At 38.6% G+C, this 144,179-nt stretch overlaps 2 protein-coding genes across 7 annotated transcripts; one reads left to right on the top strand and one right to left on the bottom strand.

Annotated features, from left to right (window-relative positions):
• Positions 1-53,281: 53,281 nt before the first annotated feature.
• On the bottom strand, positions 53,282-86,135 carry LOC5576481 (retinol dehydrogenase 13). The gene is made up of 5 exons (XM_001662624.2): positions 85,427-86,135; positions 70,797-71,176; positions 67,854-68,078; positions 53,566-53,779; positions 53,282-53,496 (listed from the first exon to the last, which is right to left on the bottom strand). The coding sequence occupies exons 1-5, from the start codon at positions 85,522-85,524 to the stop codon at positions 53,400-53,402; spliced, it is 1,014 nt and encodes a 337-aa protein (XP_001662674.2). The 5' UTR covers positions 85,525-86,135; the 3' UTR covers positions 53,282-53,399.
• A 6,023-nt stretch (positions 86,136-92,158) lies between these two features.
• Positions 92,159-142,880, top strand: LOC5576480 (serine/threonine-protein kinase D1). 6 transcript variants are annotated; one of them, XM_021844931.1, is made up of 9 exons: positions 92,160-93,308; positions 114,799-115,139; positions 124,022-124,166; positions 124,236-124,597; positions 133,845-134,724; positions 134,935-135,425; positions 135,497-135,680; positions 139,514-139,696; positions 139,762-140,623. In XM_021844931.1, the coding sequence occupies exons 2-9, from the start codon at positions 115,014-115,016 to the stop codon at positions 139,965-139,967; spliced, it is 2,577 nt and encodes an 858-aa protein (XP_021700623.1). In that variant the 5' UTR covers positions 92,160-93,308; positions 114,799-115,013; the 3' UTR covers positions 139,968-140,623. The 6 variants fall into 6 exon arrangements, with proteins under 6 accessions (XP_021700589.1, XP_021700623.1, XP_001662673.2 ...); XM_001662623.2 differs by having other exon boundaries at positions 92,217-93,308; positions 124,251-124,597; positions 139,762-142,880; XM_021844897.1 differs by having other exon boundaries at positions 92,159-93,308; positions 124,022-124,597.
• Positions 142,881-144,179: the final 1,299 nt, after the last annotated feature.

Below are 144,179 nucleotides of genomic sequence, written 5' to 3'. Positions count from 1 at the left end.
CCTCTAGCTTGGAGAAAGAGACCAAAAAGAGTCTAGACAGCAACCAAAAAAAAACGAAAATGGACCGAAAAGAAAAAAACAAAGCAGATAAGAGTTCGATTTTTCACCATAGAATCAGGTCAGACATTTTTCTTTTTTTGTAATTCCTCGTGGCATTACGGCAGTGTTCTATTACAGTTTGTATTTTCCATGATTTTCTCAATGAATTTAAAGATTCAGAGATTATTTCGAAGATTTCTCTATAAGTTCATTAAGTGATAATTTCCCGTGGAATTCCTCCGAGAATTTTCCAAAGAAATTCCCACACGAATTTTGTTTCGGATATCTTAAGAATATAACCTGGATTTTTGCAAGGATAACCATAGAAATTACCTTAGGGATATCATCGGAAATATCTTCAAAGCAGGTTTTAGGTATTTTTCAAGGAAGTCCCAAGTCCACAAGATTTTTTTGGATCCTTCATCGATTCCCTCAGTTTGTCCAAGATTAATGTTTTAAAATCTTCAAAAAATCTTTGTAAGATCTCCTAGAGTAACAACTGAAGAATTTGGTTGAAGGATTAGTGAAAAAATATCTGGAGGAACTTCTAGTATAGTCTTTAAAAAAACGTGGTCATCTCTAAGGAAATTATCATCCCTGCAAAAAAAAACTATCAATTGAATTTTGTTGTTTACTAATAAGCAATAAAAAACATTTAATTTAACCTGTAAAAATATTAAATCAACAGATATATAAAATATTAAAGAAAACATTAGTTACATTAATTTAAATTTAAAATTGGTTTACCTGCACACGATATACTGATGCAAAAATGGTCAATTGGTAAAGGAAGCTCTACGTTAAAAATTCTGGAAGTGTTCACAAGAATACTAAGCTGAAAAGCGGGATCTGTCCCAGTTGAGACTGCAAAATTGGAACCATGATCGAAAAAAACCATGAAAAATGATTTGAATTTGAATATGAATTTGAGCTGTGTTTCAAAGCTGCAGAAATTATAAAGATATTACGAACTAATCAATCTGTTCGAAGATGGAGACCTACTGTCCGATTCAAACTGTAGTTTGTTCACATTTCGTTCAAATATGGCGCAAAATACATTAATATCATAAAATTGTGTTTATATTTGGTCGGCGTTAAGTCAGAGGGGACCAAGTTCAAAACTTGGGAAAATTGGATTATTCCCTCAGTAGATGCGAAATTACCTTACCTCCGTTTCACTTTGATCAGATTTTTAGAATGCTGTAAATTGCGAGAGATATGTAACAAATTTACTTTGGATGATCAATAAAAATCGATAAAAGTGTACAGTCAGAGTGGACCAGTGCTTATTACCATATCAGCGAAAATGATCAGCGCGCTGAGGAATGCGATGAAATGAAAAACATTTCAAGAGATTTGTCAGATTTCTCGACATCGAATGATTCTTCTACTTGTCCATAAACAGAAATTTATAAACATTACTCAATTCGATGCATTTGATTTTGATTTTTGACCATTTACCATATTTTGATGGGTGGTCAGAAATTGCAACAATTTATGTGCAGACAGAGTGGACCAAGTTTTGAGAAGCAATAAAGTGATTGATTATTGCATTTTTTTAGTCAATTTCAGAGTCCGATAGAAGTTTATGGTAGTTCTATGGTGTATGTGCTAGAACCCGCTTATTGGACCAGTACATTTTGGTCGGTACTCAAGATTTTCACTTGGTCCACTCTGACTGAATACATATTTGAATATTTCTGGCCTTCAATACTCTGACCCTGCAAAACCTTAATTTTTAAGCTATCGTAATGCCACTGATTTCGGTATTGGCGATATGGATTATTGAACTGATACTGTGCAACGATACTGGTGTCGAAGGGTCTTGATAATCTGTTCTTCTTTGGGATATGCACCCAGTTTGCCCATGCAAGCATTGAATGATTGTTATTTTTCTAGAAATTGTTCAGTCAGAGTGGACCAAGTACACATAGCCCATCAGAAAATCGTTTTATCAGAGGTTTGGATTATGATTTTTCATGATTACCACTTCACATTATATTGTTTGAAACTAATACAAACAGTGTAGAAATATTGACCCAAATTTTAAACGAGTTCAAAAATTACAGAGCGTTAGACTTTAAACCCATTTTTCTCAAAATATGAAAAATGTCACTTGGTCCACTCTGACTTAACGCCGACCATTTGTATTAAATCATTATTATTTATGTTCAAAGTTAAAGGGATGCGTCAATTTTGATCGGTTTTCAAACAACTCAAGTTTTACGATGAGGTGTACATATTACAAATATGTGTTTATTATACACTAATATTGATCCTTATAATAGATAAGGTACCGTGGGGTAAGTGGATACAGAAAAATCAAAAGTCAACTTCATTGTTATGTACAGCTAACGTGAATAATGCAATTCAAACTTTTTTCTGTGGATAACAAATGAGGGACTAATATTCTTCAAATCGTCATTTATTTCGATTTTTCTGATTGTTATGTATTCAGTACGAGGGACTTGAAAATTTGCGCCGATCCACTTGCCCCACCATGGTGGGGTAAGTGGATCACCAATAACAAACTTTTGTTCTCAAAACAAATGTGGTGTAATTATGTATAGTACGAATGGTATTACTATTGATCTTGTAATTAGTGCTAGTAGTGTTACATTTTAATACTTTGAAATTAGAAAGTACCTTTATTTAGTCAAGTTATATGTATATACATATATTATACATAGATTCCCACTAATTCGAACCAAAAATATATTGTAGCTAAAATAATTTGAAGAAAACTCATCTTCACATAAGTTATATAGAAGTATTGTAGGATTATTCCTAACGATGTTTTATGAAATCACTTGTAGTTTAAAAATATTAGTTACATTTACTTTTGAATAACAAACTGACATCTTTTTATTCTATTTATGAATAAATTTGTATCATCTGTCTAGAACAATTTATATGGTCAAATAAGGTACGATTATATGCTTTCAATTGTAAAATTTGTATATTTTGCTCTTCTACAACTCAGCTTAGATAAACCACAGAAAGCTTCGTGTACATTTTAAAATTATTATTTTTATATACCAGAAAGGTTAAAACAACTTTTAGGTGGATTAATTCAAATTTTTTGGACAATTTGACAAATTTAAGCTGGGAATAAATAAAGTTAAGAGAAAACAACATTTGCGGATACTAAAACTTTTTAAAATTATCGTAAGCAGTCTGCCAATAAATAATAATAATACTTGATCCACTTACCCCACCCCATTGAAAATTAGGGGTAAGTGAACCATGTAGAATATATCTGTATTTATTTATAAAAATCACATATTTTTCAATGTGATTCATTCAATTAGAACTGAAATGCTCACCACCTGTCGAAAAAACTAAAAGTATTCGACTAAAAACTGTCTCTCTTGTGCTCTCAGCGCTGAAAATTTTTTACTTCGGATGACATTTTGAAATGATACAACGGTAAAGAAAGGATTCTGTCACTAAAATACAACACTCTGGGGAAACCACTATGTTTTCACACTTTCAAACGAAACCATTTCTGCTGCGAACTGCGAAAGCTGCAGCATACGAAACCCAGTGCACAAATTTCACTGGAACTTACCAATGCGATGGGCCACCCGTCCCGTACCGAACAGAACAACCGAAATAACAGATGAAAATTCCATTCTCGGCTTCCATATTTAATGGAGACTCACGATAATTGGTTCTTTCGTTGTTCGTATGCTGGGGAAGTTAGACGCAAAAAAGAACAACTGCCCAAAACGCACCCACCATACAATACTGGCTCTGGTGGTCGCTGCAGAGAAGGTGGCACTGCTGTGAAGAAACAAATTACTCGCGGTAAAAAGAAAAACTCCTCCCGTGTGCTCAATGTTTACGACAAATTTCGAATTTTTATGCTCCATAAAATCCGGTTGCTCGTGCTGCCGCTCTGTTATTCTTGGCTTGGCTTTGGCGTAGGCCACGATAATGGTGACGACTTACGGCTTCAAGCGAGGCTTATGGTTTGAAAACATCATTTACGAATCATTGGAAGCATAATAAATATATGATCGTTGAACCGTTTTCGGGGTAAAAGGTTTCCACCTGGAACCTTGAGCATAGGCCGCTGCTGTGGGGTGCTGTTAAACATTCCGAATGGGGATGTGGGCTCGCGGTTCATGTAGGTATAAGGGCAAAAAGCTTATAGGTGGACGTGGTACGTGAGATTATGTATGAGCCTCGTAATGTAGTAGCAAAGAAATTTCTATCAGAATTATTTTCTGACTATTCACCCAATATACAATATGAGCTGTACAAATTCTCAGCCTCAAACAAGCACTTTTGAGTTCCTGGTAATTTTTAGAAATTTTTGTTTCTTCCCATACTGCCATAAAATGCACACTTGGTGTTCCATTTACTCAATGCCTACTTTTGTAGAATGTTACAAATATGCAGTTATAGGCAGTAAAGCCTGTCGAAAACTTATGAAAACCGAATGTTGCTGTTTAGTTTAGAAAGGATTGCTATCATTGCTTTGTGTGGGTAAACTGTGTGAATTTAACAGTTCAAACGAGTCAAACAGATGAGCCAACTCATCCATAATTATTTGACTTCTGAATATTGCGATATTGACAACTCACGATTGAAATATTTTATTCGTGCGTTATGAGAATTTGAGTTGAATTTGGAAAAAATGTTAGTGTATAACTTTTGCTTTTTGAAGACCGTGTTTACCTCTTTATTCCCACAAAGATTACTGGGAGGGCGTTTGTTAATGAGGAGGATCGTTAGGTCACAGGATTCACTTTGATAAGCGATTAGACCATGTTGCGTTACACAATTGCTAAATTCTCGCGGAACATTACTAAAGGACCTATGTACAAATGAGTGGAATACTAATGATTTTGGGAAGTTTTTCACTATAGATCGAAAGTCAATTCCCTTGACTAGCGTTTCATACAAAAAACGCAACAGAAGAGGTTAATGTGACTCAGTTATTAATGAAAGAGAAAGTAAACAAAGAGAGCCTCTCAATGTTAGATAGGTCCTTTAGTAATGTTCGGAGAGAATCGATCTGGGAGCAGGAGTATGAAACACTATCTCGCGAATGGGCGTCTGCTAATCTAGTTCTACTCCAAATCTGATGGCTAAAATTAGAATTTTTGTGGATAACCATTTAAGGATAATAATGGGCAGCAAATCAGTGAAACAATAAATTTTGCTGAACAAAATATTTACCCACTTTTATTTTATATTTTATTTATTTATGCCAACAGGTAAAATATTTACCCCAGTGACTAGTGTAGCACGACATTTAAAATAAAATAATAAAATGACTAACATGAAAAATAAAATTTAACACAAAATTCTACGGAAGTTACACTTATTATACACATTGATTGAAAATACGGCACATGCTACGCATAGGTTCATGCAATCCTTAGTTCGTCCTGGCTGGAGAAATGGTCAAAAACGAGTGCGAGCTTAGGTTGCGGCTGGGTATGTTGATATTCACCAGACTAAGCAGCATTGGACAATCAATGTTGCCTTGCAGGAGGTCTCCAATAAAGCAGCACTTTGTAACGTTGCGTCTATCTTCCAGTAAATCCAAATTTATCAGCTTGCAACAGCTCCTGTAGTTCCTGTAGGGTAGGTTGAGCGGATTATTCCATCTGAGATGACGCAACGCAAAGCGGATGAATTTGTGCTGGAAAGTCTCGATCCGTTGAATTTCGTTCTGATAGTAAGGCGACCAGACAACGGAGGAATAATCCAGAATGGCTGCTGCTGTTTTGTGTTTAGGTTGACTGGCAGAATCGATGAGCTGTGGTGAATAGTGGTCACAGTTCCCAAGCCTGCGCCGGAACTAACAGAAAATGGTAGCGATACATGGTCTCCAATTTTGACGGACATGCTTCGATCGACCAGATAAGAATGGAGCCAACTAAGGATTTGGGTATCCATTCCAAGCTCGTTAAATTTTTCCAGTGCGATTTGATGGTTCGTTTTGTCAAACGCAGCGGAAAGGTCAGTATATATAGCGTCAACCTGTTGGCCATCTTATATTTGCCGAATTACGAACGAGGTGAATGACGCCAAATAAGTTGTAGTCGATCGTTTGGCCATGAATCCATGCTGTTGTGGCGAAATATAATGCGCGTAACTGTGAACCAGCTCGCGCAATACGATTAACTCAAAAAGTTTCGAGTGGGCGCTAAGTGCAGCTATGCCACGATAATTTGAAAGTTCGGAAAATACCAGTAGATAGCGATAAGTTAAATATCGATGCTAAAGGCAAGAAGGCAAGAATCCACGCAGCGTTTTAGAACAAGCGATGGGATCCCATCCGGCCCACTTCGGGTTACGAAGAACCGCTGAACGGAAGTCGGAAGTTGAGATACAATCCTGGTTGTTTCGTCTACTACACGTGGGTCAACTAGTTCGTCTGTAAAAACGCTACTAAATTGAGTACGGAACAATTCGGCAATACCCACGGTAGAATTTGCTTAAAAAAATCCGTTGGACATCGTTGATGGCAAACCGGATTCCTTCCGTTTTTCATTGACATAATTCCAGAAACTTTTGGGATTATGCTTGAGTCGTCTTAGCGGATTGTCCTGATGGGCATTGTACAGATGATCGTTGAGCCGTTAATATTCGGCGTTAGCTTGAACGTACGTTTCTCTTGTAGAGTCCGTATGATATTTGCTGTGACGCCGAGAAGCTGCCTGTTTTGTTAGTTGCTTAAGTTCAGAATTAGACCATATCGGTTTTGCAGGCTTGAAACTAGGCTTGATGGGAACAAATTGGCCGATGGCATACAACAAGATACCGGACAACGTCGAAGCAGCGAGATTGGCATCGCTATTATGGAGAATGTCATCCCAGTTCAAGCTTGTGAGAAAGTTGTTCATGCCATTGAAGTCAGCTTTGCCGAAATCGTATCGAACGTCGTCCAGAGTGTTGCGGAAACATAACTGCGGATTGACTGCAATTTCCATTAGTAACGCTGGATGGTGTTAGCAGGTTTTGACGAGCGGTGATGGAGCTTGCATGACTTTGCAGTCGTTTTGAAGTTCCTCGCTAACAAAGCACAGGTCAAGCATGCGGTTAGTTTCGTTTACGACTCCGACTTTCTGCTTAAGTCCAGTAGTGCTGTATGAATCAAGCTGGGCCCAAGATGCAGAGCCAATGGACGACCGAGAGGTTGTCGGGAAAACAGACCCATTGGAGTTCTGCTGCCACGAAATTGCGCTTAAGTTGAAATCGCCCAAACGATGATATTGTCTCTGCGGTTACAACACGAACCTGATTTCGTTGTTCGCTCCACTAGATCGATGCGAAGCACTCCGTCAAAAGCATTAGATGCTATTCTTCATCTGCTACTGTTGTATGAATTTGTACAACTAGAAGCAGAGAAGAGTTGTCTAAGGCTTAACAGATAAAATATGTTTGAATCAGGGGCCCCTGAATATTTTTCAATCTATCCATTATGGGCCACTGATGACTATGCATGAAGACTGGATGAAAACTGTGGACAACTATGATATCCCTTATAATGTATGCGACCCAACGCGTACCGATCGAGATGTCGGAGGTCCCAATATTCGATAAGGCTCCATAACACAGATGGTTCAAAAATTACGACGCAAACTGGAGCAACACACATTTCAGGGGCGATGGAAAATTATCCAACGGTATTCCAAGCGGAGATTTTTGCTATACTGAAGTGTGCTCATATGTATGTTAAAATAAAATGGAGAAATGCAATTATCTAAAGTTTTTTCTGATAGTCAAGCTGCATTGAAGACGTTTCGCGCTTCTACACACTTAGATTAAATTACTGGATTCGGTAAAATTTTACTGGGTTTTGGAACTACCGAAAAAGTCAGTAAAATGAAAACTGTCACCACGCGTAATTGAAAAGCAAATTTCACCATGTTTTATTTTTTATCGATATATGATATAAAAAGAAAGCTCTCTGCAAAATTTCAGTAAAAAATCTCTGTTTTTCGATTTCTGACATTTTTTTTTTAGTTTACTGACTTTTTGGGTAGTACCAAAACCCAGTTATTTTTACCGAACAGATTGAGTGTGTAAATGCTCATCAAGGTTTGTCTAGCAATGCATTCTCTCATTGCGAAAGGTGTTCGAAGAAAACTCAGTATGTTTGTATTGGGTTCCAAATCATAATGGCATTGAAGGAAATGAAAATGCAGACGAGCTTGCTAAACAAGGTTCAAATACACTGTTTATTGACTCGGAACTGTAGAAAGAGAGGAATAAATATAAATAATATTTGACACTAATTACACACCTTCATTAAAAAAAACGCGACGCTGAAAATATTTCAGAATGAAAGAAATTGCCGATACAGTAAGCGAAAATCTCTTCTTAAGGCGAAGTAGGCCGTCATTGAAATTTGTACGCGTCGTTAATGATTGTTGATAATTCATCATACGATTTCGAATCAAAGAAAATCAGTTGGTTTTGCACTGACACAGCTGAAAAAGTATCAGCATACTTTAAGCATGTTAGCGCGTGCAGTGATACTTTTTCAAGTCAATATAAGCTATCAAGACTGAGTATTATCACTTTTAAATGCAAGCTGAAAAGTGATCATTGTTGCAAAATCGAATGACGGGCTACTTAGCCTTAAGTTGATTGCATCATCTTTCTCCGACAACATTGTGAAAATTCCCACATGTTTGCTTGTGTGTCATTCGTTAAATTCTTTGTCCAATAGCATGCTTGTTATTCGAAATGTCTGCCATTTGTCGAACTCAGCATCCAATAGGAAGCGAAAACGGATTCCACGCGAATATAAATAAGAGCGAACTTTGAGGCTCTTTCTTGAAACGGATTTCTCGAGTGACGCATCCAGGGATGGGAAATGTACTGTAGTAAACATTTACCACCTCGACATTCATATTTTTCTACACGACCATCAACATCCAAAAAGCAAACCATGACCATTCAAAACAAAAAAATGTCACGGCTCCTCAAAACTGTAATCTTCTTCTTCCCAACGTTTTTTCAAACCCGAATGCGAAATGACTCGAGCACAGTGGTGACACGATTTTTCCGGTGTTCGGGGTTTTGCATTTTTGCACGATAAAAGCAGCATGAAATTGAACTTGTTTATATGTATCAGAACGAAATGATTGTGCTCTTGCTATTAGTGCTAATAGATTTCTATTAGTTGAAAACACAAGCGAAATATTAGCGCTTGAATGGATCATTAAAATAACCAAAACGGCCGCTATGGAAAGCATAGATAGCGCCACCGTAGCATTGTGTGTTTGACAGAACAGCTATGCTGTCACAATGTTAAATCCCATATACCGTGGCGCCTTTGTTTTGATGCGGTGAGCACTAACAAAAACTACATTCAATGATCCATTATTTAACATTTTTTTCCAATCATTCACCTCGAGATGGCTGCCCTAAAACGATCATAGTGGAAAGACAAAAACAGTCAAGCATTGTGTGAACTGTTGTCAGCGCAACGACTGATGGTATTGATGCTGCTGCTGCTTTGTGTTTTGGTTGACTGGCAGAATCGATGAACCACAGACAAACAGACGTCACACTCTCATCGATGTCCATCGACCAACTTTTTAACGGTCAATTCAAATATATGGTAGGTGGTCAATCCACCACCCGCAGCGCTCGCATCGTTTTTGTTCGTGTTTGACGTTCACACACTATCGCCACCTGCTGGCCGATTGGCCAAACATAGTGATTTTAGCATTGGGCGAACATGTTCTCGCGACTATGATTTTGATCGCGATTTGTTCTAAGTGTTACGTCTGTTTGTCTGTGGATGAACTGTGGTGAATAGTGGTCACAGTTCCCAAGCCTGGACACATCGCCTTCCGCTAGCAGCAGCCGCAGGACCGACTACCCGCAGCAGACACTACCCGAGCAGCAGCCGAAGAGAGAAATGGAGAACGTGGAGAGGGAAGACGACGACAGGAACCATACTGTTGCATATTATACTGTGCACTAAATATGGATCTAAAAAACTGGTAACTACAAAAGGTGATGACCTAATGGATGGGCCCCACAAGTTATAATCAATCTAAAAGATTTTTAGTTCCAAATGTAACTATCACGAAAAAACTTAAAGAACTTAACATGAAAGTTCTGGCTATGTACTGGACACTGTCCGAGTAGATATCATTAAAAGAATATTGGTCAGGTTCAGAATGATATCTGTCGTTTCTGTAACATGGAACGCGAAGCCTCGGAGCATCTGCTCTGCAGTTGTAGTACATTATACATGCGCAGATCCAAATTTCTAAACAGGGGTTATTTACAACCTAATGAAATTTGAATAGAAATAGGTTGAAGGTTGTGGGATTTATTAACTCTATTTTGCCTGACTTGGAAAATACGCGTTAGAGTGCTTAAGCTTATTCCAATAAGGTAGAAATTTTGATCCATCTTACTCTAACAATGATGTTTGGAATAAATTTATGAATGCGAAACCATAAAGCTAAAAACTACATATTTTAAAGACAAATCAGAGATGGTTCTACCCCATTTGGCATAATTTGAAGAATACATTTCCACAATTTTTTTTCTCAACTTTTGACACGATAAATCCAATGTTCATTTCGACTCTGGATAATAAAATTGAATCCCTTCCGAGTTTCGACCGGCGTCTTCCAAGTCTCACTTGTAGCTGTGAGTACTTATTAGTATCGCTTCATGAAGGAGTAATATGAGGAATATAAAATTTGACACCATTGAGCGAGATCTCTTTAATCAACGGAAAGTTTATCGAATACAAAAGTTTTTTCACTTAATAAAATAAGAACTATTTTGATATATTTTTATTAGAGATCACATTGTTTGGTTATGAAACGTGGATATTGGATGGTAGAAAACATTTAAATTTCATGAAAAAAATAAAAATGTGTTTTGTCTTCAAACATCCCCAAGTAACAATTTGATGTTGCTATCAAATTGAGCAACTAAACTATAACAACTAAATAATTTAAATCAGCCTTTGTTTGAACAAAGGATGTTCATAGTCTCCACACACTTTTATTCAGCTTTTAAACATCTAATTCTGGAGATTTTATTCAGCCTTAGGAATTTCGTGTACGACCCATACTTTCGTGTGTATATTGTAGACCTACGGCGGTACAATAATGTTGATGTTGATTCGATTATATTTTTAAATAACCTTAATTCCATTTCATTCAGGTTGGCTGAACAAAAGTGGAAAAACTGTAGATGAAAAAAACTTTATATTCAGCTTTGAGTGTACTGCTGAATAAGAGCGCTTAATAAGCTCTTCTTTATATTAGTGATCAGCTGTCAAACTGTTCAGCCTTGTACATTACTAATCAGCCAATATTCAGCAAATACTCTTGCTGTTACTTGGGAAAGCTTTCATTGTTACTTGGGAAAGCGAGGGGTGGGGCACCGAAAAAGTTGAAATTTAGCATGACATAATTTGTGTACTATCCCTAACGTTACGCTGTTAGGGATAGTACACAAATTATATACACGTCAAGATCGAGTTGATATACATCGGATTTTCTTGATAGTATGTTAATTCGAATTGTCCAGACGCTTCGAGTCCCGGACATTGGCCTTAATTCACCCAAAAATCATTTTTTTGACTACTTTTAGGCATGGATAATGTAGAATACGTCGCAATTATGGGCTTCAGCATAGCATAGCATAGCATAGACTGACTGCACATGTCAATGGTTGCTACTCCGTGATTGATCGGAACTGGTAAGAATTGCACTACGATCCAAATGAATAAGGGATGGGAATACGTCGCAATTATGGGCTTCAGATGAAATAAAGTCGAAAAAAACGACTTAAATATCTGATTCAGAATTTTATTTTCATACAAAACAATGTTCTACATTATGATTCGTATGGACATGAAACATATAAAAACATGAAAACTTTTTAAGTCGTTTTTTGAAATTACGCGATTCTTTTTACACGGTACGTCGGCCGACGTAAAAAAAAACTTAGTGTAAGGGAATCTGGGGTAATATGCACCCTTGAGGCAAAACGACCCACTGTGCTCTTTTGGGCTATTTGCGAAGTTACTAGGGACAATTTTTCATCAGGAATTGTTATGCCAAATGACCGTTGTGCCAAATGGCATTATGGCAAACGGCATTATGCCAAATGGCTTTATGCCAAACGGCTTTATGTCAAATGGGGTAGAGCCGTATCCTCAGCACTATTCAGGTGTTCATTGAAATGCTACTCCCACCTTCAGATCATCTCAGTGCGTAAATTAATAGAAACTTACGACAGGGCTGTAAAAATCGAGTAGGTAGGGGAATTAGGGGCATAATGGACACGTTAAGCAAATGTTCGTTTAAAGACCCTAAAATGGCAATGTTTTTAATTTACCCCCGGCTAGTTTTCAAGTTTGATGTTAGTACGACGTGTTACATTCATTCATGATAATAAAAATAATATCATATGTCAGAAAAGCGAGATAGAAAATTGAGTCGAAAATAAGACTGGTAAAAAGTTGTCGGGGCGAAATGAACACTTGCATGAAATTCAGTGATTCCAATTTATGTAATGACTGTCAATCGTTTCGATATGTAAAAGGGCTCTCCCTCAATCATAATAGCTAAAAAAACCTTCCTGAGTGCGTTACTTTGCTCAAAAATTAGATTTTTTCACGGCCTTGCTTATGCGCCAATTTGAAACTGAGAAAAACTTTAAGTTGAATTTTGAAGGACAATTGAAGCAAAAAATAAACTTTTTTAATGTCAAACATTTCAAATGCAATGCAGACTTCATGCAGTGTATGAACTTTTGATGAAGTATGCATATTCTCAGATATCGAGGTGGTGTCCATTTCACCCCGTATGTTCATTATGCCCCTAATCCCCCTACTGCACCTTGTTGCGTATAGCGCTTTCCAGTTGCGTTCTGAATTCATATAGTACCGGACATACAAGATGCACCAATAACGTATTCTCATTCAAAATGTTTAACTTCAGACAGCCATAGCTTCATCGTTTTACAACCGATTTTTCGTTTCATTTTTCTGTGACATACTACAAACTATGTTTGAAAAGTATTGAAAAACTTATCGGAAAACTATTGATACAAAAGTTACAGATATGATAAATTTAAAAAAAATGCACCTAGATAAAAATTAATGTAGCACAAAACAATCTTTGCAGCTCAAAGCTTCTTCCGACTACTACAAAAAAAAAATGTCAGTAACTGATAGTGACGATTCAGATTCATACCTATTAGTTGGAAAATCTGACTGACATTTAAAAAAGGCACATCATCATATATGTTCCATCACTAGCCACAAAACCATTCCGTCAGTCATAAGTCAGCATCCAGTTAGTGTAGCAATCAAATAGCTGAATGGTGCCAAAATCAGCACAAAATGATTCCAGGATGTATTACATCTCAACCGAGAACCTATTAATCGTTCCGGCTCAGCAGGGCATGGTTCAGATGTCGCCATCGTAGACGGGAGAACCTTAATGGTAGAAATCTCACATACTTTCACCACATATCCCGCTGGCAGCCAAATCCCGGCCGAATAATCCTCAAGTGATGAATAATGTCGCATAAATCTCAGCTCTACAGCAATCTGTTCCTTCCGATCTGGGGCCATGGCAGGCTGGCACAGGCACCTAGTAGCAATAATCAAAATCCATCATCCCAGTCGGTCGCCCGAAGCCCCGAAATCTATTATTTCTCACTTTCGAAATGGCAGATATTTTTTGTCTGGTGCTTACATGTTTTTAGATTCGCATTTTATTCGTTGGGGTTTTTATCATAAGAGACCGATGATGTTTTGGGACATGGCTAGGGGAACCGCTTGGTTTATACTTTATACTAGATACTTTACTTCATCTGACCAATTTATTGGAACCTTTTTAATCGTGACAACATGTCAACTTGAAGACTTCAAATAAAGAGCTTTTGGTTTATGTGGGTATCTTATTAGTTGAGTTTTGGAAGCATTAGGAGAAATTTTCCATTTTTGCAATTATGAAGTAAATATATCTATTTTTTTTTGCAATCCACTACAAATGACACGCAGGTTTTTGCTTTGGCGCAGAGGCCTGTGTCATCCGCAAACAAAGATTTTTGACATCCCTGAGGTAACTCAGGGAAAATATTGTATAATATCGGACCCATAATGCTACTTTGAGGAATACAAGCTCTTACAGGAAGTGTTTCAAACTTGGAGTTCCTATAATTATCATCCTGAAGTGTACGATTTGACAGATTATTCTAACAATGTATGTTGGAAAATTAAAGAGCCAAACACTGTCGAATGCTTTTTCTATGTCTAGAAAAGCAAGACCAGTACCCAAGAAACCAAATAGCACTTTAATTCGCCCTGCGTGCCAATATAGTGCTATAATACAACTGACAGGCCCTATATTAGCCGTTTAATAGCCCTATAAGGCCAAAAAGGCAAATTAGCGGGCTAGTGGTTACTTGGGTAGAATAGCCTTCAGAGCTGAGATGTTTACGTGGGTTATGGCAACTAATATCTCCAGTGCGAACGTAATGCCAAGATAATTAATATGAATACCCGTATTATATAACACTCGACTGCGACTACAGTAGCTATAGTCATTTGAGTACGGTTAAACAATCGTTAAACGAGTAAAAAATCTACGAAGAAAAGGAGGAAAATTTTAAAAATACCAAAATCGTCCCTGAAATTGAAACTCATTCACCTTAATTGGACTTTAAATTACCCATCATTGATAACAAGAGCCTTTCAATTATTAACTTTCCGGAGCTCGATGATACTCATTTTAATAGCCCATAATCAACTAAAAGATGATACATTCCCCAACTCCTCGCAAAATATGATACCAATTTCGAGAAGCTGTCCTACCAAACACGGCCATAATTTATTCATCTATCTTTATGTAGGTAGGTATCTGTCGGGTTAGCCAGGGGATGCAAATATTTCAACGTATTTTCCTACCTTCTCCCCCTTCGCTGCCGTAACAAGAAAACTTTTGTTCATTTTTCTTACTTCCTTCGTATCAAGCACACTCAGAAAACCATCATACCGGAGCAGCATCGAGAAACAAATCATCCCAAAATAATTCAAAGTCAAATGAAATTTAGATGAAGTCTTAATTCTTCCCTGAATGCTTTATGCCACTCCCACTCGGAACTCCGGGTAGCCTCAGCGCCAACGGAAGTGTGGGATCGCGAAGGTACACCGGTAAGCACGCTGCCAATTTGTTATTTTCGGTCGAGTTTTCAGGAAGGTCATTTCCTGCCATGCACCAAGGGAACGGCCGCCGCCAGTCTGGATTGGTAACTAGGGAACGGAGAGTGGTATACCCACCCAGATGCTCGGCTAGGGCGGTTCAAATTACAAAAACAAATGGAACATCCAATCCCCCGTAGCTTGCTAGGATAAAAGTAGAATGTTAGGAAATTTTCAGTATTCTTGGTACTGCTTTATGGCTGGTACGCTTATCATAAGTACAGTGCAAAAGGACAGGACAAGAATCGTTCAATGTACGATTCCGCTACCGAAGTAGGCTGACCATAAATCCCGTATTTAACGGGACAGTACCGTTTTCACGACCTTGACGGACTGTCCCGTCGTTTTATTGAAAATGTTCAATTTGTCCAGTAATTTTGAAAAGAAAGAATAGACGTTGCATGGTTCCGAAATACTTTTGAAAGTCTTATGACTTACCCATCTATTTTGTCATTAGCTTCAAGTTCGATATTCAAAATCAATATATTTTGAACGACATTTTGATAATGCATAATCGAATATTAAGCATCGAAATTTAAACCTTTTTTTAGTTTGAGTTTATTTTAGTAAAATCCTGTTATACCCAAGTAACCGTACTGTTCAAGCCGCAATTTATGCATAAATACGGTGTATATAAAGCTAGCATTACTGTATAACCGCAATTAAATCTGATTAAAAGTGTTAAAGTATGGAAAGGCCATTTTGAAGTTGTAACTTATAACATTAACTTGACATTTGTGGGACCCTTTTCTACTTGAAATTAACATTAGTTGTAGTTGTACGTAATGCTGGTTTTATATACACCGTATTTATGCATAAATTGCAGCTTGAGCAGCTTTTTAATATTATCGCTTAGCAGATTCGAGATCCTACTTCAATATCACTCAAATAAGCATATTAAATATGGAGTTCCTAAGATGAACTTTTCTATCATGAATTCAAACAATAAAACATCAAAGTCATAGACTGATTTTCGATAATCATCATCGTTATGAATACTTTGATGTTTGACTTTCATTCTTAATTCCATTATATTCAAACAGTAACAGCATTAGCCTTAGAATGCTAATGTCGCTACTGTTCGTGTGACCAACACCTAGTTTGCCACGGTCTGACAGCTTGAGTACCGGGTCTATAAATGTCAATTTTTTTCAACCAAAATAAAACATACTCTACAACATGGCCTCAAACATGCAATCAAAAGCTTCAATATTATGAAATAATAAAATAATTCTGTTTTGTGATAACAGCGCCACTAGCGTTCTACTACTTATATTTCTATTATTCAAACTCGTAACATTTTTTACAATTGGAGTTTTTAAAACGCTGTTTTAATGCAATATTTAAAAAAATCTAGTATCAGTGTACTTTTTGAAAGACTGAGTGGAATTATCTAGAAGAAAAATGATTCCAATGAAACTTAAGAGAGTACTAATCTTAGGAAGATTATAAAAGAAAAATTAGAACTTTTGATGCCCATGATTGGAGACAAAGGAAAGAATAGGATTTTTCAATTTCGCTGTCGGCTATTTTGGGCTATCGTTTAGATTATTATTTTGGTTCACTAAATCCGAACGACCGGGCCTGGTTCCCGTAGTGATGAATATGTCAGTATTTAGACTACATGTGCCTATGGCATGCTGGGCGAGGTATTGTTTCGGTAATTTTGATACACCCGATTCTGTTTTTGCACGGGGGATGCGTACCGTGCAAAAAAAGTTTTCGGTTCAAAATTTCAAAAACCGTGTAAAAAAAGTAACACCATTTCTCGACGTTTCATGTAAAAATAAGGTTTTGGCAAAAAATTTTGTATGGAAACTTTTTTTGCACGGCCGTGTAAAAAAAATCCGTGCAAAAACAGAATCGGGTGTAGTTTTGAAAGTTCCGGCCACCTTTCATTTCTTATTCTGGTTTAAAACTCCTGTCCCGGGAGCTGTTTGAAATCTGCTTTCACATAAGTTTCATGCGAGAACATGAGATTATCTTGCTGCGTGAGTAAAATTTTGACACGCATCCCCTCGTCATTTTGTAAACTGGAGAGCAAAAGGTGAAAACTCATCATAGCAACCAGTTTACACACACTCAACTTTCAAATGCAGCATGTCAGTTGTTTTTTTTTTCATGCATTTTTAATAGAAACACATCAATTTGAAGTTGATCAATTTTTGCGTGTTCCTGTCTTTAAAGGTCGACTCTTAGCGGAAACTTCATATACTAAATTTGAGGAAAAGTAATTCAAACCCTGAATAAGTTGCAACATTGGAAATGATTCGAAAAACTACTGTTCTCAATTTAGATTTGAAGGTTGCAAAATTTACGCGGTGATATTCGTGGTATTATTTGCTTTTACGAATTTGCGAATTTAACCAAATCGTAACATTCGAATTGTCCCGTTTTGATCCTCATTTGTGCCGTTTTTATCATGTTACCGTCTGGTCAGCCTATACCGAAGGTACTTGAGCTGTACGCTGTTGAGCTGATTTCATAACGTCGGTAACGCCTACCGTGTAAATTAAATGGAACTGTTACTTTTCCGTACGGAAAAATATGCCGTTCAATTTTTCGGTAAATAAAAATGATATTTCGCTCATAGCTATATAGCTGTCAAAATTACTTTGGTAAAGTGGAGAAATTTTACCCAAAATTATCATTTAAAATGCTATTGTATTGGCATGACCTCACTACTACATCATTTTTAACAACACTGTATTTTATTTCTAATCATTAAATTGTTGGTGGGCTTAACTCCAAGGGTGGAGGGCGGCTGTCAACTGGGAGTAAAATTGAAAAGCCGCCAACCTAAGTCCAGAACCAGTTTTAAGGCTTAACGCGGAAAAGTAAAAACCGTTATTCGCAAAATTAGATGTAATCAATGCGTGTGAAAGAAATTGTTTGCGAGCAGTTATTTTCTACGTGCTACTATAGTACGCTGTTGGTAATTTAATCAGAATATTCTGCTAAATTCCCAAAAAAGATGTTTTAGAGAATATTGATTACGTCTTCACCATTGTTTGGTCGGTATTATGTATGGTTGTTTACATTTTAGAACCAGCGACACGTTGGGGTAGCAATAAAGAGCCGCTAGTACCTCCCTTGCTTAACTCAGCAATTTTGGGGTTTGTTTTCGATGTTTGCGACTACTTTTCGATACACTTCTTACTCTATGTGTTATGCTCTAGAATGTCGGAGCTTGATAAAACTTCACTTAAGTTGGTTTCTAATTTGTATTCAGTACCTCTGTCCATTTTTTATCTTTATTAACAAGATTTTTATCCTAGTTCATATCAGGACCAACGGCTTTACTTCACTTCCCGAAGGAAGCCGTCACTATAACTTTGACGCTATAAGTGACTATGACGGAGATGTGATTCTGGAATCGTAGCAATCTGAGGTGTTCCTAGACTGGGCACGTCAGTCGAGTCGGCGTCAACGTCGTAGTCTAGGAAACCATGGTAACCGAACCAACAACCGGGAGGCTTATAAATTGCAAATTTTCACCCTGCTCGGTTAGTTCTAAACTCTTTATCTTGATAAATAGTTATACCGTTGTAAACTGCGTGTTTCTCGTCTGGCATACAAGAAGTTATGGGCACCCCGAAGGAAGCTGCGCACGGAATTCCTAAATATTCCGGTGGACCGGGATTCGAGAATTGAAGTTTTCGCGTGAAGATGTTCCTGGATGCGGCCAGTGTATCGTGAACCTTGACGGAAGATGAGCCGAATCGAGCCGAAAATCGTTTCCATCCATCGTCGGATTCCTGGCGGATGAAGTCCCTTCGTGACGGCGCTGCATAACATCAAAATAAAGACGACCTCAATATGGATTTGGTCGAGCAACGACTGCTGACGGAAGAGCTTAAACGTGCTGATCGTCAGGGCGAAACCATTGAGGACCGACCGGCGGCGTTTGTGTGTCACCAGTGGAACAAGAGTGGTGGCAAATTCAAAGGCAAATGTTACAAAGGACTGCAAAAACAAGGAAGGTCAAGCTGCCACGTGCAGGAAGAGGTAAGTTTCATGGCCAACCGCGATGCGCCAACCACGCCGAAATGCAACGTCATCAATTTCAAATTGGACTCCGGGGAGAGCGACCATTTGATGAATGTGAAGACATTTTTCGACGTTGTGGAAAAGCTGCCGCCCCCGGTGGCGATAAACGTGGCCAACCACGGTGCAGGTCTGGTCGCAAAGGAAGAAGGCGTGATTGACGGCATAAGCAATCGTGGTGTCCCCCTGAACATGCGTAAGGTGCTCTACGTGTCGGACCTTCGAGACAATCTGCTGTCGGTAAAAAAGCTGGCTGGCGTCGAGGTGCTGTTCCTCAAGGAAGAAACGATGCTCAAGAATAATGGGGAAATCATCGCTACCGCACCGATGAGGGGCAACCTGTACGAGATTGAAAAAAGTTGAGTGGCTCAACTGCTAACGTTTATCAGGTAGAACGAAACAATCTGTGGCATCGTCGCCTGGGGCATCTCTGCCATTTCGTGCAGAAGCAGTTGGCAAGTAGCGTGGACTTCAAGCCGGGACAGAATCGATTCTGTGATGCCTGTGTCCAGGGTAAGTAGTGTCGATAACCTTTCGTTAGAACAGGAACGTTTCGAATCGAGCAACGAAAAGGTCCTGAATCGCTTCGGAATGAACAGGTGCAATCCGACTAGGACTCCGATGGAGTAGGGTCTCTAATTATCACGCAGTGGTCCTGCTGCCGGTGAACGGGAACTGCTCGGTAACCTGATGTACATCATGCTCTGTATCAGGCTGGATCTGTGTTATCCTGTCGGCTATCTCTAAATGCTCTAAAGCGAGTGGTGCGGTACTTAAGCGGGACCAAATCGCTTATCGAATTCCGATAAAACAGCTAAGCAGAAGCGCTAGTCAGCTATGCTGATGCCAACTGGGCGGCCGACCTTGAGGATCGAAATTTGGTAAGCGGTGTTACCTGCTAGCTAAGGGTTAATGGAAATCTCATGGTCGCTTATCGGCTTGTTCCCTCAACACCCACAAAGTTGGGAGGCGCTCACTATGAGCTGGAACGACTCGAAATGAACTCCTGCCCACTGGCTTCACACGTGTCGATTGAACGGAAATAAACTGTAATGTTCGACACCGAGAGAAACTCTCATGCAAATGAAATATGGAAATCCGAAAGTGGAAGAAATTTGGTTCCTTTCTGAACCCGACAAAGTAGAGATGCGAACAGAAGAGGAAATATTAATCACCAGGGCTATGCTCTTTGAACAAATAGCTACTGAGGCAAATTTTCATAATAATGCTTACAATTTATTCATGACGTCATGCATGGGGTACTTGCTTGTTTCGGCTACAAGGGATCGCGATCCTGACAGGGCTGGTGGCGGGTACGGTGGCATTCGGGTTTGGTGGTACTGCTTGGGTTGCTATTAATGTGGCGACCGACTCACGACAAGCATGCGGGGCTGGAATCGGAGCGGTAGAGGGTCCGGATTTTCTTCACTGAACCGGTAGCATGATGGGTTGGCGACGGAGATGGTGGTAGAGGGTGCTTGGTGACTAAGAAAATGGCGGTGGCTTCAAATATCGGTCGACAGGGCTGGTTCGACCTTTTTCCTGGTTTCAAATATCGGTCGACAGGGCTGGTTCGACCCTTTTCCTTCACAGCAATGTTGACGGTGCTGTTCGGACCTGGACGCGCTTGACTTTTGGCCACTTTCTTCCTCACTGTGTCCACTCTGACCAACCGGATTCTCGCCTGCCGATGAAACGCACAAAAGAAAAAGAAAAAGGCCCGCTTCGTGGACCTGCCCACAAAATTAGTACCCCATGACGTCATATTATTTAGCCTCTCACAAATCACACTTTGAATTACAGACATGTAGCAATTACCTTTTTCTTGGCTTTTTGTTCTCACAGCTATACTTTTTAATACACTCACAAACTTTTAACGTGTAATCTATAATACATTTTAATCACATTAGAATTAATAAAGCTACTAACTTTTATCTACTAACCGTACTAACTCTACTAATACCTTTTTAACCACTTTGACTATATAGGTGATTGTTCGTATTAACAACTAATTGTCCTTCTAACAATTGCCACCTAAACAAAAGAAACAATAACCTTAATTATTAACACTTCCACTTCTTTTTTAACTTCTTACAACCTTTAGAACTTGACTTTTTTCGCGCACTACTTCCACTTTGAGATTTCCAGGTAAAAAGAGATTTTTTGCATAGCCATGACGGCCTTTTTATCAAAATCGAGAATCCTCGATGGAGCCGAAGTTCTGTCGAAAATCATTCGTGTCCAAAGATCACGAACGATTTTTGACAGTTATGCTCATAACATGGCGGTTTACCCCATTATCGATTTGGGTTCCACCTATGAGCGAGTAGTACACCTCCGAGTGTAACTTATGTTTCACCACGGAGAGCCGTTCACAATGCCCAAAAGCGCTACTCAAGGTAAGTAGTGTTGTGAGTGGTGCAGAGCTCTGACACTCATCAAGCCACTGAGTGCAGCCCCTGTCCCATGCAATGATGTTAGTGGGAGACCTACTTTTGGAAAGGGCGTAGTGTTATTATAGGGGAAAAGGAATATCCACTTGCGGTGGAGCCAGCAAGTAAAAATTGTACCAACTGGTTACATTACCCCATCATCCTTCTTCGAATGAAAAGAATTTTCATTCGTATTTTTGATTCTTATCTGATTTACTATCAAATTTTCTTTGATTAAAACAAATTGACCAAAATAGGCCTATTTCTAAATTCTTTCACCTTTTCGCTCACACGAAAAAGAAAAAGTAACTCAAAGTAACTCAACCAACACCACTGGGTGTTGAGAACTGTCAAACCGTCAACCTGTTTATTTACATCCCGACGCGAATTGAACAACGGTGCATGCGAGTCGTGAACTATTCCGTGGTATTTTTACGAAGTTTTCGCAAGTTTTTGGCTATTTCACGGTCAAAATTTCGTCCAGCGAAAGAAAGATCTCGGGCGCGCAAATATCAGCGATGGAAGGAGCTTTTTCCGGTTTTGATGCCACTCTTGGATGTTAGTATCAGCTGATGGGGAGATGATTCTTTTGGCGGAGGGAATTATGTGTAGCTTGGTAAGTTTACTATTCTAATGTTTGCATAGGTCGACTGCGACTTCAATGTACTTCTATCTCGTTCTCAGGACTCGACGATCCTACTACGGGGGAATTTATGAATGGAAGTCCAGAAATATTTTTTCAATGGTGAGTAATGAATCAAATAAAACGAAAGTTCTGAAGATCGATGTGAATCGTTTCTTTCAGGCTGCTGGCTTCAAGTCACAAACGGAAAACACACCGATTGGTTTTCCCGACTCGTCGGCCAGTTCGTACGAGCTAGTTCCAACTCGTGCGAGAACGGTGCAGGGGATATACAAGGCATCTAACTTGGCGTTGTATGAGTCCGCTGCCGAAGACTGACGGAAGTTCCGTCGGAAGACTCGCTGTCCAACCGAGTAGACTGGAGCAGTAGATTTTGAACGAAGATTGTAGGTGCGAATGTTTTTGTCGTGCGATCTCTTCAGATTTCGTTCCACGATGGAATAAATTCTTTCGTTGATTGCCCCCTTCCTTTCCACCCTCTCCTCGTCGGACACTTCATCCGTCTCCCTATCCATCCTATGCTCTTCTCCCGACCCTACTATTTCATGTCCGAAAAGAACTTTATAGGGGGAGAAACCGGTGGCTGTGTGGGGGGTGCTATTGAGGACAAATTCAATTTCGGACACTCTGGTGTCCCAAAGTTTTTGATTTTCTCTTACGTACGATCTGATGCACGAATTTATCGTACGATTTAAACGTTCCGTTGGATTTGCTTGGCTGTGATGCCGCGCATTCCTCCAATGTTGGATTTTGTGCTTGGTCAGAAGAGTTTTGAACTCCGACGACAGGAATGTGGACGCGTTGTCCGTGATTATGAATTCTGGGACCGAGTATCTCCGGAACCAGGACTCTTCTAGGATTTTGACAACTAATGGTGCGGAAATTTTCTTCACAGGTGTGAGCAGGCACCACTTGGAGAACAGGTCCATGACCACGAGCAAATGAGCATTCCCATTTTTGCTGCGTGGGAGGGACTGTATGAAATCAAGCGCTATAATTTGAAATGGTTTGTTTGTTAACCTTTGTCGACCCGGCTCTGGTATTTGAGATTGGATGGCCGGTTTGTTCTGTCGACAAAGTGAACATTTTCTGATGTAATCTTTCACATCGTTTAGCATTTTAGGCCAGAAATATTTTTTCTTCACTAATGCTAACGTTTTGTCACAACCAAGGTGCAACTTGTCGTCGTGCTCTTCAACCAGAATTTTGTCGCGCATGGATTCAGGCACGCATATCTTCCAAGAAAAGCGATAATCTAGCAGATCATCCTGGGACGAAACTAGTTTCTTAAGGACTCCTTTTTCATACCGAAAATCTTTAAACTTTTCAGGGTCTGCCTGAACTTTCTTCACCATATCGGCGTACCAACCGTGATCTGCATTAGACACAATCAATTCTTCAACCGACCTGGACAGAGCGTCCGCTACGACGTTGTCTACGCCTCGACGGTGTAGGACAGTCATGTCGTACTTTTGAAGCTCAATGCTCCAACGGCATAGGCGAGATGAAGTACGCCAGCTACTTCTCATTATGTAGGTCAATGCCAATCCCATCATGCGTTTGCGTAAGCACACCAGCAATTGCGGCGTCACTGGCATCGCAATGAATGGTGAATGGACGTGTAAAATCTGGGTTCGTGAGGATTGGGGCACTAATCAACAGTTCCTTAATTTTATTGAATGAAGCTTCAGCTTTATCATTCCAATTGACTGATTTAGGCTTATTCTTGAGCAAATCGGTGAGGGGTTGTGTGTACGCACTATAGTTGGCCAGAAACCTCCTATAGTAGTTACACATCCCCAAGAATCTTCTCAAGGATCTCAACGAGGTGGGCCGCTCATAGTTCACTATGGCAGCTACCCTATCTGGATTTGGGCTCAAACCAGTCCGGCCTAAGATGTACCCCAGGTAGGTAACTTCCGGTACACAGAAGTGGGATTTATCTAAATTTATGGAAAGATTGGCAGCTCTTAATCTAGATGCAACGTCGTGAAGTATGGTCAGGTGTTCCTCAAACGTTTCGCTGATGACTATTATGTCGTCCAGGTAAACGAACACGTTTGGTTCCAGTTCACCACTGCCCAGGACCCGGTCCATCAAGCGAGATAGTGTAGCTGGACTATTCACCAGACCGAAAGGCATACGGGTGAACTGGAACAATCCCCTTCCCAACACGGAAAAGGCTGTATATTTGCGCGATCTAGGATGCAAGGGTACTTGGAGAAAAGCCTTGGAGAGGTCCAAGGTGGTGATAAAGTTAGCTTTTCCTAGTCGGCTTAAGATTCGGTCGGAGTGTGGGAGAGGATAGGAATCCCTGATCGTACGTTCGTTCAGTTTGCGTGCATCCAGGCAAAGGCGCACTGTTCCATCGGACTTATCCACAGGGACTAAGCGCAGAGCCCAATCGCTGTAGGATTTTTCGATTATTCCACATTGAAGCATTTTATCAAGTTCGGCGTTAATTTGCTCTTGCTTTTTTGGTGATGTGGGAAATGGGTTGATTCGAGCTGGGGCAAGCTTCTTAGCTTCCTCCGTGAGTTCAATACGATGACTTATCCAGTTCGTCGTATCTAAAATACCATCTGTGGCAATTTTGAATAATGATTTAACTTTATCAAGGCTAGCTAATTGTTCTTCGGATAAATACGTGTCCGAGTCTGTTAGGACGGCATGGTCATCTAGATCGTTGTCAGCATCGACCACCACTTCTTCGACCTGCGTCGGGCCAACAGTGGGGCGAATTTCGAAAGCTTTCCAGAAGTTCATTCCCAGCAGAATTCTTCTTTTGAGCGAGGGTACAACTAGGGTATCGATCATTTTAGTTGCCCCATTGAACGTTATAGGTAAGTACACTAGACCAGTGACTTCCAACGCTTCACCGTTGGCGGTCCGCAGTGTTGTATCGGATGGAAAAACTTTTAGGCTGCATTTTCGAATCAATTTCAGAGCTCCTATTCCGAGGATACTCAGGTGAGCTCCGCTATCCAATAGACCAACCAAGGGCGTTTTAAACACGGAAACCTTGACAAACGGTCTATTGTCATTTTCTAGACTGATTATTGCCTCATTTATCTGGAAGTTATGAGAATGGACGTATTCAATGTTGGACACTTGTGCTTATTCTGCGCGGCGTGTGAGTCGAGACGAGTCGCCTTCACCGCGAGTGACGTGAGACGACTAATGTTAATCAAATGGGAGCGAGTCGACAATTGTCACCTCATTCGACACGTGTCACCTCACACGCCGCGCAGAATAGGCACGACTTTGTCAAATCCAGAATTTTGCAAAGCATTTTTAATGTCGAAATTATTGTTAAGGGACTTTACTGTCGATCGAACTGTCTGCCCTCGGGGACAGTTTTCGACGCGTTTTTTGCGCACCACGGACACGAAGAGGTGTCCACATTCATGAAACCGCATTTCTGGCAATATTTGTGTTTCGGTCGATCGCAGTCGCGAGCATGGTGACCTTGAAGACGACAATTGAAGCAGTGACCATCTTTAAGTGGCTTATACTTTTCAACAAGAATCTGCAAACCTTCTTTTTGCTCATTGAATCGGAGAGGACTTTTTGACTTTCTAGGACGCGATTCACCTTCTTCGTCGGAACCGCGACGATCTAGAGCGGAATTATGAAACGTACGCGATTTCTGCTTGTCGTCGGACTTGGCCTTCGATTTCGGCTTAGTCCCCGTGTTAATTTCGTTTACTTGCGCCGGCTTACCGCGTGTATTCGAATCATTATTGGACGTATGGTACTTGTACCAGTACGTCGCATCTAACCGTCTGCCAAATTTCTTCAAATCGGCCAGATTGTCGATTTCGGACGACACCACGTGGCCTTTGTAATCCGCTCGCATGTTACGAAACACAATTTCGAATTTTCTTCGCTCGGTCATCGGTTTAGTCAATGAGTTGAAAATCTTTTGCAACTCGATGAAATAATCTTGAAAGGTTTCCCGTGGACCTTGTTTCCTCGCGATCGCGCGTATTTCGGACGTATGGTCGTGGTTGGGACTTAAGAATTCGCGTTTAAGCTCCTCCTTGAGCTCCTCCCATGACATAAAATCTTCATTTTCAAAACCGGTCATAAACCATGTTTTGGCGGCTCCATTGAATAAGTGGATGGCCGATCTGAACAAGTCTTTCGGCGACATGTCCTCTGATTTCGCGTAAAACTCTACCTCTTTCAGAAACTTCATCAAGTTCTGACCGTTATCTGCACCGTCGTACTTCAGTCGCCAGTCCGATACTGGACGCTTACCCGATTTAAAACCGCGCTTCTTTTGACGAACCGGTTTCGGGGGGTCATCCGATGGCCAACCCGATTCTGAATCAGACGAATCTTTGGATTCAGAACTTGTACTCGTAATTTTCGGTCTCACGCGACGAGACGATTGACGCGACTTGCTTTTAGACCTATCCACGTGTTCTGGATCGTTATGAGTATTCTTATGCTTTGAAAATTGTTCTACAGATTTTGCTCCCCACATTTGCTGAGCAGCCCACATTTGCATCTGTGGGTTCCCAAACATCCAGGGTGGCATCATAAACGGTACGAAATTTGCTGCTAAATTCGGATTCGCGACGGGGTTGTCGACTGACTGTAGGTTTCTCTTATTCGATCGATTAGAAGAAACAAGGGTTTCTACCTCTTCATCTTGCTTTTCTTCAGCCGACTTGTTCGCTAACAACTGTGAAAACGATTGATTGAGTTGTTCGATAACATCTCGCTGTCCCGCAAATAATGAAAAATGGGTATTAAATGCTCCTCGAATACATGCAATCAACGTATCTATGTCCGCGAGATCTTCGTCTCTTTCGGTGTTCTCCGGTAATCGTTTCGCCCGTGCGAAATAATGAGTAAGCCTCGTTTTGAGACTTTCGCGAATTCCCTCGAATTTTGAACGGTTCGTAAGAAAATCTTTAATTTGTTTCACTTTAGCATCGATAATTTTAATTTCATTGTCTACGGTAGTATCCAACCGGTCGAAGTCCAGGTCCTGATTGACCCTTCCTTTATCCTGTTTCAGTTGATCTTTCAACCGTCGCATCAGAGCCGCGCGCGTTTCGGTTTCGGTAAACGGTAGTCCGCGAATTTTCAATTCATATTCAATCTCCTCGCGATCGAGGTGATGAATCGCTAAACCTGCATACAACGTTTCGAATTCAACATCCATCTTGAAAGTGAATTTAGATTTACAGTTCTCAAACCCAATTTTCCTTCGTTTGGAGGACGAAGATAAACTCTAAAACAGCGAGCTGTTTTTATTACCCCTTCCGGGGGACGACAAGGATTTCAAATTTAAATTTTCGTTGGGCGCCAATTGTTACCTGCTAGCTAAGGGTTAATGGAAATCTCATGGTCGCTTATCGGCTTGTTCCCTCAACACCCACAAAGTTGGGAGGCGCTCACTATGAGCTGGAACGACTCGAAATGAACTCCTGCCCACTGGCTTCACACGTGTCGATTGAACGGAAATAAACTGTAATGTTCGACACCGAGAAAAACTCTCATGCAAATGAAATATGGAAATCCGAAAGTGGAAGAAATTTGGTTCCTTTCTGAACCCGACAAAGTAGAGATGCGAACAGAAGAGGAAATATTAATCACCAGGGCTATGCTCTTTGAACAAATAGCTACTGAGGCAAATTTTCATAATAATGCTTACAATTTATTCATGACGTCATGCATGGGGTACTTGCTTGTTTCGGCTACAAGGGATCGCGATCCTGACAGGGCTGGTGGCGGGTACGGTGGCATTCGGGTTTGGTGGTACTGCTTGGGTTGCTATTAATGTGGCGACCGACTCACGACAAGCATGCGGGGCTGGAATCGGAGCGGTAGAGGGTCCGGATTTTCTTCACTGAACCGGTAGCATGATGGGTTGGCGACGGAGATGGTGGTAGAGGGTGCTTGGTGACTAAGAAAATGGCGGTGGCTTCAAATATCGGTCGACAGGGCTGGTTCGACCTTTTTCCTGGTTTCAAATATCGGTCGACAGGGCTGGTTCGACCCTTTTCCTTCACAGCAATGTTGACGGTGCTGTTCGGACCTGGACGCGCTTGACTTTTGGCCACTTTCTTCCTCACTGTGTCCACTCTGACCAACCGGATTCTCGCCTGCCGATGAAACGCACAAAAGAAAAAGAAAAAGGCCCGCTTCGTGGACCTGCCCACAAAATTAGTACCCCATGACGTCATATTATTTAGCCTCTCACAAATCACACTTTGAATTACAGACATGTAGCAATTACCTTTTTCTTGGCTTTTTGTTCTCACAGCTATACTTTTTAATACACTCACAAACTTTTAACGTGTAATCTATAATACATTTTAATCACATTAGAATTAATAAAGCTACTAACTTTTATCTACTAACCGTACTAACTCTACTAATACCTTTTTAACCACTTTGACTATATAGGTGATTGTTCGTATTAACAACTAATTGTCCTTCTAACAATTGCCACCTAAACAAAAGAAACAATAACCTTAATTATTAACACTTCCACTTCTTTTTTAACTTCTTACAACCTTTAGAACTAATTAAAATGACTTTTTTCGCGCACTACTTCCACTTTGAGATTTCCAGGTAAAAAGAGATTTTTTGCATAGCCATGACGGCCTTTTTATCAAAATCGAGAATCCTCGATGGAGCCGAAGTTCTGTCGAAAATCATTCGTGTCCAAAGATCACGAACGATTTTTGACAGTTATGCTCATAACATGGCGGTTTACCCCATTATCGATTTGGGTTCCACCTATGAGCGAGTAGTACACCTCCGAGTGTAACTTATGTTTCACCACGGAGAGCCGTTCACAATGCCCAAAAGCGCTACTCAAGGTAAGTAGTGTTGTGAGTGGTGCAGAGCTCTGACACTCATCAAGCCACTGAGTGCAGCCCCTGTCCCATGCAATGATGTTAGTGGGAGACCTACTTTTGGAAAGGGCGTAGTGTTATTATAGGGGAAAAGGAATATCCACTTGCGGTGGAGCCAGCAAGTAAAAATTGTACCAACTGGTTACAGCGGATCCATCTTCAAGAAGAATGGGTGCACCGTTTCGTGGAGCAGTAAGAAGCCATAAACCGTGTCGTTGTCTTCAAGTGAAGCTAGATACGCCGCTCTCAGTGCGGCGGCAGCAGAGGCCGTTTGGATCAGCGGCATTCTGGAAGACCTGCAAGTTGTTGCCAATCCTTTGACAGTTTTCGAGGACAATCGCGGCTGTGTGTGCATGGCGAAGAAGATGGAAAGCAAAAGGACCAAACACATCGATGTGAAGCATCACTTCATCCGGGACCTCGTCGAGAAAGGTACGTTGAACATCGAAGCTATCGACACTCGTGATCAACTGGCTGACCTGTTCACGAAATCCCTGGATGTCACCAAATTCCAACGGCTGACAACCAAACTTGGTATGTCGGAAGAGGGGGTGCAATCGTTGTAATCTGAGGTTTTCCTAGACGGGTCACCTCAGTCGAGTCGGCGTCAACGTGGTAGTCTAGGAAACCATGGTAACTGAATCAACAACCGGGAGGCTTATAAATTACAAATTTTCACCCGGCTCGATTAGTTCCAAACCAACCATCAAGTTGTATCTTTATCTTAAGGCCTTTTGGTGCGTCATCACAAAATGGCTTCTTTCAAAAATATTAACATAATGTTATGATAGTATTGGTATTTGCATCATCAATAAAATATAACTGCTCACCGCCTGATTATATGGATCTTCTTCTTCTTTCTGGCGTTCCGTCCCAACTGGGACAAAGCCTGCTTCTCAGATTAGTGTTCTTATGAGCACTTCCACAGTTATTAACTGAGAGTTTTCTTTGCCGATTGACCATTTTTGCATGTGTATATTGTGTGGCAGGTACGAAGATACTCTATGCCCTGGGAATCGAGAAAATTTCCTTTACGAAAATATCCTCGACCAGTGGGATTTGAACCCACGGCTTCCAGCATGGTCATGCTGAATAGCTGCGCGTTTACCGCTACGGCTATCTGGGCCCTTGATTATATGGATATTTTATTCGAAGAAAAATGCTTCAGATGGTACTCCAATATTTAATCAACAATTTCAGATACAGCATTATCTAATTAGCGACAATATACATGACTGAGATTCATATTCCCAAAAAAAATCTCCAAGCATATGCCGCATTTCATTGCCTCATACTACTACACTTGTAAATAGAAGGTGCTTACCTTTTCCGTTGTAATTCTGCATGAAATAAATGTGTATTGGATTTTATATTGCGTTCACAACACTTTCACTAAACAAATCTTTCATTTACTTTCCTTGAAGGAACACATTTCAAACGGAAACTGAACATTTTTATAGTTTTATCAACCGCAACAATCAAATATATGATGGCGGCGTTTTTCACTTGTAGCAAATCGACGACGTCGACGACACCACCGTGCGTGCACAATCATCGCGATCGCTAAGCGCAGTGATGCCAAGGATGCCTTCCATAAATTCATTGCAATTAATGAGAATTGATCACAAAAATCGTGGAAATTTTATTAAATCAGTAATCTAATGATAAATTTGTTTATGAAGAATATAAGGTTTTAGAATATGCGGCAAATGTTCTGTACACGAACATATTACAATTCGTAAAAAAATGTGGCAACACCGTCATCTCCTGCAAACATAAACAGTGCCGATGCATAACAAGAATATGCGATGAATCCAACATCAAGCAGAGAAGTTCTGTTGCTCGTCATTAAATCATAATGTGTTCTTTTGATATGTACGATTAAACAGCAGATTTCGCTTTTCAATACTCGTCAAATTACTGAAATTGCTAAACAAATTACTACTATTACATCAATGATTTTTTTTTTAATTTCTTTAATAGTATCATTCCAAACATTACATTTATTATTTCTTATATCTAGGTGTTCTGTGTTATTAGACAACACTATCATCCTAATTTGGTAAAACAAATATAAGATTTTATTAACATTTTGTTAACAACATATTATATTTCATTTGCCGTAGCAGTTCAGATTTTTTACAGGTGAGTTGATTTCACCTGCTTATAAGAGAAAAAAAAAACGTTTTAATATACTTAACCTAACTTAACCTAAACATATAACGCATTAATCGTGGCAATAGAAGATTGTAACGATTTTTGTCTGAAATTATTAATTATTTTATTTGCAATTTGTTCCTATGTTTCAACATTGGATATTCTATGTAACTCATTGGTACTATACCAGGGAGGAAGCCTCAGAATCATTTTCAAAATTTTATTTTGAATTCTCTGCAGAGCTTTCTTCCTGGTATTACAACAGCTAGTCCATATTGGTACAGCATATAACATGGCTGGCCTGAAAATTTGTTTGAATATCAAAAGCTTGTTCTTAAGACAAAGTTTTGATTTTCTATTAATAATGGGATAGAGCCATTTTACATATTTGTTACATTTGGCTTGAATGCCCTCAATGTGATTTTTGAAAGTTATATTCTTATCTAGCATGAGCCCTAGATACTTAACTTCATCTGACCAATTTATTGGAACCCCTCTCATCGTGACAACATGTCTACTTGAAGGTTTCAAATAAAGAGCTTTTGGTTTATGTGGGAATATTATTACTTGAGTTTTGGAAGCATTAAGAGAAATCTTCCATTTTTGCAAGTATGAAGATAAAATATCCAAACTTTTTTGCAATCGACTACAGATGACACGCAGACTTCGTCCTTTGGCGAAGAGGCCTGTGTCATCAGCAAACAAGGATTTTTGACATCCCTTAGGTAACTCAGGTAAGTCAGATGTGAAAATATTGTATAATATTGGTCCCAAAATGCTGCCTTGAGGAACACCAGCTCTTACAGGAAGTCTTTCAGATCTGGAGTTCTGATAATTAACCTGAAGTGTACGATTTGACAGATAACTTTGAATTATTCTAACAATGTATGTTGGAAAATTAAAGTTTTTCAATTTTACGATCAAACCTTCATGCCAAACACTGTCGAATGCTTTTTCTATGTCTAGAAGAGCAAGACCAGTAGAGTAGCCTTCAGATTTGTTGGAACGGATCAAATTTGTTACACGTAAAAGTTGATGAGTGGTCAAATGTCCATGGCGGAATCCGAATTGTTCATTGGCAAAAATTGAATTTTCGTTGATGTGGGCCATCATTCTGTTCAAAATAACCTTTTCAAAAAGTTTACTGTTGGAGGAAAGCAAACTGATTGGACAATAGCTAGAAGCTTCTGCAGGATTTTTGTCTGGTTTTAAAATTGGAACAACCTTAGCATTTTTCCATTTGTCAGGAAAATATGCTAATTGAAAACATTTGTTAAATATATCAACTAAAAATGATAAGCTACTTTCTGGAAGTTTCTTGATGAGGATATAGAAAATTCCATCATCGCCAGGAGCTTTCATATTTTTGATTTTTTTTAATAATAGTTCTCACTTCTTCCAAATCAGTCTCCCATGCATTGTCGAAAACGTTCTCTTGATTGAGAATATTTTCGAAGTCCTGAGTAACTTGATTTTCAATTGGACTAGTAAGTCCTAAATTAAAATTGTGCGCACTTGCATAGCAAGCATAGCAAGTTTTTGGGCTTTTTCGCAATTAGTTAGTAATAATTTGTTTTCTTCTTTCAATGCAGGTATTGGCTTCTGAGGTTTTTTCAAGATTTTAGAAAATTTTCAAAAGGGCTTAGAGCCAGGGTTCAATTGACAAATTTTATTTTCAAAATTTTTGTTTCTTGATTGAGCAAAACGTTTCTTGATTTCTTTCTGCAAATCCTGCCATATAATTTTCATAGCAGGATCGCGAGTGCGTTGAAATTGCCTTCTCCTCACGTTTTTAAGACGGATCAAGAGTTTAAGATCATCGTCTATAATCATGGATTCAAATTTTACTTCATATTTTGGAATTGCAGTGCTCCTGGCTTCAACAATGGAATTTGTTAAAGTTTCAAGAGTATTGTCAATATCAAGTTAAGTTTCTAAAGAAATGTTAACATCAAGATTAGTGTCAACATACGTTTCATATATATTCCAGCTCGTAAATAATTGAAAGTGGAGCTGATAGGATTGAGAATCACTTCATGGGATATTTGAAATGTAACAGAATCAAAATCAGCATGAGTAACTAATTGGCTACAAAGATGACTAGAGTCGGTTAAGACCAAGTCAATCGTAGATGGATTTCTAGAAGAGGAAAAACATGTAGGGCTATCAGGGTATTGAATTGAGAAATATCCTGAAGAGCACTCATCAAATAAAATTCTGCCGTTGGAATTACTTTGAGAATTATTCCATGACCGATGTTTGGCATTAAAGTCACCGATGACAAAAAAATTTGACTTATTGAGAGTCAATTTTCGCAAGTCAGTTTGGAGCAAATTAACTTGCTGTCCAGAGCATTGAAAAGGCAAATAGGCAGCTATGAAAGTATATTTATCAAGCTGTGTTTCAACAGAAACACCTAAAGTTTCAAAAACTTTAGTTTCAAATGACGTAAACAGTTGATGTTTTGTACGCCTATGAATGATGATTGCAACTCCCCCACATGCCCCATCAAGTCGATCGTTACGATAAACAAAAAAGTTAGGATCTCTTTTGAGTTTAGATCCAGGTTTTAAATACGTTTCGGTAATAACTGCTATATGCACGTTATTAACTGTAAGAAAATTAAACAGCTCATCCTCTTTACCATTCAGAGAACGAGCATTCCAATTTAAAATATTTAAATTATTATTTGGATCCATTAGAAAAACGTAATCCAATAACAATTTGATTTGTAAATTTTACACGTACTTGGACTGCTTCAGTCATAGTGGTGGCTTTGAACATTGCATCAATCATTAGATTCAATTGTTCAGTTAGAAAATTAAAATCTGTGGCAGACATATCATTTGAAGTGGGTACATTTGATGATTTCCCATTAGAATTTTCGGTAGACGAAGAAGCTGAGTAGGAGTTACCTGTGGCGGGAGGGTTTTTTCCATTTGATTTGAAACAAGTAGAATGGGTACTCATGGAACGAATAGGGGAAGAGTTCAAATTACCTGTTACGATATCGGCAAAGGATTTACCGTGGGTAGATACATTCGAAATTGATAGATTCGAATGGCTACCCGACGGATTAAAATTAGTTTGTGAATGAGCATGATTATAATCTTCCTGATGGGTATGATTCCTAATCAAGCAATCGTTAACTGAAAAATGAGCATTGTTCGATACTCTACCAGGCAAATTCCGGAAACGACCGTTATCGTAACGGATATTATCTTTCATCTGCCTGGCACGAGCCTCAATGACTCTTTTGCGTGAAGGGCAATTCCAAAAATTTGACTTATGATTAGCCCCACAATAAGAGCATATGAACTTGGTGGTATCTTCCTTCACTGGACAAGCGTCCTTGGCGTGAGAAGAACCTCCACAAATCATGCATGTAGCATCCATGCGACAATTTTTTGTACCCCAACTTTTGGCACCGACAGCACTGAGTGGGGTTCTGGTAATTTCCTCCAGGTTTCTGGAAATGTTCCCATGTCACACGGACATCGAACATAAGTCTTGCTTTTTCTAAAGCTTTAATATTATTTAGTTCTTTTTTGTTAAAGTGAACTAAATAATATTCTTGAGAAAGCCCTTTCCGAACAATGCCAGATTGGGTTCTCTTTTTCATAATGATTACTTGGACTGGGGAAAATCCAAGAAAATCATGTATTCCATTTTTGATCTCTTCAGGTGACTTATAGTCACTTGAGAGACTTTTCAAGACAACTTTGAACAAACGTTCAGTTTTGTCGTCATAAGTAAAAAATTTGTGCTTCTTCTCTTCAAGATGTTTGAGAAGAAGTTCGCGATCTTTGCGATTTGGAAGGAAACCTTGATTCCCCTAATGGAGTTCAAGATCTCCTGCCTAAATCCCCCAAATTCGGAACAACTGACCACGATAGGCGGCACTCTTTGCTTCCTCACTTGAATCAAAGAGCCTGGGCTAGAGACGTTCCGATACTTCCGATATATCGGAATATCGATATTTTGCTTTCGATATTCGATATTTTGGTATCGATATTTCTTTCCGATATATCGTAAACCAATATTTGGATACCAATTGCAGGGTTTCCTAGTGAAACTTTTTTTTGAGGACACAACACGTTAACAATTGATTTTTTAGTATTTGAAAGCAGTTCACATACCAACTGTTATATGATGTATTATAAAAAAAAAGATATTCATGTCCATATCGATCAAAATTCCGATGAAATTGAGGGCTTAAAGAATTGTTTGCGAATCGTTGGAAATTCAACTTCAGGTAACTAGGTGATACAAGTATTTTGCGGCCTTCAAATATATCAAATGATATTGCGATATATCGATATTTTGATTCAATATATCGGTGGTATCGATACTTCGATTCGATAATCGTATCGAATCAAATATCGATACTTTGCAATATCGGAACGTCCCTAGCCTGGGCTAGAGGCTGCTTCGATTTGGTGTTCGGAAAATTTGTCAAGAGCATCGAACTGATTGCTCATTTCGATACAATTATTCATTTCACCCTTGGAAGAAAGTTCGCATTCCGGGGAAGCGTCCTTTCTTCCATTCTTGCCACGTTTAGTGACAGTTTTAAATCCCACTTTTTTAGAAGGAAGTTGTGAATTCAGAGATTCACCTTTCCTTTTGTTAGTTGTTGATACCATGTTTAGTCAAAAAACGAAAGAAGACGTGACCTTCGAGAGGTTTTTTCCCAAGACGGTGTCCAAGAAGGATTACCACCGCTAGCTTTCGCCAACGGGTCCAAAGATCGAAGGCATGGGTCCAAACAAGGATCGTAAAGGGATCAATAGTAGAAAAATAGTACTGAAAAGTACTGTTTTAGTAGCACTGAAAAGTACCGTTTTTAATTTTAGCACTGAAAAGTACTATTTTTGTAGCACTGAAAAGTACTGTTTTATTGCTTTAGGTAGTTTTTAAGAAAACTTCCAAGAGCAGAGAGAATTCGTGTACGCACAGCACAAAGGTACGATGCGCACTGATTACATCAATGATGATTCTTATGATTCTTTGACTTACACTTTAATATATAGTTACGTGATTTAAAACGAGTGTTTCTCTGTTACCTACAAGAGATTCGATCCCAGGTCCTCGGCGTGAGGACCCCTTCAACATCTGTTCGTTTTATCACCACTTCCCCTATTAGAAGTATTATGATAGTTTCTTCATATAAACTTTCAACATAGACACACATAACACGTAACACTTTGCACGGAAATAAAAAAAAATCCCCATCTACCAAAACGCCTGAAAATTTGAGAAAACTCTATTTTCATTATAAAAAAATATATGGGAGAAGGAATTTTCATCCCTTTTCCATTACGAACCCCCTAATGTTCGGCTCAGTAGGTTCACAGGTACAGGAATGCTTGTTAACGTGTTATGCACACCATCACCCATAAGTTACCTGGGCTCTCATGATAAAACATCATCAAAGGTATCCAACGATATGTTGAACCGTTTGTCTGGTTCGATAGAGATACCACATCCCAGCTATTATAATTCCATGGTTTCAAACTGATGGGCATGAAATATGTAACAAGGATGGAAGTGAGTAAGGAACCTGATACCCCCGATATTTGATTCCTGAGCGGATGAATAATAAATTGAGCTCATCTGGAATTTATCGCAGGCACCAAATGATTCGTCCCTCAGCGGTAGTTGAGTTATGAGTTGAAGTATGAAAATATGCTTCATGCATGTCATAACAGTATTGAGTTGCATTTTTATTTGAGAAATAAAAGCGTCATAAACAATGTGTCGAACAACGTTACAAACTTCATTTAAATAGATTACAGTCTTTGATACCGTTTTGACGAAATTCCTTTAGTATTATCATTTCAAACATTACAATCATTTCTTATATCTAGGTGTTATATGTTAGGCAACAATATCATCATATCCTGTACCAAAACTAAATTAAGTTTTTATCAACAACATATTAACAACATATTAAGATTTATTTGCCGTAGCAGCTCAGAATTTTTACAGATGAATTGATTTCACCCGCTTATTAGAGAAAAAAAAACGCTTTTAATTGCAACGATGTTTATCTAAAATTATTAATGATTTTATTCGACCTTCCATGACGGACTTGAACAAACGTTCAGTTTTGTCGTCATAAGCAAAATAATTGTGCCTCTTCTTAAGAAATATATTGCGATCTTCAAGAGTTTCCGGCAAAACACAGCAGTCTATTTTCTTTGTGATTTGGAAGGACACCTTGATTTTCCTAATGAAATTCAAGATCTTTTGCCACCAAATTCAGAAATACTTACCACGATTGTTGGCACCCTTCGTTTTGTTACTTAAATCGAAGAGCTTGGGCAGTTTGATTTTATTTTTACAAACACTTCGAAGACATTAGCTAAATTATGTTCTTCGGGATCTACTCCAGTTACACGCGATTTATCTGTATCCAATAATCATGTTCGTTTGAACAGTGTGCTCCAGTGCTACTGGAGCTATTACAATCCAATGAATTTATTATAAGTTAAGATTATTCTTCCTATGCTGGTTCATCACAAAATTACTGTTCTACATGCGGCAAAGTTTTGCACGATGATGGGAAAGGGGCACTAATATGACCGAGACATTCCCATGTGTTTGCTGCTTGCGCAAATAGGAGGTAATTGTGTGGCTAGAAGGTGTTTGTCGTTATACATTATGCAGCATTTTCTCTTGGTGGAGTTTGTTTCGGGATGTAGATTGCCAGTGGCATCGGCAGTAACCATAAAATGCTAATTTCCTATTTTGTGCGGGAATTTTCTTTTCATCGTCACATCGGGACTTCGCTAATTGGTATGCTGAATATGCTGAACGGAACATTTTGAGACTCTCATCTTGTAAGAAAATTAATAATTAAGCTCTGTTGTTTGAGCGGATTATCAAAGTTGGTAAACATTTTTGCAGTTGCAGTTGAAGCAATTCGTTTGTTTTGAAAGATAGGGCGTCTGTACCAGTGATAGTGGCAATAGTAACGGGTTGAGGAATAAAAAATCGCCAGAAAATAATGGAAGCTCGTTTTTAATATCTGAATACGTCATATGAAAGCTTTTCTATTCTATTTTACGTAAAAAATACTCTTAGAATGATAAAATCACTGAATCTTTGAAAAAAGCATTTCCTCCAGTACTGGAACATGTTCCAGTAATAGTGGTATTTGCTAACGTATGTTGCTATAATAGTGGTTTACATTGATTTCCCATTGAAACCCACTATTATAGGAATGTCCCACTATTATTGGTGTAAAGGAGCAAAAAAGTTAAGGTTTTTAATTGTTTTCTACTATTTCCTTACTAATTTCCAAACAAATTTTACACACATTCATATCAATTTAACATGGGCCATGTTAGAAAAATACACATACAAATAAATTGACTATAACACGCTTGAAACTACACTACCACTATTATTGGTACACACACTACCACTGGATCAACCACCCTATTATGGAATGAATTCATCAACCGATCACTTAGAAAGGCATCCACAGTGACCGAATAGTAGAATCCGTTGATGGGCATGCCCTGACCAGTTTACCCTTTCGGCTTTCGCTTTCGCCATAGAATTCAGCAAGCTCTTTGTTCATTATCCGTTGCCTAACACCGTTATCCTGTTCAGTAAAAAATGAGAATGATTTTAACACCTCACTGTAATTATCGTAAAAACCGTAATAAATCATTACAGAACAATTTCAAGAAATTGAAAAATAAAAGTGAATGCATCGCGATGCAATTTCTGATACCCTCAGGCGATCCAATACGAAATTGCTAAGAAAGTTGTATGCAATTCGTTGCAGTACTCGATTTTTACAGCACTCGTCGTAATTATCCAACTCGACAAGCCTCGTTGGCTAAATGTAAGACTTGTGCTGTAATCACATTCTGCAACTTGTTGCGTAATAATAGTTACGGAACAAGTTGCACAATGATGATTTTTACAGCACGAGTCGTAAATTTACGATTCGAGGGTATCAGAAATTATATCGAAATGCATTCACCATCATTTTACAATTTCTGTAAAATTGTTGTGTAATGATTCATTACACAACTCAAAACGGTTGCTTAATGAGAAAGCGTTGTGTAATGAATCATTACAGCACTGGTTTCAGTTGCGTAATGACTATTCCCGCACTGCATACTTCAGTGCAGGAAAGTAGGTCGTTTCGTGACAGATTGGCATGATGAAAAACAGCCTATTACGATGAGAAATTGCAAAAACTACTATTTCGCACGGGTGCTGTCAGTTCAAACGCAGATGGCGTCGAAACAGCAAGCACACCCCGAGCGTGTTGTACGGATATACGGAACGCATGGCCAAGGCCTTCGTGGAAAAAAGTTAACGGTAGACTACTTTCGAGACGAAAACATGCCTGTGAGTACAGTTCACCGGATCCTGGTATCCGTTAGCGCAGATCAGAACGCCGGTAGTGGCCTCCAGCAAAAATAATGACGAAGAAGAAGGAAGCGTTGAAAAAGCTGTACGAGAACAAGGACGGAACGAGTTTGCGTGATACCGGCCGAAAATATCACTGCTCTCATACCTTGATTCACCGCACCCTCAATGGAGGACATCATATGTCGGAAAAAGACTCGGTCCCCAGAGTACACGAACAGGCAAAAGCGGCAATATGACTAAAAAAAAATATTTTTTTCATGAGCAGTCGCCATATGGTCCTAAATACTAATCGTTTTTGCATGGGTGCTGAACTTACCAATATTCTGTTTGAACACATCTTCCTAATTATCAAGCTGGTCCTATCAATCAGCGCATGGAAATCTCTTTACGTTGTGGCAGTGATAGTAATTGCATTTCAGCTACGCGTCATTATCGATATCATCAGCGTTTCTGGAGTTGATAAAATCTCGCCAATTCACTCAATTCGTGACCCTTCCAACTAAATCTCACGCTAGAAATTCACATGAATATGCCACAAAATTAACCCAGACACGCTCAACAATTTTTTTTTATTTGTTTTTATTTATTTATTTATTTAATTATTTATTTACAGCCTTAGATTTAAAAAAAATCGCACAGACTAATTCTTAAAATCTAATTCTTGATTTGAAAGCTAGTTTACTTATTCTAAATTCATAATATTGATTCACATCGTTAACAAATTGACAGCAAACATAAAGTGGATTATTCTGACCGCACTCAACCCCCTGAATAAAATGCTAGTTCTTGAAGCCTGCCACCATCTGTGTGGCGCTAGTGATGAAGTAAACAAATTTAGGCTTTGCCCTCATCAAACCCCGTGCGGTAGCGACAAATGTCGTACGATAAAAAAACATTATACTATTGATAATCGTTTTTCGTTGTGCCAAATAAAATGTGACTAAATTATCTAGCAATTACAGAAAAACTGGATATGGTAATACGCACTCAACACCAGATTGATAGGTAAAATATGAATGTCGCATTCGAAAACGAGTGTGTCTCGTGCCTAAAACGGTATTTTTGGACGAGCTGTCAAATCAGCACCTTCTCCAGCACCAAATTTTTGGCCTCACTTCAGTTGTTCGTGCATCCATGGATGACAGCCGTTTCAGTCCTGTGACCGCACTGCTTTCTATGCGTGGAGCGTCGAAAGAATTCCGTTCTGCGAGTAGTTCTTGCTGAGACATTAAAACGAGGTCGCGTCAACAGTTCAGGACAATCGATGTTGTTTTCGAGAAGATCAAAGATGAAAAGTCGTTGTGAATAAGTTCTACGGGTTTTCAACGTGGGCAGGTGGATCAGTGAACACCGGTGTTCGTAGGGAGGCAGATGAGGCCGATTCCTCCATGGAAGCCGTCGAAGCGCATATCTGATAAACGCCTTCTGCACTCGTTCGATTCGCTCTATATACACTGCATGATATGGAGTCCACATAACTACCCCATACTCGAGAATACTTAGGTGACCGAGAGGACGCTCCGCATTGTTGACTGCTATTTCAATCACTTCTCGATGAAGCCGCCAACCATCAAAGCGATTCTGTAATAGGTTGCGAGTTTGATTCCCGAAATATGCTTTTTATTCCCTCTTTTAGTTTGAGAGCTATTCATAGCTCATTTTCAAACCAGCAACAATGTAATTTTAAGATCGCTCATAAATATCTATCATAAAGGGGAATTTACACAAATTAAGTTTTTGTCTGTTTAACACCGACTGACATGTTAAAACTTTTAAAACTTTAACTTAATAGCTTTTTTACATAGGGACGTTCCGATATATCGAATCGGTTTCATCAACTACAATTAAATCTCCCTTACTCGATATTGCGTATCTCGATATCGAGTTAGAGAACCATAGTAAAAGTTGGTTTTCATGGCTACCTCGATGGTCCCTTGGGTTGCATTTGCACTGGTTTTGTGTTCTGTAACTCGATACCTCCCTAACTCGATGGTCCCTTCAATATCGAGTTACGGAGAGTAAACTGTAGTTACTTTTTCCTGCTCGTGACTTTTTATATCGATATGTTTGGCAGAGCTAATACACAGTTAAAAATAATGAAGATTACACGTCATGTAAACTTCATTTATGCGATGTAAACCTGACGTCATGTAAATTTAAGCCTGAAATCATGTAAAAATGTGTTATATGTCATGTAACCACACAGAATCTTGCTGGATTACATGACATATAATTGAAGTTTACATGACATATCATGTAAATATCCATGATATTCCACGCTCCAATTATGTGCATTATATATCTCAGAAATTTACACGTTTCGTTCGAACTGTGTATTTCAATCCAATAAAGTAATGATGAATGATCATCATAAACATTGAAAAGCATTAAAATAATTAACACCTACGCAACAATATAAAACTTTGTTTTTTGGAATCATTTCGATATTTTTTACTTTCGATATATCGAAACAAAAAATATCGGAAGTAAGTCATACGAAAAACCAAAAGTAAAATAATGTTTTCCAACATTTTTTTATCACTATGATAATCATTATACATTGAACTATTAGTAGAAAATGTTGCATGACGCAAAAATATCAAAGTGAACGTTCACGAGCAGCAAAAAGGGATCGGTTGGTCGAAGTGATTCGATATATCGGACCGTCCCTATTTTTACAACGCTTTGAACATCCCTTGTCAAAGCGACTATTTTCGGCAGTCTCTTTTTCTTCGGTAGCTTTCATGTATGAACTGCAGGCGAGTCTCTTCGGCAGCTCCAAATCAGTCGCATTTTGATGCGTATTCATTTGAATTGATGACATCTCTGGAAAAATTGTTTGTCAAGTCTCGGGAAGCTGACAGAACAAAGAATCGTCTGAATGTTTTCATTGGTATGTTTTTATACAAAAATACTGTGTATTTTGCGTTTAAAGCTTGGTTGCCGATAATCATCAAATGGTGCCGAAGCCGTAAATTATCCTATGCCTTTTGTTACATTCAATTCGTCATAATTTTACAGGTTTCGTTCGTACTGTGTACGCATTCTTGTTCTGAACAGATTTTAAAGAAAATAGGCTGTTATGTAGTTGTTTTCCAGCAGTCCTACAACATACCCTACTAAATTTTACGTATTGAATTGTTCAGGAAAAACACAATTTTAAATTTCGCATTTGTGGATTTTATAAGGTTCAGAGATTGATCCAAGAACTCTTCCAGAGTGTTCTCGAACAAAGAGGAGTTGTTTGATCTAGTGAGGATAATTTAAGGTGAAACATCTCGGAATCCAAAGATGGCGTCACAATAGCTGACTTTTGACTAAGGTGACCAGACGTCCCGCGTTTCGCGGGACAACGCAATTTTCAATATGATTTTACTGCGTCAAATTTAATTGTTTGACTAAACTAAGCAATTAGATCATGATTTAGACCCAAAATGTTTGTAAAATACACATCCAATACGAATAATGTTTAATTGGGAACGAGATCTGACAGGGTGTCCCGCGTTTCGCGGGACATATATGGTCGCTTTACTTTTGACCCTACCCACGTTTTAGCGTTAGCGTAGTTACGGTATACTTCGTAGATTGGATACTAGCAATATTCATGTGTCATTTGATAATCTCATCCAGACTGCTTTCAGGAACAAGGCTGGGGAGTAAACCTTGGCCCAATCTTGAACAATATTACCAAATGCATGAGTACTGCTATTCCTGGCCACGCCCATCTTTACCGTAACTTGGGATAGGGGAAGGAAATGTTGATGCAGCTATTACTTAATGAGAGGCCACCGACTCAGCGACACCCTCATAAGTGCTACGGAATTGGGGGTTGGGAGGGGTATATGGTCACGTAAGGATTCGCCTGAAAAGCTGGCGATGGACCCAGAGCATTTGTGGTTGGGTGGTAATTCTTTAGTCTTTTGAATGCCGGCATTCAAAAGAAGGAAACAAATGTTTTATTTACAGTTTAGTTGATTCCATTTAGAACGATTGTGATTTTCTAATTAGATAATAATGAAAAGCAGAATCGATCCCTCCTGGCACGGACAAAAAAAAGAAATTCCGATATTGAATGCAAGACACTGCCACGTGAGTAACAATCGGAAAAGACCCGCACAATGAAACAAAAGGCGTGAATTGACAAAATAGCGTATTTTGAATAAACGAGAAATAAAAATCGAACTGCAACGCAAATCCAGCTTCGTACCGACGGTTATTCAAGCATACACGAAGTCCGATAAAACATACCGCGATCCGGAAACTTTCATTTGATTGAAATGAAAACTCTTCGTCTTAGAATCCGTTCTTAACCACGTATGCAATCACGTTCATAAAGGAACAAACTCACCGAATACATCTGCAAGCCTGGAAGATAACGCCGTATCGGTCAAAACGTCTTGACTTGAACGTCGGCCAAAAACTCTCCCGAAACGATGGAAGAAACATAAACTGCAACTGCACAATCCGCTTTATAATAACAGTCCCTCCAACTAAATTGAGTGAGTTTTGCACAGAAAATAAACATACACTTGCATTTTTCAACTTCTATTTTAATAACTTCACCGTGCAACGCGAACCGGACACAAATTGATCCGGATTCCGTCGCTCGCCCACAAAGGAGCAAGCAACAGATTCAACGGATCAAACACTACTCCCTCGGCTAACACTCGTTTTATTTATAAACGAATATTGTCACTTCACAAAATGTTTTCTTCAAATCATTAGTCGGGTGGCATCGCCATCAGCCGTTTCAATGTCTCTCCGGCCGAATCGAGGAAAAAAATGAATCACCGAACCGAGGTAAAAGAGTAGGAGCATTAACCTAAGAATGCTAATGTCGCTACTGTTCGTGTTACCAACATCTAGTTTGCCACGCGCTGACAGCGTGAGTACCGGACCTCAAAGTGTCAAATCAATTTTTAAAAACATAACAAATCATCCTGTACCACCTGACATTGAACAAACAATGCAAAACTATATTTTAAGGTAATTATAAATTAATTCAGTTTTGTGATAACAGCGCCACTAGCGTTCTACTACTAATATTTCTATTGGTAAAAGCGACAGAAAATTTGAAAAACAGCTACTCGCGCGTACGGAATGCTGCGATCGTACTTTTGTTTACCCTACCCACGTTTTAAGCTAAGTATGCTGTTACGCTCAAGAAAAGTAAAAATTTCTGCGGAAGAAATGGTAAAGACATTTTCTACACTGACCTCCATTTGAATTGACATTTCTTTTCAACTGCGTTATGCGATCAAAGAAAAATGCTTTTCTTGACCATTTCTTGCAAGAAATTTCCCACGCAATGATATAGGCGTTTACTTTTCTGTTGAAGTGCATACTTAGCTTTAGCCCACGAAATAGTTAACAAACGTTTCTGATCTTATTATTTTAAAATTTCTGCTTGTGCATAAAGCCAAAATAAAAAGTGCACTGTTGTGCGATGGCTTCTTCGCGAGATTAGTGCCTTTGAAATTTCTGTGCAACTGTTTCACCTTAACAGATTACTCCAACGATTATTTATCATATTTTTTAACGAATCTGCTGAAATTATTCTAGTAGTTTCTTTATGGTGAAACTGCGCTCAAAACTATCCGTCATCAACAATGTACGGTATCGACGCCCCGGTACAATCTCGAGCGGCTGAAACAACCGGATGTCGCCAAGGCGTACGCGCAGCATCTTGAGGCAGCGTTGCCGGATGAAGGCGAGCTCGACAGGACCCCTCTTGAGGACGGCTGAAGGACAATTAAAGCAGCCATTAACGGCGCTGCCGAAAGCATTGTCGGATATGTGGAACGAAGCTCAAGAAACGATTGGTTCGACAAGGAGTGCCAGGAGGTGGAACCAGAATGCCAAAAGATGGAGCTGCTGTACCGTTCTCAAGAAACGCGGAAGTTCTATCAGAAGCTCAACACTAGACCTATTCATATTTTCAAAAATATCGGTAAATCAACCAGTCAACCAATATTTAGATTTTTCATGTTAAAATGAACTTCTGGTCAGAATTTCAATCAATTTGGAGAAAAACTTCGACAAACTTTAACAGAATAGAATTAGCTTTCAAGTAGTGGTAATAGCAAGTGGGTTTGATTTTCCAAATGCTAGTTATGATTTTTCAAACCTTGATTTAAGCTCAAAAACACATTTTCAACTTGAAGCATATTGAAATCTTTATCAAATGAGCTGAAAATTTGGCCAGACATTGGTCTTAGCATGATGATTCGGAATACTGCTTGACCGGTATATTTCCAGACCTTTTTTCAAATATGAACAGGTCTACTCAACACATCCCGTAAAAGCTTCGTGCCGCGAGCTGAGATGTGCCGGCATAAGGATGGGAGCATCTTGACGGACGGACGCGAGGTGATCGAAAGGTGCCAGCAGCAATACGATGAACACCTGAATGGCGCAGAGAACACAGACACAGAAGGTCAGGAAAGCGAAAGCGGTGGCTACGTCAGCACAGCGGACAGTGGAAACCAATCAGCTCCCACGATGGGGGAAGTTAAGGATGCCATTCAACAGCTCAAGAACAACAAGGCCGCTGGCAAGGATGGTATCGGAGCCGAACTCATCAAGATGGGCTTGGACAGGTTGGCCGCTTGTCTGCATCGGCTGATACTTAGAATCTGGGAAACGGAACAGCTACTGGAGGGGTGGAAGCAAGGCGTTATATGCCCTATCTACAAATGGGCGACAAACTGGAGTGTGAGCTATGGAAGATCATGGACGAGAACAGCTTTCCCGGGAAGCTCACAAGATTGATTAGAGCAACGATGGACGGTGTACAAAACTGCGCGAGCGAACACTCCAGTTCGTTCGAGTCTCGGCGGGGACTACGACAGGGCGATGGACTTTCGTGACTGTTGTTCAATATTGCGCTTGAAGGTGTCATGCGAAGAGCTGGACTTAACAGTCGAGGCACGATTTTTACGAGATCCGGACAATTTGTTTGCTTCGCGGATGACATGGACATTATTGGGAGAAAAATTGAAACGGTGGCAGATTTATTCACCCGCCTTAAATGCGAAGCAACAAGAATCGGGCTAATGGTAAATGCGTCGAAAACAAAGTACATGGTAGGCAGAACTGAGCGCGACAGGACCCGCGCAGGAAGCAGTATCACGATAGACGGGGATACCTTCGAGGTGGTGGACGAGTTCGTCTACCTCGGATCCTTGTTGACGGCTGACAACAACGTTAGTCGGGAAATACGAAGACGCATCATCAGTGGAAGTCGTGCCTACTATGGGCTCCAGAAGAAACTGCGGTCAAGAAAGATTCACCCCCGCACCAAATGCACGATGTACAAAACGCTCATAAGATCGATAGTCCTCTACGGGCATGAGACGTGGACTATGCTCGGGGAGGACTTGCAAGCTCTTGGGGTTTTTGAACGCCGAGTGCTAAGGACGATCTTCGGCGGCGTGCAGGAGAACGGCGTATGGCGGCGAAGGATGAATCACGAGCTCGCTCAACTCTACGGCGAACCCAGTATCGTGAAGGTAGCTAAAGCTGGAAGGATACGCTAGGCAGGGCATGTTGAAAGAATGCCGGACAACAACCCTGTAAAGATGGTGTTCGCTACGAATCCGGTCGGAACAAGAAGGCGTGGGGCGCAGCGAGCTAAGTGGATTGACCAGGTGCACCAAGACCTGGAGAGCGTTGGTCGCGGTCGAGAATGGAGAGAAGCGGGTGAATTGGCGAAATGTTGTTGGCGAGGTTTTATCAAGCTAATTGATGTAAAACCAAATAAATAAATAAAATAATAATTATTCACAACCCAAACAATCAACCATTACCAACCCAAACAAAACGCGATGTGGAATATCCAAGTTTTTTCAGCTTAGAAAAAATGTTGATGCTTTTGTTGTATGGTATGTTATTGTCCTTCTAATCGGCTAACACGTCTTGAACAAATTTATGGAAATTTATAATATAAATTCCTCAAGAAATCACCAATTTGCGCAATTTTTGCATGCGACAAATCTGTGAAAAGTAATATATCACAAATATTTTTCAAATATGCAACTAATACAGACTCTTCTCAACTTAGCGGTTTCATGAGAAATTCCAAAATTATTAATTAATTAATTAAGAGCTATGTTGAGATTCATGATCGGCGGGATTCGAACCCACGAATAGCTGGATAGCTGCGGGTTTAGCGCTACAACATTTGGGCCTAGAAGTTGTGGTCTTCGAACTACTGAGAATGTTACATTGATTAATGAAGTTAGTAAGTAAGTACAAAATTATATCGGCTCCGTAATGCCTTATAGCACTTGAGCTTGCATATAATCAGTATTTTTTTTTTTTCTAAAATTAAATGGCAATTTGACGGCTATTTTTGTTTGACACTAACGGTAAATGAAGCACCGTGAATCGGTTTCCTGAATTTCCTTTCGCGCTGTAGTACACAGCTTGCGTTCATCGCATAGTTTGAAACAATTTAAAATTAATCAATGAAAAGCTGTAAAAAGCATTATTTGATTCCTACATCAAAATACTGTTCGCCGATAAAGAATCGTAAACCTTTTTGCGCCTTGAGAGACTTACCCAAACATCTAGACGGTGGGCGATGGAGTAGTAAAACCAACCGAGTATCCATGAGCGTGTATTTGCGCGTATAAAAATGTTATACCTACTAATAATTATATGATGGGCGCCTGTCTCATAAAACCTACAAAATTTTATTGCCTGCTCGATTATTCAAGGGCAAAACAGCAACGGCAATTTGCCGCTTTATTATGCTGAAGGTGGCGGGAACAATGAAGAGAGTGAGGTAGCTACAGGGCTGGTTTTGACTTCGTTTGATTGAAAGTGGAAGCTATAGACAGGATTTTTTTTTTGCATATTTGCGTTTAAAAAATGACTGGGAAATATCGAGCAATGATTATATTTAACGATTTATATTAACGATATAGCTTTTGTAGATGTTTGATAAGTGGAACATGTTAAACTTTCAATTTCGGACTCACAGGTGTTTGTTTTGCATATCGAATTTCCACTATTACGAGTATTTGGTAAATGTTTTTAAAAGTTGCTTCAAATCTATTAATCATATTCCATTCGGAAATGTGTAAAAATATCCCTGATTGACGTACCTCAGTTTATAATTTTACCATCTATCATCTACCACTGATGCTACTGAGGTAAACTTTTTAAATTGAAGTTTTTTTTTAATATGTGGCCCTTCCACAAGTTCTTGATATCACCCACCACGTTTTTCTGCTGCGTACTTCGAATTCTTCATAACAGATACATAACTCTCATCCAATTAATTTACCTGAAGCTGACTGGTATAAAACGATATAAATTCCATCCACCCAGCCGGAACACGAATCTGAATGGATCGAGACACACGAAAAGGACATGCATACAAACTTGTCGGAATTAATGCAAAAAGTTTCTGTATGAATTCACTCGCAATTTAAGGATGAAGCAGGGAGCGAGGAAGACTTTACGGATGGTGCTGAGCATGCTTTGAGGCCGGATGATGAAATGACACTTGGAGTGACAGTAACGAGTCTCATCACCATGTGTGAGCTCTCACTCTGAATTACATCCTGTTTACCACTTTTACCATTCGTAATGTTCATGAGTTTATTCATCTTTTTATATGCATGTAAGGTGCGATCCACAAATTAGGTAACGCTCTATGAAGAGGGACGGGACGCCTCATACATAAATTTATTTTTCTCATACAAAAAGCCTTACGGATGGGGTCGAAAATTTATAATTTCAGCGTTACTTAATAAATGGACGCTGTCTAACACAGTACGGAAAAAGGAGCGTAGAAACTGACAATTTCTTTGTCGTGAAAGTTGGAAACCTTGGAAACATTAGAACTTTTTAGTAAACTAAACTCAACTGGCCCAAATGTTACTGACATGCCTTAGCGTTTTAGCCCCTCTCTTGTAGAAATTTATGAAATGCAAGTCACATAGATCCATTGAGTCAAAAGCTTGGGAATACTCGAGCATAAAAGACAGGCTTAGGTTCTAATAAGAATAGGAAGTAGAAAAAAAATAAAATCAATATTCTATTTGCTTTCTTCAATGCTCTCTCCAGCTGAAATAAGAAAGTTTGCGTAATCAGCCTATCAGTGACGTGCAATAGTAACTGAACTAGTGTTAAACCTAGCGTAGCATCTAGAACTCTTATAAGAAATTGCGTTTTTTTTTCTACCTGTTGGAGTCGTTCTTTAGAATCGATGAGAAAAAAAAATTGGGCGATAACATGACGATAGGAAATACCAGATAAACGTTTATATCCTTGTAATGCCTTGTTAAACAAAAAAATCGACCAATTATTGTTACTGTTTTAACCTCTTAAAACACGGGGAGTAATGAAATAAAACCAAATCTATGTAAAAATGTTACATCCACTACACAATACTTCTCACATCCATTCGCTTCTTCATAAACCGATAATCTATAGTGAGAGGACAAAACGCTGTTTTGATGAGATGACCAATGAATATGATACGATGAAAGTGAAATAATTATTGAAGCGCAAGCTTCATCTAAGCTGAAGGCGAAAAAAAAGTTTTATTTTATTTACAAATGTATTGTTTGATGTAAATTGTCTGTAGAGCGACAAAAATTCAGTCATGTAAAATCAAATAAACCCAAAATCACTTTTTATCGAAAACCAGAAAAAACTAGTAAAGTTGAAGTCTTTCTAATATTTTATGATAGGAAAATCAAACTAGTTACACTAGCAACTAATAATTCTGTAACGCACTTCAGTGACACACTGATATAGGCAACAAATCAAGAGAATATCTAGTCGCTCAACCAAACAAAGGTTCATTCCGACGAACTGTGTTATGAAATATTTATTAAACAACTAAAATAACTAATAGCCTAAACTACATAAAAGCTGCATGAATTTTAGTTTACCTTGGAAGGCACGCAGTATTAGTTGACTATAGGGAAAATTTGATTGCGCAACATTTTCTTAACTGCCTCAAACTATGAAAATGAAACTTACAGTGAAAGCATCGTGTCGGAAAGACTTGGAATTCTACTGCTTGAAGAACATTGAAACGAGCATAAACTTCAATAAAATATTGCCTTATTTCCATAGGAGCTTCTAATTCTGAAGTTTGTTTGGCAATATCGAAGTTTATAGTCTTTCCGATAAGAGTTTTTCATTTACACAAGGAACACTACATTACCCACACGAACGCACTTTAGATAGTTTTCGGCTAAGTTGAGTGTAAGAAACTCTTATCAGTTGTACAAAAAAAAATCGAAAGAAAAGGACTAAAAAACACTAAATAGAAAGAAAAAAAACAAAGCAGAAACAAATTGTATTAAATTGTGATAGGAAGATATGGACTTTCGAATAAAGCATCGCATAATTTGATTAAGTTTCCTATAAGTACAACAAGTTAAGTTACTGTTACTGAAGTTACGGCGTTCCTTGTTCCTAGTTCATCGGCACACTACTACTGTACAACAACACACAAAATAACATATCAGAACCTCTGAAATCATTTTACAATTAATGAATTCCTTACGCATGAAAAAGGTTCGTCATTTCATCATTTAAAGAAAAGAAAAACAGCGGCAATTATGTTTTGCTTTATACCTAGCGCTTTTTACGCCGAAAGCATAACTTCCAAGGATACAGTAAATGTAAGGGAAATCTGATGTCTTTTTTAAGAAACGTAAGAATCAACAAAATTATTTAGTAAGTCACACAATAACGCAAAGCCAATTCTCGCTAGTTAGCAATTATGTAAATTATTCAGTGTAGCAAAGGATGCTTGTGGCTAATTTGAAGCTAGAGCACAAACACCTGTAAAGGCGATAACAAATCTGAAATATGGAACATAAGACACTCATAAATCACATTAGAGAACCGACATAATACAAAAAGTATAAAAAAGGACAAACAAACAAATGTTTGAATACATTGTACACTTGCGAACTTCATAGACGAAATATCGAAACACAGCGATAAATAAAACGATCATCTTTTGTTCGACGATCAAAAGTAAGTAATTGTGATAGTATGCAGTTTCATTAGAAAGAAAGCCTTTAACCATCGACCGTCTTTTTACCGGCTGATTAAAAAGTATTTCGTTTTTCAGCTTTGGGCTATTATGGAATGATCGCAGTAGGCAGCGCTCGCGAACGGATGTATTGAATTTTTTTCTGTCACGTTTTGACCGTCTCCGCAAATTATTTGATTCGGCTGGTGCAGTTTTTGAACAAAGTGTCTAAAGCGGAAATAAAAAGGTTTATTTTGCACACGTTCTGCTGAGCAGTGCTTCGTTAAGGTGATTATAGAACGAATCCACTCCTTAAATTTTCAAGAGCACAAGACGTGAGAACCAAACAGCGCTCCGCGTTGAAAATCTATTCCATTGGTCACCACCAGCAGGCAAGCAATTTGATTGGTTTTCAACGCGAACTGATGTCAGATTCTCTAGTCGTGTGCAATTAAAAATTCTAAGTTTGGTTTCGTTTTATAATCACCTTAAAGTCCAACCAAAAGCATAAGATGCATCGAAGCTGAACCTCAAATTTTCGGGAGCACTGCTGTGCGATGACGGTTGAAGCGAACATTGCTCCTATATTTTGTCTGCTTCATAAATAAGGTAGAAAGCAAACTTGCATTCAAGTTGAAGATTAGTGGTATACCTGTAGGTGAAAGTTAATACACATGTGTGGAAAACAAGGGAACAAGACGGAAGGTGATAAGAAAAATTTAGAGTAAATCACACATTACAAAAAAAAAAAGTTTTTGGGCACCATGGCGTTCACATATTAACTCGTATTGTATAATATCATTGCATGTACAGAAATTTAATGCATGTTCTGTATATGCAACGGTATTGCATAATAATTGTATTAGGTCTTGGTTTGGGTGTAAGTTTCAACAGGAACTACAACTTTCTTATACACAACATTAAAAGAAATACAAATACTTGTCTCTTTTGAGTATTTTTGAGGCACTTGTAGGGAACTAATACTAAATCATAATTCATTAGGTATCGTTATCACCTCTCTCAATTACGGTTACAGTACCAGCTTACGTTTCAACTTTTCAGAACCTAAATTTTACCGGATAACAGCTGATTTCATCAGATCAATTGAAAATCATCGTTAGATTTAAGTGTTTGAAGTATGAGTCGAAAAGGTACATTACTCACACATTCTTCCCACTCTTTATACAAACCTCTCTTTATACCTTTTTTTTTCTTCGAACAGTATCGAATACAGTCTCCTTTCAGCGATCACAATTCATGTTGCCCAATTCATCATAGACCGTCCGTCGGTTAGCCACAATGCATTCCGCCCTTGCCGTTGTTCTCCCAAGGTCTTTGTTGACTTTGGCTGGTATGATTTGAGCAGTACGACGAAAATGGAATCCGAAATATGTTTATCATGTCTCCGCATTTTCGCCGGTTTGACCTTCTTTCTAGCAATACCGAATAGGGCTTTATTGTTGATTGGAAATGGTGATTTATTTTGGCTGATATAAAATTCTATTAAAATAAGTTAGCTCTTAAAATAAGTCTCTTCTATCATGATAGAACAAAAGAACTTCCATCACTCCAACTTCAGCGCCTTTATGGTTTCTTTGTATAGTTTCTCCGCCAGCAAATCGTCCTTGGCCAGTTCTGAGACGTCGGTTTGTTCACAATCACTGTTGAATGGAGGGTATACGAGTTAAGTTTCATGATAAGCATTTTCAACTCAAATCTACGATACTCACTTGAAAAACTCTCCGCTCACCTGCCACAGTTCTGGATCCGTTGCTAGCCGTACCATCGTTTGAGCTCCCTGGTGAGGATTCTTCATGAATAGCCACATCCACGGGTAGGTAAGAGCGCGGGCAAATAATGCCCTCATGATTGGCGAGTGTCGAAGGTGTTCCGTACCTCGCACCAACCCCGGACTGCAAGCGTTGACTGTTACTTTTGACTTGGCTGGAATCGAAGTTGGAAGAGAACGAATTAATGAAAGGTAAGTACCAAATTGGACACATGGAGACGCACGGTATTTTGAGCACAGATTTTGGTTTTTCGCTAGTAGGGGAAAAGCACTAATTTTCGACCTACAAGAATTCTGTGCCAATTTTCTGATTTTCATACAAAGTAGGCCAAAATCGTATGAATGGGTCGAAAATTGGAGCTCTTCCCTAGGTAGGTACAGATGTTTTCTGAGAAATAGACGACGAAAAACGATTTGCCTACCATTAACCTGTAATTACATTTGTATGATTTAAATTACAGGAATTAAAATAATTTTGAATTCATGATTGGTTTGAGATTTTGCAGATTTTTCGTGTTTTAAGTAAGTTCAGGAGAACCCAAATGTGGGGTTCGGATTACTCGTAGAAGTACACTTTCACGTTTCTCACGAATTCTATACACAGTATTTATTTTGCTCAACAACCGCTACATCCAACTTCCCTTGCTGACACTGATCTTCCTCCCTTCTCTCCTCTCTACCATCCATCATCCTACACTGAACTAAAACAGCTTTATTTATATTTAGGATTCAACCGAGGGTACGACCCTACAACCCCCCCTTAACTTATTTTAGTGTGGCAGGTAGTCCAAAAACCTAGCAGGCTCTTTCCTATTTCGTTGCAAATGTAATCTTCGATCGATTAGTTCCCTAGCCTCAGTTGAAACTTGAATATCCTCATTTCCAGCAGCTAGACTGTGTTCTGCTTCTTCGTTTGAAGACACTGCATCATTGCTGCTCTCGCAAGTTGAAGTCACATCTGACAACTTTTTGAGATGTGAGATGTTACGGCGACATTCCTTACCAGTTTCCAACGATTTTATGGTCACATCCGCTCCCCGTCTTCGAACAACAGAATGCTCTTCTGGTGAGAAATTTGTGCTAAGCTTATTCTCTTTGCGAAATCTTTTAACCAATACCTTATCGCCCACCTCAATGTTGCTTTGACAAGCTCGTCGTTTTTGATCAGCGTAAACCTTCCCCTTTTCTTTTTGTTCTCGATCGCGATCACTGACTCCTTCATCGGCTGAAACCTCACGTGGTATTTGCGGTAGTTTGCTGCGAATTCGCCTTCCAAACATTAGGTCAAAAGGACACCGTCCTGTTGTAGGATGAGGAGTAGAATGGTAGGACAAGATGTATTGATCCAGAACTCTTCTCCAGTCTTGACCTAACTCCTGAGCAATCTTTAGTCGTTTCAAAATGGATCGATTCTGTCGCTCCACTTCGCCATTTTGCTGCGGCCAGTATGGAATGGTATTCACCAGACGAATCCCCATCTCTTCACAAAAGGTGCTGAACTCTTCACAAGAAGTACTCAACTGAGGACCGTTATCTGCGCGTAAAGTTATGGGCACCCCGTAACGGCAAAAAATCTTAGACAGCTGTAAAATAGTGTCGTTTGCTGTAATCTGTGTCATCTCACAAATTTCTATGAAGCGACTGTAAAAATCCACAACAACGAACAGTGTCTGTCCCTCTGGTAATGGACCTAAAAAATCTACCGCAACTTCTTCCCAGGGCCCATAAGGCATCTCCTTACGAATCATCGGTACAGGTGGATCCGGAGCAGCAACCAAAGCACATGAGCGGCATTTCTTCACGAAATCCTCTACCGCTGAATCCATTTTAGGCCACCAAACAGCACAACGCAAATGAGCCTTCATCATTCGCATACCGATATGTCCTTCGTGGGCAACACACAACACACGGTGACGCAGCACAGCAGGTACAACAATTCTGTCAGTTCTCAAAAGGACATCATCACAACGACATAGTTCGTTGGCAACTATACGATAAGCCAACGGAATCTCATCGACCTTATCTTGATCCAGACACTCTAGAATTTGGCAAATCTCCGGATCTTCTCGTGACTCTTTAACTATTTCCTTCCAGTCTAATGCAGCTGTTGTTGCTGCATACAGAGCAACTTGTCTGATCGCAATTTCTTCTGATGGATCAAATGGGATCGGTTTGAGTGTCGCCAGCCGAGATAAAACATCTGCTACGTTTTTCTCGCCAGGTATGTAGATAACTCTGTAGTCGAATGCTTGAAGCCTCAATACCCAACGTTCGATTCTAGCACAAGGTCTCGAGCGCACGGTGAACAAGAACTCCAAGGCCTTGCAATCAGTCAAAATATCGAATTCATTTCCGTACAAATAGGTGTAAAAACGCTCAACGCTCCATACGATAGCCAAGGCTTCCTTCTCGGTTTGGCAGTACTTTTTCTCCGTCTCTGTTAAAGATTTTGAGGCACAACTGACGACTCGACTACATCCTGACCTATCTGTTTGAAGGAGCAGGGCCCCTAGCCCCGTTGGACTAGCATCAGCCATGACTGCAGTGCGGTCTTCAGTGTTGAAGAATCCTAATGACCCGGCATTGGCCATTGCAGCTTTGATTTGTTCAAAAGATTGTTGATGTTGCTCAGTCCAAACAAACGCACAGCCCTTTCTTGTTAACTGTCGCAGAGGTTCATCGAGAGTAGCCAAATCAGGAATGAATTTGTTTAAATAATTTGCCAATCCCAAGAAACTGCGGACCTCCGATTCAGAATCAGGTTGACGGAAGGACAGTATTGTTTCAATCTTTGAACTCAATGGATATATACCTTCAGCTGAAATAGTATAACCCACAAAATCAATTTTCTTTGCACGAAATACGCATTTCTCCCAGTTGAGTTGGACTGACCGATCGTTAAAACGTTTCAATACTTCATTTAGCCTTTCGTCGTGTTCTTGTAGATCCTTTCCTTCAACTACTACATCATCTAGATACCAATATGTTCCAGTGCAACCCGCTAATATCTGATCCATGACCTTTTGGAACAGTTCCGGAGCACAGACCAATCCAAAAGGAAGTCTTTTAAACCGAAAAAGCCCCTTGTTCGTGATAAATGTGGTGACATCTCTTGACGCGGGAGCTAATTCAACCTGACAAACACATCATAGATAGTTGCAATTGCTTTATTTAGTCATCTCTAACGACCTACCTGAAGGAATGCGTCCTTGATGTCCAACTTGCTCCAAATCTTACCTTCACCTAATCTGGCCATGTACTCATCCACCACAGGCATCGGATGACGTTCACGAAGAACCGCTTTGTTCACTCGCCGCAGATCAAGGCAAATTCTCGGCTCTCCATTGCTTTTTCCCACTACGACCAGAGGGGAAACCCAAGTGGCAGGGCCGTGCTTGACTTCAATAATATCCGTTGCTAACAGTTGATTCAACTTCTTGTCCACTGCAGCCTCGAGTGGAATTGGGACGCGTCGAACCGGTTGAAAAACAGGCTTAACTTCCGGATCTGTATGGATGTGTACCTGCACGTCTTTAATCTTTGGAAAAGGTTCGACCTGATGTGCGATACTATTGACTTGCAGCCCTACTTGAAGGATCCCCAGTTGCTTGGCCGTTTGGTCTCCCAAAATGCTCCTTTGTCCACCTTTGATGACGAAAAACTCCGCCCGAACAGCCTTATGCCCAACTTTAACATCAGCCACGAAAGTTCCAAGTATCGGCAGAGGATTATCGTTTGCATAGCCTTTGAGAATTTTACTGCTGCCTTTCACGCACTGGTGTACTACAATACAAGCCTGCTTGAGGTTCTCCCACACATTGGCAGGAACAAGATTCACATCAGATCCAGAGTCAACTAGTAGATCCAACTGAATTCCGCCAACCACACATGGCACTACGTTGGATTCGTTGCCGGAATGGAATGTATAGTAGGTTTTCGATGATTCAGCCTCCTGGACAGCTAGCTCAGGGGCGGACTCCTCTACAGCTCTCACGTTTTTCGTCAGCGGTGGCTGCTTCCTCTTTCGGGATCGACAGCTCGACTCGAAGTGACCAACTCGTTTACAGGCATGACAAACTTTTCCTTTTGCTGGACAGGTTTCGGAAGTAGAAATATGATCACGGCGACCACAGTTATAGCAAGTATATCCGTCCTTTCCACTAAACTTTCCCTTGAATCCCGTAGACTGATAGCGAAACTTCTTCTGAAGTGAACCCGATTCGTTTCCAATTCTCAAAACCTGCTGTCCAAAACCTGCTTGTTCGTTCCTCCTGTTAAAACCTTTCACCTGATGATCTATCCCTTCCAACGTCACACCTAACGACTCAATCTCCGCCAAGCACCTATCTTGCTGTAGTATCCTACGCCGCAGTTCTTCAGACTGGCACCCTTCGATGATAGTATCGATAAGGAATATTTCACTCAACACCTCTTTAACTTCTTCCGGATATTTGTCAAAGCCGCAATCGGAAATCTGTTGTCTCAAACGTAGAATGAAATCGGCGAACCGTTCTCCTTCCTTCTGCTTTATCTGCCGCAACTTGTACCTCTCCAAACAGTCTTGGCGATACGGCTGGAAGAATGCATCTAATGCATTGATCGCCACATCATACCACTGCCTCTCAAGAGAAACCAATGGAAAGTTTTCTCTGTCCGGCAAATTGTGGAACACCCGTTGCAGTTGTGGACCGCCTAGATGTAGTAACTTCGCTCTTCTCTGCTTTTGGTCACAAATTCCATAAGCATCAAAGTAGCACTCAAGAGCTCCTTTCCAGGTCTTCCACTCCTTGAAAAGCTTTTGCTTTTCAATTTCCTCGCAACGAAATTGTGGGAGTGGCCGGGAGTCTTCCATCTGCAATTATAACACAATTTCGAAATTCTAAACCAACCGTTTCACGAGCTTGCATTTGAATATGTTTATTGTCATATTTGTTTATCTCAATTCGTCATATAAAATAATAAAGCAAAACACGAGAAAATCATATTTTATTTGATTCGTATACTTCAACTAATTAACTTTTAGAATACATTTGCAACCGAACCCGTGAAATTATATTTCACCTCCTGTCCATTGACCAGGTACACATACTCATTTGTAAATTATACCCGGGAGCATATCGCACACTCCCCCCCTGCTATGCCAACAGGTACATTCATATTTCACAACAGTACCCGTGAATAGACATTCACCTCCTGTACACTTACAGGTACAAACAACTTCACTGTGACCCGGGACCAAATTTCCTTTTTGATCCCCTCCTGTTACCCCAACAGGTACACTCTAGAAAATAACGCTTCTTCTTATCACTCCCCATTTGTAGCATATAAGTCAATGTTTTGTTAGCATCCATCTCAAAGACTATCATCAACTGCTCCCCTGTTTATTTTATTTCATCCGAACATTTTCAACAGGTCAACATTTTCTCATACACCCCTTCGACTTCAGAAAATCGGCATTACACACATACTATTGCCCGTCAGTAAAATGAAAGTATGAGCCAAGAAAATCTGACGCCATCTTCCACCTCTTTGCCAGCGGAACACAATGGTATAATGATAATCTCAAAACACTATTTTTCGGAAATCCATTTCTTACCTTCAATCCTCTATCTTCGTCGCCACTTTGTGGGGTTCGGATTACTCGTAGAAGTACACTTTCACGTTTCTCACGAATTCTATACACAGTATTTATTTTGCTCAACAACCGCTACATCCAACTTCCCTTGCTGACACTGATCTTCCTCCCTTCTCTCCTCTCTACCATCCATCATCCTACACTGAACTAAAACAGCTTTATTTATATTTAGGATTCAACCGAGGGTACGACCCTACACCAAACTTTTGTACGATACACCATACTGAGGGGTGAACCCAAACTTTTGCACGATGACTTGAATGACTGTTTCATTGATTTTGAATTGTTTTCAGATTTTTCCGCAAAAATTTCGTGAGTGCTTTTCAAAGAATATAAGATTACGATTTTAATGACACATTGATTTAAAATTTTGGTCGATCTGATGCTGAAGAAATTAGCTATGTTTTTTCAATGTGTTTTTCTAAAAATGTCACAACTTTAAGTAAAAATTTAACACACAAAATTCAAAAAATGATTTTGGAAAAATATATACGTACACCCCAACCTCTTTTTACGACCGTTATCGGGGGGTCGTAAAAAAAAATCGGTCGTAAAAAAAATCAGGGTTATAATTATGTTTTTGAAAAGTGCAACGTCTAGATGCGGAAATACTGATTCGAGATATTCGGCAAAGTTGAAGCATGGGTTGAGAACTTTCCAAAATGGCCGTTCAAGTTATCATATTTTGTAAAAGATGGCAACACTGCTCGATTGTTATCAAAAGAGCCAATTTTATAGGGGTGTGATATGCAAATACCAAAAAATTTTAAAAATAACGATACCGAATGTTCATTAAAGTTGAAGGAAGTGTTGCGTGCCATACAGTCGGCCGAATCACAAATGTGCATGCGTCTGGCAACACTGTTTAAGAAGAATCAAGAAGGGATCAAAACCATAAAACTTGGACGGAACAGAAAAATAGAATGCTAAGCAACATAGCAATACTCTTCAACTGTAATCCAGTTTTTCATGAAATGTTCAAAATTTCGTCGTAGCTGGCAACACTGCTTAAGTGAAATTGCACCACCAGGCAGTACAAGTGTGCATGCAACTTTTGCTTTGCGGATATCTCAGGATCCTGACCACTTAGAAGCAATGTTGCTGAACAGCGATCGGAGACGCGAGGCATGATGAATTTTCGTAGGCATCAAAACAGAATCTGCCAATAAACACAAACAACCGTTCGGGCGCTTCATTCGTTCGTGTTTCATTTTCGGATCGCTGTTTCTCCCGATGCTATCATTGGGTGATTTTCCATCACTCGGTAATGTGAACGGTACAATCCATGCTGCCTGCTCTTCGCGAAGAGCAGAAAAATATTCATTTCGATCATCTTCATGCGGGCTCGAAACAATCACGCTAAACTTGCTCCGCTCAAAAATGAATGCCGAGCGCACAAAACTGACCTTTTTCGTGCAAAAGCAGTACACAGTTTTGTGCAAACGTAAATAAAACTGAATGAGTGAAATGCGCACAAAGGAGAAACGCTTGGAATGCGTAATACGCTTCCATTTTTGTTTTGCTTCTGAAAACACAAAAAATCAGAGGGGGTTGTATACAAGACACGACCGCATGACGTTAACTACGCCAATTGATTTCCTGCATTTGAATTTTAGTCGATTGTCATAGTTGCAGCCTTCCTATAGTTCGAAATCTAACATCATATCATGACGGTCGCAACATTTTAGATTTTCAATTGACACCCAGTATATTGCCGTAAGACGTAGTTAACGTCAAAAAAACATTCCAATTTTAAAATTTATCAGAGATTTTTTCATTTGAATAGCCGAAGCGGAAGCAACTGGGGAAAAAAAATTCGCATTTGCGACCATCTTCCGGCTTTTAGCTAGAAAACATCTCAGAAAACTCCCCATCTTACCAACGGCCAACTGTTTGCTGCCTCGCGGGAGATCATTGACAGTTCCGTTTCCATCGATCCCCGCACAGCCCGTCGGCAACTCACAGAATGAGTGCGACTTACACAGAATTTTCACTCAGTCAGCCAGTTCTGCACTGGTTGCCCCATTCTGTGTAGTTTTAACACATGCGCTGCGTAGAGCTGGCTTAGCGTGGAGTGTTTGCTAGACTTCACGAGAAGAAGCAACCTTGCAATGAATCACGAGAATGAACAGCGCGTGGATAAATGTATCCTACGAGTGGGAAGGCTTCGCGAGCCACTTATCGGTGTGTTCATTTTGGTTCTTCGGCGTTGCATCCGTTCGCTTTTTTCGATGCTCTTCGTGACGCAAAAATGAAAAATGAATTTTGGCGAATATTGGATCGCGAAGATGCGTCGATCACCGTTCGCGAAGAAGATCTATCGCAACCCTGCTTAGAAGGATGGCGTCTTCGGCAAAGTTGTTCAGTAGCTCAAGGACTATCATTATTCTAGCCAAGAGATTCGAGATTTTGCCACCAGACTGCGCTAGTGAGCATAGAACTTTTGTTTTGCGGATAGCTTAGGATCCTGACTACTTAGAAAGATGGCGTCTTTGGCAAAGTTATTCAGTAGCTCAAGGACTATCATTATTCTAGCCAAAAGATTTGAGATTTTGCCACCAGGTGGCGCTAGTGAGCATAGAACTTTTGTTTTGCGTATAGCTCAGGATCCTGACCACTTAGAAAGATGGCGTCTTTGGCAAAGTTGTTCAGTAGCTCAAGGACTATCATTATTCTAGCCAAGAGATTCGAGATTTTGCCACCAGACGGCGTTAGTGGGCATCGACATTTTGTTTAGCGGTTGTCTCAGGATCCTGGCCACTTACAAGGGAAGGTCACGATTGTGTTACATGGGGGTTTCAACCGGTCTATTTTTAAAAACAAAATTTCATGGTTACTGTGATATGTTGTGATACTGTGTCCCTAGAAATAGCTTTGTTTTGCGGATACCTCAGAATCCTAATCACTTTGAAAAATGGCGCCTTCGACAAAGTTGTTTAGTAGCTTAAGCGCTATCATTATAAAAGCTATGTGATTCAAAATTTTTCCACCAGGCTAGTGAAAATCAAACTTTTGTTTTGCGGTTTTCTCAGGATTTTGACCACTAAGAAAGATGGTGTCTTCGGTAAACTTGTTGAGTAGCTCAACTTTGCCCAAGACGCCATGTCTATGTAATCAGGATCCTATGCAATCCGCAAAACAAAAGTTCGATACTCACTAGCGCCACCTGGTGGCAAAATCTCGAATCTCTTTACTAGAATTCTGATAGTCCTTGAGCTAATGAGCAACTTTGCCGGAGGCGTTATCTTTCTAAGTGGTCAGGATCCTGAGCTATCCGCAAAACAAAAGTTCTTTGCTCACTAGCGCCACCTGGTGGCGAAATCTCGAATCTCTTGGCTAGAATAATGATAGTACATGAGCTACTGAACAACTTTGCCGAAGACGCCATCTTTCTAAGTAGTCAGGATCCTGAGATATCAGCAAAACAAATGTTTCATGCTCACTAACGCCGCCTAGTGGCAGAACTTTGAATCTCATAGCTTTTATTATGGTAGCGCTTGAGCTACTGAACAACTTTACCGAAGGCGCCATCTTTCTAAGTGGTCAGGATCCTTAGCTATACGCAAAACAAAAGTTCTATGCTCACTAGCGCCGCCTGGTGGCAAAATCTCGAATCTCATAGCTTTTATAATGATAGTCCTTGAGCTACTAAGCAACTTTGCCAAAGACGCCATCTTTCTAAGTGGTCAGGATCCTTAGCTATACGCAAAACAAAAGTTCTATGCTCACTAGCGCCGCCTGGTTGCAACATTTTGAATCTCATAGCTTTTATTATGGTAGCGCTTGAGCTAATGAACAACTTTGCCGAAGGCGCCATCTTTCTAAGTGGCCAGCATCCTGAGATATTCGCAAAACAAAAGTTTCATGCTCACTAGCGCCGCCTGGTGGCAAAATCCCGAATCTCAAAGCTTTTATAATGATAGCGCTTGAGCTACTGAACAACTTTGCCAAAGACGCCATCTTTCTAAGTGGTCAGGATCCTGAGCTAAACGCAAAACAAAAGTTCTATGCTCACTAGCGCCGCCTGGTGGCAAAATCTCGAATCTCATAGCTTTTATAATGATAGTCCTTGAGCTACTGAACATGGCAGGTCAATGTTATCGATTGCCGCCCTTTTGACAGTTGGGAACAAAAAATACTTTAAAAATATAGCTCCAAAGAACAGCCTAATCAACAGTTTTCATTCCTATAATTATGGTTACATCATATTTAGAAAAAAATAGAACAGTTAAATGAAAGGTAAATTTGTGCAAAATATATATAAATCATCAGTGCAAAAATTTGTTACAATAGCGAAACGCAAAAGAAAAATTGAAATTTGAAAGAAGAGTAATTTCTGGATAAATAATGAAATACTATTGAAAATAACTTTCCCAACATGATAAAATTTATTCAAGAGTGAATGATTGTTGAATAAAGTGTCACTTTGCATCAATTAGCTCCAAAACAAGGCTGATGTCATTAGAAAGATTCAATAGAAACGTACAAACGAAAAACTGAGAAAATCTTGGTTTTAGACTCATTATGCCAAACGACTATTATGCCAAACGACCATTATTCCAAACGACTTTATCCCAAATGACCTACCACCTTACGGAAAACGACCATATGCCAAATGACCATTATGCCAAACGACTTTATGCCAAACGGCTTTATGCCAAACAACTTTATGCCAAATGACCTACCTTCTTACGGAATTATACATTATTTTCATAGAAATCAAACATTCTTAAAAACAATAAACTTCACAGCACACATTCAGACAGAGGCCTGAGTGAAAGCAAAAATACTGAAACCCTCACCGCTCAGCGATTTATTAACGGATTAAAATGATTTTTTGTCAGTTCACTGGCCCACATATCTAGTTTCTAGAAGTGGCCAGAGGAACTCGGAAATAATCTTGTGGCCGGAGTTATTCCGGTGGATTACTGGGTCAAGTCGGGTAAAAAGGGCTATTTTTTGGGTCATGCCATGTTATCTTTATTTATTTGCAATGAAAATAATTTTAATTTGCATAAATCATTAAGATCTGATAATCAACATTATAAATGAAGAGTTTTGCACCGTTTAAAACATACCGGATGTGGCCATTCGGACGTGGATACTAAACCATTTCAATTCTCAAAACGTAGGAATCAAACATAATTTTGCACTAAAATGCGTTCCCATAAGCTTGGCACAAATGTTCAAGTACAAATTGGCCACTTTATCAAAAGTTTGAGGCGTCCCGGGACCCGAAAATGATCATTTGTAGGATTAATCAAATGCAAAACTCATAGTTATCCAATTCAATCGTTTCTCAAAAGGTTTCCACTGACGCAATTTTCTTAAAATTCCGTCATGTAGTGGCCAAATTATAGCCAACTCCGGAAATTAGGGTAACGGTCGTATTTTTGACCCCCTTAGGAAGTGATTTTAGTTTTTTGTTCCAATTAATCAATTGCACAGCGTAACCAAGTCAAAGAACATGCTAAAATGTAGAGAAAAACATCCTCTACGAAATAAAAATGCCCAAACGGTCCTGTAGGATCCACAAAACGTCGAAAATAATTGAATTGTGAAGCATTGTTTTTCATTATTTTGGACACACTAATACATTTTGGACCCTCAAAGTATATATTTTGGACCCCCGGCATTTTTTATCGTTTGGCGTCAAAGTCCACGACACTGGTTGTATAATATGCTTGCCCGTAGTCTAATCAAGCGATTGACAATGGAAAACCAAAGAAACTCTTCGCTCTTAGTTCAGAAATTTGAAAAAAGTTTTTGTTTATGGCCGGTACGCTGATCATAAGTACTGTGCAAAAGGATAGGACAAGAAACGGTCAAGGAATGATTCCGCTACCGAAATTACTTGAGCTGTACGCTGCTGAGAAGTAGAGCTGATTTCATAACGTCGGTAACGCCTGCTGTACAAATCAAATGGAGCTGTCACTTTTCCTTACGGAAAAATGTGCCGCTCAATTATTCCGCAAGTAAAAGTGACACTTCGCTGATACTGGATCGGCTGTCAAAATTACTTTGGTAAAAAAGAGAAATTTTACTTGAGCGCTTTACGTTTCAGGTGCATACTACGCATTACATTTGAAAAATTTCTGACGGTTTCTATTTCTGTGTGTAACGTGTTGTAACGGTTGCATGGATGAACCGATTAAATTAAATTATTTTCAGATAAAATAAACACATTTTCCATGTACAAACGGTTGATGCAAGTGCGGAATAATCCAATCATTCTAAATGGCATGCGAATTGAGTTGGTCTTTCGATTCAAACTGGGAAATTTGCAGGGAAACGGCCCAGGGGGTCCAAAATATATAGGGGTCCAAAATATATTGGTTACCCTACCTGTGGCTTGAAATTTGCCTTCCTTGAGGGGCACAAACGCACACTACCCTTCTCACCCGACCTGACCCAGTGATCCACCGGAATAACTCCGGCCACAAGAATATTTCCGCATTCCTCTGTCCACTTTTAGAAACTAGATATGTGTGCCAGTATACTGACAAAAATTTAATTCAATCCATTAAGAATTTGCTGAGCGGTGAGGGTTTGAGAATTTTTGCTTTCACTCAGGCCTATACGGGTTAAGACAAACAATGTTCATTTACTAGAGATTGCATTAATATTGGTGCTCTATTAGTAAGAAATAAAGCCGTGTGCCACGGTGATCGATGATACCAGAATAAACGGTACGACACTCAAATATACTTTTTTAATTCTCTTTATTGAGATTCTGCTCAGAGGGTTTGAATACATAAAACAGTATGAAAAGTGTTTAATTTCACCCAAAATTACGGTACAATGTTCTTATGGCGAAAAGAAATTGAGTTATATGTACGAAATCATGTTTTACAAAACAGATATTGAAGAAAAAACTATAAGCTATCTTCAGTGTAAGTCATTATATTATTTTGTTACGAATTTTTGTGCTTAGGTAATCTCTTATTAATTCCGGTATCCGGTTCCGAGTCATTTGGTCGAACGCCATTTGTCCTAATGCCGTTTGGCCGAACGCTATTTGGCCGAAAGGGTCATTTTGCCGAATGCCATTTGGCCGAATGCAGTTTGGCCGAAATTGAAAATAATAGAAGATAGATAATAGTTAGCATGATTTTTTAATGAATTTCAAAGCTGAATTTCAAAGAACAATTTATTCTTAAAGAAGGATAAATCATCATTTATGTACAGCTCTTTAGTATTAGTTCAACAAATAGTCAATGCTGAAAAAAGAACATCCTAAATGAAAGCAATTAATAACTTTTCTGCTAGCGGTAATAGTAGCCAGCAGAGGTTTTTGCATTGTGTTTGTGGTCAGCTTTTGACAGTAGCTAAAAGATTGCTTAAGACTTATTCGTCCTTCTGTAGCATCGATTCGCTTCAATGCTTCCAATCATATTAAGCGATTTTATTCATAGTTCTAGCAAACACGAGTTTTGGCTTCTTCTTCTCTCGACGGAGAAACAGTGAGCCTATTTGACGTTCACTGAATAGTTCGATTTATTGATATACGAAAGCAACGGTGCAGAGTTAATCTTGGAGGAGAATGAAATCTTACCTAAGTTAACCCTTGCGCTATAAAATATGTTTTTAATTAGACTCTTCATGAGCGTATTATAAGCCATAATTCCAATAAACTATGAAAAATATTCAAATATGAACAACAGCCTATGACCAAAAGAAGGAAAAATCTGTGATAAAAATTAAAGCAAGTGTAATTCAAATAATTATTATTTCAGTATAACAACAAAGAACTGCCGATAATTTAAAGAAGGTAAAATTCCCTAAAACTTTATGTGATTTATTATTGTCAATAGTTATGGAACCAGTACATATCGAAAGAATAGCCAATGTTTAAAAGAAGAAAAAAAATCTGATGAAAATCAATCAGGAGTAAACCTAGCACACTATTGGAAATCCAGAAACGAACCAACCATCAGCTTAGAGTCTTGACGCTAGTTCAAAACTTCGTCCTGAATTAACGGATCGTTTTAGTTATTCTTATGGAGCACTAATATAGCGACAAATATGACGTTCGGCCACATTATCAAAATCAACAAATGAATTACCTGATTAGTTATTAGGCCACACTTATGACTCCTACTTGTCAGCGTTGAAGCAATTTTTTTCGTGATTTGGCCAAACGACATTTGCCCAAATGACCCGTTCGGCCAAATGGCATTCGGCCAAATGGCATTCGGCCAAATGGCGTTCGGCCAAACGGCATTCGGCCAAACGGCGTTCGGCCAAATGGCCAGACACCCCGGTATCCTACTACGAAAGTTTAAAACGACTTTCAGAGTATTTAACATGTACGAATTTTCTAAAATGCACCTTTCCTGACTGCTGGACTAATACCACAATAATAGGAAAATTAGCTAATTTGATTATTGCAATAATTAGACACAAGATGCGAAGCAGCAATCGCAGGACGATAAATCTGATATTGATTACAATGTGTTTTAGAAAAGATACCGATTAAACTTATGACATGTCCCCAAAGACCATCTACCAGAGAACCGAAGTTACACGCTGAACATAAATCCCGACAAGAAATATTCACATCAAGCCACAATCAGTTCGTCGATAAATCTTACCCTTTCTCAGTCGTCCGGCCATGGCTCGGGTGGCCAGAACAATCGCCAGCTTGGAGTGCGAGAATGCATCTCGGGCATGGAACCCGGGCGCCCAGCTGCCAACATTCAGCGGATCCTCGATGGTCATCTTGCCAGCCGTGTACCCATGGGCGGACACATTAATTACCCGTCCTTGCGGGGCCCGTTCGAGCAGCGGCATCAGCAACTGAGTTAGCAAAAAGTGTCCTAAAATGCGGAAACAGAAAGAGAGAAAGTGAATCCAAACAGGAAGGATCCCTGATGAAAAATATATGATTAAAATACAATAGATTTTATTGTTTCAATATCATATTTTACAACCGGATAGCCATAAAACTAAACGAAAATTAGTGGAATTTAATGGTATAATACTATATTCGATTTTCATTTTTTTTTTTGATATTTTAATGTTTTCAGCCATCTGTCTTGAAATTACTTTAACGTGTTATTTCTACTTTGCTTATAATAAGATACCATTGAATTTAGTATGCCTTTTTATCGAATAATACAGTTAACTCTCCCTTACTCGATATTCCGTATCTCGATATCGAGTTAGAGAACCATAGTAAAAGTTGGTTTTCATGGCTAACTCGATGGTCCCTAGGAACGCAGTTGCACTGCTTTTGTGTTCTGTAACTCGATACCTCCCTAACTCGATAGTCCCTTCCTGGGAGGGAGGCACCGATACTACACACGAAATATAGAGCAATGTTTGTTTGAACTGCAAGATAACTCCAGCTTGCCAACTACAATCAAGGCAGGCTTGGGAAAAATCGCTAGTTTTCTTTTGCTGTGTACTTTCGATTTTTCCTGACAAACATGGAAAAAGGGCCACAGTTTTCTATGCACTAAATATTCATTTTTATTGGAAAAAGTAAAACGATGCGTTTTTCAATGCTTTATATTCAATCCGATTGAAAGGTGCTCACGTGACATTACTTGTACTGTGTGCATGAATTGATTTTCATTCGATTGTTGTCACTTTTGATGAAATGCGAAAATGTGTTTTAATCAGTTACGCGCTTTTTCCATGTTAGTCCAATGTTTGAGATCTGGGCTCACAGTGACAGTTCGTGACAGCGGAATACCGGCTCACTATGACGTACAGAAATTTTGTATTGGTTTCTCCCTCCCATGTCCCTTCAATATCGAGTAAGGGAGAGATGACTGTAAATTGTTCTGAAAAACAGAAGAAATCTCATAGAATTTGTTTTACAAAATTAATAGTAAGAACAATAAATGTTTGAACTTAGCTGGAACATTCTATAGTGAAATCTCCATAAGTCGATGTTCCATGACTCGATATCGACGCATGGAACCATACTAAATACAAAATTTCATGGTTACTATGATAGTCCCCTCAGTCAGCTTTCCAAAGCATTTCTGTTCCATTACTCGATATTTCCATGAGTCGATGGTCCCTTCAGATATCGACTCATGGAGGTTTGACTGTACAATAAAAAAAAATATAGACTCTATTGCACACAATCGGTTTTAATATATTCAACTAATATTTTATTTATTTAATTTTTATTCGGGAAGAAAGAAAACCAACATTGCAAAGCATCCAGAAGTGGGACAAACACGCTGCAGGGCTTTTTTCAAGAGCGCCAAACAAGTGTAAAATTGATACAAATTGCTTTAGTAGCCAGCGGTCTTACACGGTTAGTTACCAATTCGGAAAGCGAAAAGTCGAAATTTACGGTGATAAATTACCCGGTTCGGTGCTGGATGCGCAATATTTTACGGTCGTTGGGGCAACACATGTGCCATGTCATTATTGTCGCCACCATCAGGATGGCGGGTCGTTGGTATTGCTGACATGCCAGCAATGATTATTATGGTTTGATATTTATTTATTGACTTTTGAGAATTTAATCGAAGATATTTAGATTGCTTGAATCCAAAGAGAATTACCAAAATATCTAATGTTCACTTGCAGTTTCAATAGCACGCATTTCGTTAAGGTACACCAGGGAAGTTGAAACGGCTGAGGTAAGATGAAATAACAAGGTACGGTACGGTACGGTAAAATTTTATGATGATGAGCAAATAAATTACCGAAGCGTTAAGTTAACAAATGGAACAAACTTTCAGTGAAAGAAGTGCTGCTTAAGTCGATTGATATCATATTCAAGACTTTGCATTTCAACTTGCCCCGACTTTGCTGACAAACTATTCCGTGAATTATGTAAATACAAGTAGGCAAAAAAATAACGTTTGTCATCAACGGGCAAGTATTCCAGATCAGTGAATCGATTATCAAACGACTCCCAGCAACTAAATCATTGTCTTCTCTTATTTTTGTTGCAGCAGTCTCACTCCACAACAACAGCTTATCACATCTTGAACAGAATATGACAAAGATCGCTCACCGCGTGCGTAGTGATTTTCTTGATCTTTCATTGCAATTTTCGTGAACTTTCTCCGAGATGGTTACCATTACTACATTATCGAAAAAAAAAACATAAAACAGATTTTGTTGTTAAAATAAATGATTAAACAAGAGTTGAAAAGGTAGCAATAATGTTGCCTCTTTTCCCTTGTGTAGGTATGTCATGAAAATTTTTCTTTACGCTGTATCCCGTCGCTTTGCAAAAATTTCGTAACGCTCTAAGGAGAGAGGGAGTAAGGTCAAGCGTTACGACTCACACAAAAATTAAAAAAAAATCATTCAAAAAGCGTTAAGGGATGTGGGAAGGGCGTCAAACATGGTCAGTTTTAGCGTTACGTAATAAATGGACGTTGCCCAATCCACAAAAGTTTGGAAAAACGATTGTGAGTGCTCTTGCGTTGTTGATTGGTTTACTTCCGTTTCAATGACATTATGATTCACTGGTCCTGGCCAGTTTCCCTACTGCTAGGTCTCTGGATGTCACCAGCAAAACCACTCGAACATATGTTTTCCAACAGAACGGTAGCTACCTAAATAATTGCACTGCAAATGCATCTCGAATCCATCGGTGGTTCGCTGCTCGGGGTGAAATATGATGCCCGCGTTGTTGATCAGCACGTCAATCTGCCGGTGGTTTGATTCGACCTCCCGCACAAACCGTCGTACGCAGTCGAATGACCGCAAATCCAGCGGGACCAACTCCAACGAAGCGCCCGGAATTTCCCGGATGATTGATTGACGAGCTCGGTCGCCTTTCTCCAGGTCCCGGCAGGCCATGATGACGTGAGCCGACCGACGCACCAACTCTTTGCACAGTGCCTGACCAATGCCACCGCTGGCTCCGGTCACGATAATCACCTGGTCGCGTACCAAATTCGAGTTGGGGCAAGCCTGTCCGCCCATATACATCCTGCGGATTAGAACAGTACATGAAGTTGGTAAATGAAAGCAAACAACAACTTTGGAGCCTCAAATTTCGAACAAAATGCCATCCTAGAAATCCCATCGTAATGACAAAAGCGAATCTTGGTGGGTCATTTGTACTTATATGTTAAATTATAATTATAATTTCCTTTTTTACATACTCTAGTCTATATCAAACCCAAAATTCATAAAAAGGAAGATCATTTATAGGATTTTGATTAATGTTAGCGAAATCTATACAACCGTTCAATCGGTAAACTAAATTACCAAATTATACCATTTTTTCTGACAAGATTGCAGCGTAGGTGGTCATAAGGCCGTTATGGCAAATGCGGATTATTATAGGTTCACTAGCATAAAGCGCTCATTTTGATGAAAAAAATTAGGTAAAAAATCGGGGCTCGTGGATGTCAGGCATGGGGTAAGACACTCATTAATATTGGCATTAATATCCGTTAATACGGATTAATATATATTATTTTTTATGATATCATCGAGATAGCCACAATTTTCCTAAAGACATCTGACAGAAGTATCTAGAATTTAAGTCAATGTAAGGGGCTTTTAAACAAGCGGCAAAGTATCGTGAATTGTATGTCTTGCGGATCTGACATACCGCAGTGAGACAAGTTGTATCGGAATCGCGTTGCGGAATGGCCCGGAAATCGTAGAAAGATGTGGGGCATTGATGACAATCAAGCTTCACCGAATGTGATGCATCGTACAAGGTGTCAGTCTTTTTCTAGTCATACAAGCAGTGTGGTCTATGTTGCATTTCTCATATATTTTGTTCAATATAGAGAATGGAGGTGAGGATGTTCTAAACACTGAATTTATTAGTGGTAGTATGGGGAATATCTTGGTCTGCAGAGACCTGTCAGGTATAGATTCTAATATTACTCCAACACATAATACTTCAGGAACATATTTTCTTTTCTTTTATTTTGACTAAAAGGTAATTCTGATCCATTCACTCATCATGATATCCTAGCATGACCATATGGATCTGAGACAAACTGACAATAAACACAACTTGTTTTTTTCATATAAATAATCAATTTGCCTTGGCAACTCCGGCAACAGGCAAACAGCAAAACTTCATGCATACTTGATAATATTCTAAATATCAATATTAATATCATTAATAAATATTAATATTTTAGTACTGGATCTAGTGTCCTGCCCCATGATGTCAGGTGTAGAAGAACCCCGAGCACAAAATCGAGCACGTTGTTCTAGTGCACGCAGGATGACTACAAAAAGCCACTTGTAACACATTCACCTACATATGTTCACTTGTTGGGTGTTATTTCGATCCAAAAACAACTCTATCGGTGAAACTATAATACATATAGCACCAGCCCACAGTACATACACTCCGCACAGTTGAATCACCCTCAATTTAAGAATCATCTGATTTCAAAAGATCACAAAACGTCATCGAATCATTTTTACAAATAAGTTGCACAATATGTTTAGCCGTGCCAATGCTCAGTAAAACGCTCTTGATTTAGATATGAACCAACATAGGCATTACTGATTTTTGTTTGTAGTCAATTGGGCTGCATTTTTGAACCAATTTTGTAGGACGTGTGGATGGTTAGATAGACACGACGTTTTGAATGGCTAATAGGGTGGGTCAAAAATATTGTTTTTGCTCCCCACTGCTCATTCGATTCTAGACCAAATTCGGAGTGTCCTCTTAAAATTAAAGCTCATTTGGATGAAATCTGAGACTTCACAAGCCTTCTAAAGTTTATATTCTTTATATTTATAAAGGAGTTACTATGGGAAAAGCAAGTAACTCATTCATTCGGTTATAATGTTAGCTCATGGGCTCTTGAGGACTAGAGCTACAATGATACTGTCAGATATATTCGCCAGCTACAACTTTGGCGAAGACCGTTCTCAAATTGGAAATTAGATATTGTTTTTTGTATAAGCTTAAAACAAGAGCTGGGAATGGTAATAGTAGTAGGCTTGAGTTTTTGCGAAAATCACGTGGCTCTTCTAATACAGTAGTTTGAAATTGTGAATCTCATAAAGTAGCCTATGTTGGGTACGTGAATTTTCTGAATCAGTAGTGTCATTGAAGGCCGTAAATGCGGGAAATAGAACATTTTTCTACAGTAGTTTTGGGTTGCCCTTAGCAACGGGTGTTTTGCTATTTTCATGGCATTTACCTACAGCAGCGATACGAATAAGTTTCACTAGGGGTATTCACTTAAAGTTGCGTAAAGTGTGTAACAAGTCAAGAAATGTTTCAAATGAAATAATTCTTCTTGGTGGTAAACGACAAATACATAACCTAGCAACCCATCAGGATCATTCAAAATTCTTCGCGACATTTGTTATTCTGTGAACTCAGATTTTCCCGTCTGTTAGATTTTTTCGGAAAAAAGGCCGTTTTTTTCACGATATTCGGACCACCGTTCAATGCCAACATTCTGGTGCAGTTTGGACAGTATTATGTTGGAAAAGTAAGTGTTAGGCGAAATGTGGTTGAATATGGAACAAATCAATTAATGCTGACTTTCTTTAGATACTCGAAACCCTGGTCGATTCATCGATGGTCATTATGGTGAAGATGCATCGAAGCACAATTACTGACAATTACTGGAAAATAAAGCGCTATTTGAAGAACCACATAATTAGGATTTTGATTCCCAGAATTATAGAACCTCCTTCCCCTAAAGACCGAATGAGACGGTAGTATCCTGAGAGTAGTAATCATTGTTCAATTTCCAGTATTTGTTACTTATCGAGTAAAATTAAGTGTTTTAATATGAATGATTACATTTTAACACATGCATAAACAGTATCACGATCGATAATTTTGGGACAAATGCGTAATGGAAATGAAACAGAACGCATTTCCTATTGACCTGGTCGCCCATGGAAAGCTGTTGATATGACCTTTCCACGAACTTTGCTATTGGATAGGTCCACGCTTATCTTTTGTAGTTGCATCACCGCAAGACACTTCTTTCAAAACTCTGCCTAAATTCTGCTCTTACAATGTGTTGCATCTTTCAAGCCATTTTTCGCAAAGTTTCAACAATTGAATTCACGTATATTTTCATCAAAATTTGTTACCAAATTTTTTTGATGACAATCCTAACAATGACAGCCAATGTATGCTTAGATTGAAAATGTGTCGAATTTTGACAGTTTGAAATGTTCTTCTCACAGTTCACTCAATGTCGTGAAACATTTCAGGTAATTAAAATATACAGCGATTTACGCTGTTAAGTGAATACCCTTAAGCCCCAAGCACAATGTGAGCGGCAGTGCGGTACAACGGCAAAACGGCAAGCCCATCTTGAGCTACACTCTACTTGTCAAGTCAATGTTGAAAAGGATTTAGTCAACACTGGATTGATAAGTAAAGTGTAGATCAAGATGGGCATGCCGTTTTGCCGTTGTACCGCGTTGCCGTTAACATTGTGCTTGGGGCCTTACTGTCTCCGCTGACTGTGATTTGCTACGCTTGCCTACTGTAGTGTGAATTTCAGAACTTTTCCCAGCTCTGCTGAAAACTTGTCCCCCGTAACGTGGGTAGATAACCTTTTCGAGGTGCGTTACGAGGTAAGATCTACCATATTGTACTCTTGTTGTATCTGTTCTTGTGAATACTTATAAGTTACGGTCGGAAGAGTATAAGAGAGTAACAAGCCACTAAGACCCACCTATTTGTCCTAGATGATGAGGAGGTCGAGAGAGGCTCTATACAAAATGGTAAAGAATGATATTTGTATAAAAGAACGACTACAGGTATGTTCCGTTTTTATCACGTTCCGATTTTGTCACGCTTCGATTTTATCACGTTCCGATTTCGTCAACAAATTATTCCGTTTTTATCAACACACAAAAATTGTTTTTTTTTTTTAATTTTCAATATGTTTAGAATATAAACTAAATACTTATTTTGGAAAAATTGAAATGCTTTTTGATAGCCTCAGAGTTTAATTTTCGACAATATGTCAAATTGAGCATCTACGATACATGGTAGGTGTCAAGTCATATACGATTCAATTAGGTTTGACTCCTTCTTATGCGCTAATCAATTGGAGTTTTCAAACTTAGCTTGGTCTGTTGGACAAGATTGACCCATCCATCAACAATCGAGAGTTGCTCTGGCCACGTCCTAACAACAACTGGAATTTGTGATAAGTTGAATATGTATTTAAGAGAGTTGCAGAGACCTTTCCTTTTTCTTATATAACATGGCATAAACGAATTCCCCTCGCTCTACGGTATGATTTTTTGTATGAAAATAAAAAAAAAACTTGCGAGCCTGATGCAGTGCATCTAACGATGTGCTCGAACAAAGAACAGCTACAATACACTTTCAACTTTTTCGTTTTTCCATTCAAAATGATCAACTTTAGAGGGCTAGAACTAGGTTATTCAAAAACCGTAAGACCGATTTGATTGAAATTGATCAGGGATGCACTTGATAATAAACTCAAGAATATTTGGGCAACGGTAAGAGACATGATCGAGTTTATTTTATTTTTGACAAGACTGTCGACCTTGTCATATTTTGGACATTATCTTTTATCTCTCAAACTCGATAGCATTGCACAAATTATAGCAAACAGCCATTGATTAGATCCAAGGGGAAAGAGGTCCAGCAAAAACTAAGAAATCTGTAGAAGATTTTGTTGCCATTCCAAATTTGCTAGAATGTTGATCTTTGAGCAGACATGAACCCCTTCCTTACATGGAGACTAAAAGGTTTATTAGGATTCTTATACCAACAGCCATATCTGAATAAGTAGATAAGGGACCTTCCTTAGCCGAGCGGTAAGAATCCGCGGCTTCAAAGCAAAGTCATGCTGAAGATGTCTGGGTTCGATTCCCGGTCGGTCCAGGATCTTTTCGTAATAGAAATTTCCTTGACATTCCTGGGCATAGAGTATCATCGTACTTGCCACACGATAGACAAATTCGAAAATGACAACTTCGGCAAAGAAAGCTCCGAGTTAATAATTGTGGAAGTGCTCTTAAGAACACTAAGCTGAGAAGCAGGCTCTGTTCCAGTGAGGACGTTAATGCCAAGAAGGAGGAGACGCTTATTCAGAAAACTTTACAAAGGAGTTTCTTACCAAAAAGTTCTTACTTGGTCATGCTCATTCTAGAGTTTGTACACTTGTGAGTTTTTGATGAACTTCTTTATAAATAAAAATTGAATTGTGTTTGTACGTCACGAAATGCCTTAAGAACGGCCTAATAGACTGGTATGATTATTTCACTGTTGCATTGGTCAAATGTTTCAACGTGTTTGAGTGAAGGAACGATTTGGAAAATTATCTGGAATAACTGGACCTGGAGACTAATCTGTCGTTTTGTATGGGGGATTGCATGCCATTTTTCAGCAGCCTACTTGATGGCAAAACAGTGCTTGACGGGACCACTAGTATTCAATACTATTTTTACTCAACAAAAAACTAGAACTTAAGGTTTATTAATTGCCAGTCTGTTTGTGATGTAATGTAAAGCTAAAAGGCGATGGTGGGGCTGTTCTAGATTGCCGATTAGTGCATCCTTGTCGAAGTTGGTAATAATAACTTTTGAAGAAAGATCACCACAATTATTTTACTATTAAATTTGGAAATTCAAAACACAGAAAACCGTAAGTATTGATTTCAATTTGCAAAACTTTCGTATCATAACTTCACATTTGATTATCAGTCGGATCCACCCAAAAATTCAAAAAATGTACCTTGGCAAAAAAGCTCTCAGTTGATAACTGCGGAAGTGTTTATAAAAACACCAAGTTGAGAAGAAGGCTCTTTCTCAGTTGGGATGTAATGCCGTAAAGAAGAAGAAGAAGCAGAAGGATGAGGATGAACAGTAGAAAAAAAGTGGTTTCTTATTTAATCTTTCTTTAAAAAAAACAATGATCAGCTTGCCCCACATCCTTGTAAATATCTTTACATATATGACGAACCTTGTGATGTAAAGGACATTTATGTGATTATCGTTTTAATATTCTACAATACATTTATTGAAATTCTAACCAAGTAAACTAAAACTAATAATGATTTATTACAAAATCATATTGATTGATAGGACTCTGCAATCAACTTTCACTACGAACCTTTAAGAATGAATAATCTTAATGCTCCTCACAGCTCCTAAACATCAATACCGTGCATTTATATGATGAAAATGTGTTTTATACTGACAAAACTTCAATTTTCATTTCAAATTTGTAAATATTTTGTCGAAGAAAATTATTCCGTTTTTGTCACGGTTCCGTTTTTGTCAACTGAAAATCGCCGATCGTGTTGATAAAAACGGAACATACCTGTACTTCATTATTTCTCAATAGTAATGGAGTAAAACGACATGCACTAAACAAAGGACACGGGTATACCCCAAAAGATCAAAGAAAACTGGTCGCAGTGGTTCATCCCGAACAGAAACAGAAAAAAAGCTTAAAATCTTTGGCTATAATAATTGGGCTATTTTTCCATGATTTGATTGTGCTACCTTTCACACCAGCTGTAACAATGTTGCCTGTTCAGTAGGTAAATCAGCACTGTTGAAGAATTCCCGATTGGATATAAATTAATACATAACTAATTACTGAGGCGTCCGATTTGAAAACGATATTTGGCAAAGTTGTAGCTGACGAATGTATCTGACATTATCAGCGTAGTTCTAATCCTCAAGGCACATCAACAAACGATATGACCGATTGACTGAATATAAACTTTGAAGCGCGTGTGTACTCTTAGTTTTCATTCAAATGAGCTCAAAGTTGTCCTCCCAAGACACTCAGAATTTGATCTAAAATCGAATGAGTGGTGTGGGGCAAAAACGATATTTGAACTACCTTAATGGCTATACGAAAAAATGTGAAATTCTATTGATTTGTCTGCGATTTTTGTGTGAAATACTTGATTAACTGTCACGCTACTGTGAGAAAAAAAAAACCGTAGACGACGGTGACCCCAAAACAGCGTTACACGGATTTTTCAAAAAATCATAACTTTACAAATATTTGTCCAAATGCTGAAAGTTTTCCATTAACGAAAACATTGTGGTCAAACGTTTATAGAAAAAGAATACACATGGTCGTAGCAAGGTAGAGGGTCCGTAGGGGGATGAGCAAAGATAGTCAACCAAAAAAAAACAGCGTTACAATGGTTAGGAGCTTATAGTGGGAAGTTCTTTGAAGACACCATTGCGAATTATTCCTAAGAACTTCTAGACTAATTCCTGAAGGAATCATAGGGCCAATCTCTGGAGTAATTCTTAAAGGAATTCTCTGGTTGAAATCATTAAAAAAGCCCTGACCGACAATTTTGGAGCAAATTTTAGAAAATCCCGTATTGAAATCTTGAAGATATTGTACACGGAAATTTTGGTTGAAGCTTTGATAAAATGATGGTAAAATCGTTGAATACATTCGTGGAGTAGGTACTTATGGTTTTCGTGAAAAAATCTGAAAAAATCTCTGAAGGAATTCATGATGGAATCTCTGAGCTAACTTATGTAGTTATCCTTAGGTAAAATTCTGCGTTGATTTTTTGAAGGTATCTATAACGGAGTAGTTAGAAAGTTTGTCAAAATCACAGAATTGAACTTCTGTAGAAATCTTAATTACAAAATAAACTTTTGTAATTTATTGAAAGCAAACTTTGGGCAAATCTATAGATTTTTAATGCATTTCTTTCATCAAGAATTTTAAAATCAATCCCGACTCGAAAACACAAAATCTAGGAAATGTCCAAATTTTCTTGGAATACCCAACTAAAGCTGTATATTGATCATTTATTTCAGAGCTATTTGGCAGTGAATTTTCATGGAAGTGGAAATATAAGCTTTTCCACTTCCATGAAAATTCACTGGAAGTCCTCCCGATAATGTTCTGTAAACTACTGTATTTTTGAACCAGATTTAAGAATAAAAGAACCGTAGGCTAATTAATTCACAATTTTTGTCATTAATCTACCACAACAACATATCAACTTATCGACATTAGTTCCAAAACTATAGTCATAATTGCGCTTTGAGGGCCTCTAAATCGAAAGCAGCACCGGGCCCCTATAACCCTAGCTACGCCACTGGCTCAAGCATTGTAGAATTAGCTCTCATTTGATTTTGAAGCAAGATCAAAGCAATCGAAGAAAAACACTCCATCTGTTGCGGTCTATGATCGACATTGTATCGCAAGTTGTAACAAGTCTGATAAATAGGAGCACCGTACGAGACCCCAAGGAGAGAGCGATGATAAAATCCATTTTTCCCGCTTGTTTACAGTTGAGGGTAGGTGTTTTACTTTACTGCCACGATGAACAATCCTCGAACTTCCAATTGGAATAGTTTCCCCCAGGTTTGGAGCTTGTTTAGAGGGGTTTTATCATGCACTGCTTTCCCCCCGATCTGATCAAGGTTGTAGCAGTATACGATAAACAGTCTCTCATAATGTACTGCATATTATGATAGTTTCAGAGAGCGATACGTGAGAAAGTCTCTCAATTTTCTCAGGATTCAATACTAGAGATAGCTGCTTGAGGGAGCCATCAGAGTAACAATGAAATTTTATGTTTAGCATGGTTCCATGAGTCGATATCGAGTGCTCGAACATCGACTCTTGGAGGTTTTACTGTTTCTCAATTCACACTAGATCAGCATCATTATAATGAAATTTGAATAAATTATGATTCAAACCTACTTTTGGCTGATTTTATTTGTTTTTCTGCAAATTACTTATCTTATTTTTATTGAATTTATTTCGTTTTACAAAACCTACTTGATTCACACAAAAAAATGAATGAGACAGTACTTTTCAGCGCTACTGCTTTGTATATCAATTCAATTTGCTACGTCCACTAGTAAAGGACCCTTCCCTCCTCCTCGTCACACATAGTCACAAGTTCATAAATACCCCCTTCCTCCTAAAATACTACGTCATTCGTGGACAACTCCAAATAAGGCTTCAGCTGCTGGCAGTGCGACAATTATTAAACATATCAATCACGGTGCTCCGACAGACCGTTATTATGGAAAAAAAATGTTCATTCAATCTGAGCGCAGGGTTAACCTCAGGAATGGTTATTCTGCACCTCTGTTCCAATTTACAAAAAAATGCTTAGGAGGAATCTCAAGAAATCTTGATTTGAAAGTTTTGACTAAAAATTTCAATATGTTCCATATTAAAATTTTAACCACTGAAAAAACACTACAAAAACGATCAAAAAGTTGGCCAAACTGTTTTCAATTAGTATAAAATTGTTGCCTTTGTTATAGTTAGAAATATTTACATCTGACTTAACTTACCGGAGTGGCTTAAGAATGTTTTTTTTTAAGTTTACTGGTTTAAATTTAATTGATTGTTGTTTTCTATGTTGAACCGATTGAAAGGTAAAACAAATAAATGAACAATTAACAATGTTGTTATTTCGAGAAAAAAAAAAAGAATCTGAGAATAAATGTAGCACAATAATAAATAGAAGAGAAGCCATGTAAATATTTACTTTAAAGGTCTATAAGAGCTAGTAACAACCGTTTTTTCAAATCTGGAATGATTTAGTTGCTCTGGTATGCTCACCCCAGTAAACACAAACTCGTATACGACAGCGCATATGAGTACAAAAGTGGAGGCGATATACGTACATGCGCCATTAAGCTGCATGCAATATGTACGTATATCGCATCCACATTTGTACTATTATATCCTATTATATACGGGACGTCAACATTAGAATGAACATACGCGAATGTCTCCACTTGATTGATGCAAATTTTTCTTCCGGCATTCGCACTAAATGACCAGCTCACTGAAGTTTGCCTATTTTATTCGTTCAGTAGTTTCCACTCCTGTTCTCAAACAAATGTATTTCGAGAGCCAAGAAAAAGAGTTTTATACAGGGAAAATTGACAATGATGTTTCATTTTGTCAAGCATGCATTCATCGTTGCTCTCTTTGCATTATTTTCGAAAACTGGTTTAGTTTTCGAAACACTTTTCTGGTTTGTTACTGAAAAGGAATCGCTAAAGAAATTTCTTGTCGATTCTCGAACTACGAACTACTTACAGAAATTTTCTATGCATCAAGATAGGCCGAGAAATTACTTGTCAGCAGCCTGATTTGCTGCTTTTTATACGATAAAGGATCGCAAGATGTTTTGGTGAAGCCGTTAACAAATAATGGATCTATGAAGTCAGATAAGCCTTTATCAAGCAACAGTGTTGAAATGTCGTTTCCCTTTGCAAGTTGTGGGTCACTAAGCAGGTTATGTAGTCCGTAAAAGGGATATTCGCAGCCAGAACACGTGTTTTTACTACACGAGAAACATTATTATCCTACGTCACAAGTGTTATACGGCTCTTCAACAAATGCATCTACATCTCCATCAAGCACTGCTTCAGCATCAAAGCATTTAAATCTGCTTCTTTCTGTACATGCAACCATATACGTTTGGGTAGAGTAAATGGCATTACAAGCTTTTCTTTAAAATAGTGAAACCCTGCTTTACTGCACTGTGATCGATTCGAATAAATTCATAGTCTGCAAAATCAAGGAGTATATGCGACACAATGCAATATTGAACAGTAAACTCAACTCTTTTCATTCCATATAATTTTACAAAAATAGACTCACTTCACTGGGTCAGAACATCCCAAGTAACCATAAGCACTAATAATAAGCCCTTAATCAGCATCATAGATGCGTACATGCATTATAATAGCACCACAAATGCTTACACACCTTATAACAGCACTTCCGCTGCATAGAAACCCTATTACAGCATCATTAATGCTTCTAAGCCTGATGCATACAGGCTTCAAATAAGCACTATATTGGCTTTATATTCGAATACAGGGCATGTTTAAATGCCATCCAGTGTTTTGACAGATATACCACGTGCTTTGTGTTTGCATATAGTGGTAAGAGGGAGTCAAACACGGGGAAAAGTGATGGTTTAAATTGGTCACTTTTCTTTCCAATACTATTCATCTTATGTGGCCGTAGGAGCAAAGGAGCAGGACAACAACTCAACAATACGGGTGTCGCAAGTTCGAGACGTAAAATGAGGAATTTCATCATCATAAAACGAGGATCAAAATGTGGCAATTGCAAGTCCTCAAAAGGGTAAAAACTACCAAAACGAATATCTCTAATACGGAGAAGTACTATCTGTATCATTTTATAACATTTTTTGCATACTATTAGAGGTTTCCGTTTTCATTAATTCATTTATTTACCTCGTGTACCAGTTGCTTGACCGCATACGCGAAAGCTCTCTGGGTGCGTACGCGAAAGCACAAAATATTCGCCCTTAAAACCTGGCGAAAACAACTGACGTTTCTCACGTGGTCTTATATCTGCATTAGTGGTGCAGAGAAGCACGGTTATATCTTGGCACTATAATGGCATGCTATTTCGCCTTTTCTGGCATTATAATAGCATTATATGCGTACATAAAACTGACATGCATCAAATGATTACCCTATATGCGCATATAATGCTGTTACCGTGCCGCATTATCGTGCTAACTGGTTACTTGGGAAGCTCTCAGTTAATAACTGTGGAAGTGCTCATAAGAACACTAAGCTGAGACGAAAGATTTTTTTAGATATGTTTCAAGAAAGTTCTAACTCCTCCAGGATTTTACTCGGTGGTTCTTCCATTGCTTTCCTTAGTGTATCTCTGAAGAAATTACCAGAGATAGTGTCTTTGGAGTAGTCAAGGATTTCCTGGTGAAAATTTTGGAGAAAATCTTTCAAGCGTCCTTTTAGAAATCGCTGGAAGAATTTCTGGGAGAAATGGAAGAGGAATCTCTAGAAAAAATTCTAGAAAAACCCCTGTATGAGTCCCTTGAAGTTTTTACCCGATACGTGTGAGACGAAACTCTTGAAGAACCCGCTGAATAGCCATGATCAAATCATTGTTTTTTTTCTATGGAGCATGTAGAATGTTGCATCAGGATTCATTGCAATCAGAATATGGAAAAAAGAGACTTTAGAGATTAAAAAGGAGACCTTAGAGACCTTCCATTGAAAATTAAGACTTTTCAGAGACTTGCATCAAAATAGAGACCTTTCTAGAAAAATAAAACCTGCTACCAGCCCTACACCAATTTCTTCCTTTTCAAAACTGTTAAGTAAATATGTATGTTCAACAGCCTGGATATTAAAACATGAATAGAATAAGCATAATTAGAATTGAGGTACCAAAAAGAAAGGAATAATCAAAAAATGTTTGAAAACAAATTGAATTTACCCTATTAACATATAAAATCTACAAAATATATATAAATATATGTTAATTAAAATAATAGTAACATTAATTTAAATTTAAAATTGGGTTATTCGCATATAAAATTTAAAGTATATTTTTACCGTTACAAAATAGTGTGACTTCTAAAAACTTAAACCCTACGATAAACATTAAAAATATCTAGTCTATTTTAAAGTATCAAAATGTTTTTCTGAGAAAAAGACCACCACGTTTGTGAATCACGCCCTGATGACGTCCATCGTTTTTCGAGATTTTAAGAACCCTTTTGATCACTTTTCACTGTTTTTCATGTCTGTTTTCTATGATGTTGCCAATTCCAAATAACTTAATGCAGGAAAACAAGTACGACGGTCAGCCTCATTGGTTCATATACTCAAATTTTCATACAGTTGTGATTTTAGTGCTGAAAATCGCCTCTAAAATAATAAATCAAGGAATTCCATTTCGGGGTGAAATTGATCTTGACAGGTGATCAACAGTTATTGTTAGTTTTGAAAATAACTTTATTTATTTAATTTGGGCCTCCTGAATCCCAATATGCTTGCCAAATTCTTAACAATGCAAAATTTATGGAAATAATACACAATTAAGTTTCAACAATACCGCAGAAAACGCCTAAATGTAGGCAATTTCCGAAGGAATCTTCTGATATCTATAAAAAAATCAATGATTACAACAAAATGAGCAAATAATGAACGGTACCGTAAAACGGGGTAACTTTGATAGTTTTTTCGGAGAAAACTTCAATATTTATGCATTCTGTATCAAAGAATTATATTTTATATTTTTAAAACAAGTACTGACATCCTAGCTATCGGTTGCACTTGATAGATTGCCAAAAGATTTATTCTGAATGGATATATAATTTTTCATATAATCGAAAGTCGGTTTTCTGTTTTGGGGTAACTTTGATAATGGAGTATAAATCGAACAAGATTGAATGAATCACGGGACATTTATAGGGCGTTGCATACCTCTAGGCGTTTAACGCTATATGGAAATTTCTGACTTAGATTACAAAAATGGTCCCAGTTAGTAAAAATGGGTTTCGCTAAGAGATTTGAGACCGAATTCATGTTCTACTATAACTACTACTACTTCTATCTTGGGTAAGTGACGAACTCATTATGACTTTATCAAATAGTGGTCGTAGAACAGATTGTTTGTAAGCGTTGCAAAAATGCTAAAATCTTGTAAATTTTTAATATTTGCATAAAAATCCTCAAATGCACTTGATTTCAACGAAAATAGCTTTGACATGAAGTGTCATACTAATACTCTTTACTTTTGCATTCGTTTTCCTTAACTGATTGACAGAAACTTCGATATTTCGTTTACTATGTTGGGGGTCTCACACTATCAAAGTTACCCGCATTATCAAAGTTACCCCGTTTTACGGTACCTAGCTTCTATGTTCTAGCATCTAGCCTTTTTTGCGCGAATTTGTTAGCTCATGACGAACAATTTGGGTGATACTTAAATCACGCTGCATACGATAGTTTAATTTCATTTTAAATTCATACACGATTCTGAAATTTTAAATGAATAATATACTGATGATAGCTGGAATGCAGTATACATTAATGTTTAACGTTTACATTACCTTTTCAATTCAATGCCATCTATGCAACATTTCCAGAAATGTGCAATAATTGAGTGATGTGTAATAATTGGTAATCTACCCTATCGATGGAACATTTTCAATGCATTAATGGTTCTTTTCTTTCTTATACTCGTAGGCTAATAAAAAATAGGATTTTTGCTTAAATTAAGTTTTTTCTATGCGTAATTTTTTTGAATTTTCATAATAATGATTTCCACGATTTTCAATTTTCTTAAGAAATTGCCTAATTGTATTTTGCGGTTTGTAGAGAACACTTATAGTTGAAGCCCATTACACGTGAAACCAAGCCATACATTTCACGTACCCCAATTCTATGAAATTGCTTATGGCATCTCATAACACGGACCAACCTGATTGTGCTGATCAGAAAAACGATTCCGGAAATAACGAATGGCCACCAGCTGCTAAAAGGATCAGCATCTGCCAGGGCTGCCTTGATGTCATCCATCGTCGTCGCTTTACTAACTGTCCTGCTGAGGACGACCTGTTCAATGCTGTTGTCGTTGCACGCTTTTTTTTCGTCGTATATTTGCGCTGATTGCCAGGAGCCACCCACTGGTCGTTTCTATTCCTCTTGTAAAAGAAGTATGCTTATCCACGTGTATTCTTAGAGTGGGTGAAGGTAGGCAAATGGTAAAATCATCACCCGCGACGATTGTAAAATAGGTGTCGATCTAATAAGACATGTCAATTCCACAGACAAATCGAACACTTTTACACGTTTCACTCATTGGAATTCAAATTTTCACATTTCAAATTTGTAACAGAACACAATGTACACCAGCTTTTGCACTTGCTACTATATCACTAAGTCCATGCACGTTTCTGAAATATATTTTCTTGCTTATGTTTTATCAAACTCCTTTAGTATGCTATCACTCTACTTTTCGATTATCAGGATCGGGTATATCGCACTGATCATTGATTGAGCTTAAGCCACAGACTGCCACTTTAACGCAGATTCACTGCTAGTTTGAACCAATAAACCGCTAACGTCATGACTTTGTCTCGTTGTCCACACCAGACTGCAAGTAAAAAGCAATTGAAGCAATGAACGATGAAGTCACAAGTTGATCTGTGAAACCGGAACAGTTCAATTGATGATGTGTGACGAGTTAGTTTTAACGGCCGTAGTATAATGGTATGTGGTGGTCATGGGTACTGATATTAGTATTTGAGTTTATGGGAATCATAGGACAACCGATCGTTCACCGTCATCCAATTTCCCTAAAGAGTGTTATACATATAATCCAACATTTTGTCCAAATTTGTGATATACCATATAGATATGAGAATTTTAAAAGACATTTGAAAGCGGAGTAAAATTGATCGGTTTTATCCTTCTCATGTGAAGTTTAAATAAGCATTATTAATTGAGAGATTTGCAATATTTGAAAGCTGTTTTTGCTATCTTCTATTTCCAAGCTTATAAAATCACAATTAATAACTTAAACCACAATCGAGCGTATGAAACCATAAACCAAAATTTCGACCATTTCTCTGTAATTGTTCCGATTTTAAACCTTTACTCATATGATTGCCTTACATAGAATCCACAAATTAAATCATCAGAAATAAGATGTAATTTTTTGAAAGTACACAGTACATTTCATCAACGATTTTTCTGATTTATTCATCGGTGAATTGAGTAGGTATACGAATTCAAAAAATGCAACTTGGGAAAAAAAAAGCTCTCCGTAATAACTGTGGAAGTTACTGAGCATTTGATCATACCAACCAAAGAAGCAAAATTAAGAGCAAAAAGAAGAAATTTTCTTGTATAAACTCAATATTGTTTTAAAACTTTCCAGAAAAATTGTGGATAGCTGAATTTTTGAATGAATTTTTGAAATTCCTAGGGAAAATGTTGATAAATAAAAACATGCTTCAAATGTTGGAAATTTGTTTGGTAGATCTTCTGAAAGGAATTGAGACATACTACTAGGAGAAAATTTCTTTATTATTTAATCTATTTTTATTTAATATCTGAAAATGAACTTCTTTCAATCTCAGGAAAAATCATTGAAAAAAGCATTGAAGAACCAAAACAAAAGCATTTTTGGAATCGCTTTAAAAACTTCTTTGAAAAATTCTTAAGGATTTTAGGTCAATACTCAGTCAAAACTCTTCTTGTGGAATCGTTGAGAATCCTCCAATAAATTTCAGCAGGAACACCTGTGGGAATTATTTATTCTAGTGCCTCAGGATGAATCCGGAAAGGTACGTCTGGTAAAATATGTAAAAGACAACTTTTAAGTAATTGGGTTCTAAATCCACCCAAGTAACCAATAGCACTAATAATAAGCCCTTAATCAGCATCATAGATGCGTACATGCATTATAATAGCACCACAAATGCTTACACACCTTATAGCAGCACTTACGCTGCATAGAAACCCTATTACAGCATCATTAATGCTTCTAAGCCTGCTGCATACAGGCATTAAATAAGCACTATATTGGCTTTATATTCGAATACAGGGCATGTTTAAATGCCATCCAGTGTTTTGACAGATATACCACGCGCTTTGTGTTTGCATATAGTGGTGAGAGGGAGTCAACATAAATCTAATAAAGGTTTTATGACGGGGAAAAGTGATTCATTCATTTATTTACCTCGTGTACCAGTTGCTTGGCCACATACGCGAAAGCTCTCTGGCTGCGTACGCGAAAGCACAAAATATTCGCCCTAAAAACCTGGCGAAAACAACTGACGTTTCTCACATGGTCTAATATCAGCATTAGTGGTGCAGAGAAGCACGGTTATATCTTTGCTCTGTAATGGCATGCTATTTCGCCTTTTCTGGCATTATAATAGCATTATATGCGTATATAAAACTGACATGCATCAAATGATTACCCTATATGCGCATATAATGCTGTTACCGTTCCGCATTATCGTGCTTACTGATTACTTGGGAAATGTTTAATGAAATCTTGTTTTTATTTAATGACATGAAAGAGCATGTTACTACAACTACTTTAGCATTTTTTCCAGCTCATATAACGACTACATCATATTTAAACTCTAATTTAAAAATTGGGTCCACACGCTTGACACTTTCGATCATGTTTGACGTTCGCTTAGTTGTCAAAAACACCACAGGGGTCTTAGTTTTAACACAGGTGTTGTTTCTATCTGACATTTCGGAAGGGACACGGAAAACAAAATACAGTAAATGGGCAGGCCGGGAGACAATCTCCCGGTGTCGTAGTCCCACCCCAAAATATCACCAGTCGTAGCTCAAACTCTGTTTGAACTTTATTTTCTTTAAAAAACATGACCACTGGCTACGTAAATGGAAATTGAGATGGTTAAATTCAGGCAAAATTGAAATCGGACAGAACGTACTACGTAAAACAAATTGTAAGGCCCCTTTTGGCTAACACTATACAATAGTTTTTAAGTAGTTTTAATATTAGTAGTAAATTTATTGTATGACTAAGATTGACTAAGAAACCTTATACTCTGTACTAAAACTCTGTATCTGGTTGTACCCTTAAGGTACTTCCAGAATTTTTTTCTATATTACCCGAGACGAACCAGCCACGGGCTGAAAGTCTCGTAAATAAAGTTAATAATAATAATAAAATACAGTGAAACCTCCATGAGTCGATATTGAAGGGACCATCGACTCATGGAAATATCGAGTCATGGAACAGCAATCCTTTGGAAAGCTGCTTCTAGGGACCATCATAGTAACCATGAAATTTTGTTTTTAGTATGGTTCCATGAGTCGATATCGAGTCATGGAACATCGACTAATGGAGGTATCACTGTACACCCACAAACTTGAAAAAATGTTTTCTGGACTTAAACAAACGAAAAACATTCGAAAATTGAGTATACATGTGTTTTTGGCCTAAAATTAGGCGTTTTGCACTAAAATTGGGACAGGCCTTTATGACCCTATTGCTATCAACTTTCAGAAGAAAATGCTAAAATTAATTCCTGTTTAAATTTGAGGGCCTAATTCGGGAAAAATTCTTCTCTGAAGAATTTAAAGAGGAATACTTGGAAAATATCCATGACAATATTTCTTGGGGTATTCCTGCCTATAAATTACTTGGAAATTTACTATCTTGACAGAATCCATGGAAGTTTCTTGTACAAATATTTCAAAAATGTTCGAAAGAATTTCTAGAGGACTTTCAATTCCAGAATGTGTGGAGTATTTTCTTGCATAATGCTCTAATAAATACAGTAATTGTTATGAGGACCTTCTGTAAGCATCAAGGTAGGGTAACGGTCCTAATTAGGACCCTTTAATGAAGTGATATTTGGGTTTGGCCCAATTTATTTTCTGTACAGTATAACCAGTGTTAATGAGCATGCCAAAGAGAAAAACTTCCTCTATGACATGAAAATGCTCACATGGGCATGTATAGTTCGAAATACCGGGTACCTCCGTTGGTTTGACCACATTAAATCTGAACACTTTTTCATCTGTACCCCGCTAATTTGCACATCACATCGTTCAGATTACAATACTTGCTGGTTCAAACGTCATTTTGCTCATGGAATGGAGAAAAGTAAAATAGAACGCTGTGGAACGGAACGCAGAATAAAAAAAAAACAGTGAAAGAGGTAACCAGAAACACATTTCTAGGGTGCCTAGATGTTCAAATTAAAAATGAACCCCGATGGTTTGCATGAGGTACCGTTCAAATTAGCGGGGGTGCACGGTACGTCGAAAATAACTCAATTGTAAAGCACCGTTTTTCATTATTTTGGACCCTCAATGTATGTATGTATTTTGGACCTCCTTACATTCAATTACAGAAAAAATCTTAGATACTTTTTGTTTTATATTCTGGCGCGTAGTACGAACAATCGATTAACAATGGAAAACCTATGCCATTTTATACTTCTCGCATAACTTGGGATCTCGCCCTAAAAGCCATTGGTAACGAATTGTGTAACTTGTTTTTATTGTAATTTTCACGAATGATTAGACTTTCATGACGAAATGGAGAAGCTGCCAATAATGTACTGATGGTACATTTTCAATCACCATGATGCGCACTGATCCACCTTTCATCCTTGATTTCAGTCACTACCAGCTGGTTTTTGTTGGAATAGAGGTAGTGTCGCCCCTTCAGGTAGAAGAATCGTCGGTTGAGAAGCATGCGTCGTCGTAGGTAACAGTGTGGAAGATTTATCGAGAGGTATGATATTTGGATAAGTGTGATTGAATTGTAAATATATATTACGGTTGTTAAGAAAATTTTCCATTTTGCGGTAGCCGCCGAGTTCTACCGCAGCTGTCAAAGTTCTACCGCAGGCTTCAAAATCATTCTATCATTGAAGCAAACAATTCAATCATAGTATACTTGAAAGAGTAAGCGCTATGAAAAACACCAACAAACAACAATCATCAAGATGGTATCCAAGGTATCATTGAAGCCTACTGATGATTTACCAGTGCAAATCAGTGATGTGATAGCTGCGGTAGCTTTCCGTTGAACCGTAAAACGGAAAGTTTTCTCTGAAATTGCAATACCTGGAATGAATAAAGAGAGTTGCAGCTGCTGATTGAGGTATCAGTCAGTTAGCTGCCCAGTTGATGGAGACATCTACTGCATTGTATTTCTTTATGATTTGCAATCGGATGTGGACGGGCTAGCCTCGCTAGGATCTGCGTGCTCTTAGCGGACTACCCTTCAACAGTTTTGACATGAGAACACGATCAGCTGGACATGAGAACACGATGACTGTAAACATCGGAGGACCATCTGATTTTGTTGTGTACACAAGACCAGCTGGTGAGTCGAGAACAAAGAAAAAATGGTAAACATTGAGCCGGCCGGAGAAAACTGTCATGAACATCAGGATAATTGCATGGGTGGTGGTGACCGAAAAGGGGCAGCGAAATCTCTAAGTGGTAAAAAAATCGCAATAATTGATCAAAATAAATTTTTGAATTCCAACAAAGTTGACAACAATCGGTTGAAAATCAATTCCTGCACATCTAAAACCAAAGCCACGATAGCACCTTTTAATTTGATCAATGGGGCCTAAAGCCCTGTCCCAATTTTAGTATCAAACGCATAAGTTTAGAGCAGAAACACATGTTTACTCAAATTTAAATGATTTTCATTGGTTTAAGTACAAAAAAACCTTTTTTTTGTGATTTTTTAGATTTTGTGACACCCTTTGGTTTAAACTCAAGTTTTGGGTATATTTTGTTTTCCGTGTCCCTTCCGAAATGTCAGATAGGAACAACCCCAGTGTTAAAACTATAAGCCCTGTGGCATTTTTGTCGAAAAAGAGAATGTCAAACATGATCACAAGTGTCAAGATTCATGTTTGAAACCATTTTTAAAATTGAAGTTTAAAAATGTTATAGTCGTTATTTGAGCTAGAAAAATTGCCAAAGTGATTGCAAGAACCATGTTCTCTTTCGTATTATCAAATAAAAACAAAAATTCATTAAACATTTTAGGACCCAATTATAAAGTATTGAAACACGCATCCTTTTACTCTTTTCCAATCAAAATCGAAATAAAATGCACATAAAACTATGGCCCTTTTTCTAAGTTTGTCCAGAAAGATCGAAGGTACACAATAAAAAATAGCGATTTTTCCCAAGCCTGCTTTGATTGCCGTTGGTGAGTGGTAGTTATCTTGCAATTTGGAAAAGTGTTGTGTCATATTTCGTGTGTAGTATCTGTGTCTCCCTCCCAGGTGCCGGGCTTTCCAAGCGTCCGGCAATTCGAAGCAAAACGATAATACTTGTGGTTACTTAAGTTGAGTTATTCAAGTGGTATAAGTTTTAAAAAATATTCTAGTTTGTAGTCTTTTTTTAAAATGTATTGAAAAATCAATTTCTAATGTTATTCGCCTTAATTTTATGGTTTGAAATTTTTGAGAGTGTCAACTCCCGTTTCAAAAAATAATTTCCGTGCGCGCAAGAACGGAATCGACGAGGGAATCGACACCCGACAAAGTCCCGTTATGTTTCAGATTGCAGCACTGCCGTCACCTAACTGTTGTTTATCTTCTCGCGGAGCCCAGACGTGTTGATGTGTTTGTGTGTTTTCGCATATGTTTTGACAGAAAAGCTTCGCTTGTAACTTCTTTTGTGTTGGTCGTGAAGCCGCGAGAGATTGGATTGTGGCGGAGACGAAAAGCAGAAGCAGACAGATTTTTTCCATCAGCAACGCAACACGTCGAACGTCGTGTGGCGCTTTTCTTCGTTTCGTTTTCTCCTGCCCGGATTCGGTGAAAGGGTTTTGTAGTTTTCGTCGGTGAAACAAGTGGTTATAATTCTGAAATTGAAACATTAAAATCGGCAGTCAAACCGGAAGTAAGTGTTTGAAGTGGCAGTGAAGAAGAAGTTTGAAGATCACGCAGGTGGCAAAAACAATCCGCGACTGGACCGCTCCCCATTTTTCAGGCGTGAAAAGAGAAATTGCTTTCCATAAGAAGACCGCAATGGCATTCGTTGTCATTGCAGAAAGATTGCGAAAATCACTGGATGTCGATGATTATCCTGCTGCTCCATACGGATGCTGAGCTCAATAAAGTGAAGTGAGATTCCATTTGCCTCCTCCTGGCAGGAACAAGGACATCATGGTGAAGAAATTTGATTAGCCTCCCACCAGACACGAATGGCCCCTTTATAGAGGAGGAATAAACGGATTTGTTCCCCTCCCTGACTCCCCAAATCCTTGTCCTTTGGTGTGTGTTGTAGAACTCCATATCATTCCCGAAGGATATCCTTGTCGTTACACATTTTATGTTTCATAACCCGATAAGGCGTAGTGACGACAATTTCCTTTACAAAGTATTGCAAGTGATAATCCTATTCCTTTCCCCCGTACCATTCATTTGGAAGACGTGAGTGCGCAGAGTTCCATCTTGCTTCCCCAAGAGGTTTCTCCAGACGAAACAAAAAAGCACGAGAAAGTGAAGGAATTTGCGGTGTAAACACACATCGCCACTGACCAATCAAAGAAGCACTTAAGTAAAAGAAGGTAGATAAAGTTGAAGAGAGTGGTCCAACCAGACGACGGTGGTGTGTTTCTCGGTTGTTTTTGTTCTACTTTTTCGCCTCGTTGGCGTTTTGATGTGACGGAGCAGAGTGCAAAGCGGAAAGCACGAAGAAAGCTGCTGACTTTACCCTTTAGCTCTCCCTGTCTTCTGGATTGGGTCCACACGGCACTAGTGGACAGAGAAAGGAGAAATAAATACATCGACCTCCCCAGCAGCAGCAGCATCAACCCACAGGTGAGTGTTCGGTTTATGACCAAGTCTTGGTGTGGGGCTTCTCTTTGACAGAGCATTGAGTTTTATGTTTTAAATTGTCTGAAAAGACTTTCAACGGAAATTGTCCTAATTAGGAAACACTTCTAATGCAAGTTTCTTGGAAAATGTGATCGGATTTACGTTATTCCTAATAATAATGTAATTTAATGTGCAGCTCTTTGGGCAAATCAAATGAAGAGTGATTTTGAATTGAAAGTCACCGTTTGGTTGTTATAAGCTTTATAGGAATATAAGTCATTGTTGCAAAATAATTAAAAACTTAATTCCAGTGCGCATCCTACACTTTCCTTTCTTTCGCATTCTCTCGATTCTCGGAAGTTTCTAAAGCTACCTAAAGCAATAAAACAGTACTTCTCACTGCTACTTAACATACTTCATTGATCCCTTTTCGATCATTTAGCGAAAGCTAGCGGTGGTAATCCTTCTTGGACCCCGTCTTGAAAAAATCTCTTAGTAGGTCACGTCCTCTTTCGTTTATTCACTGAATATACTTGCACCACGAACATAAACTTAAAACTGTCTAGCTTAAAATTGAACCAGCCTTTAGTCCAGGCTCTTTGATATAAGTAAGGAAACAAAGGGTACCGCCAATCGTGGATAGTTGTTCCGAATTTGGAGGGATTAAGCAGGAAATCTTGAACTTCATTAAGGAAATCAAAGTTTCCTTCCACATCGCGAAGAAAGGAAACTACCGCATTTTGCGGATGTTTTAAGGGGACGTCTTTCCTATGAAGGAAAATACCAAAAAGTTTGTATGCGTAAATGGCGGGGGCAACTATAAGCCTAACTTTTGGGATTGCCCTTCGCGCAAATGAATCGTTAAGGTTCGTACCAGGCAGATGAACGGCAACGTTTTTCGTAGCCGGAATTCCCCAGGCTGGATCTTCAAGAATTCTCATTATTCAGTTATCGATCGTTTGCTTAATAATCATTTCTGTTTCTGTTCGGGATGAACCACTGCGACCAGTTTTCTTTGATCTTTTGTGGTATACCCGTGTCCTTTGTTTAGTGCATGTCGTTCTACTCCATTACTATTGAGAAATAATGAAGTAGTCGTTTTTTATACAAATATCATTCTTTACCATTTTGCATAGAGCTTCATTAGAAAAAGATACCGCTATTTATACCTTTTGGAGAAAACAGTTTGTCACCATTAAACTCTCAAAAGCGCGCCCCTTAATCAGGCTCGGCCACTAAGCTGTTTGAATGATACTGATTTTGACCATGCATCGGTACTCTAGCGTATCAAATTATTGCTTCTACATAACTTATAAGGTCGTTTTTTGAAACTGTGAACAGGTTATCGCATGAGACATTTAGATTCCTTGAAACAAAAAGCTTATTTTAGAAGTTAAGAAGTCTGCTACTCCACTGATTCGGAATCGTTTCCCTCCTAGATATCGAAAGATAAACTCTTGAACTTGGAACCAACCTCAGATGCTGATTGAGCCATTTTTCCACTTCGACCTCCTCATCATCTAGGACAAATAGGTGGGTCTTAGTGGCTTGTTACTCTCTTATACTCTTCCGACCGTAACTTAAAAGTATTCACAAGAACAGATACAGCAAGGGTACAATTTGGTAGATCTTACCTCGTAACGCACCTCGAAAAGGTGATCTACCCGCGTTACGGGTATTAATAAACATACCCATCAGGTAAATTAAGTTGCGTAACAAAACATCAAAAGACAAAACGTCGAATGTCAAAACGTCGAAAGAACAAAACGTCAATAGGAAATAATTGAAAGAAAATGCGAATAACTTGGAAGAATGATTCTCTTTTAAAAGAATACACATATAGCTATCAAGTTGAAAAGCCATGTATTGCCGTTGCCTTGGTCTCTGTTGAGTAGCATCGTAGGTACCAGTGCGCATCGTACCTTCGTGCAGTGCGTACACGGTTTCTCTCTGCTATTGGAAGTTTTTCTTTAAAAACTACCTAAACAGTACTTCTCAGTGCTACAAATACAGTACTTTGCTAGTACAGTGCTAAAATTCAAAACGGTGCTTTTCAGTGCTACTAAAACAGTACTTTTCAGTACTATTTTTCTACTATAAATCCCTTTACGATTCTTGTTTAGACCCGTGCCTTCGATTTTGCGTTGGACTCGTTGGCGAAAGCTGGCGGTGGTAATGCTTCTTGGACACCGTCTTGGGAAAAAAACCTCTCGAAGGTCACGTCTGGACAAACATTTGAAAAGGGCTCAAGAGGTCTTGAGCCTTTTTTCGGGAACGTTGGTGTTGAGCCCATTTTAGGATTTAAAGCGCGTAAAAGTGGTCACTAAAAGTGGCAAGGATGGAAGAAAGGACCTTTCTCCGGAATGCGAACTTTCTTCCAAAGGTGAAATGGATAATGTTGATAATTGCATCGAAATGAGTTATCAGTTCGATGCTCTAGACAAATTTTCCGAACACCAAATCGAATCAGCCTCTAGCCCAGGCTCTTTGATTCAAGTGAGGAAGTGCCGCCTTTTGTGATCAGTTATTCCGAATTTGCGGGATTCAGGCAGGAGATCTTGAACTCCATTAGGGGAATCAAGGTATCCTTCCAAATCGTAAAGAAAGAATACTGTCGCGTTTTGCCGGAAACTCTTAAACATCGCGAACTTCTTCTCAGACATCTTGAAGAGAAAAAGCACATTTTTTTTACTTATGAACTGAACAATACAAAACTGAACGTTTGTTCAAAGTCGTCTTGAAAGGTCTCTCAAGTGACTATAAGTCACCTAATGGAATAAATTATTTTCTTGGATTTTCCCCAGTCCAAGTAATCATTATGAAAAGGAGAACCCAATCTGGCATTGTTCGGAAAAAGACTTCCTCAAGATTTAAATAATATTGAAGCTTTAGAAAAAGCAAGACTTTTGTTCGATGTCCGTGTGACATGGGAACATTTCCAGAAACCTGGAGGAAATGTCCAGAACCCCACTCAGTGCCGTCGGTATCAAAAGTGGGGTCATGGCACAAAACATTGCCGCATGGATGCTAAATGCATGATTTGCGGAGGTTCTTCGCACGCTAGGGACGTCTGTCCTGTGTAGGATGATACCACAAAATTCGTATGCTCGAATTGCGGGGGCCCTCATAAATCCAACTTTTGGAATTACCCTTCGCGTAGGCGAGTCGTCGAAGCTCGTGCTAGGCGGATGAACGGTAGCGTAGGCTACGATAACGGTCGTTTCCGGAATTCCTCGGAATGCTCATTTTTCAGTAAACAATCGCTTGGTTATGAATCATACCCATCAGGAAGATTATAATCATGCTCATTCACAAACTAATTTTATTCCGTTGGATAGCAGTTCGAATCTCTTAATTTCGAATGGATCTACCCATGTAAAATCCTATGCCGATATCGTAGCAGGTAATTTGAACTCCTCCCCTTTTTACTCGTAGTATACCCGTTCTTATGGTTTCAAATCAAATGAAAAAAAAAACCCTGCCGCCACAGGAAACTTCTACTCCGCCTCTTCGTCTACAGAAAATTCTAACGGAAAATCATCAGATAATGTAACCACTTCTAATTGAATGTCTCCCTCTGATTTTTTTTCTAACTGAACAATTCTCGCATAACTTCTGAACTCGCCCTAAAAGCCATTGGTAACCATGTGTGTAGCTCGTTGTTTCTGAGCATTTGAATGGATTTTATTGCTATTTAACAACGCTATGGGGAAGAAAGGATCATTATCTACCTGCCCGTGATGTTGGTTTGGATGCTTATTCCTTCTTTTGCTCAGAAACAACGAGCCACACAGGTGGCTACCAATGGCTTTTAGGGCGTTATCTCAGAGTATGCGAGAATTGAATCAAATGATAGTTAAAAACCACCACTTTGACTGAAGTAGTCCAAGTTGGTATAAAATTTACTAATCAAATTGTTATTGGATTACGTTTTTCTAATAGATCCAAATAATTATTTAAATATTTTAAATTGGAATGCTCGACGAGAACGAGCTGTTTAATTATAATAACATACATATAGCAGTTATTACTGAAACATATTTAAAACCTGGATCCAAACTCAAAAGAGATCCAAACTATTGTGTTTATCGTAATGATCGACTGGATGGAGCATGTGTAGGAGTTGCTATCGTCATTCGGCTATAAAACACCCATTTTTTTTTGGGAATTTTGAAACTAAAGTTTTTAAAACTTTAGATGTTTCTGTTGAAACTCAGCTCGGTTTATATACTTTCGAAGCTGCATATGTGCCTTTTCAATGCACTGCAGTGTTGTGGGCTTCGTGGCCGTGCGGTTAGTGTTACCAAGCTGTGGCTAAATCGAGTCAAGGAGTGTGGGTTCGATTCCCACTGCAGTCCGGAAAACTTTTCGTCAGGAACGTATTTCGACTGTGCCACTGGGCGTTGCATGCTAGTCCGTTGTCTGGTGTGGTGCTTCCTTCAAAGGGCAAATCGTCCACTGGAAGCATTTATGACCGTGTCGGTGTCTTTAAAAAAATACAACATTTGCTTCAAACTGCATGGTAACTAATGATGATAATAACACAGACAGACAGACGTAACTTAAAACCCATTTTTTTAAATCCATCACCCAATTCACACCATCAACATCTGGTGAGCATGTTGCACGAAGCACTGTTTTGTACAAGACCACCAGAAGGCGCTAGTGTAAAACGTTAAACACGGAGAAAAAAGAATCGCGCGCCTCTGGTTTTGAGGTTTGTAACATACACACTCAAACAGCGCACGATAATAGTAGTTTGCGGAACAAGTTGCTGAATGATGATTTTTACAGCACGAGTTCTAAATTTATCCTACGAGGCTTGCCGCAAAACAGTTGCGTAATGAGAAAGCGTTGCGTAATTAATCATTACAGCACTGGCTTCAGTTGTGTAATGACTACTCCCGCACTACATACTTCAGTGCAGGAAAGTAGGCCGTTTCATGACAGATTAGCGTGATGGAAATCAGTCTGTTACGAAGAGAAATTGCAAAAAAAAAAATAATTACCGAATTTTGGTGTACTGTCGTTGGTCTGTCAATTTTTTTTACCGAAACAACAGTGATTTTTCAGTATTACCGGTCGCTCAGATCACCGAGTTCGGTAGATCTGCATTTTGACAGCTACGTATCACAATTTATGCATTCTTCTGACTATTTGTAACGTGCTCCTATTATTATAGAAAATTACTTTTAAAGTCGATAATCATGTAGTGAAGAAGTAATTCTCATTGTAATTACTGTGGCAAAGCCGGCAAAGCATCCAGTATCATCAGATTCGGCTTATTACATATATATTTTTACGATGTAGCTTTGCTTGCACTCTAAATTTAATTGTTGATGAATGAAGAAATGTGATTGATGTTGTCGGACATAAGGAGTGTATCGAAAAGTAGTCGCAAACATTCAAAACGGTATATCTCAGAGCATAGTTCATCTTTTCAAAAGCTTTTTTCACGTAAATCGTCATCATGTCATCAAATATTGAAGCAGCTAAAAAAATATTGAATAATATGCAGTCTTAATATAAATACAACAAGGTTTGTAAAGAATGGAAAATAAAATCTTGCACAAAATTACATTTTTGAAGTGTCTTCTGAAGATTCGATGATTTGTATTGAACAAAATGTATATCAAACAAAATAGGATGAAAAGCTTATTCTATCGGAAAGTATGTTTACTTCACACAGCACGTGAAAAGAAATTCAAAAAATAAATTATTGCTCTAAAAAAGCTCAATTATTGGAACAAGGTCGGTTTTAGAAAGTCACTTTTTTTTAACCCGTATAGGCCTGAGTGGTGGAAAAATTACTAAAACTCTCACCGGTCAGCGAATACTTAACGGATTTAAATTATTTTTTGTCAGTATACTCGTACACATATCTAGTTTCTAAAAGTGGTCAAGGGATCTCGGGAATGTTCTTGTGGCCGGAGTTATTGCGGTGGACCACTGGGTCAGGTCGGGTGACAAGGGTTCTGTGCTTCTATGCCCCTGAAGGTAGGCAAATTTCAAGTCACAGATAATTTCCAGAACCGACTATGATGTGGCCACTATATCAAAAAGTTTTAAGAAAATCGCATCAGCGTAAACCTTCTGATAATCGATTGAATTGAATAATTATGTCAACTTCAGTTGATAGATCCTACAAATGACCATTTTTGGGTCCCCGAGGTGCCTCAAATTTATGATGAAGTGCACAATTAGTATCTTAACATCTGTGCCAAGCTTATGGGAACGCATTGTAGTGAACTATTATGTTCGATCTATACTTTTTTAAATTTTAATCGGTTTTGTACCTAACAAATCTAGAGCCGGTTTTTCAGGGCATTAAGTCCGAGTGGCCGCATCTGGTACACTCTAAACGGTGGAAAACCATTCATTTAGATTGTTGAATATCAGATCTTAATGATTTATGCAAATTCAAATGATTGCCATTGAAAATAAATAAGGATAACTTGGCATGTCCCAAAATATCGCCTTTTTCTACCCGACTTGACCCAGTAACCCACTGCAATAACTCCGGCTATAGGAGTGTTCCCGAGTTCCTCTGGCCACTTCTAGAAACTAGATATGTGGGCCAGTATATTGACAAAAAATTATCGGAATCCGTTAAGTATACGCTGAGTGGTAAGGGTTTTAGTAGTTTTGCTTTCACTCAGGCCTATACGGGTTAATCAACTTTTGAAGCTCTGTCATAAACAGCGGCAATTATATAGAATAGCATTTTTTGCTTACATTACTTCATCAATATGCAAAGAAACTTTTGATTCAAAAAACATTTTTTTATTCATTACAATCGTTCGATATTACCATTAACGTGTAGAAAGAAAAAAAAATCAAAAAATGAGGTCCTTAAAAATCGACTTTTTTCGATTTTTGTATTTGCTCTCAAATGCTTGTTAATGAATTATTCAAAATATGTTTTACACTATGTCACGAGAGTTGTGGCACAGAATATATAAGCATAAACAAAAATCATTTTTTCTAAAAATTTTACACATTTATTAACATATCAATTTTTCCAGAGGTGTGCAAGATTTTCATCGACATCTGTTAGTTATTTGCAATATTATCATGCAAAATGCCACTTTATTGAAACAATATCACCACATCATCATTTTTAAATACATTGTAAAGCATTGATCAAAAAATTGTTTGTAGGTTCAACCCATTAATTTTGAGACTGTTTTGAAAGTTTGCGACTACTTTTCGATACACTCCTTATTCTTTTTCAAAACAAAGGTCCTATGAATGCGAGAGAAAGCTACGCCAGTACGCCAGACTGCAGTTCTTCGGTGAGCGATATTGACCATTCGGTTGTTTTGACAGCTGGGCTGCGATATCAGAATTACCGATCATTCTGTAATCGGTTCGTTTACCGAATCAATTACCCGTTCAGCTCTTGAGATTTTGGTAAATAATTTACCGAATTCGGTGATTTGATCTAAGTGTGTAAGTTGAAAAAATTGGAAGTTCTTATAAGCTGCCCATAAAAGCATAACTGTCCCATATGGATTTTTGAATCAACACCTTTTTTCGTCGCAACATTCATGTTTTTATAAGTACTTTAGTATGCATATAAAAATTAACACACTTTTTTCGGAAAAGTTGTGGAAAAATAGGAAGCTGGTGCAGTCCTATATTGAAAAATAAAGGCATAACAGTCTCTATATGAACTTTCAACCCGAATAACAATTGCAAAACGTGAGTTGTGTTCCAAATTATATATTTTGCTGATGCCTAGAAGCAAAATGAGTTATCTGTGCGGTGGCGCTAAATAAATATGGCATGCAGAAATGTATTAGAAAATTATGAATATTTGTATGAGAATACAAAACTCAATCTTCGAGCGCAATTTTCTCAATGCCTACTATTTCCATATGGGACAGTTATGCCTTTATGGGCAGTAAAGTACTATGCTAAAATAAATATTAATGTAGTGTAATGTCAGGAATTAGTAGAAAAAGAGAAGATAAAGGACACCCGTCAAATACCACAGTAAGGCCCGTAAAAAAACTACACGCCTTTTTTGGATCACGGTACTTTTCCAATTTCGATAATAGAGCATGGCGGTCATAGAGTTAATGACTATATCTCATCAAGCATTATGTTCATTTGCTGAGATTCGGAAAATATTTTGCAGAGAGTTATAAAATGAATGAACAGAGGATTGGAAGGAATTTCCTGAAAGAAAATCTTGTGAAAGAAGTAATTTGTGCTAGAAATGTTTAATCATGGAGTAATTTTTGAATTAAATATCTTTTGATTAATTGTTGAAAATTTTGCAGCTGAAATTTCAAATTTCATTCATTTCATTTAGTTTTTTTTTTACAAGAATACCGTTAGATTTTTTAACGAATTTCTGAGGAAACTAGATTTTTTTTCTGAATTTCTGAGGCACATATGAATTATCTCAAGAATTCAATCAACTGAAGCTTCTGATGAAAATACAATCGATATAATAGGAATATTATTTTCGATTTTTCTTGCGGGATTTTCTGTAATGTCCGTAAAAAATGTAGCTTAAATGTTGTGGAACCAGTGAAAAAAATAAAATAAATATTATTACTTCTTTCTTCTTCTTGTGGAACAATGTGTGAAATTTAGCGTTTATTTTTAAAAACAGTAAAAATTTCTTGTTGACTTTTTTATGTGGTCAGAAAAACACTTGACTGGCTGAAGAAGTTTAGATTGCTAGAGATAATTCCCATATATTGATTCAAAAAAATTTAAACATGGGCTCTTATTTTATCCACTCTTAGAAATCCTACATAAACATTCTCAACATTTTGCCCAAATTGTCATCTAGAGTTATGAACAAAGTTTCTTTATGTTTTCCTCAACAACTCTCATTGAAATGCTGACAGATATATCTGAAATAATTCACTCACCAATTATTCAATATTTTTTACGGATAACTAATCAATGATCACGAGATAATTTGGAATCATTTCGAGGCTCATCAGACCGCTACATATAATCCGATTGATATATCAAAAACATATAAGCACAATAACAACAAAACATTTGCGATAACACAATACAGCTGATCATTTTAAAATTTGATGCTTTCATTACACTTCTTTTTACTGTCGATTACCATCGTATTCCATCGATTTATGGTGCCTATGAAGCAATAATTCATACAGCTTGTCTGCTTTGTAAGACTTCTCCCATACGTTAAACAATAACTTTGAAATATGCTAGTTCTACTCATAAGTACGTTCCACATTACGTTTCTTAAATCGCACTGGTCACCAGCATTTTCATTTTGACTTATTTTCACTTTGTTTTAACTCAAAATGTTAGGTTTCAGTACATAATAATCAATATTGAAAATTCAATGTGTTGCCAAAATTGGAAATTGAAATTCTCTTAAAGTTCTTACACAATTTATAAGAAGTTTCTCCAAAAATTCTTGCGGATATTTAAAGATTTTTTCAAGATATTTGAAATGGAATTTTAAATTATTGGATTGTTTCTATATATTATAAATTTAAAAATAACTGATTTATTAAGCCATTCCTCCGCGTTTTCCATCAGAAAAAATATGTATTCGCATAGAAATTCTCTCAAGGATTCAAGTAGAGTTTCATCCAGGAATTATTGCAGGGATAATAAGAGTCAATAGGAATCTTTTTGCTTTCCAACTCAAACTTTGGGTTTTAACTCAACCATAGTGTCATTGGCAAAGTAAGCTCTTATTAGTTTTTAAATGCATGGTGAACTATACATTGAAATTAAAGCTTTACGGAAAGGTGTGGCTTCGAAAATCAGTGGCTTTAATGGACAGTCCATCTTTGTTTACTATTCTATGAGTTTTATTTTCGTTTTTTTAACCACTCTTATTCCTCATACAAATTTGCTTTGAATTATCTTAGTCTGTGCTTGAAATGCAATGAGAATAATTAATTTTACCAATGCACTTCTCACAATATGCAATTATTTGCTGTAGCTAGGTTGTCTGAGTAAATGTATATACCCCTTGTGCAGGTAGTCCAGTCCAGTCAGTGCAATCTCCTCTCGGAATCTGGAAATCAGTTTCTTACGTAATACAGGTAAACCTCGTTAACACGAACGCAAACCTGATTCAATGAGCATTGGAAGCCAGCCGAGTTTGATTGTTAACCCCATAGCCATTCCCGCCTGTACAACTTGACATGCATTTATGGAAATTGACTGTAGCGCAAGCAATTGAGTTGAGTCCCATCCATCGCATCGGTGAGGCCAAATCATGACACCTTTGGTGGTGAGAGACTGCTTATCATCACGCGAACCTCCCCCTATAACTACTAAGTGCTGACTGGCATGTGATCGAAACATGAGCTTCGGACGGACGGATGGCAGGCGATGACCGCCGGCCAGTGAGAGAGGGTGGATTGAAAGTAAACATCGAAGATGACTGACTCGGAGCAAATCAATCGAGTGAGCGAAATCGTTTCAACAGTCCTCCAGTGGCCTTGAAGGTGAGTTCTGTTCCGCGTGAAGTGCATCAATTTGATTATTAATATGGCGTTGTGGATATGACGTTACGCCTTTGACGCGCGAAAGTTGAAAGTTAATATATCAGGGTGGCCCTGACCATCTATTTTGGAAAACCGGGAACTATAAACTACCTGGAAACATTAAAAAAATATGGGAAGTATAGGAAAGCTATCAGAAATTTTAAGAGCAAAGTGAACAGCTAACGTCAAAATATTTAGGTGTAAAATAATCTTATCTCTTTTATTTTCAACCATAGTTTGTATAATTAAGAGTACAGACTTCCTTTGTTATAGTCTAGCGAGTTTATGCGAAACATTCTTGAATCACAATAATTACTAGGCCATTTGACATGTTCAGATAGAGGTGACCGAAGGTCTTAGTATGCGATTCCGGTGAACCAACCCAAATCAAATATTTATTTCCATACTGTGTCAAATTTCTCGACAAATGATGGCCATCGGAAGATTTTATGGTCATTTTAAATACAGGTGACCATTTTAAGACCAGTTTTAGAATACCGTTTGTTGGTTCCAAAAGAAAAAAGTTTGTTGGTTTTTATCATAAGAAAACAATAATGGGTGTGCGAAACACCAAATAACACTGTTTCAGCAAATTGAAAGTTTAAGAAGTAAAGTTGGGACATTCTGGGCGTAAAGGAGCCATTTTGGGTTTTGTGCAGTAGCCACGGTATAAGAATATATGAATTGGTACATAAATGAAGACTTGAAGAAAATACTTAACACGAGTAGTTTAAAATACAACTGCTTACAACAATCGGTAGTCAGTGTCCTCTCGGGATTTTCATCCTTTCTTCCAGGATTCACATAAAATTCGTTGCAGGATTCTCGTCAAATAAATTTCAGGATTCTCATCAGAATCATTCCCATTAGATTCGTCACATGATTCTCATCAAAACTCTCAGAATTCTCATCAGAATCCTCAAAGCATTCTCTTAAAAATCATCTCAGAATTATTTTCTCTTAAGATACACAAAATCCTCTTTGGATGCGCATAAGAATTGATTGTACGACATTTCCCAGAATGACGTTCCCCAGAACGACATTCCCCAGAACGCCATTCCCCAGAAAAAAATAAAAAGACAAGTGATTTTTGAGTTGTCAAAATCCAGGTATATGGTAAATAGTAAAAAGTGAACGCATTTAACTGGAAAATTCGAGGAAAACCGCATTATACTTTTCACAGGTAAAACATTTTAGTTTTTTTTTTGTTTTAACGATAGAACTTTCAGTTTATTGCAGTCTTTCATTTATTTATTTATTTATTTATTTATTTATTTATTTATTTATTTATTTATTTATTTAAAAAAATAAAAATAAATTCCATCAATTTATTTTGTATATATAAGGAATATTAAACTATACAAATCACACTTTTGAAAATAATATGAGAAAGAACAGCCAATTTTAAAAGAAGGAAGAATAACTATGAAAACAAAAAAAAACCAATATCTTGGGTCAAGTTTGTTCATAAAACATAGTATGACATATGTAAGAGCAGCTTATCTTTAACGGTTATGCTACTTTTCCCCGAATGTCGGTTCCCAAAGTGTCGTTTCCCCGAACGCCAGTGCCCCTAATAACCCGTTTCCCCGAATAGCCTCGTTCCCGAAAAGTTTTTAGCTCTTATAATTGTCATAACTTTTTGTGTGTCAAGTGGTGGACCGGTTCATCTGATATGCACCCTTCTTCATTTGATTGGCGGTTCTCCCAACTGGTGGGGAACGTGCCGTTGGAGCCGGCCTTCTGATATCATTTATTCTAGTTCAGCACCCAGTCCTTAAAGACTATTCTTGCACCTGTTCGAACTGCATCACTTTTCTGGAAAATGTCTTTTAAGGAAACGAGTCATTCGGAGAGGTGGCATTCGGGGAAATGATATTCAAGGAAACGACAATGGTTTGTTGGGTCCACCGGTGAACCACGTAGTCATTTATTTTGGATTTTCAAAACCACCTCCTTCCCCCTTCGTGATCTTTCGCCCGTACAAACGTTTTGAAATTTGTATGGTCCTTGGTCCAAGATGACCAAGTGGTTTATGGATGGCCTGAGACAAGGAAAGCAAACACTCGCCATTTAGAAGTTTTTTTTTTAACTCAATTCATATTTTATTCGCTTGAGATTCATAATAATGATTTTGACAAAATAATATTTTGGCTGAATTGACGTCTGTGTCCGAAATTCGAAGCCTCTGGGAATTTGAATAAATTCAGTAAATACATTTTTTAAAGGAAAAAAAACTAATCCAAATTACTTTTCCCACTCTTTAAAATCGTATAAAACGATTCTGGGGAATAGATTTCTGGGAAATGTCCCATTCTGGGTAATGGGTTTATGGGGAACGTCATTCTGAGGAATGTCGTTCTGGGGTTCGGCTTTCTGGGAAATGTCCTACAACCTAAGAATTCTATCAAGATTCACATCAGACTCGTTCTTTGGGATCTGATCCTTACCTTCCTTTCGAGTGGACTGTATTTGATGACTTGGAGTAGCCTTTCCTTTAGGTGGCTTAAGTAGACAAATCGGTGGTTGAGTTAGGCCGTCGGTGGACCGTTTTGGGCACTTCAGTGGGATTTCTTCTTTAAGGAATTGTCCGTTCAACACACTCACTCGTCTTAAGTTTTTCTTTAGAATTCTCCAAAAAATCTCTTTGAGATTCGAGGATTTTCGTCAGAGTCTGCTAAGAATCCTCTCAACATTCTTACTAGAATCCTCTCAACATTGTTATCAGAGTCCTCTCGAGATGCTTGTCAGAATCCTCGTAGGATAGGCGTCAAAAATCTTCAAATGATTTTCATCAGAATCCGTTCAAAGTTCTCATCAGAATCCTCTCACGATTCTCATCAGAATCCTTTCAGGATTTCAACAGCATCGATGCCGAATTCTCATCAGAATCGTTCCAGGAATCTTATCAGAATCTCTAAAGGATTTTCAAAAGAATCCTTCCTGAATTCACCATAAATCTTTCCACGATTCGTATCCAAACTTTTAAGGCTTCCCATCAGAAACATTTCAGATATCTAATCTGAAATCATGATTCTCATCACATTTCTCCCAGGACTCTCATTAGAATATTTCCAAAATTCTATCTATCAGGACTTTCATCAGAAACCTTCCAGTATTATTACCAGAAACTGTCCAGGATTTTTACTAGGAACCTACTGAAAATTTCATCAGAAACCATCCAGTGAACTTATCAGAAACCTTTCAGGGGCTTCATTAGAAGCCTTCTAGGATTCTCTCACGATTCTCATCAGAATTCTTTCACGATAAGTCAATTAGGATTCTTATGAGATTCCTGGAAATATTATAATGAGAATCTTATAAGAAATGTGATATAAATCCGGATTTCAGATTAGATCTCTGCAATGTTGCTTTTGGGAATCCTTAAAAGTTAGGATTAGTATCGTGGAAAGATTTAATGTGAATCCAGGAAAGATTCTGTTGATAATCCAGGAAGAATTCTGATGAGAATCCAGGAAGGTTTTCTGAAAATGAGAATCATGAAAGAAATCCTGTAGAGATTCTGATGAGAATTCTGGATCGATTCTGATAAGATTCCTGAAACGATTCCGATGAGTATTCAGCATCGATGCTGTCGAAATCCTGAAAGGATTCTGATGACAATCGCGAGAGAATCCTAGAAGGCTTTTCAGAAAAGATGAGAATCCTGGAAATATTATAATGCGAATCATAGAAGAAAGGTGATAAAAGTCCTGATTTCAGATTAGATTTCTGAAATGCTTCTGATGAAAAGCATCAAAAGCTTGGATAATAGTCGTGGAAAGATTTAATTTAAATTCAAGAAGGTTTCTGTTGGAAATCCTGCCTTCTGATGAGAATCCATGTTTGATTTCTGATGATGAGAACTGATGAGTATTCTGATGAGAATCCTGGAACGTTTCAGATAAAATTCCTCGAAAAAATCTGATGAGAATTCAGCATCGATGCTGGTGAAATCCCGAAAGAATTCTGATGAGAATCGTGAGAGAATTCTAGAAGGCTTCTAATGAAATCCCTGGAAGATTTCTAATAAGTTTATTGGAATGTTTCTGATAAAATCCCTAGAAGGTTTCTTGTAACAATCCAGGACTGTTACTGGTGACAATAGTAAAAGATTTACAATGAAAATCTTGGTAGGATTCTTATCTAGAAAGGATTTCTGCTAATGAGAACCATGACAGTATTCTGAAGAAAAATTTGGCTGGAAATCTTGTAGAGATTCTGATTGATTCTAGAACGATTCTGATAAGATTCCGATGAGAATTCAGCATCGATGCTGTTGAATTGCTGTTGAATTCTCATCGGAATCTTATCAGAATCGTTCTAGACTCAATCAGAATCTCTACAAGATTTCCAGCCAAATTAATACTGTCATGGTTCTCATTAGCAGAAATCCTTTCTAGATTCTCATCAGAATCCTACCAAGATTTTCATTGTAAATCTTTTACTATTGTCACCAGTAACAGTCCTGGATTTTTACAAGAAACCTTTTAGGGATTTTATCAGAAACATTCCAATAAACTTATTAGAAATCTTCCAGGGATTTCATTAGAAGCCTTCTAGGATTCTCTCACGATTCTCATCAGAATTTTTCGAGGAATTTTATCTCAAACGTTCCAGGATTTTCATCAGAATACTCATCAGTTCTCATCATCAGAAATCAAACCTGGATTCTCATCAGAAGGCAGGATTTCCAACAGAAACCTTCTTGAATTCAAATTAAATCTTTCCACGACTTTTATCCAAGCTTTTGATGCTTTTCATCAGAAGCATTTCAGAAATCTAATCTGAAATCAGGACTTTTATCACCTTTCTTCTAGGATTCTCATTAGAATATTTCCAGGATTCTCATCTTTTCTGAAAAGCCTTCTAGGATTCTCTCGCGATTGTCATCAGAATCCTTTCAGGATTTCGACAGCATCGATGCTGAATACTCATCGGAATCGTTTCAGGAATCTTATCAGAATCGATCCAGAATTCTCATCAGAATCTCTACAGGATTTCTTTCATGATTCTCATTTTCAGAAAACCTTCCTGGATTCTCATCAGAATTCTTCCTGGATTATCAACAGAATCTTTCCTGGATTCACATTAAATCTTTCCACGATACTAATCCTAACTTTTAAGGATTCCCAAAAGCAACATTGCAGAGATTTACTCTGAAATCCGGATTTATATCACATTTCTTATAAGATTCTCATTATAATATTTCCAGGAATCCTACCAGAATTCTTATCAGAAACCTTCCAGGGATTTCATTGAAAGCCTTCTAGGATTCTTATCAGAATCCATTAACTATTCTCATTAGCTTTCTTCAGGATTCTCGTTAGAATCCTTTCAGGATTCTTATTGAAATGGAAACAATTTCAAAATTATTTGAACAGAACTCGAAAAATGTGTAATTGAGAATGTTTTATGTATTAGCTTGTCTCGACATAGATAAGCTTATTTAAGCAATTTCAATGACTTTTCAACATGAGCATAATTTATTTCAATGATTATTTTACTGTCTATGGTAAGTTCTCTGTTTCTTTCGGGAATTCCACGGCAGGTCTCTTTTTAGAGCATGGTCGTTATTTTAGTACAAGTCTCTAAAAACTCTATATTTCTTTAACGTCGCTCTTTTTTTCTTGCTTTGAATTCAGGTGTAAATACTAAAACTCCGGATATTCCTTCGGACCTATTCTATAGTTTCTTCAGGAATTCCTTCCAAATACATTTCTCTAACAGCACTGGTTGCAGGTATCTTTATAGACACTTGGTCACTAATTTAATGTAAGTCTCTATGAAGTTTATATCTTATTGAAGGTCTCTAATCTCCCTATTTAACCAAAATGGTCTCTAAAATCCCGTTTTCCCTTAATCTGTTTGCAGTAAATCCTGATTCTAAGATGATTGAAAGAAAATCCATAGAAATCCCTGAAGGCATCTCAGGATAAATTCTTGTTGGGTTTGGGATGTTAACACTTCAGTCGTCGCGCTGTTGTATTTTGTACAACATTATTGAGGCAACCTCGCTTTTCGTTCACAACAACAGCGTGGTGATTTTGAATTCCAGGTTTAAATCTTCAAATCATCTAAAACAAAATTCATTAGGAGGACCGTCAAAATCACTTAATGAATTTATGAAGAAATTTCCGGAGTAATATCTGAAGCAAACACTAGACAAACACCTCAGTTAATTTCTGATTAAGTTTCTGAATCGAATCATGAAAACAATACATATAATAATACGAACAGCAATGGTCGTCGTAAAATCACAAGGAATTTGAAAACAAAGCGTTAGAAATGTTCCTGCAAAAATGTTTGGTTAGGTTATCTAAGGAATCAAACTCTTTTCTCCTAGTCCCTGTTCTAACTTTATTTATGTTTGATTACCTTTTGGTTCCTATACGGTTGGGTCTTTTTTTCAGGATAGAGGTCTCTAAAATTCATATTTTTAAGACTTTCAGTCGCTACCAGCTCTGGCTTTCTGAAATTTAGAAAGTATTGACTTAAATTTGTTGTCAACACTTTTCCAATTTTTGAGCATAACAGACTGAAAGCCATAACCTAGAACGTTTTCCAATTATAAATATAAAAATGACTGAACATTTTAATTTCAGAAAATTCAAAGGATAATCTTGTAAAAATTACAATGTTCAAGTTATTGCTTTAAGTCTACAAATAAAGAGACTGGACTCGGAAAAAATGAAACACACAAAAATGATCATCAAAAATCAATTTCAAATCGGATACTTATCAAATTTTCAGGGATTTAATAACTATATATTAGCTATGTTTTGACATAATTTATTTATTGAAAATCCTCCCCAAAAACCGAATGCTCGTACATTTCTCTTAAAACTGCTCATGAGATCTTGGGCGACAAAAAAAAACTTTTTGATCGGACGAAGTTCTGGTATATTTGGCGTGTTCGCCTCCTTCGGGACCACATTGACGCCCTTCGCTTTGTACCAATCCACTATGTATTATTTTGTCGATTTCATGCGCTTTTTGAATAGCGTTCAAACCGTTTATTTTTGCGATATAGCTTGTTCGGAGAAGTTTTAGCGCATCTTTTGATGCAAAAAGTTTTGGGATCAATTCACCTAGCAGTGAGATAGAAAAACTATTTTTTCATAACATTAAGATAGACATATGGTGTCTTCGGCAAAGATGTAGAATTGGTCATTTGAAACAACTTTGTCGAAGACACGATTTTTCTATCTCATATATATGCCGTTGTATGTGAATGGCCCGTAAAAATCATATTATTTCATCATAACTTTTTTCCAAGATTTTTAACATTTTTTGTGTTTTCTACAAAGTTGTTTGTCATGGAAAAACCCCTGTTTTTGCTGAACATATCATCAAACTATCTTTTGAAGTAATAAAAATATTCATGAATTACTCTTTTCTCAAGGGCTTAACTTTAAGAGATAGAGAGGCTTGACCACTCACGGTACAGCTTTCGCGCACGCAATTTGGCCACGGTGTTTTGCTTGTCAGTCCTTCTTGGCTACGTCTCGTGTGGAAAGGTTCTGGGTATTCTTGAAGTACTACTCTTTCGCGTCTTCTGTGTGTATTCTGTTTTCGGTTTTCAGCCGCTTCCAGCGCCGCTCGATGGTCTTCGTCTCCTGGAACATCTTCACAACGCGGGGCACGGTGGAATGGTGGATTCCAAGCCTTTTGCGATCCATCTGTGCGACTGACCGATCGTCGCGCACAAGATTTGCTGGCGTAGCTCTTCTTCGTTCGAATGCATCTTGACAGATCGCGATAAAATTTTGCACACATAAACACAAAACTCCAAATTAGTATTACCCAAAATTTCATTAATTTTTACCTACGCAATAAAAAGTTACACCCAAAACAAAGTGTCGCATTTCCGAGTCCAATCTTCAGAGCTTCGATCTACTTCGTCGTAAGCGCTAATATGCGTCACATCAAATTAAAATGTTCCACTACGGCGGATATTCGAACTTACCTACACTATACAGTTAACTCTCCCTTACTCAATATTCCGTATCTCGATATCTAGTTAGAGAACCATAGTAAAAGTTGGTTTTCATGGCTAACTCGATGGTCCCTTGGATCGCAGATGCACTGATTTTATTTTCTGTATCTCGATACCTCCCTAACTCGATGGTCCCTTCAATATCGAGTAAGGGAGAGATGACTGTAATTCATTCAAACATTTTCCATTTTTGACAATGCCTTTATGACTTTCTGATGATACTATGGTTTTCTCATAGGTTTTGTATAGTGAAAACAACGTGTTATAAAATTTTAATAGTTCACATCATGAATTAAATGCAAATATACTGTGAAAAACCAATAAATATATTAAATAAACAGTTGTCAATGCATTCCAAACAACTATAACTTCATGATCACATTTTCGAGCACTGTCAACTATTCTGAGAAAATAAATAGTGTATCTTCAAAATACTTTAAAATGTATGAATCATATTTTTGAAAATGTACAATGAATTTTGCAATATCATGTGCGAATTTGAATTAATATTGCCTTACATATTTTTTCCAAATATTCATAATCCTGACATATATTCTCAATTCAATTAAAAATGCATCTTAGTCATCCCAAACACGACTTTTTCATCTTTTCTCAAGTTTGTATTACTTTTAAGTTGATTTTTGTTCATTTTTGAAATGTTTGGAATTTTGTGGCGAAATTTTAATTTCTGGCCCATAGTGGACAGAGAGGGTAATTTCTGCGATATTTGATTTTTGAATCTACGCTATTTCACCCAAAATTCGCGAACCGGGAAGGCAATGTGTGTTCATTAATGCTGTTTTGTATCATATTTTGAATTTCCACTACATTTCCAGTCTTTTTCGTATGTTTAATAGTTCACTTCAACGCATTGCGATAAATTGACGTAAAACCAATTTAACACAACATTTCTAAGAAATGCTACAAAGTAATCACTTCTTTACTTATTAGTGTTGCATTTATCAATCACACTGGATGGAATTTGAGTTTATTTCATGCAAATAATCGATAGGTAGTCCATGATTGGTACACTTTTATGGCGAATGCCAGGAACACTACTGCCATAATTAGTACAAAGACAACGATGTAAAAAAAAACAAATTTTTATTTGCTTTAAATCTATTTAATACCAAAACTGCTTATTTCGTCTGTTTCGCAATTGAAGCCTTAACATAAACAAGTTTATTAACATAAACAAGTCATGTTTACGTTTTAGAAACGCGGATAAAATCTATGTCGGCTATCTATGAATAGGTATATATGTGCCTAAATACTCGATATAAAAAAATATGAAAAATATACAGACAGTTGCATATTTGTATGTTTTGCTAGCAGCAGAATTTGGTCGATTTCTCATAAAGTTACACTATTTAACCATCGGTAAAATTTTCAAAAATTACCGTTTCAAACTCTAAAATTCATGTTATATTTTGAGTGGCCAGTGGCTACTGGCCACCCTCAACATGTTCATAGTTGGATAAACAGCAATCGCACGACTTACTGACCGACTGACTGCTGGTGGAGAAGATTTCTTGCAAACGGTATTGGGGATACTCACCTCTCCCATAGAGTAATCGTAGGCCGTGTGTTGTCAACTTGCGCGAATGGATCTGGTCGGGTGTGTGTGAGTCATTGCTGTGATATTTGAATAAGAAGGCCACCATCGTCAGTCGATACGCAGTGATGGAGAGAAAGTGAACCGAAAGGCAGACAGAAAGCCGGCTAAAGGTAATCGCACAGCTAGCCTATTTGGTCGATAGAATACTGTGTGGTGCAAAAACTAAGCGTGATCAGATTTAGCGTCCAGTTGAAGTGAAGTGAGTGATTTAGTGTCAGCTGTGTCTATTTTTGCGAACATCAAAGGTATCAAAATATTTGTGTTTCGGCTCTGCTACTGTTCGTTGGTTGCGAATAAAAGTACATGGGAATATGATTAACTCAATTCTATTTTTCTTTTCATCATACAGAACGGAGCAATTCTAGTAAAAGTAAATTGAATCCATGTTTCTAAATTTGTGCTGCACTATTTTCAAAATTTTATTTTGAATTCTTTGCTAAGTCTTTTTTTCCTGGTATTACAACAGCTAGTCCATATTGATACAGCACACAACAGGGCTGGCCTGAAAATTTGTTCGAAAATCAAAAGCTTGTTAAGACAAACTTTAGATTTTCTGTTAATGTGGATATATACATTTTAAATATTTTATGTTTTACATTTGACTTGAATGCCCTCAATGTGATTTTTGAAAGTTAAGTTTTTATCTAGCATGAGTACTAGACAAATAACGTCATCAGACCAATTTTATGGAACCCTTCTCATCGTGACAACATGTCTACTTGAAGGTTTCAAAATAAAGAGCTTTTGGTTTATGTGGGAATATTATCAGTTAAGTTTTGGAAGCATTACAAGAAATCTTCCAGTTTTGCAAGTACGAAGAAAAAATATCCATCTTGCCTTGAGGAACATCAGCTTTTACAGGAAGTCTTTCAAACCTGGAGTTCTGATAATTTACCTAAAGTGTACGATTTGTCAGACAATCCAATGTTAGTTCACCACAACTAACCACCAGCTATGCATGAAGTAAATTTCAATGTAAACTGTAGGTAAGGGAATCTTCACAAACATTTCAAAAAAAGAAAAACAATTCTCATCACACCATCTGAGAGTGCAATCACGCGAGACCGAGTCAAAAGGTGTGTGATGGCTATCCCCCTTGACCACACCAGCGATAACACCTCCAATGTTAGGGGTCATTTACTGCGAATGGCTCTGCTCTGGCACATGAACAGATGAGGGGGCAAAGTCTGAACGTAAAATTTACTCTAGACTAGCACTTTCCTTATCATCTTCAGCCAATTTGCCCACAAGCACATGCATTGAATGGGCAAAATCTCTACACATGAATCACATATTGCACATGTACATTTCACATCACGCTTGCAGGCATGATTAATAACACCCAGTCTTTCTTTTTTGTTTCGTTTTCAGGATTCACGATCCACCGCACAAAACAGAATCTCTCAGTCTGAATCTTTCACCTAGAGCAATCGCTTAACATATATGGACCAATGGGGAAATCTCCTACCTAAAAAGCCACAACAGTCATTATTTCTACAAAGGAACATTCGGACGCGAAGATACTGAAACAAACAGTAGTAATACCGATATTGTTTCTAGCACCGGAACGACAAAGTTGCACAACAATGGCTGGACCAGAAATCACCTTCATCTTCCAGTTCGGTAACCTGCGGGACATCGTTACCGTATCCAGCCATGCACTGACGCTGAAAACGCTCAAGGATCTAGCCTGTGATTTTATCAATACTAAGGTAAGAGCGGATATCCAATTCATACATGCATTGTTTCATGATTCCTACACAATAGGATGACCTGTAATGATCAAACAAAAAAGGAGGAAATAAGGATGGGTCCCTTGAAGAGAGAAATGAAGAGTGAAATGAGTACTTCAAAGGGCATTAACGCATGAGCGTAACGAGAGCCTATAGCTCATTACCACAGCGGGATATTACACAATGTCCACAATGTCCTGAAAATTCAGCCTTCTGGAATCAGCTTCATTTTATAAATGTTTACCAATTAGTCGGAATGGCAGTTGCGCAAATATTGAACACTTGCATATCAGGTAATACGAAGTTTTATAGAATTACAACTATCACACACAAATGAGCCAGCACGCTGAATATTTGCCATGTGATAGTTGAGTCGGCATTGGGCTGTCAACGCTCTGACCAAGAGAGTGCAATTCTGCTTTGACAGATTTGTTAAATACTTCGCCACTCTTGGAGTAGCTCAGTAATGTACAATTTTGTTTGACGACACTACTCCAAACCATTCCAGTATTGCTTGTTGCTGAGCTGCCGCCCAAGAATTTATCTGAAGCTTCACCCAGCACTTCGAAATTGGAATAGCTGGCTCAGGGCCAATGAAGTCATGAGATGCTCAATTTCGAGCTAGCTCATCAGCCAATTTATTTCCAGCGATGGAAGAATGACCAGGCCCATACAAGGTTTACAGAGTGGACTGAATTCAGTACCTCAATTTAAGTTCGACATGCTATAACATGCCTCGACCTTGAGTTGACCGAAGCAAGAGCTTTTATAGTAGCCTGACTATATGAACAGAAATATATGACATTACCCATTAAGCGCCGTTGAAGTGCTGACTGCACTCCACACATAAGAGCAAATATTCCCGCATGAAAAACGGTGCAGTGACTACCAAATGAGTAAAAGTGATTCAGTATTAGCTCACGAGAATATAACCAGCACCAGTATCAGCTCTACCTTCAAGAAGGGAGCCATCAGTAAAACATACTATATTGTTTGATATACTTCTTTCCAAACAGCCAGACATCCACTCTTCCCGTGAAGGGAATTTCGTGGAAAATGTCTTGTAAGGAAAGTGAAAAGCAATAGTTAGATCACTTGGAGTAAGGATCATTTTGTCCCAATTCTCGAAAAAAGTTATACAAATCTATTTGGTATGGGTTTGAGGCCCCAGATTTTACCAAAGGGTTGTCGGCATTGGCCGAAGGCCATGCAAGCTTTTTTGACTTTAAATTCACACCAAACCTCAACTACCTGAAGAGCATTAACATCAGGTCGAGCTGGGTGCTTATTCACATACCAACTATCAAAGCTAGATAGTCGTCGGCAAACCCATAGGTTGAAAAACCGCTATTATTGTGTTGCCTCAATAGCGTATCTGCTACGAGATTTCACAAAAGAGGTTAAAATACTCCTGTTTGGGGGCATCCGCCGCAAACACTCAATTTCCTAATCGCTGCTTGACGCAATGTCGGTTTTTGAGCATTTGGTAAATCCCATTGGTAATCAGTGTATGCAGGCCATGGTTTCATGTAGCTTCCAATATAACATTGAAAAACACGTTATCAAAGGCACCCCTGATTTTATCAATACTAAGTAAGAGCATACCTACAGGTGTAAATATTAAATTCATACTTATATAAACCCATTCATGGTGGCCCATATATCATGCATCCAAATCTCATACAGTAGCATGGATTTTCCCGAGAGCATCTGTAAAATATCGATAATTTTAAAAGTTGTGCCCAATATATTTGGCAGATTTGTCTTACATTTTCCAGATTTTTTGTAAGATACTTTGTACATTTCTCGCAGCAAGATATTGAACAGATTCATCGGGGCTCTAATGACGGGTAATTAAGGAGATTACTTGCAAGCTTTTTAGTGAGATATGCAGAGATATGTGAGAGATGAAAGATTTCCGTTAGGCATACTAACGTTAAACGAGGCGAAGTTCATAACATGAAAGTTGCTTGGAAAATCACAGAAATGATTCTCAGCAGCTTCTATAAAAGGTATTTGATTATTTTTTTCATAAAGTTTTTAGCAGATGTATAATCATTGATGAGTTTTAAGGAAATTTCTTGTGAGATACGACTGTAATCCTGATCAGATTCATTTCAAAATCTTGTTTGGAGGATTACTGGGGATCTGACACTGATTTTTGATCAAGCCTTGTTTGGATTACTAGCTTGACTAGTCTATAATCTATGGCAAAGTCCTCATGAGGGGCATGATAAGATGTTTTATGGAATAAGGTGAAGATTAATCGAAGCCAAAACTCAAATTTCCAAGGGCACAAAACTGGAAAACCGAACATCCGTTTGAGCTGTAAACTTAATCGATTGATCATCACCAGCATGTGACCAATCGATTAACTGCTGTTTGGTTTGTGCTCTTGAAAATTTTAGGTTTGGCTTCGATTTATCTTCACCTTAATGCAGATTTATAGGGAATTCTTTCAACCAATCCTAGCAAATCTTGTGAGACCAATTTATTTTAATTGTTTGGCGAGATTCTTGGCTAACATTTTGATGAATTCCTGGAAAAATGCTTTTTTGCATATATCAGGGTTGCCACCGAACCGGGAAAGGCGGGAAAAAGACGGGAAAAACCGGGAATTTTAGAAGATCACCGTGAAAATCGTTTTGAACGAACTTCTTCAAGCTGTAATATACAAACCTACCTCCAAAATAAGTTAAAGAAAGTAGTTATGTTTAATGATATTTCTATGATGTATCCGCAATTTTGAACAAATATCTTACAAACATTAATGATTTAATTTCTACTATGCAACACCATACTGCCGTCAATCGCAAGTCAGTCCCATCTGCATTTTCGTCAAAATTAAGTTGAGTTCAGTTTTCAGCATATCTTCCAATCCTCTTTCAACTGCACAAATGAGATTATATGATTTGTTCAGAAAAATTAGGAAAAAAAACAGCAAGTCAAATTGTCCCATAATGCAGAGTAACCGCATATCAGTCGACTACAGATTCCCGCACCGTGTAACACAAAAAAGAAACGTGTTTTGATCATCTTTATATTTTTCTTGGAGAGATAGTGAAAGGCAAATTGTGAAAGTTTCATTAAGATTTGAACATGTTCCAATCGTATGGAATTTTTTGAATATTTGTATACAAAACGAGTTTGGAAACTTCACAGTCCGTTTTCTCAATGCCTACTTTTTACATATGGGACTGACTTGCGATTCACGGCAGCACATTTCGAAATATTATTTTAAATTTTTGTTCTCGCACTGTCAGGACTAATATTTTTGAACTTTTCTCTAACAGTTTTACTCGACGTTTTGAATCAAATTTTAATTACTTATTCCAGATTGGTTTAGCACTCTTCTGTAATTGCTGAATACCACAACTAATCTTTAAAAAAAGCCTTTATTTATAAAAGATTTTTACGATTTTAATAACGATAAAGCTGTTTAAGCTCACATAAAATGTGTAGTATATCCATACAAAAAGCATTATGAGAGGGTGGGTGAAAGTCAAAAATGATAATTTTCGGTGTTATTAAAATTGTGAGTGAGTTTCTGATCTTCTTATTTTAAACTTTCTGCAGTGCACAAAGCCAAAATAAAAAGTGCACTGTGGTTGGATGCTTTCTTTGCGAGATTTGTTCCTTTGAAGTTTTAGTTTGAAGTTTCCGAAGTTGATTTCAAACTGTTCCACCTTAAGAATTGAAATAATTTGAAATAAAGAACTATTTGGGTATCTTGATGATTTGCTTAGCCACCAGAGGCTTTTGTCGACCAAATTATCTGAAATTCAGCATTGGGATACACTTAAGATGATTGTAAATCATAGCAAAACTTCCAAATTTCAAGAGCACGCAAACAGAGCTCTGAGCCGAAATTTTGATAGTTTTATCATCACCAGAATGCAACCAATCAAATTTTCAACGCGAACGGTTGTCAAGTTCTTTATATCTTAAAACTTGAACTTGAAAATACGAAGTTTGGCTTAAAGGGCATATTGTTGGCAAATATGGTTCAAATAGCATTGAAATTAAACCCCTGTCGTTTGAAGAATATAATTTAGAATTGAATTGGATAAGATTCTATATAGATTGGAACAATCTAATAGTCAACTTATTGTTCCAACAGTGAAACTTTTTGATAAACATTCAAATTACTATAGAAAAACAACTAAAAAACTTTGAACCGATTTTAAAAAAACAAATGTTGCAGTGCTTTTCATAAAAACGATTTTTGGTATAGAAAAAGTCAATTAAAGTCGCTGGAAAGAATAGATTAAAAAGCGGGAAAATTATGTAAAGTATATACCGGGAAAAAGCGGGAAAAAGCGGGAATTTCAAAATCGAAATTTGGTGGCCACTCTGATATATGTCAAACTTGTTGGCAAGCTTAAAAATTAAGGGCTCAGTAACACCAGCTGAAATGTGCCCCAATAAACTGAAGTCGCCCACACGCTGACGTAGATGACGAAAATACCGGTATCCAAGGTTCCAACGTCGAGCTGATAACGGTTGCGAAAGGATTGAAGCTGAACAAAGCTCCCGGTCCCATAACCACTGTATAATTTAAAAATAAAATAATTGCAAAAAGTATTAGTTTTGGAGCTTCTCATATATCATCCATATTTTCGGACACTATGGGGCAAGCGTGCCACCGAATGAACATCGCATGTAATTCTACTTGTAATATTTTTTTTTTTATTTCCTATTAATATTACTTACAAAGCAGACTCTAATCGATAATTTAAAAATATTTTTAAGTTTACCGTAATGAGAGAATGCTTTATAACAAGGTTCAAAACATGCGTAACTCTCTATTACTCAATTCGAATAACTAAAATGGTTATTTTTGTCTCCATTCAGTACAATATATGTATTTCCCTTATATTACGGTGAAAATGTATAATATTACACTAGATAAGCACTAAAAACGGTAAAATATTGATGTAGATTTGTAAAACGGTACTTAATAAGCCGAAAAACATGTTATTATTGAATATTTTGAGAAAAAAAATCACTTTGGGGGCAAAAATATCAGTTATTCCCCTACTATACTTCAGAAACCACTACCGGTGCCTCATTCTGGTTTATTATTATGATTTTGTTGATAATGTTTACATTTCTATAAATTTCACACCAACAATTTTCGTTTACCAAATAGGTGGCACACTTGCCCCAATAGGTATAGATGTCAACCAAACTGGATTTCGTATGTAAAACTAAATACTTTTTTCGTTCAAATGCCACAATAACTTACACATCGGAATAGCTTCACGATGTACAGTACGTTAGAAAAATCTGTTAATAATTTACTGTTATTTAGGAACAACGAAATCTTATAAAAATCCACTCAATTCTGATAGTCTTTGTAAAAGTCGATGTAAATACGAGAAAAAAAAAGAGCAATTTCCATCATATTTTGATCATTGTATTGTGAACTATAAGGGAACATATTGTTAATCTCAAAGAGAAAATATATATTGTAGTTTTTATAAAAAGCAGTGGTGGCACACTTACCCCAAAGTCCGCTATTCCTAACGTGTCGGTGTGGACGACCAGAAAACATAGAGAAGTTAATTTCTTCCTAACCCACTTTTTATCAGGCCATGGATTCTTTTTCTTCTTGGTGTTCTAAGAGCACTTCAACAGTTATTAACTGAGAGCTTTCTTTGCCAAAGTTGCCATTTTCGCATTCGTATATCATGTGGCAGGTACAATAATACTCTGTGCCCAGGGAAGTCAAGAAAATTTCCATTACGAAAACATCCTGGACCGACCGGGAATCGAACCCAGACATCTTCAGCATGGCTTTGCTTTGTAGCCGCGGACTCTAACCACTCGGCTAAGGCCATGGATGCTTCCGGGAATATCTCCACAATTTCGGACACGCGGTCTCTACATTGTGCGGACACCGGAGCATGTTATATTCGACTGCTCTCGATCCAGGGATATACGAAGCGAGATGATGTCAGAAACCGCAAGCGTCCTTAATCCGGACAACATCGTGCAGAACATGTGCCAGCGTGAAAGCACTTGGAATGTGGTGAAAAGAGGGATTACGTCAGGTACTTGATCGAGTAGAGCGGGCGTGGCATAGTATCGGTAATAAGTCGTCTGGGCGCCTAGGGAGAAGAAGTGAAAGAATGCTAACAAAAGCGCATTTTGTCACCTTTACTCACATACCGAGTTTAGATTCACAGTCTAGCGAATAAAATAATCCCAAGAAATGGCAACGTAATAATTTCACCAAAATCGTTGGCAACTGATCAAAATTTTTAAGCCATCAAGTGAACTTCCTATTTGAAAAATGAAAAAGAAATATATTTTTCTGTTTTCAATTAGGTCAAATATCTCCGAAAGTTTTTGAACAGCACATTGTTTATAATACCAACGAAGTTTTGTTGATATTTCCTGTAATGCAATTTATTTCTTGTTTTTTTGTTGATTTAAATATCGCAACGGTCACAATACTGCCCACCGATTCAAGCACTTTTTACCTAATATGTTTGATTGGCTCCAATAATCCTATCCGCCAGACTGTAAAAAGAGTGACTGTAGGTTTGGTGGTTCAAATTTCAAAAAAGTTTGAAAATCCAATCTTCTATATCTTCCTTACTATAAAAATAGGGTTCTGTGAAAATTTCAATTTTTTCGGTGGAGATTTGAAGGGTGTCCAAAGACGAGGAAGTTTAATATGAAAATTACTATGTAGGAATTGTGAAAAAGGTTCCAAACACTTTTGTACAGTAAATTAAGCACAAACTTATCATTCCACAGTGAAAACTCATTCTTCAAACCTAGTAAAGGATCAATCTCTTTTGAATTTTGATCCGCCTTAGTGGTACACTGGTACAGAGACGAAGCGCGTTTGCGGCTCAACACAAGTTGCAATGTATAAACCAAAGTTGAACATCGGTTCTGTTCATGGAAAGACTGCTGTAAACATTTCGTTAGGAATATGTACAACAATGAAATTTCAAAAAAGGTCTTGTTTCAATGAATCCCAGTCAGTAGTTTCTGTAGATTCATCATTGGCCACACAAACATGAATTTTATTAGAAACCTCTATAACCTCAGAACTTTCAGTCCCTAAAAACATTCGAATATGGTTAAGCCTCCTTACAGAGTTTTCTCCAATAATTCAATTTCGATATTGAAAGTTTTGATAAATACCTTTATCATGACCTTTGAGGATCTTGATAAACAGCTCTACCGTAGTCGGTCTAGAATTAAAACTGGGGCGCTCAAATGGTGGTTTGCCAAGGGCGCCATAAGGCCACGATACGCTTAGGTTTAAATCTTTGCTTCTTAACCAAAAAACTTCATGTTTGTTGTAGTATTTTCTGTATTGATAGTAGAATTTCCAAGTTACTTACGAAAGAGTTGTGTCCAATAGCCTGGGACACGGTTATATGAAAAATTTAGATTCTCGCTCCAGTCCATTTTTTGGATTGCATTTAGGTCCCATACCGTGACATGCTCTATTACCGTGAGGTTTAAAAAACTCAAGTTTCAATCGATCAGATAAAAATACCGTATGATTATTTTCAAGTATTTCATGTTTTATATAGCAGACCGTTTTATATACTTTGCATAAAAAATATGATTTGAACCATTTTGAAAATTTTAACCATAGTTACAGTTGATGTTGTTAAACATACTAGTGTTCCAAATACCGTGCATCTGACCCCGACTGCCGGGTCACATTTTGAAAAATCTCTCAATCGAACGAACGAAGCGCATCAAAAATAAAACTTTTATATCAAACAACGTATTGAGGTTTGCATGATTGATTCGGGAAATAAAATATATATTTCACTTCGCCATTTTGGAATTATAACTGAAACACGGTATTTGAAACACATAAGCAACCGTGCCCTAATACCGTGCATTGGCACCAGGCGATTACATTCTAACATTATTTTTGTTTGCTTGTGTGTGCAACTTTAGTTCAGCTTTGTCATGGCTTTTTAAATACTACTTAATGTGCTAAAGTTTGTGACAATCAATAAGAAAAATTAATAATATAATATGCTAGAAATCCACATAATTTCAAAATACACGGTATTAGGCAACACACGGAATTAGAGCAGGTCAATGTTGCTGAACAACGATCGGAAACGCGAGGTACGATGAATTTTCGTAGGCATCAAAACAGAATCTGCGAATAATCACAAACAACCGTTCGGGCGCTTCATTCATTCGTGTTTCATTTTCGGATCGCTCAGCAGGTCACGGTAACAACTGTGCAAAATTTCAGCTCGATCGGAGAAACTATATTTTAGCGCCAGTCGTTCAAAGTTTGTATGGGATTTACTATGGGAAACTTACTTTTACAAAGAAAAATCGCCAGAGGTCGCCCATTGTCCTCTATAAAAATTCTGAACTCAGATCTCGATAGTAGTTGGACCAGTTTTTCCCATATATTTAATCGATTTTCCCCATACAAACTTCAAGCTCGTCTACCCTCCTTAGAGTAGATGGGTTTCTATCAAACTTTTAAATTAGCTTCTAAGGGTTCTAAATGAACAAAATTGAGGAGTGTAGCTTCAGATTTTTGCAGTTTTTTTGTTAGTTTTTATATGAAAATGGACCACTTTACTACACAGTTAATTAAGTATGGAGGGGACGGACCTGGTGTAGTGGTTAGAACACACGCCTCTCACGCCGAGGACCTGGGATCGAATCCCATCCCCGAGATAGTCACTAAAAATTTCAGTGACGACTTCCTTCGGAAGGGAAGTAAAGCCGTTGGTCCCGAGATGAACTAGCCCAGGGCTAAAAATCTCGTTAATAAAGATAGAAAAAAAAAATTAAGTATGGGAAAATTTGAAACCGCTACATCATATATCCTTTCTATTTCTTTGCAGGTACCCGAAAACGGTTTAAATCGTTTATCAGACCGTTTGCTCCTATTCCGCCATGACTACACTTCGTCCAACGTACTTCAAATGATCAACTCCGCGGCCGAGATTGTCGACGAAACCCTTGTGGAAGTCGTGCTCACAGCCAATCGTAAGTCATCACTTCGCTACGCGACATCATACTCACCCAAAGTTCCTCTCACTGGCATTAATCACACAGAGATTCTTCTTTCAGCAATCAACGCCCCCGGATCCGATGACATTCCGCTGGTGCGGCCGCACGCCCTGGCCGTCCACTCGTACAAAGCACCCACGTTTTGCGACTTTTGCGGTGAGATGCTGTTCGGTTTGGTACGGCAGGGCCTCAAGTGTGAAGGATGTGGCCTAAACTATCACAAGCGTTGTGTCATCAAAGTGCCAAACAACTGCAGCCGGGTGGAGCACACCGGAGTGCTGAATGCTGGCAGTTGCAGCAGCGGCAATCGGCGCACGTCCTCGCAACCCGCTAGGAGCCCCTCGGGAGGTTCAAGTACCTCGCTCATCTCCGACGATCAGGCGACCAGCGGATCCGGCTCGCTGCTGGTAAGAAAGATGCAGCAGCTCATGAACGACATCACAAACTGAACCGTGGTGTGTCAGCTATTGCATTACAACGAACTTAAACGATACGACTCGACTATATATCGAATCTCGATAACAATGAATCATTCCGTATTCCGTCCAGTGAAAAGTGACTTATGCTAACTAATTTAAGTGTTACGGGTAGACGAGGTTTATCTCACAAAGGAATCTATAGAACAATTTTTAATGCTTGGTGATGGTGCTGTTTATTCTAATGATAGTTTCTGATAAAAGACACAGTGCCTTAGGCACTGCTTAGATTTCCAAGAAGAATTGGACAGTATTTTAAGTTTTTTCATTATATTTTGCTTATTGTTTATACCGAATTGTTGAAGTATTATTTTGGTGTCTATGTATTTAAATGCACAATAAATACGCTCGAAATAAACATTCCAAATCTTAATTTTATGTTGCATTATTATTTATTTATCAACTGCAGAAAGTCCTTTATCAGAACTGTCTTAGACAAGCATCTCATTATTGCATTATTTAAATTTGTAATGGACCCGCTTTTTATGGTGTGGCTTTTTTAGTTCCTACTCATCTTCAGTAGTCTAACTCTGATGATTAGAATTTATTTGTGCTCATGCTGGGAAGTTCTAGCAGACATGGTCTCTGAAGCCAGTTTTCCAGTTCTTGAACGAACTGGTCATCTGATATGCACCCTTCTTTATTTGATTAGTGGTTCATCCTCGCATTTTTGGCAATAATGTGTTAGATCAAAATATTGGGTTAACTTTTTTCTCCTCAGAAAAACGGCAAAATCGCCTCCTCATTGCATCGCAGAGGAGTTTCTATCAAGCCTGATCAAAACTTGCGGAAATAAGATTTGTTCAATGATTTCATTCAACTAGTGATATTCGTGATTTGTGTACATAAAACACTATCGATGAATGCAGCCGTAAAGAATCGAATATCTGGACCTATGAGGACACAAAAGTCTGTTTAGTTGAGCCATATATGTGTAGGGAGCCCCAGAGGAGTTGATCATTCCCACAATGTTTCAAATGCATTCGTGCGACATCACAAACACCTCAAAGAAATCGTAGGTAATGCAACCTTTACACAGGACATGTTCCGAATATCCCGACAGAAGTGATCAATTTCACAATGCTGTAGAAACCAGTCATGCGACTTATCAAATTCCATGATTTGCTAGGTAGCAGTCTTCCCATTAACAGAAACGAAATTTTGGGGAAAATCCTTTAATCCCTCTACCGTCAGCTTCATTTTTCACCGCTAAAAAAATATTCAAATCGCGATAACTTTTTTGTTTCTCGATATTTTTGTACCACTCTTATAGTTTAAGAATCTGTGACAATATTGATCATTGGTCATCTGGATCCAAAGATATTCCAAAATTTTAAATTAATCCCTGGAGAAACAATTCCTGGAGCTGTTCTTGAGATATATGAGAAAAAAAATAGCATAGTAATTATCTGCAAGTCTTTAGAGATCATTTTGGTTAAAATAGAGACTTCAGAGAATTTTCATCAAAAATAGATACTTTTTAGAGGTTTGCATAAAAATAAAGACTGATTCTCAAAAAAGAAACCCGCTATTGGACCTAGATATGTTAATCTTTTACTGATTAAATATTAGAAATATTAAAAACGTCAATCATGTTTTGGTAAGTCCATGAAATTTCACACTCGAAAGGATCCTCACTGAACAGCTCAACATTTTTTTGATAGCGGCGCTGCCGAATTTTTTTTTCATTGAAGATTATTTTTATGCAAAATATGGTTGCTCTGGGTTTTGACGCGAAAATCGTTTGTCATGAACATATTCTACCATGAATTACTGTCTCAAAATAATTTCCCTGATTGTGACCAAAATTCCCTCAGAATTCCAGGTTTTTTCCAGGTAGAGAACACCCTGTACATGGTCTCACTAGAAATGTGCCATTCATGAAACATATAACTGTATAATTTGTTAAAACATGAATGAACATAGATGTCTTGGACTTCAATTACCGTTCAGGGTCAGGCCTACCAAACTGTAGGACTCAGGGCGAAAAGGACTTACATCACTTTGTCATCAATCGACTCCAGTGTCGAGAGGATAGTTGGCTAGCCAATTTGATGGTTCAGAATAACCTTTTCGTATCGAAGCAGATAACAACCACTATTCACAGTTTAGGAAACACTACATATCGTTTATTTGCACTACTTTACGTTTAATTTAATTTATTCGTAATTTCTTACACTACTAATAAGAAATTTCATTGCTATAACACTCTACATCTTCATAAATGCTCACACTGATGATCCCGGCGAGGTGTAAATGCGTACTACTCGTCTATTGGTTTTCCCGACGATTCGCTAGCCTATCTATCGAGATTATACTACGTGCTCTCGTTGAGGATCGTACGTTCTTCCGCCCTTGATGACGAAGTACAAAGTAACTCCCCAAAAGCGTACCATCGCAGCTAGTACGCAGAGACTATGAGCACTAATGCAGCCCACATACGCTCAGACGGTTTGACCAACTTTGACTCTGCCCCCAGGTTGATGCTCATGTTGGTGCTATGTAGAGATGTACCGAATAGCACTATTCGGCCTTTGGCCGAATACCGAATAGTTGAAATATTATTATTCGGCCAAACGAATATTCGGCCGAACATTCGGCCGAATAATGACTTAATATTCGGTCAAATAAAACCTAAATATTCGGCCGAATAACACCCGTATGTGCAGTTTTTTAAGTAGGGAAAGCTGAACAATTAAACGAAGTATAAATGGAAATGAATGATCGTCTTCTTGAGCTTTTGAAACCGTTTGCAGAAATCATAAGTTCTGAGGATTTCTGTATTTCTGAAGCTAGGAAGCTGTATCCTATTGTTGATTTTTGTTTAAGAAATTTGGTTTACTATTCATCCGACTTTTGGAAGTGTTTCATAAAAATTGAGGCAAATAGACGGATGCAGACCCCTGACTCTCATAATAATAGAAGAACGTGATCAGTAGGTTTTGCAAAGAATATAGAACGTATAGAAAGTCCTGATAATTGACGGACTTTAAGGTGAAGATGCATCGAAGCCAAACCTGCATCGAAGAGCATAAATCTAGAGAATCTGACAGCCGTTCGCACTGAATATTGGAATGATTGGTCAACACCAGCGATTGACCACAAAGTTAAATTTTCAGCACAAACGGTTGTCTGGTTCTCTAGATTTGTGCTCTTGAAAATGCCGGGTTTAGCTTCGATGCATCTATACCTTGAAAACAAATTTTCAAACGCTTCTAACTAGCCAAGCGGTGCGTTACAGCTCCTGCAAGATGAGATACAATTTGATTTGCAGAAAATGGTAACGCCATAGAACAGAGAAATTCTCACTTTTTCAATATTTGACATCGAAGTCTATTCAAGGTGTCCATAACAAGAAAAATTCGGTCACAATTTGAATAAATTATTGATTATTTAAATTTTCCTTACATAAACATAATATCTTTTTTACAGTTTAGTTAGTTTTGTTATTATTCGGTCACTATTCGGCATATTCGGCCGAATAACGGATTTTATTATTCGGCAGAACGAATATTCGGCAAAATTAAAAAAATCGAGATGTTCGGCCCGAATATTCGGCCGGCCGAATATTCGGTACATCTCTAGTGCTATGTTTGACCGTGATGCTGCTTGACGAACCGAATTGACAGTTTTTTGACGGTTGACGAATCGGTCGGTCAAAAATAAATGAGTTTGATTTAACTCAAACCACCGGTGGGTGGAGCCAAATGTTTGACGAGCTAATAGTACTGTCTGTAGGGATGTTGTACGAACACCGACGTCAGCATATCAAATTCGAGCTTCGGTGTCCCACAAACTGCCGATGCAGATGGGTGGCTAGGGTGGGGCTTATTTCCGAAAATCTTCCGTAGTCAGGATAAACAAAGTGGAAAATGATCATCGGTCCCAAAATAACATCCTGTGAAAAAATGAGAATTTTTGGTGAAGGTTTAGAGGTGGCGCAAAGGGCGTAAATGCAGTTTTCCCATTTTAGTGAACTCTGAAAAATGTTGGTATGCTTTTCAGCTACCAGGAGAAGTCTTTCAAGAAAACACTGGAGGAATTTACAAAATCATTTATTAAAGATTCCCTAGAAAAATCCCCAAGGATAACCTGAAGGAATCTCTCCAAAATTGCAAGCGTAACCTCTAGAGTAATTCCTGTTGGAATCCCGTGGAGAAAAGTTTGATTAATTCTTTTGCAGTATTTCTTGTGGAATCCTTGAAGGCTTGCTGGTGGAACACTTGGAGGAATTCTTGGTGAATTTATGAAAGAATTTCAGAGAAAATCGTAAAAGAATCTCTGAAGCAATCCCTGGAAGATTGTTTGGATCAAGGAAGGATGCTGAAGGAATTCCCAGCGAAATTACTAGAATAATCACTGGAGGATTTTGCATGGGAGGAATTTTTGATGATATCCCTGTAGTAATTTATTGATAGGGATTCCTTGAGCCATCTTTTAATGAATTTCTGAATAAATTTTTTGGTAGAATCGCAGGAAAAGAATCCTGAAAGAATTTGTTAAGGAGATCCTGAAGTCTCACTAGAAAAATTCTTAAATTAATCTCTGGAGGAATTTTTAAGTGGAATTCTTGGAGGAATCCTAGGAAGAATTACTGAAGAAAATCCTTGAGGAGTTTTTGGATACATCATCGGATGAAACTGTAGAAAAATTACTGGAACAAATCGCTGAAGAAATACCTGTTGGAATTTCTAATGGAACACCTGGTGGAATTTAAGGATGAATCCTGGAAGGCCTGGAAAAGGTTTTGGTGAGATCCCTGAGGGAATTTCTTGTGGAATCCTTGGAAAAGTTTCTGGAAGAATGCGTGATGTGATTCCTGTAGTAATGCGTGACTTATTAATCCTTGGAACTAACTCCTAGAGGAATTCCAGAAGGAATCTTTGAAAGAATTATTATAGAAATATCTGGAGGAATTCTTGGAGGCAGGCTTAGAGTAAGCCCTGAAGAATTACTCAGGAAATAACTTGATGATTGGTTTTTGAATGAATCAGTGGAATTCTGAATAATTTGTAGAGGAACATTTAAAGGAATCTCTGGAAAAATGCCTGGATGAATTCCTGAAGGTAAACCTGAAGGATTTTCCCGGAAGATATTTCTGGTTAATGTGTACAAAAATGTATAGATAAATTATCGATAAAATCCCTGGATGAATTATTGATGAAATCCCTGGTAATCCATAGAAAAAACTCCTATGCAGAATAAGTAGAGAAAACCACTAATATATTCTGGATAGGATGTTTGGAGAAATACCCATAGCCATTCCTTTATTGATGACTGTTCACAATAATCCCCGACAGAGGCCCCCCATAATTTAAATGTTTTGTCGGAATACTTCGTGCTAATTATAACTGGAAATCCTCATCAATATCCATTTCTTCCGATTCATAAAAACCCTAAAAAGTCGTTTGCCCCGGGTCTGACCGTCTGTGGGTTGCATAAGGTGAACTGATTCGACTCCCGTCGTAGATCCAACGACTAATAGATCCGACGATGGTGCGACATCCAATCGCTCATCGAGTATCATACCGTACCACTCCGCATTTGTACGCAAACACAAACATTATCCGAATGTCTCGAGGAGAAATACGTAACCAGCTTAGGCGACAACACAAAAATCAGGGAATACCATTAAAAGTAATTTTACGTGGCATTACACCAGATATTACTCTAAATTTTTTTTCCGGGTTTCCAAAGGTTTCCATCAGGGATTGGCATTTTCATAAAATTCTCAGCAGGGATTACTCACAAAGTTAATTTAGATATTCATCCCAGGCTGCTCGCTCGAATTTCCCTGACAATTCTTTTAATAGTATTATTCATGTAATTGTTATAAATATGTCCTGAGAAATTACTACGCGAATATTTGGAGGCAAAAAATATTTCTGAAATTTCTCAAGACAGTCCTAAGTTCACCAGAAATATATCCACAGAATCATGTAGGATTTCCTCCGTGAATTCATATAGAAATTTTTCAGATATTTTCTAAGGATTTCCTCCAAAGCTTGCGTTCATAATTTCATCAAGATTGTAAACTTTTTCTTATCTAACATCTATTTTTCATATCTTTAATCGGTCTAGTTCTAACCGATTTTCTCAAAGTCAATGGCATGCATTCCAGATTAATCTCAATTTGCAAGGAATCCCCCTTCCCCCCTTTCTCCTTACGTAACCAAAGACGAATACTAACTGCTTTCTCAGCAAGCTTTGTCTTTTTTCTTGTTTTTGTTTGAAATTGTTCTGAGTTCGGGTTTTCGCGTTGCTGGAGTGATATTTTGCTTTTGTGAAACGAGCATGCTGATTAAAGTAGCTTACAGCTGCTCAGTCTAGGATTGATGATCAATTAGATGAGCTTGTTTCATGCTTGTATTTTAAATGTATAATTTAAACCTTCGGAATATTACTTAAATAAATTGATTTAACAAAATATGAATAGTTGTAAGCGTCGACATAAATCTTGTACATTGACCACCTAGCTCGCTGCGCTCCACACCTTCTTGTACCAACCTGATTCGAAGCGAACACCATATTTGCTGTCCGGCATTCTTGCAACATGCCTTGCCCATCGTATCGTGCCAGCTTTGGCCACCTTCTGGATACTGGGTTCGCCGTAGAGTTGGGCGAGCTCGTGGTTCATCCTTCGCCGCCACACACCGTATTCCTGCAAGCCGCCGAAGATCGTTCCAAGCACCCGGCGTTCGAAAACCCCAAAAGCTTGTAGGTCCTTTTCGAGCATAGTCCACGTTCTATGCCCGTAGAGGACTACTGGTCTTATGAGCGTTTTGTCCATCGTGCATTCGGTGCGGGGCTGAATCTTTCTTGACCGCAGTTTCTTCTGGAATCCATAGTAGGCACGACTTTCACAGATGATGCGCCTTCGTATTTCACGATAAACGTTATAGTCGGCCGTCAGATCGGATCCAAGGTACACAGTACCAAAAAATAATGTGATTTACGTCTTTTGGGATGCACATAAAAGAAGCGAGCCGAATGACGTAAATTTGTGTCCAATTTCAAATACGTTAGTGTCTGATTCGGGAAATGTCGATCACAGTTCCATAGTTTTCGTGTCCTTTAACATGTAAAATTACATTTTTTGTTCAATACATCTTCAAAGACACGTTTTTGTGTCGTTCCATCACTTACATCATGTGTCATTCAGTCATAACCAGAATTACGTCCAGAGTAATTTTCATTATTTTTAAGAGTGTAGATGAATTCGTCCACCACCTCGAAATAATCCCCGTCTCTCGTGACACTGCTTCCTAGGCGAGCCCTGTCGCGCTCAGTTTCGCCTACACGGGAAAAAATTCTGTGGTAAAAATAACTGTTTTAGCTGACCACGCCCATTCTTAAAACTATCATGGAAATTCAGACCAATTTACTATGTTTACGGTACACCACACCGCATTACTGGTACATTTGACAGAAATAATTTACAACAATCTGATTCCAACTACAGACATGGTAAAATCAAGCGCATTTCTGGTCTGCTGAAAATTTCCGGTGCGAGCGCTTAAGTTAACCCCCTAAAATGGTAGTTTTTACCTTTACAATTTTTTTTGCGTGTACCAACATGCAGTGTTGCCATATTTTTCCGATTCTCATCTGTGTTTTCGGCTGAAAAAATCTTTTTTATCTTAAGTCAACCCCCAAAAATCTTGGTGAAAATCTGTGTCGCAAAAATATCCAAAATATTTATTTAGGTCAGAAAGAATTTTTGCAAGCGTATTTTGACTGTTTTTGGCTTGTAATCAATGTTTAATTTGAATTGATTCTTATAAAGGTTAGTTAGAAGTACTAATAGTTTCTAAAATATTGAAATTCTTAAGTTTTTGAGAACAATTAAACAGGGTAATGGCATTTCTGATTTAAATCTTCCAAAAACGTGTCATAAACTTGTGAAATATCCTAAAATTCTGTGATCTGTGATCACAGATATCTGTAGGCAATAACAAGAAAAAATCTGTGTAATTACAGATAAATCTGTGTATGTGGCATCACTGCCAACATGTACTTTTTTTTCGACGCATTCATCATCAGTCTAACTCTTGTTGCTTCGCGTTTCAAGCGATTGAACAAATCTGCCACCGTTTCAAATTTCCTTCCGTATTCCGCGAAGCAGACAAATTGTCCGGATCTCATGAAAATCGTGACTCGACAGTTAAGTCCGGCTCTCCGCATGACACCTCCAAGTGCAATATTGAACAGCAGGCACGAATGTCACTCATTTTGTCGTAGTCCCTGGAGGAATTCGAACGAACTGGAGTGTTTGACCGAGATCTTTACGCAGTTTTGCACACCTTCAATCGTTGCTTCAATCAATCTTGTCAGCTTCCCGGGAAAACTGTTCTCGTACATGATCTTTTATAGCACTACACGGTCAATACTGTCATATGGCGCTTTGAAATTGATGAACAGGTGGTGCGTAGGGACCTGGTACTCATGGCATTTCTGGAGGCTTTACCGGATGAAAAAGATCTGGTCCGTTGTTGAGTGGCCGTCGATGAAACCTGCTTGATAATTTCCCACGAACTCGTTTGCTATAGGTGATAGACGACGGAAGAGAATCTGGGATAGCACTTCGTAGCGGCGTTTAGGGTAGATGGGGAATATATCGCCTTTTGCTCCCACTCCTCCGGTAACGTCTCCCAGATTCTGATTATCAACCGATGCAGCCAATCTTGAAGAGTGCGGCTCCGATATCACCCTTGCCCGCGCAGCGGCTTTATTGTTCTTGAGCTGTTGAATGGCATCCTTAACTTCCCCCATCGTGGGAACAGCTTCAGTCTGTATCGTTCCACGTTTTGCCGCATACCGTGCTGCAGCATTGCAGCCCGCCCTGCATTTTTCTCTTCCAAAAGCTCTTGATTCTCCTCGTCGAACCAATCGTTTCTTGAACCCCGTTCCACGTATCCGACAATGCTCTCAGCAGCGTTAATGGCTGCTTTGACTGTCCTCCAGCAGTCCTCAACTGGTGCAAGATGCTGGTTGTTTCAGTCGCGCTAGATTGTACCGAGGCGGGCGTCGGTACCGTGCATCGTTGATGACGGAAAGTTTTAGGCGCAAGCAAGTTATGTCCTTACATATTTACCGTGGAACGTCGTGTAGCTGATCATTCTATGAACCTGTGATCAACTCCAATAAAAACATTAAAAAACTATTTTTTTTTTTTCAGCTCAATCCAAATGTCCAATCGACGGCCAACATTCGGCAGAGCCGATCGCCATCGCTTGGCAGCCGGGGTGGCGCCGTCGGAGGCATCAAAATACCTCACAGTTTCTCCATTCACACCTATACCCGTCCCACGGTATGTCAGTATTGTAAGAAACTCCTCCGCGGTTTGTTCAAGCAGGGAGTGCAATGTCGCGACTGCCACTACAATGCACACAAGAAATGTGTGGACCTCGTGCCGAAGGATTGTACTGGAGAAAATACCCAACCGGTAGATCCGCATGACGATCGCAACCTGCTCGGGGAGCGTGAAATGACCTACAAGGAAGACACAGGCGACGAAAGCGACGTGGATGACAATCTCTGCGGAAGCGGGTTGATGAACAACAACAATAATAATAGTATCAACCAGAATCGAAACGTGAACCTGATGGACAGTGGTCCACCGGTAAAAATCAACGGTATCATCTCTCAGCTGCGCGATGACGAGTCGTCCGATCGGCTTGAGGTCATATGTGAGCAATCTCGACAATCCAGCAACTCATCGTCTTCCCCGAGTGCGAACATTCCCCTGATGAGGATCGTCCAGTCCGTGAAGCACACCAAGCGGCGCGATGGGCGGGCAATTAAAGAAGGTTGGTTGGTGCACTTCACCAACAAGGACAAATCTGTCAAGCGGCACTACTGGCGGCTGGACTCGAAGGCGATTACGCTGTTCGTGTCGGACCAGGGCAGCAAGTACTACCGGGAGATTCCGCTGAACGAGATTCTTACGGTTGACGCGGCGAGGAATCTGCAGAGCGAAGTGCTGCACTGTTTCGAAATCCGGACGGCCAACGTGGACTATTTTGTCGGGCAGGACCCGTTGTACAATCTGAAGGAAGGTGAGTGAGGTTTTATCTGCGATACCAGGACTGATGGAAGGTTTCTTCAGTAATTCCTCCACCGGTTTTGAAGATATCCATGGAGGATTGTTGGATGAATTTTTGAAGGTCCATAATATTCATTAGATTTTTGAGAGAAGCCTGGTTGTAATCTCTGAGAAATCCTTATTCTGATCCTTGAACAAAAATGGCTTCACTCGCTTATTCCAGGAGATCCTATGCTAGCTCTTCCACCGCCGGACAGTGGAATCGGTGCATACTTGGCCAAAAGTTGGGAAACAGCCATCAAGCAGGCGCTAATGCCGGTGACCAACATACGGTCGGAATCCGCCGGTGGAGAACCGGAAGAGAAGGTCACCGACATGAGCCAGCTGTATCAGATTTTCCCGGATGAAGTGCTCGGCTCGGGCCAGTTTGGCATCGTGTACGGAGGAGTGCACCGGAAAACGCACCGGACGGTTGCCATCAAAGTGATCGACAAGCTACGCTTCCCCACGAAACAGGAAGCGCAGCTCAAGAACGAAGTAGCGATACTGCAGAATCTGTCGCATGCTGGCGTGGTAAATCTGGAGCGGATGTTCGAAACACCTGAACGGATATTTGTCGTGATGGAAAAGCTGAAAGGCGATATGCTGGAGATGATTCTTTCGCACCAGAACGGACGACTGAACGAGCGGGTTACTAAATTTTTGATTACTCAGGTATGAGGCGAACGTGATAGATTAGGGGGTTTCTCGAAGTAATAACCTTGAATGCATTTCTCTCGTTACAGATTCTCGTTGCTTTGAAATACCTGCACAGTCGGAATATTGTGCACTGTGATTTGAAACCGGAGAATGTACTTCTATCGTCGGACAACGAGTTTCCCCAGGTGAAGCTGTGTGATTTTGGCTTTGCGCGAATTATCGGAGAAAAGTCCTTCCGGCGATCCGTCGTTGGAACGCCTGCATATTTAGGTAAGTTACTGTTTGCAGCTATCAGATTGGTATTCCTAATGATTTAGCTTTATAGACTGAGAATGATTTATTAGACGACCTGAAGTTTCCATTTTACTTATTATAATCGTAATACATATAACTTAAAAGCAATGTAAAATTTGGCAGAATGGACATTTGGAATGATTTTGAACTATTCATTTTAAATATGAAAGTAATATAGTATAATATCAAACCATGTGTAGTGTAGTATTCATTTGCTCGTTTGGTATATAGTATCAAAACATGTGCATAGTCGGTGTCATTTAGCATAACGGACATTTGGCATAATACAGATATACAGAAAAAATGAACAGGCAAGACCCAAAGCGCGGCATGGCTGTCGTTAGACGGTAAAGCTCGTGCAGCAATTGGCCTTGCTCTACAAAGCACAGTTTGTCCATGTAATGAAGGCGGAAATGGCACGTGAAATGCGGGACAGCTTGAAAAACAATATCAGTGGTGGTCATTTATGCACTATAGGTCAGGGACGCAATTTGGCCTGATATAATGATAAAGTCGGTAACAGCTAATTCCAGCTGATAAAACAACTTATAACACCGATACGGGAGGCTGTGCTGGAAATATGTGCTGCGAATGATCATATTCATGGAGGTGGCGAAATCTATAACCCAAGTAACAATGCCGCCTCCAAGAATATGGCCAAGCACAGCCTCGCGTATCGGTACACTTGGAGATCGTCTCAACTGACAGAATTGCAAATCGACACGTTTTGATCGATGGACGGCACTTCTCCAACATAACCGACGTCAGAACCTATCGTGGCGCTAACATTGACTACGACCACTATCTGTTGATGGCGAAACTGCTATCAAAACCATTCGAATACGAGACGTCGGAGTTACAACACGCGTTCCTTGTGGAGAGTGATTAGAAAATCATTTCGAAGAGTGATTCATATTACGAAAAACGTTTCAAATCATAAACTTCAGCACATTTCATTCAAATACTTTTAACTACGTTTAACTAAATCAAGAGTGGACAAGTAGGAATACCAGCACAAGCACCGGTTCGAGAAAAGTGAACTACCAATATGAAAATGGTGACCAAGGACCGTTTCGTGTTATGGTAGAGTTGGTCGACACACAGAATGGGAAAATAAAAATCAACAAGTTATCGTAGGCCAGCGCACTTCGTAAAATGCCAATGTACAAGATCCACATCATTGAGATGAAACAGGTTGGACGTACCAAGCTGATAGTTTATTTCAACAACTAACAAATCGCGAACAGATTGACGACAGATGCGAATTTGAAGGAGAAAAATTACCGAGCATACATACCACGACATCTGGTCTCTGTCACAGGTGTGATCGCCGGTGTGCCATTGGATATTTTGGAAGAAGATGTTATGCAATGTGAGTATCCAGTAATGACTGTACCATATGAATCGACACGTAAACAGTCAGAATGAACCTACAATGCAATTGAGCATTACGTTCAGAGCACCCAAACTTCCGGAGCGCGTAAGAATTTTCTGTTGTTCGGTTGGAGTTAGAGCTTTCTTTTTTTTAGGGTTCCTTAGCTGAGTGGTTGGAGTCCGCTAGACGGGCTAGACGAAGAATGCAACGCGCACGCACAGAAGCACAAAGAGAAGAACGTGGTGCAGCATCAGAGCGGCAAAGTTAGTTCTCAAAAAGGAAATCAAGAGTCGAATACGGGCATGCTTTGGTAGTCTATTCCAGAGTGTCAATTCGAGTCCGTGGGGTGACGCCTACAGAGTGGTAATGACGTACGCGGCAGATGAAGTAGAAGAAGTGACTACGGTGACGAACGAAGAGCTGGCAGAAGTCGTGACATTCGCGTCAAACAAGGCACCGGGACCCGAAGGTATCTCGAATGTTGCCTTAAAAGCGGCAGTGAATGTGGATCCGGACATGTTCAGAACCACGATGCAACGTTGCATAGATCATGGAATCTTCCCGAATGTATGGAAGCGACAGAAATTGGTGTTACTGCCAAAGGCGGGAAAACCATCAGGTGACCCGTCGGCGTGTAGACCTATATGTGCTCTGGACGCTATCCAGCCGGTCGTTCAGACAGCTGTGGTGGCAATCGATCATAAAAGAAGCGACATCCGTCACTGCGCGGTTGGCACTCTGGATGTGAAGAATGCAATCAACAGCGCAAGCTGGGAAACGATAGCCCACGCACTTCATCGCCTCAAGAGGAGGGACAGAAAAGCGTTCGAATTACCGCGAGAGTACCTCAAGGTTCAAACCTAGGCTCGCTGTTATTGAATGCGATGTACGACGTACTAAGACGACCCCTTCCAACGGGTGTTAAGATTGTTGGCTTCGCCGACGATATCACCCTAGAGGTCCATGGTGAATCTATGGAGGAAGTAGTGTTGATAGCAGCGCCCTCCATTTCCATAGTTGAGGAATAGATGAAATCTAGGAAACTAGGACTGGCCCGTCACAAGACTGAGGTGGTGGTGGTCAACAACCGCAAGTTCGAACAACGGGCGCTTATCTCGGTAGGTAATTGAACTATAGAGTTCAAGCGATCCCTTAGGCATCTTGGGGTAATGATCGATGACAAGTTCAGCTTCGCTAGGCACGTTGAATATGTCTGTAATAGGGCATCTGCGGCTAAATCGGCACTACCGATGATGGTGTCTTACATCTCTCCTGTAATTACAAGCTAACGCATGCTCCTGGCAAGTGTGGCGCTATCCATACTAAGGTATGGAGAACTAATCTGGTCAAAAGCGCTCAGAAAAGCGGTGGAAAGCACGTACAGGATCATGAGCTCAACAGTAGCAAGCGCATACCGAACGGTATCTAATGAGGCCGTGTGCATCATAGCCGGGATGACGTCCATCGGGCTCATCATCAAGGAAGATGGTCAATGCTTCAACCAAAGAGGTACCAGAGGAGTTCGCAACGCGTATAAAGAGGCAACGCTCAGAGGTTGGCAGCAGGTATGGGATAACTCCACTAAAGGTAGATGGACCCTCGGCTGATACCAAATGTATCAGATTGGTATAAAATAAATCATGGGGAAGTGAACTTCCACCTGACGCAGTTTCTGTCAGGACATGGTTGTTATAGGCAGTACCTGTATAGGTTCGGGCATTCAGAATCTCTTGCGTGCTTTAATTATGCTGGTGTGGAGGAAACAGAGGAGCATGCATCGATTGCCCGTGTTTCATTGTTGTGAGAGATCGCATGATCGCTACATGTGGAGGGTACACATCCCCGGACAATATAATCCAAAGAATGTGTGCGGATGCGGAGTGCTGGAATGCAGTAACTTCGGCTGCCACTCACATTATGCTACAATTGCAGCGCCTATGGCACGCCGACCAAAAGTTGGCTACAGAGGATTAGCTCTGCCGAGGCTGGTCCCTTGTAACATTGTTTAAGTCGGCTAGGAGAAGCAGTTTGCCTAGGCTACTTCTGCTACATGTGTTAAGTGCTATATGCGCTGGCTCTTCCCCGAAGAAGTACCGTAAGGTGGTTCCGGGGAGATAAGCGTCTGAGGCCAAGGGTAATGTCGGTGCACTCTGTACACCATTTGAGCAATTCAACCCGAATTGCTCTAGTACGGTGCGTGGACTGGTTTTAGTGGGTCGTCGTTGGTGCGGCATCTCCACACTTCCTGAGTTACCTTCTCCCCTTGTAAAAAAAATACAAAATAGCTGTCATGCTAACTTCATCCATGCTACATGACAACCACCCTATATTTACTGCCCTCAACTTTAATCATAGGCTTGATGATAAAGTAATTTAGAATTGTGTACCAAGTGTGTAAAAAGCACCATTTTTATTTGATCTCAAAAATTTTTAGCTCCGGAGGTCCTTCGGAACAAGGGCTACAACCGCTCGTTGGATATGTGGAGCGTCGGGGTAATCATCTACGTGAGTCTAAGCGGTACCTTTCCGTTCAACGAAGACGAAGACATCAACGACCAGATCCAGAATGCGGCCTTCATGTACCCTCCGAATCCGTGGAAGGAAATATCTTCTGATGGTAGACTTATAAAGTAGTTATCATTTATCAGACGACTTAACGAAACGTCCGTTATTCATTTTCAGCGATCGATCTCATCAATAATCTGCTGCAAGTGAAGCAACGGAAACGATTCACCGTGGACAAATCCCTGCTGCACTGTTGGCTACAGGATCTGCAAACCTGGAATGATTTGCGCATCCTGGAGAGCCAAGTCGGGCTGCGTTATCTCACCCATGAGTCCGACGATGCTCGTTGGAGCAACTCGTCCATCAGCGGTGGTATCCCATGACCTGAATCAGCTACAGTCACCACAACAGCAGTCACCATGACTGGTAGCGACGGAGGAGCGGTTGGCAATAGCAGCAGTAACAACAGCAACAGCAGCAGCAACAACCAGTCCTCGCCGAAAATGAACGACTTCCGCGGCAAGGCTTACAAGTGGGTACGTGGGCGTCTCTGTCGGTTAATCAAGGCCTAGGGTTACCCCTTCCTAAAACCAGGTGGGTGGGTAACATACTTATAGATTTACATTCTACACACACACAAAAACTACCCGAGCAAGCGCAGGTACGCCAACAGAGTGAGATGCGGAGGAGAAAGCATCCTTTAGATCCATCCCCAGGAATTCAAGCGATAGATACATATATTCTTCCCAGTGTGCAAATGTTAAGCATTTGACAATGGAACTTAAAACCTGTAAAATATGTAATTATAGCCAAAACGATTCGAAGACAGGCCATATCTTTGCCTGAGCAACGTCTTGTATTATATGCGATGAAAAAAAGTTCAATCAATATTATCACAACATTAGCCAAGAATAATGCAATTAAGTCGATACGTGAACAATATAAAACAAACAAAATGAAGGAATTGATATCGCGAACAGGTTGATTCAAGCTGATAAGTAGATAAATCACTACAAAAGTAGGTACTATTATTACACTTGCTAACAAGTAAATTGAATTATTCGGCGAAAAGCGGTCATCACACTACTGTGGACAACGCTATTCTCAAACTATGTTATCCTACTTATCATAACTTCCGTGCCAAATTCGGCCAAGTGGACATACACAATAAGCATATACGTATCTTTTAACTGCAAACGGGACTGGAGGAAGGCGTTTTTATCTATTCCATGAAAAAATTGTTTACATTATTATGTTTTTTTTTTATTTAGCTGGATAAGATCTAACTTTTAAGGGATGTCTAGGTGTACACGTACCTGTTTCTTTGCGTACTGCTAGCTAGCTTAATGTAAGTTTGTTGAATTTTGGTTTTTGTAACTGCTTTAAGCTTTGTTTTTTTTTACATATTGGAGGATTGAAGCCGTTTCACGGCAAATTAATTGACTATACTGATTAGATATGCGATAATTAACCTTGACCTTGAGTTGGCTGAAGCAAGGGCAGACTGACTATCTGGACGGAAGCATATCACTTAACCAATTATACGGGCTTTTAAAATGCGGATCACATTTCACATGTAAGAGCAAATATTTCCTTCTGAAAATAAAACGTTCCAGTGTCTACCAATCGAGTAAAACTGATGCAGCTTTAGCTCACGAGCTTATACAAAACCACCAACTCTACCTTCAAGGAGGAAGCCATCAGTTTATTATACAATACAGTTTCATATACTTCCTTCTAGATAGCCATATATTCACTCTGCAGCCAGAGCATTAATCACATTTTTTACGATTTGTGCTTGAAAATTGTTACCAATTTGCTACAATGAACTTTAAAAGATTTTTATATTCCCTTTTTCGTAAATCATGTATAATGTTCATCATTATCCAGTGTATAACCCATTTTTTGCATACTTGTGTTTAGTGCATACTCTCGGGCGTTTGGTGAAAACTTTTGGGCATTTAGGCATAATTAGCCAATGAAAAAAAAAACACGAATGACTTTGGATGTGCCCTAAACGCCTTGAAGTATTCAAGGAATATGTCACAAAAAGCAAAGCTTAAAGCAAGCATCCTTAGCTAACTGTAATGACAATACTAACTCACAAGAATACTCTTGATGAAAAAAAAACTGAGCAGATCTGAACTGTTAGATAAATATGTACTGTAAAGAGTCAATCCAGCTTAGTATGTACAGTGAAACTTTGTTCTGAACATGTTAAGTGTTTTTAAACGCGTCGATATTCGTACTATCATCACATTAAATGTTTTGATTGTGTTACTTAAGCTTACTTGTAGTGTTATTTTCGGTAGCTATCTTAAAATGAAAACTGTATTACTGTTTTATATCGAAACATTCCTGGTAAGGAGCTTACATTTTTATTGTCCTGTTTAATGTTTTCGTCTTCGAAAATAAAATACAATTTTTATTCAGATTTTTTTTAGTTTTTATCTAGAAATATATCGTAACCAAAACGCAATATGCATATTACCAACTAACATACTCATCGTAGCAAGGTGGACTTACACAACCCCGCCAAACTAGCAGATCACTTTTTTTTTCTGAGTAATAACTATATTATTCATCAATCTTCAAAGTGCCTAAAATCGAATGAATGTATCAAATGAATATCCTGCTTATCAGTTTATCCATAGAACTCGCATTCACCATTTCTGAAAACTATCAACTCAGTACTGAAAGATCATCGAATTCATCTATTCATATTACATTTCCTTCGCCGGTCCTAAAATGCTAACATTTTCTCAACTAACACGGCTAACTAACGCATTCCACACATTCGTGTGTAATAGATAGCAAGAGTTCTAAGTATTTATCAACACAAGAAAATCGTGTTCATTTGTCAGCTTTCAACGTGATAGTAGAAAAAATTAAACATCTCCCATCAGTCCCAAAAAGCCGAATTTAATCCAAACTATTGTAGCCAAAATGGGATTACAATACGGTGAACTGAATCTAAACAATACAAATCATGCCAAATGTATACAACTACACAATTACTTAAAGTTTGCCAAAAGTATGAGAATTGGAGCCCTTTGATTGACGGAAACTAATGGAACAGCCAAATGCTCAGACGCGTGTACGAAGCGAGTGATGATGACTTGAGAAGATTACGACATGACGGGTCAGTAGTAGCAGTGTATCTCACTGAAATCAACTTAATTCCATTTTTAGACGTTTTTTCTATATAAATTTCTTTCCGAGTAGGGCTAGATATTTTAATTAACTAAACTAAAATACAACCAGTAAGTAGAGTGCAACAGCAGCAACAATTACAACTATCAACGAAAGTATTACACAGTTATAATATCTTCCATTGGACGGACCGAGGCAGACGACCATTCAAAACCTTTTGTAACGCATTTTGCCTAATAACTCAGTAGCAGTGTGAAGTTGTTGGAACAAAACAGGTAAAAGATCTGCAAGCGCGAGCAATGCGCTGCACAAATCAATTTACACTTTTTGAACCTGTCGCTATCCTAACCGAAAAAATCACTCATCCATCGATATTGCTAATTTACTAACACCAACCGAACGTAATATTTCCTTGCTGTAAATTGATATTTTCATTCAACCATTGAGTAGCTCTAAAACATTAACCCTTTCATTATTAGATATATTTGAATAAACGAACAAGTATTGAGACAAATCGTTACTCAAGTTTACGATGGTTTTCATTAATTCATTCATTAATTAGTAACAAAACAAATCTGGCCAAATATATTCGAGTAAGGTTGAAAAAAATACCATCTCACCCTATGCGCCCCGAACCGTGTTCTGTCTAAAGCGTACCGAAAAGCCCCTTTTTTTGTTGAAATACTCAAGTGGTGTACAGAGTGCACCGACATGACACTTGGCCTCAAACCCTTATCTCCCTGGAACCACCTTACGGTATTTCTTCGGGGAAGAACCAGTGCATTTAGCACTTAACACATGTAGCAGAATTAGCCTAGGCAAACTGCTTCTCCTAGCCGACTTAAACACCAAGCTTAAGGCCAAGAAAGCCAAGAAAAAAGAGCCTTGAGATAACCCGAACCAGGCACTGCATCCACAGGAACCGCGGGCGCAAGGTAACAGCAACCCGTGGCTACGAGTTGTAAATAAGAAAAAAACATAGGAAACGGAAAACGGACCCAAGGAGAATGTTAAACCGAAAACAGCGAAACATAGGAATTTAGGCGTGGCCCTCTTTATTAAAACGGAGGAAGTGAAATACGCCGAGGTTCTGAAGGCGATGCGAAGCACCGATAAGTTATCGCCGTCGGGCGCAGACGTGCGGAGCATAGGGCGAACTAGGATTGGTGAAATGATCCTAGTCTTAAAGAAGGAAGCCAAGGAAAAGGGTGCCGTCTATAAGCAACTGGCACAAGAAGTACTTGGCGACGAGGTTGATGTAAGATCGTGATTCTTGATCATTCATACCAGATTTCGGTTAGTACTATTAGCGAATTTAATTCCCATGTTGGGGCGCAGCCATAGCCTAATCACGAGCTCACGATCAGTCTAATGATCCTTGTGTTTGTTCAAAAACTGAACATGAACACGAGAGCAATCAAAGGAACATTTGTGAACGCTCA

This window comes from Aedes aegypti, chromosome 1 (genome assembly GCF_002204515.2).
Source record: "Aedes aegypti strain LVP_AGWG chromosome 1, AaegL5.0 Primary Assembly, whole genome shotgun sequence".
NCBI lineage: Eukaryota > Metazoa > Arthropoda > Insecta > Diptera > Culicidae > Aedes > Aedes aegypti.
Note: the sequence above shows the minus strand (reverse complement) of the source record. Positions and strands in the feature narration are given on the sequence as shown.

Coding starts and splice junctions, on each gene's coding strand:
- LOC5576481 (XM_001662624.2), bottom strand. CDS start 85,524: ATGGATGACATCAAGGCAGCCCTGGCAGATGCTGATCCTTTTAGCAGC. Junction 71,177..85,426: donor TTTCTGATCAGCACAATCAG/GTTGGTCCGTGT, acceptor TCTAATCCGCAG/GATGTATATGGGCGGACAGG. Junction 53,497..53,565: donor GTGAGCGGAGAGTTTTTCAA/GTGAGTATCGTA, acceptor TCCATTCAACAG/TGATTGTGAACAAACCGACG.
- LOC5576480 (XM_021844897.1), top strand. CDS start 115,014: ATGGCTGGACCAGAAATCACCTTCATCTTCCAGTTCGGTAACCTGCGG. Junction 115,140..124,021: donor GTGATTTTATCAATACTAAG/GTAAGAGCGGAT, acceptor ATTTCTTTGCAG/GTACCCGAAAACGGTTTAAA. Junction 135,681..139,513: donor TGGAACGCCTGCATATTTAG/GTAAGTTACTGT, acceptor AAAAATTTTTAG/CTCCGGAGGTCCTTCGGAAC.